The sequence below is a fragment of the Trichosurus vulpecula genome, chromosome 4 (genome assembly GCF_011100635.1).
Source record: "Trichosurus vulpecula isolate mTriVul1 chromosome 4, mTriVul1.pri, whole genome shotgun sequence".
NCBI classification, from domain to species: Eukaryota; Metazoa; Chordata; class Mammalia; order Diprotodontia; family Phalangeridae; genus Trichosurus; species Trichosurus vulpecula.
This window is the reverse complement of record NC_050576.1, coordinates 131,781,769-131,925,947: the sequence shown is the minus strand read 5'-3', so window position 1 is coordinate 131,925,947 and position 144,179 is coordinate 131,781,769. Positions and strand designations below refer to the sequence as shown.

The 144,179-nt window shown below is 41.3% G+C and overlaps 2 protein-coding genes across 2 annotated transcripts; both read left to right on the top strand.

Annotated features, from left to right (window-relative positions):
- Positions 1–72,994: 72,994 nt before the first annotated feature.
- On the top strand, positions 72,995–123,145 carry PARP1 (poly(ADP-ribose) polymerase 1). The gene is made up of 23 exons (XM_036755099.1): positions 72,995–73,372; positions 82,531–82,699; positions 85,059–85,177; positions 87,705–87,919; positions 90,594–90,690; positions 91,923–92,039; positions 93,964–94,140; positions 97,950–98,091; positions 99,493–99,633; positions 101,429–101,668; positions 102,383–102,451; positions 103,001–103,133; positions 106,679–106,874; positions 107,829–107,957; positions 109,726–109,809; positions 112,426–112,548; positions 114,118–114,246; positions 115,640–115,738; positions 116,455–116,607; positions 118,583–118,710; positions 119,391–119,452; positions 120,575–120,689; positions 122,546–123,145. Exons 1-23 carry the CDS (start codon positions 73,253–73,255, stop codon positions 122,625–122,627), a joined length of 3,039 nt encoding a protein of 1,012 aa, XP_036610994.1. The 5' UTR covers positions 72,995–73,252; the 3' UTR covers positions 122,628–123,145.
- A 3,631-nt stretch (positions 123,146–126,776) lies between these two features.
- LOC118848311 (thymosin beta-4) lies at positions 126,777–126,925 on the top strand. Its single transcript, XM_036757156.1, has one exon. It carries the CDS (start codon positions 126,791–126,793, stop codon positions 126,923–126,925), a length of 135 nt encoding a protein of 44 aa, XP_036613051.1. The 5' UTR covers positions 126,777–126,790.
- The last annotated feature ends 17,254 nt before the right edge of the window (positions 126,926–144,179 follow it).

The window sequence follows — 144,179 nt, the reverse complement described above, 5'->3', positions numbered from 1 at the left end:
GCCCAAGATCACACAGGGTCGGAGGCCAGATTTGAACTCAGGCCTTCCCGATTCCAGGCCCAGTGCTCTATCCACTGTACCACCTTGCTGCCTCTAATTTAGCTAGGTTAACACATGGATGACAGGCAGGTAGTCCATCACCAGTACTCAGAGCCTTTCTATCTTGGTACAAAGGACCAAGAACCCTGGGTCACCTCCACATGGGGATGAAGCAGCAGAATAGGAATTTAGTGGAGAAGGAGGAAGAGAATGAGGAGGAGGAAAGAGAGAGATCTTGCTATTCAGTGGTGTACTAAAAACAGCTCATAGAAACTCACAAGAGCTGATTGTTAAATTTTCAAGAATTTTTGCAAGCTGGTTATTAAACATAGCCAGTGAGCGATTCAATCAGCTCCTATACCAATAATGATATCTGTTGCTTTAAAGGAGTTGGTATGAGCCACAGCAGAGTGTATTCTCATACACTATTGTCTAGTTAAATGACTATGGCTTTAATAATGAATATTTGAAAGTGAACATAATTGCAAATTATTCTTTTTTAATATTTTATTTTTTCCAATTACATGTTAAAAACAATTTTTAACATTCTTTTCTTTAAATTTTGAGTTCCAAATTCTCTCCCTCCCTCTTCTGCCCCCTCATTGAGAAGGCAAGCAATTTATATAGGTTACACATGTGCAGCAAAACATATTTCTATATTAGTCATGTTGTAAAAGAAAACACAGACAAAAAAATTCAAGAAAAATAAAGTTTTTAAAAGTATGCTTCGATCTGCATTCAGACTTTAGTTCTTTCTCTGGAAGTGGATAGCATTTTGTCCTCATAAGTCCTTTGGAATTATCTTGCACCATTTTGTTGCTGAGAATAGCTAAGTCACTCACAGTTAATCATCATTACAATATTGCTTGTTACTGTGTACAATGCTCTCCTGGTTCTGATTACTTCACTTCACATCAGTTCATGTAAGTCTTTCCAGGCTTTTATGAAAGCATCCTGCCTGTCATTTCTTATAGCACAGTAGTATTCCATCACAACCATATACCACATCTTGTTCAGCCATTCCACAATTGATAGACATCCTTTCAATTTTCAATTTTTTGCCACCACAAAAAGATCTACTTTAAATATTTTTTGTACATATAGTCCTTTTCTTCTCTTTTTTTAAATCTCTTTGTGATACAGACCTAGTAGTTGTATTTCTGGGTCAAAGGGTATACAAAATTTTATAGTCCTTTGGGCATAGTTCCAAAGTGTCCTCCAGAATGGTTAGTTTAGTTCACAACTCCACCAACAGTACGTTAATGTCCCTGTTTTCCCACATATTTGTCATTTCCCTTTTCTGTCATATTAGCCAATCTGATAGGTATGAGGCAGTACCTCAGAGTTGTTTTAATTTGCATTTCTCTAATCAATAGTGATTTAGAACATTTTTTCATATGACTATAGATAGCTTTGATTTCTTCATCTGAAAACTTCCTATTCATATCTTTTGAACATTTGTTGATTGGGAGATGACTCAAGATCTTATAAATTTGCTTCAGTTCTCTATATATTTGAGAAGTGAAGACCTTATCAAAGAAACTTGCTGTAAAAAATCTTTTCCCAGTTTTCTGCTTTCCTTCTAATCTTGGCTGCATTGGTTTTGTGTGTGCAAAACCTTTTTAGTTTAATGTAATCTAAATTATCCATTTTACATCCTGTAATATTCTCTCTCTTGCATATTGCTCTGATGGTGTTGATACAATACCAGGAAGAAAATCTGGAGCAGTTATAAAGTTGTTAGAAAATTTTCCTAAAATCACCATTTGGCACTGTTTAAATCATCAATTTGCAATAATTACTAAATGATTCAATATCTGAAACAAGTTAATCATTTTAAAATATTTCTGGATGAAATGTATTCTATTTATTACCAATCTAATAAAAATCAAAGTGAGCTAGAAACCACTGCTAAAGAACTTGAAATTGAAACTATTAAAATTGGTCAAGTACAAGGACTGAGAGGAGCAGCTTATGGTTTATGACCTGTTACTGATGTATGGAACACATATGCTGAACTACAGATGCTTTTTTCTCATTCTTCTTGTTCTGGGTTAGAAAAGAGATTAGCTAGCATTAATTTCTTGCAAGGCCTAGCTTTAATGATTGACATTCTCAAAGAATTTTCATTATTTTCAATTGCCTTCCAGTCAAGATTACTAACATTCAGAAAGCATGAAAATTAATCAAAAACACCACAAGAGCATCGAAAAATTTAAAGATTTGTCCTAGAAAGCATGAATCCCAAGATGAAAATCTGATTAAATGAAATAAATTTAAAGAAATTCCATTTAATAAAAGTCATAAATATAATGTTTTCCTAGGGATATGTTAGTAGAAAATATTCAGCACATGAATTTTACATCTTTTATTGGACAGAAGTAACAATGAAAGCATTTTAAATTATTTTTATTTGTTTAAATTATTTCTTTATATTACTTGGCCTTATGAAGAACTAACTTCAATGTGGCTGGCTAATGAAAAAAATTCATGTCATTTAAGTGAAAATTCAAAACATGAAATCGATTTGAATAATTTTTAGAATTTTATAGATAATGTGGAATCAGACAATGTTCTAATCCCTATAACTATACAGAAAGCTAAAAAAATATAGCAGTATTGCAATCAATAATGCTGAAGCTAAGAGGTTTCAGTTTAATGAATATAATTTGCATGACAGTGAAATATAGTTTAACAGTAGATCGTATATCAGATTTGATGGCAATAAATTCATTGAGAAGAGTTAGTGGATTGGGATGCAACTCCATTGGTAAACTCATGATTGAACTGCAACCATAAATTGGCCACAGATACAAGAGTTCAGCAAAAATGAACGAAAGCATTCTGTAAGAATCAATTGGCTATATGGAAAACACAAAAAATAATATTGTATATTTTATTACTCTTTGTAAACTGTGTGCTACACATCCTTTATGTAAGTAAAATGTATAATGAACTTGTGTACATTTATATGTATACTTTTTCTTCTTCGGGGGGGCGGGGAGCCAGTTGTTAAACATTTACCAGCACACTGCTAGCTATACTGGAATGTTAAAGGGATTGTTGAGATGCATCCCAAGACCCCGAACTCTTTAAGGTTAACAATATGCTATTGGTCCAAAAAATGTCAGGACGATATGATGGAGACCCATAGCACATTGGATGGCTCCCCCTATGGTGCTTTTATGGGAGGACATGGATAAGGACCAAAGAGAATAGGTGGTTGTAGATGGGTTACAACCTGAATCATGGAAAGAATATGTATATCGATGAGATCCCAGCGCCACTGAACTAGTGGAATTTATTAAAAACCCTCACTATCCAAAATAGGGCTGGACAGACCACCGCTGGAGCAGCACAGGATTCCTCGAGTTCGGATTCTAAAATCACCATCCTGCTCCATTCCCTCCCAGCTAGGAGCTTCTTTTGTTTCAGAAAAAAAAAAAACATTCTCATTATCATCATCCACAAAGGTTAACATGGTAAGAGATTACCTATTCCAATCCCTCCATTTAGCAGATGAAGAACCTGAGGCTTAACCAGGAAAGCTGTGACTCACCCAAGGCCAAAAAGCAAGTTAAATCCTGCCCAAGAAGGACTGACCACATAATGTCCATGGTATCCTGGAGACGGTCCACTGGTAAAATAAACCATAAAACACAGACACATATACAGCTTACGACTGGAGGGAGGGAGGGAGAGAGACAGAGAGAGAGAGAGAGAGAGAGAGACAGACAGAGAGAAGAGACAGACAGAGACAGACACAGAGAGAGAGAGAAAAAGAGAGGACAGGACAAGACAGGACAGGAGAGAAAGAAAAAAAGAAGAAGAGAGAAGAAAGAAGAAGGAAAAGGAGGAAGAAGAGAGAGAAAGAGACAGAGGGAGAAAGAGGCAGCTGTTTCTAGCTTTTTGTCAGGGCTAGGAAAGGCAACCTTTATTGGTAAGAATTGAATTGAAAAGAACAATTATTTTTTTGCAGATGGCAGAGGAAGAAATAGGCCTGGATCAATAATAATATTAACTCACAATTATATAGTGATTTAATACAGAATACAATAATCCAACAAGGTAGGTAGAACAAATATTGTTATACCCATATTAAGGACGAGAAAACTGAGGATCATAGAGGTGATGTGACTTTCCCAGGGTCACATAGCTAGGAGGTGTCAGTCAGTTAGTCAATAAATATTTAAGCACCTACTATGTGCCAGGCAGTTAGTTATCACAGTAGATAGAGTGCTGAGCCTGGAGTCAGGAAGACCTGAGTTCAAATCCAGCCTCAGACACTTACTAGCTGTGTGACCCTGGGCAAGTCACTTAACCCTCAGTTTCCCCATCTGTAAAATGAGCTGGAGAAGGAAATAGCAAACCAATCCAGTATCTTTGCCAAGAAAACCCCAAATGGGATCATGATGAGTCAGACACAACCGAAATGACAGAACAACACGTGCCAGGCACCATGCTAGGTGCTAGGACTCCAAAGAAAGGCAAAAGACAATCACATTGCCCTCAAGGAACTCACAGTCTAATGGGGGAGATGACAACTTAGGTACAAACAAACTACATACTGTAAAATTAAAATTTTATTTTATTTATTTGTCTTTCCTAGCCCTGACAAAAAGCTAGAAATAGCTGCCTCTCTCTCTGTTTCCCCCTCTCTATTTGTTTCTCTCTTTCTCTTTCTTCTTCTTCCTCTTCCTTCTTTCTCTCTCTTCTTTATTCTCTCTTCTTTCTTTTTTCTTTATCTTTTCTTCTTCTTCCTCTTATTCTCTCTCTCTATCTCTCTCTCCCTCTCTCCCCCTCCCCTTCTCCCTCTCCCTCTTCCTCTTCCTCTCTTCCTCTCTCCCTCCCTCCCTCCAGTTGTGAGTTGTATGTGTAAGACTTGATCAAGCTAGATTTAATATCCCCTTTCCTGGTTCCTTCCCCTTGTAATCTTCACCCACCACCCACAATGCTTTTGTCTTGTAATCACCTCCACCTTTGTAACCTCACCTATCACTTGCTTTCCAGAAAACCTTGATTTAAAAAGTTAAATCTCATCAATTTGAACTATAGTAGCAACCCCCATGGCCCGAGAACCTTTGTCTTTCCACTCAAATCACTCGTCTGGGTTGTGGTCAGGGGGGTTTCAGAAGGGGAGGTCCACATGATGCAACCTCAATCCTGTGTCATCCATCAGAAGACAACATGTTGCTTAAGATTTTGCTCTGTCATCTTTCTTATCATTATAAAAGACGCCGTCAGCCCTCACTCAAAATCTTCGGGTCATTTGAGAGAAATCTTTGACCCAATTCATTGTTACTGCTAGCCCAACTAAAAAAATTGATCATGCTCAGAACTTTGTCTCTCAGTTTACTTTAATTTTCAAATATACCAATACAGGATAAACAGCAAATAATGAACAGAGGGAAGTCACTAGAATTAAGAGGGGTTGGGAAAGGTCTCCTGTAGTAAGTGGGATTTTGGTTGAGACTTGAAGGAAGCCAGGGAAGTCAGAAGGCAGAGATGAGGAAAGAGAGCATTCCAGGAATGGGGACGGTCAGAGAAAACACACTAAGTTAAGAGATGGAATGTGTGGGAACCAATTCCCAAATTCAGATCTGACTCCAAGCACAGTGAGCTTCCTACCAGACCACACCAGCACAAAACATCCCAGATAGAGAGGCTGGAGAAGAGTCATACTTATGCAAGGTTAGACTTATGGATAAATGGGCCAGGCAGTGGCCCACTGGTACAACACAAAGGAAACTGGAGAAATGTGGAGATGGAGACGTATGAGCCAGAAAATAATAAGATTCAGAACTGAACGGCTGGCCGAGTTCAAAGATTAGGTATCAACGGTTCAACATCGCCATGGCGGGGAGTCCCCAGTGGAGTGCCCCGAGGAGCCGTACTTGGTTCTATGCTATTTAACGTTTTTATCAATTACTTGGATAGAGGTATAGATGGTTTGGTCACCAAAGTTGCAGTTGATAGAAATCTGAGCTAGATGGACAATACTAGATGATAGAGTCAAAATCACAAAGGATCTCGACAGGTAGGAGCACTGAGCTGAAGCTAAGATGAAATTCAACGGGAACAAATGTAAAGTGTTGCACATGGACACAAAAGTCATCTTCACAAGTATAAGACAGAGGTTGCCTGGGTAGAAAGCTGGTGTTCTGTAATAACAATAGCAATAATAGCTAACATTTATGTAGCCCTCTGTACATGCCAGGCATTGTGCTAAGCATTTTATAATTCTCTCATTTGATCCTCACAACAACCCTGAGGGGGCAGATATTCGTATTATTCCCATCGTACAGATAAGGAAACTGAGATTAAGTGACTTGAATAGGTTTGTAAACGTTCACACAGCTAGTCTTCCTGACTTCAGGCCAGTCACTCTAACCAATGTGTCTTCAATGCCTCATTCTGAGAAAGATGTAGGGATTTTAGTGGACTATAAGCTCTATAGGAGTCAACAGTGTGATGCGTTAGCCCAAAAAAGCTAATTTCATCTTGTGCTTGGTTAAGGGGTATAGCTTCCAGGTAGAGGGGGGCAAGAGCTTTACTATACTCTGTCCTTTTAACTTGGACAGGATCACTTCTCGTTGCTCCAGTGTATCCAGTGACTTTCAAAGACTTGTAAATTGATCAAGAATTTCTCCCCCATTTAGTCTAAAGCCAATGATTGGACTGCTTCATTCAAAGAAGAGTTTAGGCCTTGTGCCCACCTAGTCCTCACTTCTAAGGAACTTAAGGTTCCCATCTGACAAAAGTATCAGGGTACAGAATCTTGTCACTTCCTTAACTGATTGAATCCATCAATAGATCTCTGCCTTTCCATGGGAATCTTCCATGCCTATAACCTTCCATTTGCTGAAAACTCACATGCTACACATAGCGCTAATTACTGGTGCCCTCCTGCCTATGTCAGTAGAGGTGGGAAATAAATCAGATGTACCTAAGAAAGACTCAGTCCTTCCCTGTAAAACCACTGGCCCTCTTCCTCATTGCTGAGTTGCCCTCTTGTGAGGGATGGGACCCATCCCACCTAAATTGAATTAGGAAGAAAATGAGAACCTGGTATAGCCTCGGTGGCCAAGTCTTGAGGCCACCTCTCACCACATCCATATCTTCCTCTTTCTGTCAGCTCACTTGATGTTCAGCACCACCCCCCTGGCAGTTAACTCTTAGATGTATCATATTTGTTCCAATGGTTGTAATCTTTGTATCTTTACCTCTCCAATGACTGTAATCTGTACACATTTTTTTGTCCTGTTAACCCAGCTCCTCCAGCTCTAACATCTGTCCTCTCCAATGGACTACAAAAGTGTTGAAAGGAAAATTCTTTGTTTGGGCTTTCACTCCAATTAAGGAGGCAAAACTCAGGACAAAAGGAATTAAAAGAATTTATTAAAGTAACTCAAGGTAGCAACACATTGACAGGCTGATCACTGAGGAACAGAAATGGCTTCAAGATGGGGCCAGCTTTTATAATGAGATAAAGACAATTCAGATAGGTCCATGTCAGCAAAAGGTATTGGATCATTGAATCTCAATTCCTCCTCAGGGTAGAAGTACATGACAATTTCCAGATACAAAAAGGTAGGGAGATGATTACTACATAAGGAACATGCGGTGATACAAAGCTGCAGACTGATGCCTCTCCCCTACACTGATTGACAAGCAGGTCTGGGACCAATGGGTCACTGAGTCAGCCTAACTTTTAATGCAAATAAATCATTGAGACCACACATCTATCCAGTGGAAAGGACACTTGATTTAGAGCCAGAGAACTCTAATAGTTATGTAATGTTGGGCAAGTTTTTTTCATCTCTCTAGGACTCAGTTCCTCATCTATAAAAATGAGAGGGCTGTCCTAAGTGAAATCAAAGGCCTTTTTCAGCTACAAACCACTGAATGCTGCTTTATACCTCTCAAGAACATTAGCTGTTTAAAAGGAATGAATATCTAATCACGTATAATAGGTATACTACCCAGGCATGTACCAAAAGGAGCTCTCACCCTCTACCATCTCTTGGACAAAGTAAGGATGCTCTAGACACAGTGCGAATTACCTAGCAAAAAGGTGTATATAGGTTCTCCTTGTCCTGGGTTTTTATTGTCCCACTCGCTGGTGAGGCCTTTTCCTAGGCACCGACTCAAGCTCATGACTTCAACAGAGCCCAACTTGTTGGGCCTGGGACCAAGTGACAGATGGGTTACAAGTGACACTTTGGACCCAGGGCAATCAGGTGGTAAACATTTTTTTTTTAGCAGATGAGCATTCCTGGCATTTCTCAAATCATCCCAGTAGTAGCAACACCTGTTCTGGCTAGGCGTCAGGCCAGTCCAGGGTATGTCTGCCTTCTTTCTTTATGCTCTGGTCCCCAGGTAGCCATTGCTCAGGGATATTTAATGGCCTGCTTGAGTAGAATTTATAAATGAGATTGAACAAGAAAAAAACAGATCATCCCTCATATTGTGCCATATCCTTATAGTTGTTAGCTGAAATAGCCAGATCCTTGGCCCCCACTGGTCCTATCTGCCTCACACTTACTCCTTAAGGGTTTGTTTCATCTGCTTTGCTAAATTGCTAGGCTTGATTAGCCAGCCATATGTCCTCTGCACAGCTGGCTTGTTTCCATTTTCTGAGTCTGGCCTCCACTTTCTCTACAGTGAGTGAAACCAGACCAAGGTAATGTATACAGTTATCTATTCCACATTGTGGGGGACTAGGGACATGGTACCCCTGCAATCTGGAAAATCTGGGTAAAATGTATTGGGCCTCCCTTCGTACCAGAGAAGAAGTCTAGGGTCTTTACATTATGTTATTGTAAGATTTGGGTTAAGTATTCAATCATAGGCTCTGTGTTGTTGGCTGGCCTTCAGTTGTTGTCTGTGACTTCCACAAAACTCCCCTAAAATTCCCATTTAATGTCTTATGCCCACTCATGATATATTGAAACCGCGATGAGGAAAGTCACAATGGAGAAGGGTTAAGTGTAGTGTGGAAATAAATATTATATTGGACTGAACATTAAAGTTAAAAATTATATCAATAACAATAATGGCCCAAACCTGGGCACCCAACCATGTCAGCTGGCACACTGTTGAAAAGTTATGACTCAACTGAATTTTTATAAAATGAATTATGCTTTACATGCACTAAAGGAGCTTATTATTCAAATGAGACCTTTGATTAAATCTTTTGTAAAGTGAAGAACTCCTTTATAATGTAAATAGTCTGCAACTAATGGATCAGTTTTCTAACTTGAGATTTTTACATTCTGAATTTTCTTAAAGCAAACATGTCTATATTATACCTCCCTTTTTTGATAGAGTTTTATAGTTTTCTAAGTGCCTTCATTTTATTATCTCATCAAATCTAGAGTTACATATTTAGAGATTCAATGGACCTCAGAAGCCATATAGTCCAAACCTTTCATTTTGAAGATGAGTAAACTGAGGCCCAGAGAAATTAAGTAAATCCTCTAAGACTACACAGAAAGTGGCAATGTCAGGATTTGAACCCAGGACCACTGACTCCAAATCTCATGCTCCATCCATTATATCATGCTGCCTGCATTATAGCTGGCTTATGGGGTATGAGCAGGTCCATTTGATAGATGAGGAAAAGTAAGTCTCAGAAAATTTGTAGGATTTGCTCAAGGTCACACAGCTAATTAGTAACAGAGACAAGATAGAATCCAAGCCTCCTGGTTCCTGGTCCAATTTTTTTTCCCCACTATTAACAAACTCGAAGAGTCATGCCAATTTTTTTTTTATTGGTCCTTGATAAGCAGACTTTTACAAGTGCCTTCTCTGGGTCTCCTATATACCCCACCACCAGCAGCAGCACCAGTTTTTCAGCTTTGGATGCTCTCTCTACTCCTTTAATTTTCCTGATCCTGTTCCATTGACTTTACTTGCCTCTAGTTCCCATCGCTCCTTCTCTCTGGTCTCCCGAGGGCCATCCATAATTTCTTGAGTCATTTAGTTCCACAGCACATTTGTTGTGCTTACTATAAATAATCACAATAATAACTGACTTTCATACAGTGCTTTAAAGATTATGCATATTTAATATATTATTTGATCTTCGTACTTTATGTTTGTATATAAAATATGCATAAATATATATTTTATACATGAATTATACATACACATATATATTCATTGACCATTACAATTGTCCTGTGAAGAATGCACTATATGTAATATTATTCTCATTTTAAACATGAGAAAACTGAGGCACAGAGAGATTGTGTCTAGCCCATGATCACTCTCCATTCATTCATTCAACAGAGATTTATTAGCACTGTGCTAGGCATTGGAGATATAGAAAGAAAATCCAATCAGCTCTTGCTGTCAAAGACTTTACATTGGGGGAAGTGGGGGGTGGACAATAACATAAATACAGATAAGCAAGAACATAATTTATACAAAATAAATGTAAAACCGCTTCCACAAGTGTGTGAGGGCACTAACAACTAGAAGCATCGCACAGGTCTCCTGCTGGAAGACTGGCTTTTGAGCTGAAATTTGAAGAAAGCTTGGGACTCTCTACAAGGTAGAAGGGAGGAGGTGGTACATTCCAGGAGTAAAAGAGAGCCTGAATAAATGGGCAGAGGCTGGAGACTGAATGTTTCCTACAGGGATCGCCATTTTAACTGGAAGGAGACTGATACACAATAAGCAATTAACAATCTGCAAGCATTTCTTAAAGCACCTGCTATTCGGGAGGCAATGCGCTAGGTACTGAGGACAGAAGCACAAAGAATGGAACGGTCCCTGCCCTCAAGGAGCTTCTATTCTAAAGCCTAGAAAGAGAGGCTGGAGCCAGACCGGGAAGGGCTTTCAGCACCAAACAGCATTTGTATTTTGTCTGGGAAGCCATAGTAAGCTTCTGGAGCTTCTTGAGCAGATAGGTGACATGTCAGACCTGTGCTAAAGGAAGATGAGTTGGACAGCTAAGTGGAGCAAGGATTGGAAAGGACGGAAACTGGAGGTGGTGGGACCAATTAGGAGGCTGTTGTGATAGTCCAGGTGAGGGATTGAGCTGAAAAGTGGTCATCCGGCCTCTGCTGGGAAACGGATGGGGAACGGGAAGGGGGAAAAAAGGGGAAGAGGATAAGAGAAGGGGAAGAGAATAGAGGAAGGGGAAGAGGATGGGGAAAGGGAAGGAAAAGGGGAAGGGGAAGAGAAAGAGGATAGGGGAAAGGGAAGGAATGGAGAAAGGGAAGAGGATAGAGGAAGGGAAAGAGGATAGGGAAAAGGAACAAAAAGGGGAAGGGAATAGGGGAAAGAAAAGGAGAAGGGGAAGAGGATAGGGGAAGGGAAAGAGGATAGATGAAAGGGAAGGAAAAGGGGAAGCGAAAGAGAAAGAGGATAGGGGAAAGGGAAGGAATGGGGAAGAGGAAGGAAAAGGGGAAAAGGATAGGGGAAAGGAAAGGGGAAGAAGATGGGGAAAGGAAAGGAAAAAGAGAGGGGAAAGGGGGAGGGGAAAGGAAAGAAGATAGGGGAAAAGAAAGAAAAGGGGGAAGGGAAGAGAAAGAGGATGGGGAAAGGGAAGGAATGGGGAAGGGGAAGAGAAAGAGGACAGTAGAAAGGGAAAGAATGGAGAAGGGGAAGGAAAAGGATAGGGGAAAGTAAAGGGGAAGAGGATGGGGAAAGGAAAGGAGAATGGGAAGGAGAAGAGAATAGAGAAAGGGGTAGAGAATAGGTGAAGAATATAAAGGAAAGAGAAGAGGAAGGGGAAAGGGAAGGGAAAGAAGAAGAAGAAAAAGAGGATAAGAGAAGGGAAAGGGGAAGAGGAAGAAAAACAGGAAGAAGATAGAGGAAGGGGAAAGGGAAGGGAAAGGAAAGGAAAAGGGGAAGAGGAAACAGGGGAAGGTTAAAGGGAAGGGGAAGTGGAAGGGGAGGGGGAGGGGAGGGAAAAGAAATGTCCATTGATGGGGAATTCCTCCCCTTCAAATAAAATTCATTGCATCTGAGACAACTGTAATCGTTAGAAAGCTCGTTCATATTTCCGGCTGAAATCTCCTTCCCTATACTTCTACATATAAGCTCTTATTCTACATCAAACAGAATACGTACAATACTTCATCCACATGATTGCCCTTTAAGTCTCTGAAGATAGATGTCATATCCCAAACTTCCACCAAGTCTTCTCTTATTCGGGATTAGCCCCCCTAGTTCCTTCAGCAGATTCTCCTAGTATATGGTTTTCCTCACCATACTAGCTTATCCTCCTTTGGACATGTTGCTTCCTGGAGAAGCTCAAATTGCCTTAGAATGGCATTTAGTAACTGGCTTTCTCTCCCAATAAGAAGTGTGTGTCTTTTGGATCTTTCTTCAAAACCAGCAGGCAGATAGTGAATAACAGGAACTGATAAACCCACCTCCCACTCTCTCAGGATGTGCTAGTCTGGAGACTCAGATCTGATGCCGGAGAGCACAAGGCTGAGGAGGCAGCTGGGATGGGACCAGCCACAAGCAGCCACGGCCACTCATCTGAGAATAGACTACTTAGGGTCCCAAGCAGAAAGGGACTTCAACGTGTCAGTTTCCTAGACACTGAAAATGGGTGGCAAATCTTAGATTCAGGGGCATCAGCAAGCCCAGAGAAGGACCCTCCTATATGAACATAGGGCTGTGACTTTAGACTGAATGAACAAAAGCACAATGTCCAGATCAAGGGAGATTACAGGGCCTCTGCCCTCTATGCAGTTCAGACTATATCTATAGTATTGTGTTGAGTTCTGGGTGTCATGGTCTAGGAAGGATGTTAACAAACTGGAGCACATCCAGATGACCAGGACAATGAGAGGACCAGAAATCACACAATACGAGGGCTGACTGAAGGAAATGTAGATGCTCTGCCTTAAGAAGACAAGACCTCAATCTTGAAGTATTTGAAAAGTTTTTGCTTGGAAGAGGGATTTGACTTGTTTTTCTTAACTCTAGAGGGAAGAACAAGAAACAATGGTGGACTTTGCAGAGGGGAAGATTTCAACTTGATATAAGGAAAAACCTAACAGTTGGAACAACTGAATGAATGTGCATTTATTAAGCACCTGGTGGGTGCCAGGCTCTGTGCACCATTCAAAGGTAATATTTCCTGCCCTCAAAGCGTTTAATTCTAATAGGAGAAACAAATATAGCAAAGAACAGAGGAAGGGAGAATGGAAGGAAGAAGGGAGGGAAAAAAGGAGGAAGAAAGGAAGAAAATCAGCATAAATGCCTACCATGTGCCAGGCACTGTGCCAAGTACTTTACAAATATTATTTTATTTGAACCTCACAATGCTGCAAGATAGATGTTATCATTATTCTCATTTTATAGTTGAAAAACTGAAACAGACAAAGGTTAAGTGACTTGCCCAGGGTCACACAGCTAGTAAATGTCTGAGGGAGGATTTACACTGAGGTCTTTCTGACTCCAAGTCCAACTGCTCTATCCAGTGAACCATTGATTTTGGTCTGGAAAGTGATAGGGATGATGAAAAGAGGCAGAAGGCTGTCAATTGTGCAACTTCCTGAAGCAATGGCAGGTTGGATATTGTTGTTCCCAGAAAAATAGGTGGGAAGGTAGACTGGTACCCATACTGCACAAGAGCAGATGGCAAACTGCTCAGAGTAGATGGCTGGATGATGGAATGTGAAGCATGGTCTGGAGATAGCTAGCTATAATGAGTTAGCTGAGTTTGTACTCTCTCACCAATCAGAACAACTGTCTACTTGGTGTGGGTCCAAAAAAAACCCTGTTGCAAATATGTATAGTCAAGCAAAACATGTATTCCTGTGGGTTGTTATCTTGGAGTTTCTTTCAGAAGATGATTGGTGGATTTGTTCTTTTTCACTTTGCTCGCTGTTCTGAGAGAGCTGGACAGTTTTACTTTATGATCTCTTGAAACATGGTATCTAGGCTCTTTCTTTGTCTATGGCTTTCAGATAGTCCAGTGATTCTTAAATGATCTCTCCTCCATGTTTCCTGGTCAGTTGTTTCTGTTATGAAATGCTTTATGTTTTCTTCCATTTTTTTCAGTCAATTGACTTTGTTTTAATATTTCTTGTTATTTCATGGAGTCATTAGCTTCTATTTGCTCCATTCTACTTTTCAGAGGAAAAAAACAGCACAATGTGTCCAAGGCCACATGTTGGCCTTGAGAGGAAGGTGGGCTTTTCTTTGCACCCCTCTCCCCACCTGGAGGCTAGTAGCAGTTCTTGCCTCAGTTGCCACCAAGGAAGACAGAGGGAGTTTCTCCATTCATGCCTTCTCTGTGCACTCTCAGTTCTGTCTCAACAGCCATCTTTTTCTTTCTTGGCTTATCGTCACTAAGCAGTAAGTGGACAAGGCTCCACTTGGGAAGAATTCAGACCTCCTCCATTACATGAGTTCATGTACTTCCAGAAGCATATTATTATATCAATCCCCAATTTGAGTTGGCAGAATCCTACATGCTCTAATGATTAAATCCCCAAAGTCAAGCAGTCAGAAAGGGATCCCAAGTCCTTTGTTCATTTCTGACTTCACCCCCTGTATTAGCAAAGCAATAATCACAATACAGACAATACATGTAAATATGCCTATGTAGTTCTGTATTGCAAAATATAAGAGGCTCTCCATAGAGAAGGTAGAAGAAGTAAACAATTTATCCAGACACCAAAGAACCAGATCCCAAAACCAACAAGTCTGACCCATCCAAGCAGCAAGCAAATTCCAGAACCAGAAAGTCCACTTTATAATAACACCAAAGAACCAAAAACACAACATCACAGCAGGGAACCAAGCCATCCCATAACCTTCCTGCCCCCTGCTGGGGCCTTGACACCAATGATCACTCACAGCACAGCCAGCACATGTCTTCTCTCTTCGTCAGCTTTAACTGCTCTCAGAATTTCCTGCTCCACTCTTTCAAGTTCCTCTCCTTCAGCAAGCTCCTCCCACCACATGTGACTTAGGCTTCCTGTGACATAAGCAGGGTACATGGGACTATTAATGGATGGGGAAGATCTTCAAATTTATATTACCATTACACCCCCATACAAAGACGTGGAGGAGGTCTTACTTCCTCTCCCTGAGAGCTCACCATGAATCAGGTCAAGGCTGCCAGACTTGGCCTTCCAGTCAGTGTGGCAGACTGTATGCTAAGTGATAGCAATACAAAAAAAGAAATAAAAACAACCAAACAAAGACAAACACAAAAAACTGCCTTTGACCTCAAAGAGCTCACGTTCTAATGGAAGAGACAATGAGGAGATAACTATGTATGTACAAGATATATTGTATCAGGAGGGCAGAGTTTATAATCTCAAAGAGGATCATAAACATGTCTGAAAGGTTCGGAATCGCCGGATATAAGAAACTCTCAAAGTAGAAGGCAGAAGAATCAAAACATTTATTTAGGCTCAACAGTAACCAACCCATGAACCAGCAGCCCCATTTTGATATGTTGATCAAAATCTTCCAGGCCCAATAAGTACGCCTTGAAAGAGTAACCAGGAGGCTACAGAGAAACATGATTGCGTAAAGCAAAATCATGTTTCCCCCTCGATGGTAATAAGATTACCCACTGGCCTGAAGTCTTTGTTCAGCTTCCTCCCGTAGATCAGCTCTGCTACTGGCAGCTCCTGCCTCAGCTGTGTCTGTGTCTGTAACTGAAGCTGCAACTGAAACTGACGATGTAACTGTCGCTGTAACTGACGTAACTGTCGTAACTGTCGCTGGCTCCAACCGGAAAAGGAAAAGAGAACTCTTCAAGCTGTCCTCTCCCCTCTTATAGGGCTTTTGACATCATCAAGCTCCGCCCGAATGACCAGGGCCGATTGGTTCCTGAGTTGGCCCCTCCCCCTAGCATAGACATTAACACCTCCCCTCAGCCAGCCCCATGACTCATCACACAGGAAGTTGTCTGCTTCCCGGCATGCTCCCCGGGCCTCCTACCCCGGAAGAGCAAGCCACAGTGTCCAGAGGCTCAATGAGGTAAGCTGAGTCATTCAAAGAAAACAAAGGCCATTCTGGTTACATATATACAGGGAGAATGAAAGATAGTCCCAGAGGAAAGGCCATCATGGTACATGGGACCAGGAAAGGCTTCCTGTAGAAGGTGAGATTTGAGCTATGTCTTGAAGGAAGCCAAGAGGCAGAGGAGAAGAGAGAGAGCATTCCAGTCATGGAGGACATGACATGAGAGAGTAAAGCATCAGGAGACAGTGTCCTGTCTGAGGAACAGTGAGGAATAAAGCGTAAGAAATTGGAAAGGCAGGAAGGTGCCAGGTTATGAAGGGTTATGCCATTCCCTGAGTGGGGTTCCACATTCCCTACCACAAGGATTCTTATGGCCTGGATCACATTCTGCCCCTGGGGCAACATGATAGAGCTCAGGTCCAGAGAAGAGAGCCCTGGGAAGCCCGCAATTATCAAACCACTTTAGGCTTAGTCTCAGGCCGGTTTAGAGTTTGGAGAGTTGTAAGGGAATGGGGAAGAGAAGTGCTCTGGATCCCAGGTTATCTGCACTTTGGCCACTGTGGATGAACCTCAGATCTTAGCAAAACTGATTGCTGCTAAGGGCATATTTACTGTGCCTTCCCTACCCACACAGCATCCAATTAAATAGTCTCAGTTGGAGAATACAGAGGAAATGAAAGGCATGGTACCGACCCTGAAGGAGTTTACAACCTAGCTGAAGGAAGGAGGGAGAGGGAACACCAACAGTATTTCAATTAAAGGACCTCTTTGCAAGGCAAAGCAAAAATAATAATAATAATAATAATAATGTGTAAACCAATATAGTACAATGCAAAATCAGTGAAAACCATAGATGGGGGATCTTTCAGAAATCGTTTCAGCCTGTTCTCAGTGTCCCTCCTCAGTTATGATACTGTCATAGACTGGTAATTGCAGAATCAATTTGGTAATTGCCTCTTGCCTCTCTCTCAGCCCCCAAATCCAATCAGTTGACATGTCCTGTCTGTCCTGCCTCCTAAGTATCTCTCGGTTTCTTCGTGTCTATTCCCACAGCTACCACATTAGCAGAAGACTCACTGCCTCTTCCCTGGATGATCATAACGGACTTCTAACTGGCATCTCTGCCTCCAAGCTCTCCCCTTTCCAATCCATCATTTACAATTATTCTTTAAGCAGTAAGTGCCTACTATGTGCACGGTATACATGTTAGGCTCTAAGGGAGGAGAGTATAAAAAGGCCTTCTAAAGCCTTTCAAAACCTACTCTTTCAGTCTTATTATGCATTACTTCCTACACTCCATGATCCAGCTGGCTTCCTTTCTGTTCCTCACTCTATCTCTCCTCTCCATGCTTTTATACTGGCCAACCCTCATGCCTAGAATGAAGTCCCTCCTCCCCTCTGCCTTGCAGAAGCCTTCACTTCTTTCAAAACAAACATAGGCTAGAGATCTGAACCCATCTTTTGATACTTTATCTAACATTTTCCACAATAACTCACTGCCTGCACATATACATTCTCAACCTTCCATGCTGTCCTATGCTCACATTGAACTATAAATCTTGTCTAAGGTTTTTCCTAGGGCCAAATATGTGTATAATATAAGAAGGCCTCTGGCTCATTTGCATGACACTTGCATTGTCCCGCTCCAGTCGTGAATAGGTGATTTCTGTTTCTTCCCTCTAGCTCTTGTCCTTTCTTATCACTCAGGAAATTCATGCATGTATCCCCATCACATGTCTGGAAAATTCTTTAGTGAACCCCAAGAAAGAATTTGAGCTATTACTCAGATTAGCCTCATTTAAACTTGTCATTGTCTTCCCACTCACTTGACTCCCTGGCTGCCTACAGTTATCTGTTCTAAAATGCACTTAAAGAATTTTTCATTTTATACATCGATTTTCTCTGCTCTTTCTAATTGAACTTGTTCCTCTGACTTTTCTGCTGTTTCCTTCAAGGGTTTACTGAAGGGCATTGAGTCATCTCTATTTTTCAAGCAATTCCGTTTCTCACTTCCATGAATTTTTACAGCGATGTTAGAAATGGATACAACTCCTTTTACCTAGCTTCCTAAGATCATTATAGAATCATTTGCTTTAGAGATGGAAGTTACTTTAGGGATCATAGAGTCATAGACTATAGCTAGAAAAAACCTCAGAGGTCATCTAAGCCAACTCCATTTTATAAATGATGAAATTGAGGCCCAGAGGCATTAAATAACTTCTCGTGTTTACAAAGGTAAAGGAAAACAACTCCAAACAACTTCAGAACCCAGATCAATGGAATGACCAATGAGGATTTCAGAAGACTGATGCTGAGACATATTTCCAACCTCTGATCAGAAAGGTGGTGGGCTGGAGACGTGGAATGAGGCAAACATTTTCAGACATGACTGATGCATTGATTTGTTTTGTTTAATTCTATTTATTGGTAACAAAAGAGGGTTCTGTGTGGTTTGGGGTGTAAGTACAAAGCTATAGTGATGCAAAAAAGAAAAAAGCATCAATAAAAACTTTCTTTAAGTAGCTACAGCTGACTGCAGTGACTTACTGTCCAACAAGCCCCTAGGGCAGCTAGGTGGTGAAATGGATAGAGCACCAGGCCTAGAGTCAGGAAGACTCATCTTCATCAGTTCGAACTTGGCCTCAGGCACTTACCAGCTGTGTGACCCTGGGCAAGCCATCTAACTCTGTTTGCTTCGGTTTCCTCATCTGTAAAATGAGCTGAGAAGGAAATGACAAAACACTCTGGTATCTTTGCCAAGAAAACCCCGAAACGGGTCACGAAGAATCAACACAACTGAAAAAAACAAAGCTCGAAATACTAATTCATACAGGATCATATACAGGGGTGTGCTGGTACATGTTTAACCAGATATGCAAATACATGGCGATCTTTTAAGTCTAATCTGCATTATTATCATTTTCTTAAGTCTAGACAATCAACAAAACAACCCATCAAGCCCTGATTTGTAGCTTGTAGATTTCCAAGGCGTAAATGCTCACACTGAGAATTTAAGAATCAGTTCTCAGTGATGAAATGTTATTGTGCTATAAGAAATGATGACCAGGATGATTTCAGAAAGACTTACATGAACTGATGCAAAGTGAAGTGAGCAGAACCAGAACATTGTACACAGTAACAGCAACATTGTGCAATGATCAACTGTGAATGACTTAGCTATTTTCAGCAATACAAAAATCCAAGACAATTCCAAAGGACTTGTGATGAAACATGCTATCCACCTCCAGAGAAAGAACTAATGGAATCTGAACGCAAATCAAAGCACACTATTTTTTTTAGTTTCTTTATTTTTTTTTTTTTAACGTTGGAAGGTTTTTTTGGCTTATGTGTTCTTTCACAACATGACTAATATGAAAATGTGTTTTGCATGGCTGCACATGTATAACCTAATTCAAATTGCTTGCCTTCTTAATGAGGGGGGAGGGAAGGGAGAGAATTTAGAACTCAAAATTTTTAAAAATGAATGTTAAATTTTGTTTTTATATGTAATTGGGAAAAAATAAAATATTTTTTTAAAAAGGAATTAGTTCGCAAGAGGTGGTAACAATCTCATTCCAGCATATTTCCAGTTGGCCCCCTCTTCTTGGTAACTTCCATGATGCCCAGTTTCCAGGGTCATTGCTTTTCCTTCCTCTGACCTCACAAAAGCAAAAATACAAGTTATTCCCTAGGCCTAATTCTTTGTCCAATGAACTTTCCATTATGTCCTCCACATGGTTTTCAACAACAAAAAAAAAAAACAATAGGAAGGATGTTAAGGGTAGAGTGGGGCTGACCTAAGTTTTTGACTCTAACAGTTACTAGGGGTGATAAATTGCTATGTCAGGATTCAGTGTCAGGCTTCTGATATTGCCCGAACTCATCATCTATTTCCTCTTTCTGTCTAGGTGGACTATAGTATAGTCTGATGGCAATATCACTTTTGTTTCTGCCATATCCTAGTATAATGCCCCCATGAATCTTTGTCCCTCTCTCTAGGTAGGAAGCGATCAAGATCATGTGCTAATTTGAAGAAACTTTTAGGGAATGATGTGCTTCTTGGCTAAGGTAGCAATAGACAGAGATTTAAAGAACATAGAAGGACAGACAAGGCAAGATGGCAAGCAAAGAAGAATGAATCTCTATCCATGTCTGTCCTGCTGCTTCTACAAATAGTGGTGGGGAGGTGGGGCAAGTCAATTGGAGTTACCATAAAGAAGGCAGGAAGCATTGCAGGATTGGGGAGGGGCTAGGGGAAGATGAATATTGTTACTGTGATTAGAAAAGAGATGTGACTGCTGCTGAGGGCATAAGAGATGAGGAAAACGAATGCCCAATGGAAGAAAGAAGGCAGAACTAATCAGTTCTCCTTTTGTTCATTTTCTCGATCAAATAGAATGATCTTTGGACTGGGAAAAAAAAAGGCCGAGCAAAAATGGTTAATAAGAATTGGAAACCCAAGGTAAGCAAGAGCATAATAAGAGTTCCTAGAGCTATACTTGACAAGTTCAAATCGCCAAGCCCAGTACACCAAATATCAGGATAATGAAAGTACTAATGCATGTGACTGCTGAACCATCGTCAATGATCTTGGAATAATAATGCAAAGAGTTTGGAATATTGATGAAAGAGAATTCAAGAGCTGCCTCAGGAGTAGGGAAAAGTCCTGATTTTTAAAAGGAGGAGAGGGCAAGAGAAGAAAGTTTGCAGACCACCACAATTTTTCTTCTAACAATTTTGGTGAACATGAAGGGACCTTTTGCTCACATGGCTATCACCATGCAACACCATCCAACACCATGGCTGGCACATAGATTTTGTCTGATTGCAGGTCTGAGTGGATTCTCGCAGAGAGGTTATTCAGCCATGAAGTGTTTGGAGAAATAAATTCTCCAAACTCAGGAAGGATAAGGAGAAATAGGTCGCCAAACCAAAACTGATTCTTTTTCTTTTGTGCATGTAGAAAAGGAAAGGCATACGTGAAGGCAATGGTGAGTAGCTAGTCTTGCCTGTCACTAGGTTTCCAAGGGACAGAAAAGCAAGGAATATTGGTATTACTGTGGGATTGGGGAGAGTAAGTCTCCTGTTAACTCCCAATTAGGCAAGCTGTTAAAAGTTTGGGACATGGGAAAGCTGCCAGTTCTAATGGGAATGTCCAAATCATTAGTGGTAGAGCTCAGGTAAGACTGGACTAGGTATTTAGATAAACATAAAAAGCAAATTTGGCCAGATAAGGGACTTTTGAACTCAAAGAATTAAGCATTTTATTTGTATAATGTTAAGTATGTTGTAAGCAATGCTTATGTCTTGTGTCTTGATAAATCCAAATTGACTTTTCCTGTGGCTTGATCAACCAAAGGAAAAAGAGCAGAAAGGATAGAATCTGTGGCACTTTCAAAGCCTTCAGAAAGAAATTCTCTCTTCTCTCTCTCTCTCTCTTTGTCTCTCTGTCTCTCTCTCTCTCTCTCTCTCTCTCTCTCTCTCTCTCTCTCTCACCCCCTCTCCCCACTCCTCCCATCTCTCTAACTCTAAACAATTTGGGGAGGCAGATAAGAGACTCTCATTCACCATCTGCAGACATTTATAGCATTATAAATTAGAGACTAAAATTTGTAACTGAAATGTAATATCTTTACTGTAAAAATACGCTAAAACATCTTAGTAGATTTGGGAGATTTGTAGATTAAAGCTAAGTTCAAACAAGCTCTCTCCCCTTCCTAGAGTATGATAGAGATATTCAGTAGAAGTGATTTCAAACTAGTAGAGAATAAGCAAAACTTGAGCTAGTTTGAAATGATTTAACTGAATTTAATTGTCTAGGTAAAGTAGTAGCAAAAATACCTAAATTGAAAGAGACTATGCAACTCCAAAAGTGTAAAGTGATATTGTATAAGGAAATCTGCACAGGAGAGATTTAGTGGAACATAAGACCAGAGTATGATTGAGAAATAAAATGAGATAGACTTAAGAAGGCAATGAAAGTAAGGAAAGTGAGGAATCAAGAAAGTAAAATGAAAGGTTGATTTAAGTAATAGGTTTGGAGGTTAGTAAGAGATGTGAAAAGGGTTTGATTCCATTGAGATAGGAAAGATTTGAGAAACTTTTTGAGAAATGTCTATTAGCAATTTTAGACAGTGCTCTGTCCAGGAAAGACCATTCCAGGGGTGTATCACTCAATCTTTAGAACCTCATGAACTCCAAAAGGAGGAGAATGGGAATATGAGTCTGCCACATGAAACTCTTTCCTATTCTTCTTGGGCTTCCTGGTGTTGCCTGACGCCTTTTTGACAAATACTGAATGTCTTCTTCAGTACTCTCTTTCCCTGAAATCAATTCAAGATTACAAAAAGACTCATAGGACCTCACCCCTTTCTCTTTATCCTATCTTAGGAGCAGGGATCCTGTGTCCTCAAGGCCACATGTGGCCCTCTAGGTCCTCAAGTGCGGCCCTTTGAGTCCAACCTTCACAGAACAAATCCCCTTAATAAAAGGATTTGTTCTATAAAACTTGGATTCAGTCAAAAGGCCACGCTCAAAGATCTAGAAGGCCACATGTCCCAGCTGGTGGTCTAGTGGTTAGGATTCAGTATTTTCACTTCCATAGCCCCAGTTCTATTCCCAGTTAGGTAACCAAAATGTTGATGTTTAGGGGTGCTGGGATCCCAAAATAGTGACACAAGCATCCTGCCTGAATGAATTAGACCCAAGCTTTCTTTCAGCCAAAGACTAGATTTATTAAAACACCAATAGAGAGTGGGCATGATTCTAAAAATCCACCATATTGGCCAGACTCTTAAGGAATCTGAGCATTTGTGATGCTTGTATTGACAAGCAGGCCAGATCGAATCTGAGTACCTTAATGGATCTTATATACAGAAAGATTGTGGGAATGATCCAGGAGTGGCCAAGTAGTTTGGGGTGACTGGGAGGCAACAGAGCAGGGCCTGGAATTCCAGGGACCTGGACCACGTGTCCAGGGAAGACTGGGGTCTAGATAGAATCAAGGGCAGGAAGTAACCAGGGGTGATCTGGAGGTGGCAGAGAATGAAGGACTGGGAACAGAGAATTGGGTGATTGGGCCTAGGCCACAATGAAAGCCCTATTGAGAGGATTACTGGAATGGGTAAATGCCTCAGGTGAATGCCAGAGACTTGACTGTGTGGGAAAGTTTAAGGAGAATTGGGGGGGTCCGGAGCCTGTACCCCATCATTCCCCCCTCAAACAAATGGGACCCAAATTCTTTTGGGGTCAGGGGCAAAGGTCTTGCCTTGGACCCATACCCTGTCACCTCCATTGAGAGCTCCTTGAGAGCAGGGACTATCTCGTGTCTTTCTTTGTATCCGTGGTGCTTAGCACAGTGCCTGGCATGTAGTAGGTGCTTGATAAATGCCATTTCTGATTCTATCTAATTGTTCAGTCATAATTCTGGGCCACATCTTTCTAATTTGTTCAAAAGAATTTTATAATAGACTGTGTCAAATGCTTTACTTGTCATTTTCTTTATCCTTTGTGCTCAGAGGACCAAAATGACATCACTAGGTTGGAGTCAAGGTACAGCATGCCCAACTGTGGCTGATCAGACTAGCATGAGCTTGGAAAGCTCTGCCACAGACCAAAGCACATGTTCGTATGAACATTTGGAGTGGAGCTGTCTCTAAATTTGTACATCTCATGTTTCTTTTGAGTTACTGAAATTCTACTTTGCTCATGGGGTATAGCACCTTCGTTGATGATCCTGTGCCATTATCTCCCATGTCTCCCAATCAATTCCAAAGTCCTTCAGAGAGACCTTGAAAGTGTCCTCGTATTGCTTCTTCTGACCTCTGTGTGCATGCTTGCCTTGTGTGAGTTCTCTGTAAAATAGTCTTTTAGGCAAACTCTATAGGTTTGGCATTTGAACAACACGGCCAGCCCATCAGAGTTGCGTTCTCTGTAGTGGGGTTTGAGTGCTTGGCAGTTCAGCTTGAGGAAGGACCTCAGTGTCTATACCCTATCTTGCCAGGTGATCTTTAGAATCTTCCTAAGACAATTAAAATGGAAGCGATTCAGTTTCTTGAAATGGCGCTGGAAGACTGTCCAGGTTTCACAGGCATGCAACAATAAGGTTAGCACAATGGCTGTGTATACCTTCCCTTTGGCAGGCAACTTAATATCTCTTTTTTCCCACACATTCTCTCCCACACATGCCTCCCAAATGCTTGGTTTCCTCAAATGCTTTATTAAAATCTGGATAGACTCTGTCTATATAGTCTCTTGGTCTTCCAGTCTTGTAACCCTGTCAAAGAAAGAGAATCAATGACTTGATGAAGCCAAGGTTTTCTTGAACCGACCACTCATCCTTTTTCCAAAGGTTCCCTAACTATTGTTTTAATAATACATTTTTAAGAATTTTTCCAGGAATCAAAGTCAAGGTCACTTCCTTATAGATACCTCAGTGTCTGGTATTTTATCCTGCCAGGTGATCTTCAGAATCTTCCTAAGACAATTCATATGTAAGTAATTCAGTTTCCTGGTGTGGCGCTGGCATGGCACTGTCCGGATTTCACAGGCATACAACAATGAGGTCAGCACAATGGCCCTGTGTAGACCCTCAGCTTGATAGTCAGTCTAACACCTCTTCTCTCCCGCACTTTTCTTCAGAGCCTCCCAAACACTGAGCTGGTTCTGGCAATGCGTGCATCAACATCATTATCAACGTGTACATCCCTGGAAAGTACACTTCTAAGGTGAGTGAATTTATCCACAGTATTCAAAACTTCTCCATTTGCTGTAACCAATGGTTCCACATATGGCTGGTGTGGTAGTGGCGGATAAAGCCTGTGTTTTCTTGGTGTTAATTGTTAGGCCAAAATTAGCACAAGCAGCAGAGAATCGATCCATACTTTGTTGCATCTCAGCTTCAGAGGCTGCATTGAGTGCACAATCATCTGCAAACAGAAAATTGTGCTGTGCGGGTGTCAGTGCTGACATTGGGTGCGGTAGCTGACCTCGGTGCCGTGGTCGTCCTCACTGAATACATTTGACAACACGGGACAAGCTCAGTACCCAAAGGTTGAACAAAGTTAAAATATGGAAAGGGAGAGGGTTACTCAGACTATACTTTGCCCAATGGCTTCATCTTGCATACTAGGTATAACCTGGATGAAGATCCAGCAAAGGAGATTGAGAGGGAGCAGTCAGATGGGAAGGAAGACCACCAACACCTCTATATTGAAGGATTTCATTGAGAGCAGAGGCAAATGGATATCTTTATTTAATACCTTTCAGGCCCTTTCCCTTGCCTCTCCACTGTCTTGATCTTCATCGGTCAGCTTAAAGATAATAACAGAATCCAGAGTTCCAGTCCCAGTTACCCCTGTGTGTTATGGGACAAGTTTTGTCCCTCCATTATAAACTGGAACAGGTGGTGATGGCCTAGATCAGACTTAAGGAACAGTGCTGCCGACAAACATGACTGAAAATGAGTGCTTTGAGAGCAAAGGCAAGCTGTCGATGTTATTATTAATACTATTGTTTTTATAAAGTTCTCTGCGGGCATAAAAGCTAACAAGAGGGAATAAAAATAGCCCCTCTACCAACTTTTAAAGTGCCCTCATCCCTTTCTCAAAACTTTAATAGCTTTTGTTAGCTAGAACAAGCTTACCACAGAAGTAAAATGCACAGAAACCCTTCCCTAGCCCAGCTCCATATCACCACAGCTACTTTATAATAATGTATGAGCTAATGGGAACGAGGTGAATGGCTGTGCTCAGCAGTGACGCCCACACAGCAGCCCACCCACACCAGGAGACCTCTCATCCTGAGAGAGCCAGAGAATAGCTCTAACAGTAGGATTATCATATGCTCTTCTGGAAATGGCTCTGAAACCCACAAAAGCCCACCTACTATAAACAGGAAGGAATTCAGCACTCATTTGCTGGAGTAGAGGTAAGATTTGAAATGAGTCTCCATGACCACATTCAATGCTATTCAATGCTACGCTTATCGGTGGGCTGAGAATCCAGAATCCTACTTTCCTTCAACCCTTGCCTGTTCACTCACTATGTGTTCAGTGAACTTGGGACTAGTCAATACCTCTTCCTTTCTGTGACTCCATGAACTTGGCAATAAAATGAGGGCTCCATCGACCTTCTGTGGTTCCCTGCTGTAAGATTAGCTCAGCTTTTGATAAGTGCCTTGTTGTGATGGAAAAAAAATGACAGCTCTAAACACAATCTTTAGCCAGTTGTGGGCAAGCAGAAGTCAGGGATAGGAGATTTACCTTAGCCTCCAGCGTCCAGACAATCCACAGAGAAACTTCCATTGGGTTTATACTTCTGATCCTGCTTAAAGAAGACAGAGTGGATCCAGTCTGTGTGATATAATGAGGATGGACAGCTCAGGCCAGGCCAGGCCATGTCAAGTTCAGCATTCCCTTAATTCTTTATAAGATTTCTGGTTAACTTTGAAGTTCTTCCTTTGCCTTTTTTGATTTAAAATAAGAAGTGTAGGTGTCCTGTTGGGACAAAGTACTTCAGAAAGCATTTATTCTCATTTAAAAGTGAGCCCAAATTCCAGAGAAAGGCATTATTTTACAATTCCCTTTTGAATGTCTCCTTCCCTATCATAATTGGGAAATCAGATGTGGCTTCAATCAGCCAGGCCATTAGCCCATTAGAGCAACTCATTTTTGGATTAGAAATTTCTGGATGACAGGCATTTACCAGTTTGCCATCTCTGTCTCACTCTCCACATCTGCTAGCACAAATACACAAATCCATTGTCATTATTGAGATTTTAACAAAAGAGCAAACTGAGGCAGATCTCCAGGTAAGATAACATTTATTAGCAGGGGCATACTACCTGTCAATAAATGGGTCAATGGATTGCCTCCATTAATGCCAAAGACTCCCAAGCCAAAAAAAACAAACAAACCAGTTCACCTTTCCTAAGTTTGGGGGAATACAGAACAAAAAACAGAATGGGATAGGTGACATCGCAGGGTTGAAGGCAACATGATTGGTTACGGAGCTGAGGCACTGGGAACAACATGACTGGTTGGAAGTTTGGTAATGGGGATTAGCAATGACTCCGCTTCCCACCCCTCTTTTCTTCTCTCATGAGACTAAGAAGTGTTCTTTGTTAAGAGTCCAGCTGCAAGATAGTGGCCCAGACTTTTGAACTGGCCATCCTTGAAGGATAGCTTGGGAGCATAAAGGTAGCAGGCTCTACTTCCTTTCTGTTCACACACATTTCCCAAGGTCAACAAAATTTCTTGAGGCAAGAACAGATGGATTTTCAAATTTAATCCATTACAGACCACCTAAACTCTGAATTAAGTTCAAAGGCAAAGAACCCTGACATGAGCAATTACGGACAAAAGCAATTACAGGGCAAAATCAATTACCCGTAAATAGGATCAGTGAGAAGATGATACAGGATCAATTTTAATCTTCTTGCTACGATGGATTTGCGATTTTGACAATGTAAGAAACTCCCTCTCCCCATACAGATTGTAGCTTGCTTACGGCATAGTACACAGGAAGCCAATGGATTTACTTAAAGCACATAGAGGTTAAATGACTCTCTTTTCCAGAGTCCCACAGCTAGTAAGTATAGGAGGCAGGCTTTGAACTCATGGCCTCTTGATTCCAAACCCAAAAGTCTAAATACTACACGGTGCTGCATGAAACATAGCACTGTGGAAGCAGGTAAAAGTCCTTATTTCTCCCTCTCTTAGAAATATTAAGAAAGAGTATAAAAATATCCTATTCCAAAGCCTTTGGACTAAAGAGAAACCCTTTTTCTAACTACTGAGTCCAAAATTCCTGCTCAGCTATCTCTAATTAGCCCAGAAAAGATTCCTCTCTGAAGTAATTAGGGTGGTGACTAGACAAGGGCAAACAGCCCTTGAATGATCCACCTTGAAAGGATTAGGGTAATGATCAGAAGAAAGAAATCTCTCAGATTACTTCAATTAAAGGAAATATCTCCTAAATTCACCTTTGACCAACTGGGAAGGAAAATACTTAAAGAGAGTGGTCATAAAGGGATTAAGTCATTTTAAAAGATTATTCTTCAGGGATATACTGAAAGTTAAGAGATTACTGTTCTATTTGATGTACTAAAATGCTACCTTAACTTTACCCAGAATGCTACAACTACGTTTTAACTCTGTGTGGAATTTCTCTGTTGTCCAGGAATGCTATAATTGTAACTCCAAAATGTGTAAGATTGGTGAGATATTTCCTGAGTCATTAGGGTAATTCTCTTCATCTTGGTTCTCTCCCTAAGCAGAAATGCTTAGATTTAGAGCACTCTAAATTAATAAAAATTATTTCTGGCAGATTTGTGCCTAAAGTGCAAGGGTACAGAATTTTCTTCCACAGTCGGTACTTAAAACAAAATGCTTGTTGATTAATTAACTGCATTTTATGCAACATGCGAATAGGCTACCAATGTATGATTGATGATGATAACTCATGGTAAGTCTAGCTTAGAGGACCACAGCTAAGGTCATAGCATCTGCAGACATGCACAATTCTGTATTCTATACAAGAGGTGTTGCAGGGTAATCAGATTAAAATGTAACTGGAGAATACTTAACAATAATAAATAACAATTTGTTGTTCAGTCATTTTTCAGTCACGTACAACTCTTCGTGACCCCGTTTGGGGTTTTCTTGGCAAAGATACTGGAGTGTTTTGCCATTTCTTTCTCCAGCTCATTTTACAGATGAGGAAACTGAGGCAAACAGAGTGAAGTGACTTGCCCAGGGTCACACAGCTAGTAAGCGTCTGAGACCAGATTTGAAGGGAGGAAAATGGGAAATCAGATGTGGCTTCAATTAGCCAGGCCATTAGCCCATTAGAGCAACTCATTTCTGGATTAGAAACTTCTGGATGACAGGCGTTTGCTAGTTTGCCATCTCTGTCTCACTCTCCACATCTGCTAGCACAAATACACAAATTCATTGTCATTACGGAGATTTTAACAAAAGGGCAAACTGAGGCAGATCTCCAAGTAAGATAACATTTATTAGCAGGGGCATACTACCTTCTTCAGGTCCAGTGGTCTGTCCATCTCGCCACCTAGCTGCCCAATAATAATAATAGCTAACATTAATATAGTACCTACTATGTGCCAGGCACTATGCTAACTGCTTTATAATTATTATTTCATCTGATCTTCACAACAAACCTGAGAGGTAAGTGCTATTTTTGTCGCCATTTTACAGGTAATGAAACTAAGGCTAACAGACATTAAGTGACTTGCCTGGGGTCACAAAGCTAGTAAATGTCTGAATCAGGATTTGAACTCAGGTCTTCCTGACTCCAGGCCTGGAGCTCTACTTACTATGCAGTGTAGCTGCCCCAATGACAAAATAAATTAAAATACAGCAGAGCTTAGATAATGTTACTATGTGATTTTCTAAGTCAGTATGTGGCCCGTGAAGATCCTTATGTAGGGTTTAGTGGTCCCTGTCGCTATTTGAGTTTGACAGCATTGCTCTGCACACAGCCCTTGAGGTTCTGGACTGTGTTCTTTGCTTGGGGAGCCCTCCTCTAAGCAGGAAAGTAGACCTAAGTAGGAAAATTAGACCCCCATTTCTCACACTCATCAGCTCATTCACAAAGACCCACTCTTGCATCCCAAGGACAATGCTAATTATAGTTTGAGTTGTGGCTTATATCTGGGTCTCAACAAAGATGAGAGTAAAAGAGCTATTCAGTGAACAGTAAAAATCAGTTACACACCATGCAGGTAAGCCAGCCTCGCTGACGCAACAAGGTCCCTGAAGACAAGAGACAATATGTGCCAAGCAAGACCCACTACTGCTATCACCTTAACCACCGTCTCTCTCAGGCCCTCGTGGATCCTCATCCTAGGAACCTGAGCCCAAATGTCTTGGGAATAACAATGCTCCCCGCCCCACCCCACTACTCCCAGACAACCAGTCCTGCTTCCAGCCCAGCCCTCACAGACACCATCTGTGAAAGCGACTCCTGTGGAGAGGGGCCAGCCATCCCTGCCAGCTGCCACACACAAGGTCAGACCAGTCAGCATAGCTGAAGCAGTGGGGCATGACTTAGGAGGGTGACTTAGGAGGCAGCATGTTTCAGGCAGGTCAAACCACCACCACCACCTTGGCCATACTCAGACCCTGAAGGAGACAGCCCAAGAGCCTTGGGAATAGCGATGCTTCCAGCCCGGTGCCCTGAGCCATCATCCTGGGCAGGAACCTCTGTAGAGATACAGCCTGGCAACTGTTCTCGCAGATGCTACAGACACAATTACTGAATAACCAGAGAAGAAAGCTCTTGCCACCAGAGTTCCTGGCACTGTCAAATGATTCAACATCAGAAACTGATCTGATTTTATCAGTAGAAATGGCATTAAAGTAGAGGCACTACCATCTGCATTGGCTGCTCCCAAAGTACTCAAGGACTTAACTGTGTGACTTGCAAATTAAACCTTTCCTATGTATTGTCCTCTCCTTTAGAATGTGAGCTCCTTGAGAGTAGAGACTGCCTCACTTTTCTACTTATATCCCCAGTGCTAAGTACAATGCTTAGTAAAATAGTTTTTTCACACACAGAAAAAGAAATAATAAACATAAAAGGGTAACAACACATATTAATAGAATGATTAGGATAGAATTTAGGAACAGCTTGCAATTATGTTTACAATACGCCTGGAGGCTAATACATAAACTTCATCAGGAAATAAAGCAGTTTGGTTTTTTTTGGAAGGGGAAGGCAGGGCAATTGGGGTTAAGTGACTTGCCCAAGGTCACACAACTGGATTTCAACTCAAGTCCTCCTGACTCCAGGGCCAGTGCTCTATTCACTAAGGACATAAAGCAGTTTTTCAATATTTCTGATTAGGCCTTCTATGTTTCATCTCAACACTGCATTGTTTAGACACCCTGCTGGTGAAAGCCTTCAGACAAAACAGCCAAATGGAGCCAGTTATGTTTCTCTTTATGATGCAGATGATTCTTCCTGTCATCAGCCACTGCCACTCCAAGTATACCACAGCTGCAGACTCCCAGACATCTCAGGACCTTTAGACCTTTCAGAACTCATGGGGTGACCCTCCAGTCCTGTACAATCCATCACAGGATACTCATTCACTTAAGATAGGAGTGAGGGAGACTACAGGGGCAGAAGTGACCATGTAGGAAACAAGGCAATTCTGCCTTTCCCCACCTAACTCTCAGGATTCAGCTCTAATCCAGCCTCACTCTTTAGGGCCACAAAGAAGGATTTGAAGAATAGTCACTTGTCTTTTTTTATATCCCTGAGCAATTCTGGCTCAGAAGCCAAACTTTGACACAATCCACTAGGACCAGGTAATGAATAAATCTGTGAGTTCTCCAAGGAATGACTCCTGTGGGTCATTTTACCCATATTACAATAGTGTATGTCATTGTTTATTTCTCTACAGAGTGTCTCTCAATGTAGCCTGGCTTATGAGGGTACAACCTTCCTTTGCTTATCTCTCCTTTCCCCTAGGCCCACCCACTACCAGACAGAAACCACAGAAGCCTGGGAAAAAGACCTAGAGATGAACCCATGGAGGGAATGTCAGGATATGTTACACTGAATGAAACTCTCTAAAATGACAGACCTGACCATGAGGTAAGGGAGTGCTGTGGCTACTGTCATGACAGTGACAGTGTTAGAGACCGACAATCGCTAGAGATATCAAGATAGAAAGAGCCACACTGGACCACGCAGAAACAGCCAGGCCCAACTACCATGCTGCACACCATGAGAGGAGGTTTGCATCATAGCAAACTAGCTATCCTCCTCTCAAGCCTCTAAGAGTTCAGAGCTAAGAAGGAAAGAAGGAAGGAAATAAGCATTTTAAAGTGCCTACTATGTGCTTAAGCACTGTGTTAAGCCATTTACAAATATTATCTCATTTGACCTTACAACAACCCTGGGAGGTAAATGCTATCCCTCATTCTGCAGTTGAGCAAATTGAGGCAAACAGGGTGAAGTGACTTGCCCAGGGTCACACAGCTAGTAAAAGTCTGAGGCCAGATTTGAACTCAGGTCTTTCTGATTTCCAGATCTGGAGTTCTATTCACTGTACCACTTAGCTAAGATGGTCTTGAATGCTAGAGAGCACGAGACTCATCTGTCATAGTCAGAAATAAAGCAGGATCGTTGTGTCTATAGTAGGAGTTTGCCAAACCCTAGAGGATGGACAGAGTCACTTGGATTGGTCCACTTAAAAGAGTTAGGGGAGGAGGTCATCACTCAACCTCTCTGAGGTTCCGTATCCTCATCTCTAAAATGAGGAGCGTAGACATGATGGCCTCTAAGGTCTCTTCCAGATTTAAATCTCTGATCCTACGATCCTGAGAAAAGACTTAGTTGGGAACAGAGTAGTTGTCTTGAGTATTTAAAGCACTGAGGTTAGGATGTTGCTCCTGCCACAGTGAGCATTCAGCTTGGTAGATATAAAAATCTGATTTCCTTCTAGATTATGAGGTCCTTGAAGTCAGGAACTATGTCTCATATAAACTTTGTATTTCTCTCAGTGCCTAGTTCAGTTTTTTGCACAGTGGACCCTTAAATAAATATTTGTTATTGTTGATTCTCCTGCTGTTGTAGTTTACCTAGAAACAATGAGCCCCTGGTCAATTGACTCACACCAGCCATGCTCCCACAAAGCAGTTGTATAAGCCAGAATGCCAATTTATTTCCTTACAGTGAAAAATAAGCTATGGAATTGGCATGAATACTAGAAGACTCATGCCAGCCAGTCAGAAAAACCTTTTCCTGGTTGGAAAATCTGCTGCAAAAATGAATTAACATCAGGATATTTGGTGAATATGAAATTATAGCCATGGGAGTTGAATGGTCTTAAAGTATATTTTCACCAAATTAGGACAACATGATGAGCCACCTTCCTCCAACAAGGCTCATACCAGCAGTACGTCATGGGTTTCTTTCCCCTGAAGAGAGCTAGAAACACATTGACAAATTTTGTTTATTAATGCTGGTTATTGTAGCATACCCCCTCTAGCCAATTAAATACTTTCTGCACCATTTTATTTTTCTCTATCTGGGGCTCATGAACCCCTGCAAAGCCACCCTGGGTTCAAAGTACTTTGCCAGTCATCTCAAAACCATGGCCTACAAGCCCCCATCAATGTGTTTACTTTTATACAGGCCAACCAGAAAAGACACATTAGTTCAAAGCAAAGCATATTTAATGAAACAGCATGAAAAATTAAGTAACCAGAAAAGATCCCCTTATACATATACATAGAGGGGTAATCCCTACCACAGATGGGCACACATTTAGAAAATGCATGTGAAAGGGTGATGAAAGTAGGGAACATATGTGGGCAGGGCATGTGCATGAAGAGCAAGTATATAAGGACACAGGTACTCGGATTGCCTACACGACTAGAGCAACTGATCACCTCCACATCCTTTCAAGATGTCATCATGCCATTTTGTCCTGCCCATCACTCAGTGTCACTCCTCTGGAGATGGAATGTCAGCATCAGGAATAGCAAGGAGGCCAAAATCACTGGATTGAAGAGCATGTAGGGGTGAGTAGGATGTAAGAGGTAAGAGTGGCCAAGTTATAAAGGGCTTAGAATGCCAAACAGAATATTTTCTATTTGATCCTAGAGGTAATAGGGAGCTGCTGGAGTTTACTGAGTAGGGGAGTGACATGGTCAGATACGTGCTTTAGAAAGAACAATTTGAGAGCTGAGTGGAAGATAATCTAGAGTGAAAAGAGACTTAAGGCTCCCTGATGGGATTTTTGGCAATCCAGTGACCTGTAGCATCTCCTTTGCAGGAGAAGGATGGTGAGCTCTTGAGAGTGGCAGCCTAGGTCTATGACTTAACCACATCCAGTCAGGTAGCTGACAACCAGCAGAAGCACCAAACCTAGGATTGTCTTTTTTTTTTAAACTGACCCCATTTCTCTACTGCCTCTTCAGACTTCCTTAGTCTGAATATCATTTGAGCAATGGTCACCAATAGTTTTTAAAGTTTTTATCACATACTATCAACTCCTAAGGGCCCACCTTCCTAACTACCACCAACACTAACGACTCACTGCTGCCAAGAGGCAGGTAAAGCCAAGAGCTCTAGCAGTGGCATCACTCTTCCAAACCACTCCTGCTTCCAGCCCAGCCCCAGAAGCCATCATCCCAGGAAGCAACTCTCATGGAGAGTTGGCCTGGAAGCTACATCCACAGCTATTGAAGCCACAGAACAGAAAGTTCTCACCACCTAAGTCCTTGCCATTGTCAAATGATTCAAAATCTAACAAGCTACATATAGATTCTTTTGCCTTTTCACTGATTACCTTGGGAAACAAACCTAATAGTGGTATTGCTGGGCCAATATATATACAGAATACACACAGTTTTATAACTCTTCAGGCATAATATCAGATTGCTCTCCAAAACAGCTGGATCAGTTCATGGTTCCACTAACAGTATATTAATGCCCCAATTTTTCCACATCCCCTCCGACATTAGTCATTTTCCACTTCTATCATTTTAGCCAATTTGATAAGTGTGAGATGATACCTCAAAGTTGTTTTTAATTTGAATTTCTCTAGTCAATAATAATTTAGAACATTTTTCACATGACTATATAGAGTTTTGATTTCTTCATCGAAAAACCCGCTGTTCATATCCTTTGGTTTTGACCATTTATCAACTTGAGAATGTCTCATATTCTCATACATTGGACAAAATTCTCCATGTATTTGAGATATGAGACCTTTATCCAAGAAATTGTTTGTAAAAATTTTTCGCCATTTTCTGCTTTCCTTTGAATCTTGGCAACATCAGTTTTATTTGTACAAAAACCTTTTAATTTAGTGTAATCAAAATTATCCATTTCACTATTCACAAAGCTATCTCATTTATTCATAAATTCTTCTCCTATCCATAAGTCTGATAGAGAATATATTCCATGTTCGCCTAGTTTTCTTATGATATCTCCCTTTATATCTAAGTCATGTATCTATTTTGACCTTATCTTGGTAAATGGTGTAAGATATTGATCTATACCCAATTTCTGCCATACTGCTTTCCAGTTTTCTCAACAATTTTTACCAAATAGTATATTCTTATCCCCGAAGCCTAAATCTTTATATTTGTCCAACACAGTTACTATAATAACTTACTATTGTGTATTGTATGTCTACTCTGTTCCACTGATTCACCTATTTCTTAGCCAGTACCAGAGAATTTTGACAATTACTACCTTATAATATAGTTTAAAATCTGGTACTGCTAAAGCTTCTTCCTTCACTTTTTTTCATTAATTCTTTGATATTCTTGACCTTTTGTTCTTCCAAATGAATTTTATTAATATTTTTATAGCTCAATAAAATAATTTTTTGGTAATTTAATTGAAATAACATTGAATAAAGGATTTAGCTTGGGTAGAATTGTTATTTTTATCATATTGGCTCAGCCCACCAATGAACTATTAATATTTCCCCAATTATTTACATCTGACTTTATTTGTATAAAAAGTGTTTTATAATTATGTTCATAGAGTTCCTGGGTTTGTCTTCACCGATATTCTCCCAGGTATTTTATACAGTCCATAGTTATTTTAAGTAAGGTGTCTCTTACTATCTCTTATTACACAGTTTTGTTGGTGATATATAGAAACACTGATGATTTACGTAGGTTTATTTTATATCCTTCTACTTTGCTAAAATCATTCATTGTTTCAACTAACTTTTTAGTTGAATCTCTAGGATTTTCCAAGTATATCATCATATTGTCAGCAAAGAGAGATAGTTTTATTATGTCATTTCCCATTCTGATTCCTTCTATTTCTTTTTCTTCTCTTATTGCTATCGCTAGCATTTCTAATCCAATATTGAATAATATTAGTGATAATGGGCATCCTCATTTCACTCTTGATCTTATTGGGAAGGCTTCTAGCTTATCCCCATTACAAATAATGCTTATGGGTGGTTTCAGTAGATACTTCTTATCGTTTTAAGGAAAAATCCATTTACACTTATGTTTTCAAGTGTTTTTAATAGGAAAGAGTACTGTATTTTAACAAAATCTTTTTCTGTATCTATTGATATAATCATATGATTTTTGTTACTTTTGTTATTGATGTAATCAATTATGTTAATAGTTTTCCTTATGTTAAACCATCCCCGCATTCCTAGTACAAATTCCACCTTGTCACCCTGTATAATCTTTGTGACATATTGTTGTAGTCTCATAGGTAGTATTTTATTTAGGTTTTTGTATCCATATTCATTAATGAAATAGATCTATAATTTTCTTTCTCTGTTTTTGTTCTTCCTGGTTTAGCTATCAGCACCATTTTTGTTTCATAAAAGGAATTTGGTAGGACTCACTTCTTTTTTGTCTATCATTCTAAATAATTTATTTAATATTTGATTTAGTTGATCTTTAAATGTTTGGTAGAATTGATTTGTAAATCCATCTGGTCCTGATGCTTTTTTCTTAGGAAGCTTATTTATGGCCTGTTCAATTTCTTTTTCTAAAATAAGTTTATTTAGATATTCTATTTCCTCTTCTGTTAATCTAGGTAGTTTATATTTTTGTAAATATTCTTTCATTTCATTTAAATTGTTAAATTTGTTGGCATAGAATTAGGCAAAATAACTCCTAAAAATTGCTTTCATTTTATCTTCATTAGTGATAAATTCTTTCTTTTCATTTTTGATACTAGCAACTTGGTTTTCTTCTCTCTTGCTTTTTTTTATCATATCAACTATTGGTCTGTCTATTTTATTGGTTTTTTTTTCCAAAAACCAGCTTCTAGTTATATTTATTAATTCAAAGGTTTTCTTACATTCAATTTCATTAATCTTATCTTTAATTTTAGAATTTCCAACTCAGTGTTTAAATGAGGATTTTTAATTTATTTTTCTAGTTGTTCTTTTAATTGCATGTCCAATTCTTTGGTCTGCTCTTTCTCTGTTTTATTGGCATAAGCATTTAGAGATATAAATTTTCCTCTGATTCTTGATTTTGCTGCATCCCATAGGTTTTGATATGTTATCTCATTGTTATCATTCTCTTTAATAAATATTTATTATTTCTTTAACTTATTTTTTAACCCACTCTTTCTTCAAGATTCATTCTTTAAAATTAGGTTATTTACTTTCCAATTAATTTTTAATTATCCCTTATTAAATATAATTATATTGTATTATGTTATGAAAATGATGAATTTAATGTTTCTGCTTTTCTGCGTTTAACTGTAAAAATTTTATGCCCTAATATGGTCAAATTTTGTAAAGGTACCATTTACCACTGGAGCAAAAAGGTGCCTTCCTTTCTATTCCCTTTTTATTCTCTCCAGATATCTATCATATTTAGCTCATCTAAGATTCTATTCATCTCCTTGACTTTTTTCTTATTTATTTTTTGGTTAGATTTATCTAGTTCTGAGAGGGGAAGATTAAAATCTCCCACTATTATAGTTTCATTATCTATTTCAATCTGTAATTCATTTACCTTTTCCTTTAAAAATTTGGATTCTATAGCATTTGGCGCATGTAGGTTTAGTACTGATATTACTTCATTTTCTATGGTACCTTTTATCATAATGTAGTTTCCCTGTTTATCTCTTTTAATTAAATCTATTTTAGCTTTTACTTTGTCTGAGATCATGATTGCTACTCCTGCTTTTTTTTTTTTTTGCACCAGCTAAAGGATAACAAACTCTACTCCAACTCTTTATTTTTACTCTATGTGTAGCTCTCATTTTTAATGTGTTTCTTGTAAATAACACATTGTAGGATTCTGGTTTTTAATCCATTCTGCCATCCATTTCCATTCTATGTGTGAGTTCATACCATTCACATTCAAAGTTGTAATTACTACTTGTACATTTTTCTCCATCCTATTTTTTGTCACTTTTTATCCTTCTCTTTCTTTTTTTTATTCCTCCTCAAACATCTAATTGACTTCTAACTGCTGTGTCTCTAATCTGTACCCCTCCTAAGAATCCCTCCCTTATCCTCTCCCCCCCCTTTTAAGAATCCCTCCTTTATTCTCTCCCCTTGTCCTCTTATTTCTTGATTTGCACACCTTTCTAAACATCTCTTCCTTACCCTATCCCCTCACTCTTCTATTTCTCTGTAAGTTAAAAAGGCTTTTATACCATTATAGAAGTGTATGTTATTTCCTCTTTAAGCTAGTTCTGATGAGAGTAAGGTTCTAGCACTACCAGCCCTCCACCCTTTCCTTCCTCCACTGTAATAGTTCTTCCATTCATGCCTCATTTATATTAAATGATTGCTCCATTTTGACTCTCTCTACTCAATTTTATTTTTTCAGGATCATCATACTCAATTCAACTCCACACCTTCTATCTATGTATGCTTTTACAAACTACCCAAGTAATGATAACATTCTTAAGCATTACAGATAACATTTTCCCCTATAAGAAGTAAAGATTTTGACCTTATTAAGTCTTTTATGATTGCCCTTTAATGTTTACCTTTTTTATGTTTCTCCTGTGTCTAATAGGTCATATTTTCCATTCTCTTCTGGACTTTTCTTCACAAACACCTGAAAGTCCTTTAGTTCATTAACTATCCATTTTTCCCCATAAAGGATAACACACAGCTTTGCTGGGTAAATTATTTTTGGTTGCAAACTCAGCTCCTTTGCTCTTTGGAATATATTGTTCCATGCCCTTCTATCTTTTAATGTAGAAGCTATTAAATCTTGTGTTATCCTGAATGTAGCTCCACAGTATTTTTTTTTCTAGTTGCTTGTAGTGTTTTCTCCTTAACCTGGGAGCTTCAAACTTAACTCTGATGTTTCTATGAGTTTTCATCTTGGTATCTCTTTAAGGTGGGGTAATTGGCAGATTTTTTTCTGTTTCCATTTTACCCTGTCATTCCAAAACTTTAGGTCAATTTTCCTTAACAATCTCTTGAAGTATAGTATCTAGACTTTTTTAAAATCATAACTTTCAGGTAGTCCAACAATTCTTATATTGTTTCTACTTAATTTATTCTCTAGGCTGGTTGTTTTTCTCATGAATTCTCTTCTATTTTTTTCATTCTTTTGATTTTGTTTTATTATTTCTTGGTGTCTTATGAAGTCATTAGCTTCCCCTTGTCCAATTCTAATTTTTAAGGAGTTATATTATTCTGTAAATTTTTGGATCTCTTTTTTCTAATTGGTTGACTTTCTTTTCATAGTTTTCTTGATTTTCTTACATTACTTTTATTTTTTTCCTAGTTTTTCCTCAACATCTCTTACTTGGTTTTTAAAGTCCTTTTTAAAGCTCTTCCAAAAACTCTTTTTTGGCCTTGTGACCATTTTGCTTTTTTACTTTTAAATAGAAGTAGCTGTTTTAGCTTTGCTGTCTCCTTCTGATTTTGAACCCAAGTCTTCTCTATCATTGTATTAGCTATCTATGGCTGGGTTCTTTCTCTTTTGCTTGTTCATTTTTAGCAGCCTATTTCTTTTCTGTCAACTCTGTGTTAAAGTTGAGCTCTAGTCCTGAGGTGCGGGAGATATCTCAGGCTTCAGGTTTTTTCTGCTATTGTTTTCTGAGCTCTATCCGGGAACCTGACTTCAGGTATTCTCTCTAACCCTGAGCCATGACCAAGGCCCCCAACAATGCTACCACTACAAACACTTGGGCTTCCTGTGGTCCCTCCTATAGTTGCAAGCTTCAGCTCATCCCCTCCAGCCCCTCACCCTGGAACCAAAACCAGGGACTCTGCTCTCCCGAAAGCGCCCACAGCCAGCAGGGGCCCTTGTCCTCTGTAGCTGCACTCTCCAGTGTGTGTTTGCTCCTCCTCTCCCACAGCCACAGCCCAGGATCAGTCAGATCAGCACACCTGGGCCTAGAGTTGGGCATCAGCAAAGGGCCCTGCAATCTTCCCTGATCAGCTGTCTGACCCCCACACTGTTCATGAGGCAAAAGTCCCTGAAACTGAGGCTGCCACCAACACAACTGCCCCTGGGGCTTATTGTTTGTTGATTCAGCACTGGAGGTATCTGCACTTCAATCAGGTCAAACCACCTCCTGTCTTAGGTAGACAACTGTTTTACCCAGACTTTCAATTGCTTCTGCCATTCAAAGTTCACTTTCAGGCATTATTTTATATTGTTAGTGGCCAGGTGATTTCCTGCTTTATTCCACTATCTTTTCAGAATCCTCCCTAAATGACTTATTTTTGTCAGGGTCTGATAGGGACACATTAAAATCACCAACTATTACTATTTTTCTGTTAGCTCTACAGTTTGATTAGATTTTCTTTAATTACTTAGATGCTATGGCATTCAACAAATCTATATTTAACAATGATGTTGTTTTATTATTTATGGTACCTCTAAGCATAAAGGAGTTTCTCTCTCTTAATCACATCTATTTTTACTAACGCTTTATCTGATTTAATGATTCGCATTCCTGCTTTATTGGATTTGGCTGAGGTACTATAGTTTCTATTTAAATTCCCTCATTCAAGGCTGTCTATTTTTAAGTATATTTCTTGTAAACAACAAGTTATTGAGCTTTACTTTCTGACCCATTCATATGGTCAATAGATGGCATTTACTGTACAATATAAATCAAGTATATGATAGCTAGTTTATTCTTACATGCAAAAGAAATGCTAATAATAGAATGAATTAAACTGGATTCAGTAACAACTTGTAACTGTAGTTACAATCTGCTAAGAGGTTGATACTTAAATGTCATCAAGACATAGAGCAACTTACAGGACTACTAATTAAGCATTTTATGTTATACTTCAACTCTGTGGTACCCAAACAACTCCCAATACATGTCTGCTAATAAAATGGCCAGTCTTCATATGAATGGCCATGTGTTTTAGCTGCCGTGTCCTCACTGCTCTATGGGAAAAAGAGCCAGCCTCCTCTCCCCAACCTAACTCTCAAAAAGCACTTTGAGACAGTCCTAAAACAATTCACAGACAGAGAGGAAGAGATGTATGAGGGGGCAGGCCATTTCCTTTTGTATATCTTCTGAATCATCAGCTTCTCTGGCTCCAAAGCCAACAAGGGGATTCTTGGACATCTCAAAGAACAAGCCCCCCAGCCAGAAACAAGCTTTGTCAAAGCTTCGATATGGTTGCCAGGAACCAATAAAGGCAATTGTAAGCATGTTCTATGGGATGGCCCATACTACAACTGTATACAGAGGTATAGTTAGGAACATTTGGGATTCTCAAGAAAAAATGTCAAGGTCAACTCATTCATTCATCCATGACTTCACTAAAAGGCTACCTTACTTTTTATTCATTAAAAGAATCAAAAAACAACCAAAAAATACTTCTGCTTCCTGAAATGTGGGTCCTACTTGAGATAGACTTTACACTAAAGGAGAAAGAGAATGGTGGCATCTGGCAGGGATAGTCTGCTTTCCTCAGACTTCCATTGCCTTTTGAATTTCCCTCTCAAGAGCAGAGCCACATCAGATTTTAATCTTGGCTCCCACTTACCTTTCCAGTCTTATTTCATACTACTCCCCTTCACATACTCTTTGTTCTTATTAAACTGTTCTACTAATTCATCTTGGTACCCAGCACTCTATCTCCTTCCTCCATACTTTTGCATGTCCTCTCATTCCTGGAATGCCCTCTCTCCTCAGCTCTGTATCTCTATTTCCCAAGTACCTCTCTAAATAGAAGATCTACATTGGTAGGGGCAATTTCCGCACCCTGAACTAATGCAATCAAAGGTCTGATCCAAAAATAAAAGTATTTTGAAGAAGGATGACAGCAGTAACTGGGGGTATCAAGATTGACCTCATATAGGAGTTGGCACTTGAGCTAAGCCTCACAACAACTCTGTGAGGTAGGTTCCCCTTATCTTACAGATAAGGAACTGAAACTCAGAGGTTAAAGGTCTTGTCCAGGGTCACAGAGATAGTGTCAAAGTCAAGATTAGGAAGCTGGTCTCTTGACTCCAAATCCATCACACCTACCACTATATCATACTGTCTGCCATAGCGCAAGTTGCGATGACTAGAACCAGAGGACTCTGGGATTGTTTCCAGACCAGCCATCAATAAATCAATGAACATTTATTAAGCATCAACTACATGCCAGGCATAGTCCTAAGTGCTAGAGGTACAACAAGAGGCAAAAGACAATCCCTTCCCTCAATAATGGAGGAGACAACTTGCAAATAAATATATACAAAGCCAGCTACATACAGATTTACATGTAGATATATATGGATGTGTATGACATTTATGACATATATCATATATATATGAAATAATTGAAGAATTGAAAGGAGCTAAGAAAGGTTTCCTGTTAAAGATAGGATTGTAGTTAGAACTTTAAAGGTTTCCAACGTCAAATCTGACCTCAATGACCTCTCTTCCCTATAAAAAGCCAGATGCCCTCAATCCTCCCTTCACCCCCAAACTCTTCAGATATTTTCAATTTCCAGGTGATTCTTTGCAATATTATTGCACTGGAACTGACCTTCTGGATCAGCCTTTAATTAGCAAATAAATAAATAAGTAAATATCTATTCCTCTCTCCCCTGGAATGCTAAACTCAGCAAGAAAGCAAAGGAAAAAGAAGGAAAAATGGACCACATAGAGCTCCCCAGGGACAGACTTTTATTGCCCATTCAATTAATGCTTTTCAAGTTCCCTTGGGTTTCTAGAAAAGTCCTTTTGCATCTTTATCAAGACCTGCAAATCCATAAAAGATGCCACCTACTCAGCTTCCTGGGGTCTCCCCTCTCTGAAGTGACACGTCAAGGTTGCTCTCAATCAGAACAGCTTGACTACTTGAAGAGGGATTCAGCATCACAAGTGGAGAGAGTAGCTTTAGTCCTTGCCGCCTCAGTTTTTCCCTCTACAAAACAAGGATCGTGGTCCTTTGTACAATGAATGGGCTTGATCCTTGCCACATAGCAGGGAGACTCCCTTATACTTGTTTGGGAGCATCTTCAGTATCCCATGGCATTTCCCAATCACTTGATGGAAGACCAGAGAATCACTTACATTGCATGACTTAAAGGGACTATGGCAAGGCCTGGACCTGGCAGCCATTGCCACTTGATTTGGAGCTCTCTCCTTGCCACAGTAGCTGTCACCCTGCCCCTGAACCAGCTTCCTGGTGTCACCTTTCAGTTGTTTACAGTTGGTTCTGTAGAGTGGCTCTGAGTTCAGTACTCAGTCTATTCTCCTGATGTGTCCTTTCGCGTCATGTCAACATAAACCAGGACACCCCACCAGAAATTTGAAGGAAGAGAAGGATTTCAACTAATAGAAATATGAAAAAGTGCTTTCCATCCAAGGGGGATAGCCTAGATGGATTGTGGGTGAATGGGGGGTGGGGAGGGGAGAGGACAAGGATAAGACCAAGAAACAGCTACTGCTGTTTCAGTCATGTCTGACTTTGTAATCTCATCTGGGGTTTTCTTGGCAAAGATAGTGGAGTGGTTTGCCATTTCCTTCTCCAGTTCCATTTTACAGATGAGGAAACTGAGGCAAATAAGGTTAAGTGACTTGCTCAGGGTCACACAGCTAATAAGTGTCTGAGGCTGGGATTTGAATGCAGGAAGATGAGTCTCTCTGACTCTAGGCCCACTGCATTACCTAACTGCCCAAGAAACAGCTAGCAGTCCAAGTTAGCTGGCACATACAGTTTGCACAAAGGGAAGTAATGCGAAATAAGGCTGTAAAGGTAGGTTGAAGCCACACCATTACCGTGCCTCCTCTCTCTGACCTCTCAGAAGAAAGACAAAGGAATCCTCTCTCTCAGAACCTGGGGAGCCAATGAGGAAGACCAAAGTCCCCACCTGCAGCTACAGAGCCCAGAAGAGTATATGGCAAGGTTGCTCGCCATCCCAATTCCCAAATAAATCACTCTGGGTTTATAGTCAATAAGCCACCTCTAAGCAAAAGCAATAACCATAGATCTGTACAAATTTCATTTGAGATGCATTTTTCTTTGCAGGCTTCATTAGTATGTAGAAGGCTTGAAGCCCCAAAACTCCCTGCTGAGCCTCTGACTAATTGGAAATTGATCTCTGCTTTTGAGAGGGAAAAGATGATTTTCCAAGCAGGGGAGAAGCTCAGGAGGACGCTTAGCCACTTCTAAAGAAGAGGCCAGGAGGTCCTTAGACTGCCTTAGGCTGGGATTAGAAGAGTCCCACAGCTCCAAATCTGAGTAGCCCCTGAGACCAAGTAGAGAAGTATTGCCTTTCCAGTACTTAGAGGGGACAAAAGCTTCAGCAAGACTCATGGACTGTGCATTGGTTTTCTGTAAGGGGTGGTAAGGTTATGCTGAGCTTCTACTTCTATATATCTAGGGAGGGTGAAGAGGATACACTTATAACATAGGATCATGGGACTTTAGAAACCATCAAGTCCAACCCCCTCCTTTTACTGATGAGTAAATTGAAGTTAAGTAACTTGCCCAGGGTCACACAGCTAATTAGTAGGATTTAGACTCAGGTTTTCCTGATTCCAAGTCATACTTTCTATCCACTGTGCTATCTAGCTGCTCTCGGGACTAGAGTCAGCCATACAGTCTGTGGTTGTGGAATAAAATGAAATTAAAGGGCCTCCGTGAGGATTAAACCCTAAGATCTCCTTACAAGAGTGTCATTGTGTGATCTCTATAAAGAAAACTCACTGAGATACGCAGAAAAGAACAGAGTAGGTTCAGTAGATCTAGACAAGCGAGATAGCTTTAAAACTAATATGCTGAATTTATTATATGCCTTATAAAAGTACACTTTTCTATTATAAAAGTTTTTAAAATGCAAGTTGTATGTGATTAAGATTCCTAGTATCATAGACAATCCTCTTACAATACTTTATATATTGAAATGCTTGTCTTTGTTGAGGTTTGTCAAGTTCAGAAAAAAAAATATTGCCTACCCCCCCAACCCTACCCCAAAAAGTTTCAAAGGGAAAAGTTCCCCAGATGTCTCCTCTTCCTTCCTCACCCTGCATTAAGCCACTGAATTTCTGGCACAAAGGTGTAAATGCTGGGTGGAGGTGAGACCAGTCAACTGGACTCCCATCAGCTGTCAAATATGATCTCAGGTTAATAGGACCAGTCATATGTCTCACCAGACCCACCTAACATATAATGCTGTCTTTTAATGCAAAGGCTTAGCTACAATAAGGGCTATTTCTCAGGACTGGAAAGGTGAGACTCAAAGGATTGGTGATATCTCCCCCTCCCCCAGCTGCCCCATGGCAGCACTTCCTGAAGTTTGCTTTCTGGGACTAGGCAGAGGAGAAGCCATTATCTTTAAGAGATAGGCACCCCACCTCCAGTGAAAAGACTAACTAAGGTTTTTAATGGTAAATAAGCATGAGTCAGATGAGTCAACCAGAGAGAGCACACTTGGCAGAGGACAGCCCTAATTCTGGACAACTGGTCATTGTCCCTCCCTGAGTGGGAACATTATGACCTACCAATGACTCAACCCCATATGAGTTCAATGTCCTGATTTCCTCCTAGATTTTGATTCTCCAGACTTCCTCTGAGTTTTAGCACATGCCTAAGTCCAGTCTTCTCTCTGGGTCTTCCCAAGATGTTACTGCCAAAGAAAGGTAGAATTTTCTCTACAGTAGCTCTTGTAATGATGATGATGATAATGATAATGGTGGTGGCGGTGGTGGTAGTGATAGCATTTATTTAATAATTTAAGGTTTGCAAAGTATTTTACATACATTATCTCATGTGAACCTTGCAACAATTCCGTGAGGTAGGTACTATTATTATCCTTATTTTGTAAATTAAAGAATAGAGGTTAAATGACCTGCCCACAGTAACATAGTTATCAAGTATCTAAAGCAAGATTTGAACCTAGGCCTTCCTGACTGCAAGTCAAGCTCTCTAAATGTTATGCAACACTGACGCAGAGTGGCCTGCCTCTTGTCCCTCACTCCGTTTGTCTTTTCAAATCTCACCTCAATGCAGAACCCCTGCTAGCATCTTCTCTGCTATTCTCTCTTCCAACCCCTACTTCCTAAGCCCTCCTGTCCAAGCACGTCTCAGACTTGATTATTGGTTAAATGATTAAATACTTTAATTTATTTGCCCAATGATGGCTTTACAATTCTGCTCTCAGTAATTTATGTTAGCGTGACTTGCAGTTTTGAATAGACAGGTGGATAGAGTGTATGTCTATAGACACACATATATGCATGTGCATATACATAAACATATACATATATATCTATGCACATATATGTATATGTGTATGTATAAATATAGGGGTTCAAGACCTGGATTCAAAACCTGACTTTTACACACTGATATATGTTGGTTATAGGACTCTGGCCAAGTTACTCAATCTCTCATTGTCCCCAGCCATCTCTCTAAGACTATATAGAAGTTGCAGAGCAGATTCTAAACTACATTCAACCAATTAAGCATTTATTAAGCTTACTAAGTTTCCAGCACTCTAAGTGCTAAGTGCTGGGGATATAAAGAAAGTAGAAAGATTGTGCCTGCTCTCAAGGAACTTCCATTCTAATACGGAAGATGATATGTACGTAAATAGGTATATACAAGTTACATGCAAAATAGATACAACGTAACATTAGGAGAGAAGGTACTATTAGCTGAGAGGACTGGGAAAGGTCTTTTGTAGAAGTTGGCTCTTGAGCAGAGTTTTGAAGGATTGCATTGGTTGAGGAAATTCTTGGCTAAGAGCTCCTTGTAATCTTACGCTAATAAAATCATAGAAAAATTATACATATTATATAATTATTTATTTTACATGCATGTTTATTGTATATGTGTGTACACATATACACACACATACATGTATATTTCTTCTTGATGCCAAGGCCAGCTCTCTATTCACTCTGCTATACATGGCATCGAAAATGAGGTTTAACATGAAGTCCTTGGGAAGGATCCTGCCAACCCAGGACTAAGGACAACAGTGATGAAAAGTAGTATGTTGAAATCATCCCTGGCTCTGGAATCAGAAGCCTTGGATTGGAATATTGGCTCTCCTTCTTCCTATGTATATGACCTTGGCCAAGTCACAAAGTGCCATGAATGTAACAGGTGCTTAATAGCTGTTTCTGGAACTGAACTTAATTTTTCAATGCCTCAGTTTCCTCATCTCTAAAATCAGGTTTAGTTTTTTTTTTCCTACAGTCTCTCTCAACTCTAAATCCTACAGATAATGATGTGACTCTGCCGGTGTAAGGTACAACTTCTTTAATTAATCAATCAGTAAGTATTTATTAAGCATCTACTGTGTACTAGGCACTGTGTTAACCACTGAAGACACAAATACAAAACTGAATAGTCTCTGTCCTAACATGCACATATAGGTGTAACCGTACTTCTGGAAAGTCTTGGAAAGTCTTGGCCTGGCTGTCTTGTAAAGGGGAAGAAATACAACTCTCAGGATCTTTAGCAACCTGGATCCCCTCGTAAGGCAGCCCAGTCCAAGCTTTGCCAGAAGGACTGTGATATTCCTACATATATAAAACATACACAAGGTAACATTGTGAGGGAAGTTACAAGCAACTGGGAAGAACAAGAGGGGCTTCATGTAGGAACTGAGCTGAAAACTGAGGATTGTAAGAGACACAGGTAGGGAAGGAATACATTCCAGGAATGGGGGACGGCCCTTCAAAGTCACAGACCCAGGGAATGTAATATCACATGGCAAGGAGGACGGTTTGGCTAGACCAAAAAATGAGTGAAGGAGAGTAATGCGTAGTAATGTATAATCATTATTACACATATGTACCTGATGATAGCCTAGCAAACATATTCAGGTATTTGCAATAATAAGGAGAGGAAGGAAGGGATGGGAACAAACCTGGGAAATGATACAGTCACAGTCCAGGTCCCACCTTTTGAAAGACAGGCAAAGCCAGGAACCTTGAATTGATTTGATAATTAGGAATAATTTTAAAGAACCCAATATAGTTGTTCCTTTGTATCTGCCTCTGTGAAAAAGATGTGGTCTGCAGAATTTGGGAGTTTTCCTAAAACAACAAGCCACTGCGGTATCTTCCAGAGATTTAGACTACCCAAAAGGCACCTGGGCATTTTTTGGAAGTCTGTGAGCAGAACTGTGTGCAGATCTGTGCTGAAGGAGGATCGAAGAGAGCCAGGGGCCCACCATCCCCTGGAAACTATCCAATGGTGTGGCCAACTTATCTATCCAAACCCAAGACTACTCAAAACAGCCTAAACCAGACCTATTCTACCCTACCCTACCCTTACACTGGTTCCCAAAACAAGCTCTAGACAGAGCCCTAAATAGTTTGTGTGAAAAGATCAGGAGCAGGGGTGTGAGGCCATAATCTTAGCATATCTGCAAGATTAATGGTGAAGATGAAAGAACCAAGTAAAAAGTACAGAGAGAAGATAGCAAAAGTCTATAGATATTATGACACTTTTTTTAAAAAGCACAGTATGAGACAGGAGAGAAGAGGAAAACTTACTTCTATTAAAATTTGAGAAATCAAGTCAAGGGGCACAGAATTACAGAATCTCAGGCTTGGAAAGGGGCTTGAGAAGTTGTCTAGTCTAACATAAATCTGCCCTCAACACCCCAATTCTGCTTCGACTTGAAGAGCCTCAGGGTTGGGGGATTAACTACCTACTGAGGCAGCACATTTTACTTGGGGAAGGCTCTGATGGTTAAGAAGTTTCTCATTAGGACCAGGAGCTGAAATCTGCCTCTGTTTCATTTTCACACACCACTCCTAATTACGCCAATATGGCCAAGCAACAATAATCCCTTTTGCACATGCCAGCCCTTCGCAGGCACGAAGTTAGCTTGATCTCGTCATCCCTGAGTCTTCCCTTCTCTAGGCTAAACATTCCCAGTTCCCTTAACCAATCACAGAGTTTCTAAGTTATCTTGGCATCCTGGTCACCATCATCTGGATATATTCTGCTTTGTTACGTTCTTCCCAAAATGCAGCCCCCAGAACTGAACGTGGTAGTCCAGTTGGGACTGACCAGGGCATCACCAGAACCATCACCTTCACTGTGTCAGACACAGTTTATCCGCAGCACCTACCTCAAAAGGTTGTTGTAAAGGCTTGGAAGCTAGCTGTGAAGACTTGGGAATTTTAGCAAATAGTAAAAGCCACACGGCAGCTAGGTAGCCTTGGAGTCAGGAGGACCTGAGTTCAAATCTGGCCTCAGACACTTGACACACTTACTAGCTGTGTGACCTTGGGCAAGTCACTTAACCCCAATTGCCTTGCCTTCCCCCCTCGAAACAAAACAAAAAAAAAATAGTACAAGTCAACTGTGTCATATGATGAAAAACCTAACGTGAATGTATACCACATGAAGAGAAAATAATCATAGTGATAATAACTCATGCTTTTGTACTGCTTTAAAGTTTTTTCTTTTATCTTGTACTGTCTTTTATTTTTATATCACTCATTCATTTATGAATATCTCTCTCTCCCCATCTCCTAGCCAACAAGTCTTTCCTTGTAACAAAGATTAAAAGAAGGGAAAAAAAAACCCAGTTCAGCCCAATTTAGCAATACAGTATAAGATAATGAATGAGATAATGTAGGGAAAGCACTCTTGCAAATGTTAAAATGCTAACTAAAGCAGACTAAAATAAGCAGAACCAGGAAAATAATATCCACAATGACTACAACAATGTAAACGGGAAGAACAATAAACCCGGTTTATTGTGGATAGAGAGCTAGGCCTCGACTCGGGAAGACTTGAGTTCAAATCTGGCCACAGATACCTACTAGCCGTGTGACCCTGGGCATGTCTGTTTGCCTCCATTTCCTCCTGCGTAAAATGGGGATGATAATAGCACCTACTGCCAGGATTGTTGCCAGGATTGAAGGGGATAATATTTCTAAAGTGTTTAGCGCAGCTTCTGGCACGTAGTAGGTGCTATATAAATATTAGGCATTATTGTTATTAATTATAGCAACCAAACTCGGCCCCAGAAAAGAGAAAATATACCCAGCTTGCTTCATCACCGGGGCAAGGGAACACGGGCGTGGAATATTATACACGCTGTATTGTTAGGCTGAGCTGAACTGGGGTTTTTTCTTCCTTTTTTTTTTTCCTCTTTTTGTTTTGTTAAGAAAAAGTCTCACTGGTTAGGAGACGGAGAGAGAGAGAGATGGTCATAAATGAACGCATGATGTAAAAATAAAGCATTGGTACAAGAAAAAAGAAAACCCTCGAAAGCGCTACAAAAGCAGGAGTTATTACCGCTACGATCATTTTCTCTCAGTGGAGCCTACATTCACATTAGCTTTTTCACCGTGTGGCACAATTGACATTTACTATTTGCTAAAACTCCCAAATCTCCCCGTAGATCAGTATCTATCTGTGCCTCCTTGTGGTTGGCCAGGCCTGACTTAGGCTTGGTTTAGTGATGTGGGTTTGGAACTGGCACACAATAACAATGACAATACCATGTGCCAGGCACTGTGTGAAGTGCTTCACAATTATCATCCCACTTGCTCCTTGGCGGTAGGTGCTATTAAAATACCCATTTTATAGATGGGGAAACTGAGGCAAGCAGCAGTTAAGTGGCTTCTCAGGGTCACACAACTATCAAGTGTCTGAGGTCTGATTTAAATATAGGCCTTCCTGACTCTAGCCACCGTACTTTGTCTACTACACCGCCCGGCTACTTCATACAAGACACTTGTAGAACAAAAAATGGTTATCAAAAGGAAATTTGCTTGGCCATCGCATGGAAAGAATATTCAGCATGGATATAGCATGGATTCACTTGGGTGCAGTTACCTTCCCTCTGTATTTACCCTAGGAGGTTGGTGCCAAGAGAGGATAAAGTACCAGGTTTGGAGTCAGGAAGGTTCGTCTTCCTGAGTTCAAATTCAGCCTCAGACACTTACTAGCTGTGTGACCCTGAGCAAGTCACTCAGCCCTGTTTACAGGGACTGTCTTTTGCTTCTTTTTTGAATCCCAAGGACTTAGCACAGTGCTTGGCACATAGAAGGAGCTTATTAAATGTTAATTGATTGACTGACTCTTCAAGGATGGCAATGGGATAGAAGGTTGGCCTGGCAGTACCAAAAACCTGGATTCAGGTGTTGCCTCTAGAAAGTGTAATTGTGGGAATACTCAAACTATGAGTTGCTGATCTACATTGGTGAAAGAACTTCCCATATCAGGAACTCCCGATTCTAATGAAATATCTGGTTTGGACCCATTTGGACCCAAATCCCAGATCTATGATTTACTTCCTGTGTAGCCTGGGGCAACTCACTTAACCTCTCTGAGGTCCACTTTCCTCATCCATAAAATGAAGAGGTTGGTCTAGATGGCCCTTCTAGCTGTAGATTTCTATATAGGTATAGATTTATATATCATATATATGTCTATGTGATATATCAGGACGAGCTTGAGAGTCAGCTGAGAATTGGTCATAACTGAGGATAGAATGAGTCCTATCTCTTTGATCAAATGATAATGGCAGGGATTATGGGATCTATTCCCCCACTCCCATTAAAGAAAAAAAAAAAACTTAAGTCCTCATTCGGCCCCCTGCGGTCAAATTCTAGCTTTAAAAATTCTGCTTTGCCCCTTTTGATTGGAAAAGTGTCAGGGAAGAAGTTTTGGGACCCCCCTTTTCTCTCCCAAATTCAGTTTTTTCTGTTTCTTCCCTGAAGACCAACCAGCATGCAGTCTGCATATTAATCAAGAAGCTCTTAATTCAGCCAGGAAGCGGCAGACAGAATAATAATTATGGTAATCATAAGAGGAGGAACATGTTCATTTACATAGCCCAACAATATCATCTTTCCATACAACGTGCCATGCATCTTCTCACAGTAGTAGGGCACTGAGATGGTGCTGACTGCTATTCTTGGGGAAAAAATCAAGCCCAAAGAAATTAGGGGACTTGTCTAAAGTTACAGTGAATCGATGGGAGATCACCCTCTGGATTTACATCTGGCTTGTCTCCCAGTTGACAGGGCAAAGAGTAATTTTAATGCAAATAGAGTCTTCACAGTCTTTAAAAAGAAGGATCATGCATTTCTTAGGTACTTACTGTGTATCAGGTGGTGGGCTAAGAGCCTTACAAATATTATCTCATTTGATCCTGACAAAAGCCCAAGGAGGGCTTTTATTATTATCACCACTTTATAGATGAGGTTAAGCAGACCGAGGTTAAGCAATCTGCCCAGGGTCACACAGCTAGGAAATGTCTGGGTTTGAATTTGAAGTCAGGTCTTCCTGACCCTAGATCCAGCACTCCATCCACCAAGCCACCTGGCTGCCTCTGGGCAAAGGAGAGTTCAGTGACCCTGCCTTTACAAGTGTGTTGGCAGCCTGTAACAGTAGCTCACTTGTTACATAGTGTCTGCCCTGGGACTGTAGCTCTGATCGGAAATTGTCCATTCTCTTATGAGATAATGTATGTAAAACATTCTAGAAACCTTAGAGCTCTATACAAATGTGAGTTATTACTATTACTATTATTTCTGAGAACCATAAAGAGTTTTTTTCTCAGCACTTCTATTTAAGCAGAGTGGATGTGGGTAACTACCAGACTGAGCACTGGATGCCCAGTGGAGAAAGAAGAAAGAAATTAACATTTATTAAGCATCTACTATATACACCAGGAACTATGCTAAGTATTTTACAAATATTATCCCATTTGATAATGAGTGCCCTATCATGCCAGCTGAACCTGAGATCAGGATCATGACAATCAACCTCACCTTGCTGGTAAACTCACCTAAGTGGGCACCAATATCTGTGCACATGTGTTTGGGAGTTGTATGGGGACAAGTGCCCAGTAGGAAAGAAAAAAAAGGTAATCTTTATTATTTAACTATGTGTATCCCCTCTCCCCAGTCAGAATGTAAAGGCAATGACTATGGAATGGTCTTTTTATTTTCTTTTTTGGAGAAAAATATTAAATCCTCATAGCCCAACCAGCCAAAGTCCGGTGAAGATGGTGGCTTATGGCACTTTTCGTGGTGGCAAAGAATTGGAAATTGAGGGGATGCCTATCAATTGGGGAATGGCCAAACAAATGGTGATTTATGATTATGATGGAATACTATCGTATAATAGAAATAATGAGCAGGATGCTTTCCGAAAAACTGGAAAGATTTACATGAACTGATACAAAGTGAAGTGAGCAGAACCAGGAGGATACTGTGCATAGTAACAGCAAAATTGTACAATGATCATCTGTGAATGACTTAGCTATTCTCAGCAATACAAAGATTGAAAACAATTCCAAAGGACTTATCATGAAAAATGCTGTCCACTTTCAGAGAAATAACTGACGGAGTCTGAATGCAGATCAAAACATATTTTTGCATTTTCTTTATTTTTCTTAGGTTTTTTGGTCTATGTTTTCTTTCAAAACATGTCTAATATAGAAATATGTTTTGCATGACTGCATATGTATAACCTACCATAAAATTGCTTACTTTCTCAATGAGGGGAGAGGGGAGGGAGGGAGAGAATTTGGAACTCAAAAATTTTAAAAACCAATGTTAAAAAATTTTACACGTAATGGGAAAGAAATTAAATATTTTTTTTAAAAAAAGATGGTGGCTTGGTGATTAGCCACAAGATGAGTAACCACTGTGGCCTCAGGTCTCTTCTCTACCATGAGTCCAAAAGCTGGAATTGATGTTCTCTGGATTGACTGCAACCTTTGGAGGCCATGCATGGAAAGGCAAAAGGTGGTGGTATGTAGAACATTGAATTTGGAGCTCAGAGGACCTGAGTTCAAATTCCAGCTCTGTCACTTGCTTCCTGAGTAACCTTAGGCAACTCCTCACCTTCTTTAGGATTCTGTTATCATAACTGTAAAATAAGAGGACTGAATCCCTTCTAAATATCATGATCAGGTCTAAATCTTTACTGTATTGCTTTGGCTGCCAGAGGAACCAGTTGCACCAACCCCCAAAATATAGAAACAAAGGAATTCAGAGTTGGAAGGGGCCCCAAAAGCCATCTGGCCAAATGGGTACCTGAAACCAGAATCTCCCCTACAATAAAACTGACAAGTGGTCATCCAAGTTCAACTTGCAGGGAATCCACTACCCACCAAAGCAGCCCTTGTCCACTTTTGGACTAACCTGCTAAGATTTTTCCTTACATAAAGCCTAAATTTCCCCCTTTGCTCCTAATTCTGTTGCCAAGCAGAATGATTTCTAGCTTTCTTATTTTCCAGAAGACTCCAGAGTCTCCCTCCTCTCTTTCAAGCATACTCCTGCTTTATCTGCAATGGTTTAGAACCAAAAATCTTGAGCTCGAAGGGACCTCAGAGGCCATCTTGTCCAGTCCAATTATTTTTCAGATGAGGAAACCGAGGCCCATGAAGGCTAAGTGACTTGCCTATGGTCACATAGATAATAAGCATCAGAAGCAGGTTTTGAACCAAGGTCCTCAGAGCTTTGCTTTTCTGGCTTTGGGCAACTCCTTGCATCTCTGTGGGTCTCAGTTTTCTCACAGTTTCTTCTTCTATAGAATATGGGGGACTAGACTAGATAATTTCTAAAACGGCTTTTAGTTCTAATCTATGATCCAAATAAGGCGAGTGAGACTGAGTCAGCTTGTGGGTACTTCAGTCTCTGTGTGTTTTGACCACCATCTAGTGGGCAATAAGACAACCTGCAGCAGCTCCTAAAACCATAGTTCCAAACTCGAGAATAACCATCATTTTTTAAATGTAGCTTCCTCATGTAGTGACAGGTGTCTAATTCCAAAAGAGATCCTTTGGCATTCAGACCTGAAGGGAGGAGAGAAGCAGGCAATATGGTGGAAGGAGTGATAAAAGTCAGTAGTGACTTAGTGAGCCAGAGATGCTAACACAAGAAGGTAAATTCGACTTCAGTTTTCATCAAATAAGATTCAGTAGAATTGAGAGCCATAATTGAAATATACTCTGGTGAACTTATAACTCTAAAGCTGTCAGTCTGATGCTTTACTCTTTTGCCCACAGGCAGCTAGGTTGTGCAATTGATAGAGCTCTGGGCTTGGAGTCGGGAAGAACTGAGCCCGAATGTGGAGTCAGATACTAGCGGTGTGACCCTAGACAAGTCACTTAACTTCTGTTTGCCTCGGTTTTGTTTTGTTTTAAATATGTAATAGGGGGATAATAAAAGCACCTACCTAGCAGGGTTGTTTTGAGGTTGTGAGGTTGTTGTGAGATAATATTTGTAAAGTCATCTGCACAGTACCTAGCACATAGTAGGGACTATATCAATGTTAGCCATTATTATTAGTCCTGCAGTTTCCAAAGTTGGGGCTGTGTCTCCCTGGCAGGGAAATGCCTTAGGCAGTTGTAGCTTGACTCTAAGGGGTGTCTGTTATTACCAAGTCTGAGGGTTAGAAGGTGAATTGCTGGAGTCCCACCTCCAACCCCTCCATGCACAATGTGGTCTCCAACACAACTATACCAGCCCCTTCATCCAGTCTAGACAAACATCACCTCTTTTAAATCCCTTCCACCACTGGCATGCCATGGTTATACGGAGTATTGGCCACTGTAGTGGAAACAATACACTAATGACTCTTCCTCATGTGGGTTTAGCCAGTTGTTAATTAACAGGTATTAAAACTGTCCTTCGGATTTAATTGATTTGGGGACTAAGCCACGGCTTCTGGGTCACCCAAGTATAAGAAGCTAGGTGGAGCTCCAACTGGGCCATCATTGACACTGCAGAGGCAGAGGAACTATGGTTAACTGAATCAAGTGTCCTTACTGAAAATCTTTCCTTTTCCCTAAGTAAATCTCATTTTGTGAAGGCTAAATGTTCCACAAACATTATTTAATTCCAATCTAGAACCTTAACTGAGCCTGGACATTCCTACAGCAGTTATAAACTAATCCCAACCCAGCAGCTGTTCAGGCAAAACTGCCGTGTGGGATGAAAGACCCTCACCAATTAAAAAAATTAATTTTTAATAAGGAGCTATCTCACGGTGGGAACATAAATAAAATTTTATTCAATTCTCACGAGAATAGGGCGTCCTCTGCCAGAACAGATCTAACAAGGCAGGCAATGGCACAAGGAACAAAGCACCAATAATTATACCTAACAAATTCCCGCCCACCTCTGACCCTTCTCACCATTGGCTGGGAGGCGGGCTTACAATCTGAGCTCGAAAAGCTAGACAAAGAACAGGGAAACCAAGGCACAGAAACTCCAATTCCCATTCCCTTAGTTAATGATTACAACTGAGGTGACATCTATAAACCTGAAGAAGGAGAATAGGATAAGGGGAAGGGGAGACCCTCTCCATTCTTTTACAGTACTTTTACAGCAAAGGAAAGCAGGTCACAGTGACCCTATTCTTACTTAATAAATCTTTGAACCAGAACTAGAAGAAAGAACAAAAAGTTTCAGAAGGAAAAAAAAAGAAGCTTTCCCAGAGGTTGAGTAACCAGGCTCACACAACCTCAGAATTTTTCCACTTCCCTATTTCCCTACTTCTTGATTTTTAAACATTTCTAAGTATAGATATGAATAGATATAGATATATATTTATACATATATATTCCCTGCAAAGTCTTCACATTTTATTTTCTCACTACCTCACATACTTCCCAACACACACATAGTGCTTGGGACAATGCTTTAATAAATGCTTGATCTCACACACACACACATACACGCACGCACACACGCACACAGGCGCACACACACACACCCCTTCCCCAAACCCTGCCTAGGACCCCAGCTTCCACAAGGCACCCTCAGAAGGTGGACTTCTTACTTTAGGGCAGAGGCCAATGAGACACTGTTGATGGCACCACCATCTTTTCAATCACCCAGATTTTTGTCTTCGGTGTCTTGATTCTGACTGACAAAATACCTTAAACCTGGAAACTGGGGCAGCCAATAGGTTTCTAAATAAATGAGGGAGAAGGGGTCCTTGAGTGACCAGTACAGGGGTGGGGAACCTGTGGTCTGGAGGCCATGTGTGGCCTTCTAGATCCTTGGGTGAGGCCTTTTGACTGAGTCTAAGCTTTACAGAACAAATCCTTTTATTAAGGGGATTTGTTCTGTGAGGTTTGGATTCAGTCAAAGGCTGAAGGCCTTTAGGCCGAAGATTCCCCACCCCTGGACCAGTACCTCAAGTGTTAAATGCTAATGACACCAAGCTGGAAAGGATAGTTAGCAAATTGGAAAAGTGAGCAAAGTTAGCAAGTATGCAGAAAGATTTCTACAAAACAGTTCTATAAACATTAGACCCAATCTGATAAGATGAAATATACTAGTTATGAAGGTATCAAGTCCTGAAAAAAATCAAACTCATGAGTGGAGTAATAAAGTGTCTTTAATCAAGATCACAGGGTAGCAAGCCTGCCACCCTAAGGGGTGTCCCACCAGCAGACTCACATGAAAAGCTCCTTATACATTTAGGAGAAAACAGGGAGGGAGTCACATTAGGAAGCAAGGCCTGGTCATGAGATGCCAACCACCCTCAGCAATCCAAACAAGGAGTACCTCATTCTGGCTGTTTTGTCCTTCGTGCCATAAACTCCAAAGGAAGGAGGCTAGGATATTAGGAGCTACTTTGGAAACTGGCCTAGCCCAACCTGGCTTTGTCTATAGGGTAAGATTCCCAGAGTGGGACTCAGGGTGCTGTTCTGCTTGACCTAATGAAAAGTAAATATCTTAAGAGTAGGAATGCAAGGACATTACTGAAATTCTGACATTGCTAGGATCATTTAAGGGACTTGGCAAGTAATGTTACATTTGGTATTCACAATTTTCTGTCATTATATTAACAATTTTTCTGTCAAAGGTAAAATCCATTACGTGGGTTCAAATAATCAACTTAAAAAGTAAAAGTTGGGATTGGAGGATACAGGTAGGCAATGATTCAGCTGAAAAAATATCTGCTAGTATGTGTATAGCCTTCTAAGGTTTGCAAAAATACAAACATTTCATTGAATCCTCACAACAATAATGGCGGGGGGGCGGAGGGGGGAGGGAAAAAAGGAAAAAAAAGAACTTTACATGATAACTTTATTATATATTTTAAAAGAATAGCAAGCTGTACATAATAGATTTGTAGTTTTGTGTGTAATCATCTTTTTTATTATACTATGTTATAGAAATGCTTGTTTTATTCTATAAATTAAAAATAAATAAATAGGCATTTTTTAAAAGGAGTTAACAGTGTGATATGATAGCCAAAGGAGTTAATGTGATCATTGATTATGTTAAAAGAGTCTGAGACCAAAGGGAATCCCTGCTGTTCTCTACTGCGTTCAGAATTCACCGAAGGGATTGCCTTCATTTCTGGACACCACACTTCAGGATGGATGCTGATAAAGTGAAGAACTTCTGGAGGATAGCAAGGATAATATTTTGCAAATACAGTTATCTCTTCCACATTGCAGCTTTCCTCATCACGGTTTCAATATATCATGGATTGGCCTAAGAAATCAAATGGGAATTAGAGGGGAGTTTTGCAGAAGGCCAGCAGACAACACAGAAAAAGTTTAGAGACCCAGAAATGAATCCAACATGTCTATAGTATTGTATAATATCAACATATTTTTATCTTTTAATACCATAATAATTCATACTTCTTCTCTGGTACGAAGGGAGGACCAAAAAAATTTTATGCAGATTTTCCAGATTATGGGGGCACCCTAACCCCTGTGTTGTGGAAAGGATAAACTGTATTATCTCATATGATCACCACAGCAATCCTATGAAGTAGGTGCAATTATTATCCCAACTTTACAGAGATGGAAACCAAGGCCTCAGAGAAGTTAAGGGACTTGCTTCAAGTCACACAAGTAGAAAGCAACTGAGTCAGGATTTAAACAAACTTCTCAACTCCCAAGTCCAGTTCTTTACTTTTTCCACTCTCTTATTTGAAGGAAGTAGCTAGGTGGCCCAATGGATAGAGTGCTTGGCCTGGAGTCAGGAAGAACTGAATTTAAATGTGACCTCGGATATGTTCTAGCTGTATGACCTTGAGCAAGTCACTTAAGCTCTATTTGCCTTAATCTGTTGCTGTTGTTGTTTGCCTTTCATTCTAGAAGGGGACCATGACCACAGGAAGGGGATGCCATGACTTGCAAGTGAATTGGATTTAAGTGAGGGAGGGCTGTGCAAGGTCACCAGCTTCACTTTCTCCCCAGAGTCATACTAGAGAAGAAAATGGCAAACTACTCCAGTATCTTTGCCAAGAAAACCCAATGGACAGTATGGTCCACCGGGTCATGAAGAGGACATGACTGAACAACATACTTAAAGAAAAGAAACCTTAAGGTTGAAGCTAGAAACAAAATAATAAACAGTTATAATAGTTGCAAGCATCTGAGCTGTCTGGAACGAATAGATTATTTCTGCTTTGCCCCTAAAGGCAGAATTAGAATTCATTTGTATACTTCATTGAAAAGCAGATTTAGGCCTGATAAAACAAATTTTCCTAACCACAGGAGCTATTCCAAACTAAAATGCACTGCCTCAGGCTCCTCAAACCAAGGCTGGATGCTGTACTTCCCCAGCACTGTCTCCAAGTACTGAGCTCCCTCACTTACTTCAAGTCCCAACCTCCTACAGGAAGCCTTCTCTGACCCCTCTTAAGTCTAGTGCCTTCCCTCCATTAATTATTTCTTATTTATCCTGTATATGTTTCCTTTGTATATATTGTACAATTAGATTCCTTGAGGTCAGGAAATGGAAACAGCCATTTTTTGTATCCCCAATGCTTAGCACAGTGTTTGGCACATAGTAGACACAATAAATACTGACTGATTTGAAGATTTTGGGGGGGTGGGGGTGGGAAATGGGTCCATGGTGTGATTCTGGAGTTGGACCAAGGTCCCTTCCACGGAGACCTTTCTTGTTTTCCTTTCTAGTGAGAAGCCCTCAAGGGGCATTTAGAATAAGTGGGTGGATGTTACTAGAAGGCAGGGTCCCAATCCACACAATTTCTTAACTTCATCTGGCGCTGTTCAGTGGCCCATGTATAGGAGCAGAGGAGCCAGATTGCGAGCTGGGGCTTGGCAAGGCATAAGTAAAGATGTAACTAGATATTTTGCAACTCTGCCTCACTTAAATCCAATTCATGAGCAAGTCAAAAAATCACCGGGATGTCATTGGTCCTCTTGGACAAACAACAACAGCTGTCTTAAGGAAACACAGGTCATAAAGCCAATACAGAAAAATTATCTTATCACATCATTATGACATGATTTCTAAATAGGCTCTGGATTTCCTTGGACTCTTGAAATTATATATCTGGCTTTTAACTGGAGCCTTTAATAACAATAATAATAATAATAATACACTTTTGTACAGCAGTCTACAGCTTGCAGAGAACTTTCATATATTCTTATTATCCCTATTTTATAAGGGAGGAAAACTGAAATTCAAGGAATTTTTAAAAAATTTTATTGATACGCCTTTCCTTTTTATGTCACTATCACTTCCCAATAATTCTCCACCACCACAAAGGGAATGAACCCCAGCTAATAAGAGAAATACCACTAGGTAAAACCAGCAATACATTGGCTGTGTCTGACAATATATGCTTCATCCTATATCTATAGTCCACCACCCCTCTGAAGAAAGGAGAGGACCAGGTTTTGCAAATATGGTTCACTGAAGTCGTGGGAAGTCACTGCATTGATTAAAGTTCTAAAGTCTTTCTATGTTGTTTTCTTTTACTTCCATTACACTCATCATGCAAATTATTCTCTTGGTTCTACATACTTTACTCTGCATTGATTCATACAAATTTTCCCAAATTTATCTTAATTCTTAATTTTCATCATTTCTTATGATATAATAACAGCCCATTGAACTCACACACAATTTGTTCAACCATTTTCCAATTAACAGGCAATTACATACTTTCCTTCCAGTTCTTTGCTATTACAAAAAGTGATGATGTGAATATTTTTGTATCTGTGGAGGCTTTTCCTTTGCCTTTGACCTCCTAGGTACTTCTTAGTAGTGGCATCAGGGAATCTATGGATATGTTGGGTTTGGTGACTTTTTAAGTACAATTCCAGATGATTTTCCAGAAAGGCTGATCCAATTCACAGCTCCTCCAAGGGTATATTAGCGTATAAATCTTCTCACAGCTCTGCCAATGTGTACCATTTTGTCTTGGTCAACTTCCTCAGTCTGATGGGTATGACAAGAAACCTCAGGGTTCTTTAAATTTGCATTTCTCTTATTATTAGTGACAGAGTGGTCTATTATTTTCACTTGAGAGACTCAAAGGAAGAGAGAGATCTACTTTCTTATGTACATTCAATTGTAGCTCAATCTCTTCTGAGTCATAGGTCTTCCCAGGTCTGAAGCCAACTACAAAGCTTTTCATCATCACAGAGAACTAACCCTGAGTTATCTTGAGCATCTAAATTTCCATGTGTCAGATTGGAACTAAGTAGGAAATATCTGCATATACTCCATGTAACTCACCTAGAAAGTCAAACTGGAGCACAATCCAAGGACTTGGACCTTATTATTAGATAGTTGTTCCAATATACTTATATATACAGAATATCAGATATTTATCAAATATATTTGTTACAAAGATTTTTCCCAATTAACTGCTCCTCTTCTATTCTAGCTGCATTGTTTTTGTCCGTGCAAAAGTTTTGTATTTCATATAATTGAAATTGTACATTTCATCCTCCGTGATCACCTTTATCCTGAGTTCAACTAACAAGTCTTTCCCTAGATATAGCAGTACAATGTACTTTCTTCATTGTTCTCTAATTTTTTTATAATGATCTTTTATATTTAGTTCATGGATCCATTTGGAGCTTATTGTTGCACATTGTGTATAACATTGATTTGGTATGTGATATTTGATATTAGGCAGATTCTCAAACTTTTCTTAAACCCAGGACCACTTTCTACTCTTAAAAATTATTCAGAACTCCCCAAAGAGCTTCTGTTTATGTGAATTATATCTATTTATATTCACCATGTGAAAACTGAAATGTCTTCATAGTATTACGTATCATTTTTACCCCCATTAAGCACAGACTCACTAGGAATCTTGCTCACCCAACAGGGGTCATAATAAACTCTCTACTTGGACTGAAAGAAGGTTTGAGTGGTTGACTTCTTTCGAGGCAGACCCACCCTGTACCCTTACATTTCAGGGTTCCTAGCACCCCTAGACCACATCAATAATACTTTCTAATTTTCCTAGTAGTGTTTGTTGAATTGTCTAGAGTCCTTACCCCAGAATTTCATAATCTTGCTTTTATGTAATGCTTGGTTAAAGTGCTTTTAGGTCCTGCTTACCTCAGAATCAAATAGTTTTAATTGTTATCGTGTGACATTATAGTCTGAAATCAACTCAGAGAAATTACATGACTTTCTTAAATTTACACACTGTAACAGTACCTTGACTAAACCCATCATCTTATGTCTTACAGTCTAGGGTTCTTTATATTCCACACTATCGTGGTTTGTGTGTGGCACAAAGGAGGACAGGGCTTTGGTCCCCAGGTAGACCAGTTACTTTAGCTTTTTTCATAGCCACAGGCTTCACCCCAATTTAGTCCAGCCCTCTCATGAACATGGCTACTACCCCACCACTAGGAAATAAAAGATTTCTAGGTTATGTTCATCCTCCATTGTTGTTGGCCAACCATATCTTACCCTTTGTGACCCCATTTTCTTGGCAAAGATACTGGAGTGGCTTACCATTTCCTTCTCCAGCTCATTTTACAGAAGAAGACCTGAAGCAAGCAAGGTTAAGTGAAAGGCACTTCCTCAGGGCAACCCAGCTAGCAAGTGCCTAAGGCCAGATTTGAACTCACAAAGATGAGTCTTCTTGACTCCAGGCCCAGCACTCTATCAACTACACCACCTAGCTGTCCCTATCCTCCCTGCCTTTTATCATACAACCCTTCCCACCTATGTTGCCTCTCCAAATACTTTCCCTTCTTCCTTCTAACTATCCAAATGCTAACTCTCCTTCAAGGTCTAGCTCAAGTCTTATATCTTCTAGTAAACTTTCTATTACCAAGCCACCTAAACCCTTTCTTCATCTAAAAATACACTGAATTTGAATCAGTACCATACCGTTTAGCACTGATTTATTTTCTAATTGCATTATGCATGTTCATTTTGTAGTCCTTCAATTAAGTGCTACTCTTATGTCTCTTTATGGCCAGGTGGTGGTCCTAGTCTCCCCCAAACTATGCAAGTAGACCACAAGCTCCCAGGCAAGTTCTACCAAGTTGAAAAGACTTTAAATATTGACCAGGGATATAATATATGTCTATTGCCTAAGGACCAGTTTTGTCAATACAAAGAGGCTCATCACCCAGATGATCAAACACTAAATGATTAATTTTGAGGGCCCATGAAATGGATAAAACACAGGTTTTTTGTGCTTTTTGTTCCATAGTGATGAGGACAGAGGCAGAGAAGAGGCAGCAGCCCCTGCTAAGTCTACAAATATTATTATTCTTAGTCTACAAATATTAAGAATTGGCACTTTTACGTACAATTCCTATCAATGATCAGTGTCTTGGTACATTAACTGCTACCTGGGTTTCTATTACTGAAAATAACCAAGTAGATTCACCTTTGGATCCCAAAAGAATTCATTATGGGCTTAAAAAATATAGGAATAAATGTAAATACACACATTATACATGGCACATCTTGATGACCTTTATGTGGCATTGTAAAGCTATCAATTAATGCATCAAGGATGAGCTATAGCAATACAAGAATGCCACCCATGTGTCATTCCAAAGCTTTTAACATGACATCGCAAAACTCATGCATTGAAAAGATCCCACTCGGAGAAAATGTCAATGAGAAGTGTTATTCATAAAAGTATAAATGGTAAGACCTGGCAATAAATTAGATACTTGTGGTAAGTGCGGGAGAAGAGTTAAAGACAGCACCAAAGTTTTGGATTTGGATGACTAAATGGTGTGGCTCTTGATAATAATAGGGAACTTCAGAGGAGGGGAAATATTTGAGAAAGATGAACTCAGCTTTGGATATGGTGAGTTAGAAATGCCTGTGGCATATCCAATTTCATATACTCCTCAAAAATTGGGAATTAATGAAAATGTGACACCTGTTTCTTTTCCTCCACTAATTTTTACCTCCCTGGTCATTAAAGGAGATTAGGCCCCTTTTCAATTTCAGGTTCTAAAAATTGAGGATATAATGTCTATTTTAATGAAACTCCCTGTAACCAAACAAGTCAGAATTCATTATAGTTTTAATATATTTACAATACAGAATTTATGTATTTAGTATATTGTATATAACACAGTATATATAGTATTTATGTTTTGGTCTCATTTTAAAGATGAAAAAATTGAGGCCCCAAGTAAGATATATGACTTGCTTGAAGCCATTATTGAGAGAGCTGAAAACAAATCATAGGTCTCTTAAAAGGTCCCAGCCCTAAAAGACATTTCTTCAAAAAAAAGAAAAGAAAATATGCCACTAATGTGGCATGATAAGGTCAATGTTCTTGCATCCTAGGAAAATGAGTCTTCAGCTGGAACTCCTACAGGGCTGCCCTGGATTCCAAATCAAATAACCTCTCCAAGTCTGTCTTCTTATCTCTAAAATGGGATTGGTAATACTTGTACAACCTGTCTCACAATGTTGTTGCAAAAATCAACTGAGATAACATGGAGTACTTTGTAAATTTTATAAACCTACATTGTAAATGTCAGCCAAAAAAAATCTGATCTAAGACAACGCAGTATTTAGAGCAACTCACACAGGGTAGGAGGATATTCATGTCAGAGTTTATAAGGTCCTCAAAGATCTTCTAGTCTAACCCTTCATCTTCCAGATTAGGAAATTGAGGCTTTGAGAGAAGTGACTTTACCAAAGTCACACAGAGAGAAGTAGGTAGTAGACTCAGGTCTTCTGGCTCCAAATCTGGCGCTCTTTCCATATCACCACTCAGTTGTGTTCTTCCCCAAGCCTAAACTGACCTCTTTGCAACTACTACCCATGGCTCCTAGTTGTGCTCCCTGGAGCCAAACAAAGCAAGTACAATACCTCTTCTACTAACAACCTTTCAAATACTTGAAAACAGTTGCCATTTCTGCCCCCCATCCTCATGCCAGCACACATGCCCCTCCAGTTCTTCACTTGGTTGTTTTCTCCAATATGTCCAGTTCCTTCAAACAACCTTCCTGTGACATGGACTCGAGGCCTTTCACCATTCTGGTTGCTCTCCTCCAGACACTCTCCAAGTGGGGAACCATGGAATTCTAGGGTAGGGAAGAAAAGGAAAAGTTATTGAAGAAATAAATCAGAACAATTGAAAAATGCTTCTCTGTGAGCATGGTTATGCAATTTCCGTGCTGATTAGCATTATATAACCACTGCCAAAGTGACTGTTTCATAAACAAAGAGATTCTCAGCAGGGCAATAAGGGAGCTGTGGTTTTGTGAGCCTGTTTCCCTCTGGAAGTGGTAAGCTATCTGTGGCTTCATTTTCTTCACTCTCCTCTTTATGTGTATTTAAAAAGGAACAAAGACATTAAAAAGGATATACTCAGTTATGGCAACAACAAGGGGAATGGATGAAATGATCTCCAAGGTCCCTTCAAGCAACAGCAATTCAATGCCTCAATCACTTGACAAAGTAGAAGACAGAAAAACTAAAAGTAGGGAACGAGAAATGAGGCTCATTTTGATCCCAGTTGGTTTCCCAAAGCAATACTATCCCTATATGTCACATTATGATCTAACAGTCTTTATTTCCAAAGGGTTCGGTTTCGTTGCAACAAAGCCTTTTATCTTGACAGAAAAATCAGTATCCAGGGCAATCGTGTGGGCTTGGAAAGGAACATAATTTTCTGAGACAGTTGTGGGTGTCTTTAAGTTGGCCTTGAATTTTAAAATAACACTGTGTTTGTTTACTGTATGGATAATTTATTCAGCAGGAGCCGCTCTATGGATCATAGGTTGAGAGCCAGAAGGAATCTTAGTAATCATCTAGTCATAGAATCAGAATTTAAGAGTTGGAAGAGAACATAGCAACCATCCAAACACACACACACACACACACACACACACACACACACACACCCCAACCCACTATAACGTACCCAACAAGTGGTCCTCCGGCCTCAGCTTAAAGGAAGGGGACCCACCACTTCCTGAGGCCACTCATTCCACTTCGAGACAGCTCTAATTCTTAGAAAATGTTTTCTTGAGGGAAAGGCATAGAAGCTACAGCATAGAAATGTGATGGAAGGCATAAGGAATGATGAAGGGGACAGATTCAGAGAAACCTGGGAAGATTTGAATTAACCGTTCCAGAGTGAAGCATGCAGAACCAAGAGAAAAGTTATAACAGTTATTATTATATACGAACATATATTATGCCTTATGTAACATATTTATACAATAATATGTTATGTAACAATAATTATTAACAATTAACGAGACAAACAACTTTGAGATTACACAAGTAGCAGAAAGTAGTGAACTCAAGTCTTTTGACCCCAAATCCAGTGCCCCTTCCAAAGTACCACATAACGTATTCCTCCCCAAATCTAGATTGGCCTCTTAGCCAACTTCTACCCATGGGTCCTAGTTCTGCACTATGGGGACAAACAGTGACAGTCCATGTGACAATCCTTCAAATATCTGAAGACAGCTGCCATTTCCCCTCCACTTCTCTTCTCCCCATCTTCTTTTCTCCAGGTCCAACTCCTTTAACCATCTTCATATGTCATGGACTTAAGGGAAATGGGGAGGGGGGGAAGCAGGAAGGAAGAGGGACTAGTAGTACCAGATCTCAAACAAAGTAATTCTCAAATCAATATGGTACTAGTTAAAAAATAAAAGCAACACAGTAAATACAGAACTGGCCTGGAGCCAGGAAGACCTGAGTTCAAATGTGGCCTGAGACACTTACTAGCCATGTAACCCTGGGCAAATCACTTAACTGTAATTGCCTCCCCCCAAAAAATAACTAAATAATAAAGAGATAGATCAGTGGAATAGAATAGGTACACAACACGTATGCCATACTAAAGTAGTTGGCCATATCTTCCACGGGGAGACAGAATCAAAGACTTAGGGCTTGAAGGTGGTCATTTATTCCAACCCACTCATTTTACTGCTAAGGAACAGAGTCTCAAAAAGTTATGTGACTTGCTGAAGGTCACATAGATAAAAAGTAGCAAAGACAGGATTCATACTCTGTTTCTCTGACTCTGAATCTGGCACACTGTTCTATTAACTCCCAAGGGTCAGCCATAGCACCTCCCCCTTGAATGTACTGAATAAACACTAGCAAATTCTTATTCTTACAGCTTATTTTTCTAGATTCCATGTAAATATGTTAATCATTTTTAAACTAGGCTATGGCTTATCTCATATGAGTTGTATTTTAGATTCTCATCTCCCTGGGAGGTACCCTAGTCCTTCGATGTTTGGTGAAACACCTTGAACTCCTTAACTAAATCTGGAAGCTATCTCAACATCTCATTCACTAAGCCCCTCTTGGGCTGGATTAATTTTGTACTTGGCTCACTATTTTCTATTGATTCTATTTTATTTCATTTTAGAGCATGGCATCAAAATTCTGGCGTGGTGCCCTATATGAAGTTAACCTTTAATAAGGACAATACCAGTGATGTCTACTTTAAGCATCCACAGGTCAGCTGGTTTAAAGAAATCAGGCTTTGAGCCAGAAAGAAAAGATGCTTCTTGGCAGTTAGTAACAGTCTACTGAGAGCAGTAGACCTTACATGGCCAATCAGGAACTATGCTGTCTTTCTGGGCTGTGTATGTAGGAGGTGGTATAGAGCCTGCTGAGATGTCTCAAACTTGCCAACTGGTAGTCACTTCTGATGATTCACACAGAAACAAATGACACCCTAAGAAGGAATTTGGAAAGGATTTTGTGACTATAAAGTCTGGACAAGAAAACTGATGAACTTTGATGCATAAGGTAACATTAAAAGAAGAAGCATAATTGCCAAAGGCATATGTAAAAACCAAAGCCATCAATAAAACGTTAAAAAAAACTGATCAGCAAAATGAGGGAGGGGATAATCCCATTGGATTCTACCATTATGATATCACATCTATAGTATCATTTTCACTTCCGGGTATCACATTTTTTAAAAGACAGATAAGTGGTCAAAGTCTATCAACAAAGAATTTTCAAAGGGAGAATTACAAAACATTAACAACCACATAAAAATTTCTCCAAATCACTAATGATGAATAGAAATATACATTAAAGCAACACCAAGACTTCACCTCATAACCAGAAACCTGGCTAACACTATAGCTAGAAATAGTCAGTGTTGGAGGAGCTGTGGAAAGAAAGGCACATTAATGCACTGTTGATGGGCTGTGAATTGGTACAACCATTTTTGAAAAATTATTTAAAATTGTGGGAGGAAAGTCACTAAACTACTCATCTCCTTTGACCTAGAGACTTAACTACTGTGTACATACTCCAAGTTGGTCAAGGACAGAATAAAAGGCTCCATATGTACCAATATATTCATGGCAACGCTTTTTGTGGTAACAAATAACTGGTAATAAAGTAGGTACCTGTCATTTGGGAAATGGCTGAACAAACTGTGACACATATAATGGAATATTATTATATTATTCTACATTATATTACATTATATTATATATTGTATGTCAAATATGAGGAATTCAGAAAAACATTAGAAGATGCACAAACTGAGGCAGAGTAAAGTAGAATCAGGGAATTATAACATATATTTAGAGCTGGAAGAAATCTTAGAAGAATCTCGACTTCAGTAATGACTTCAGTAATGTAAACAATTACATTAAATCCCATCTCTCTGACATAAAGCTGAATGATGAGTAATTATAATAAAGAAGGTTGAACCTGGAGAAGAGATAAGGAAAGATACCCTCCTTTTGTTGGAGAGATTGGGGTGAGAGGGACTATGGGTATAGAATGCCTATGTGCATATGCTGTCCAACAAGACACAATATCAAGTGGTATTACCTACTGTGGAAAATATTATACTATTTTATATCATTTTTGTAATTTCAATAAGACTCAGGGCCTGAACTACTTAACCAAAAGAAAAGCCTGATCCTAACGGTCTCTTTGTTCTCTGAGTAAGCTCAGAGATATCTCTATCTTATATCAACAAAATCCAGATGGAGCATTCCTTGCTCTATCCATGGCCATTAAGGGTGAAAACCTTGACCCCAGACACTATCTTGAATTATGTGACTTTTCCTTATCTTAATATTTTATGGGCATATACTATGTTGTGGAATGTTAATGGCAAATTAAACACAGAGATCCTGGGGTTGTAATTCCAATTGACACTTTGTCAACTATCTAATTTGTTATATTTACAATCTATTCCATTAAGGAAAATCCTCTTCTTGTATCATGGTTAAACATACATGGGGGTCATAAAAATGAGGTCATACAGGCTTGCTAGCTCTGCTAAAATAACGTATATAAGTTTTCTCATTGCTTTGTTCAGGCAGCCAGAGTTTATACTCTGACTCCTTGTACGTACAAGCAAGCTAGCTCCGCTATGCTTTAAGGGAAAATAATAAACAACATGGATTTTTCTATCACCTAGCTCTGTTGTTTCCTTCAACCAAATTTTCAGGTTTAACACTACCTATTTTTGTTTGCTACCATGGAAGTCTCATTGGTCAGGGAGGAAGATGACCCTCTGGAAAGATATATGTAAAAACAAAAGCCATCAATAAAACACAAAAAAATTTGATAAGCAAGCTATCTATGTCTTACTCCAAATCATTGATAAAAATCTTAAGGAGCACAAGGGTCTGACATTAGGGCCAGGGCTCCTTCCACTGTATTATTCTCCCAAAATGTTTTCTTTTCTTTTCTTTTCAGGCTTGCTGTATTTGGGGTGAAACTTCAGAGTCTTTTCAATGGATATTTCTCTGGTCAGTATTTGAAGTAATCTTTTGCAAGATTGTTAATAGTTTTTAATTATTCTTTGGATAATTGTTCATATCTTTTAGCCATTTATAAATTGGGGTATGGCTCTTTATCTTATATATTTGTATTATGTAACTTATCAGAATAGCAGTTGGGTGTACAGCTGTTCAAGGAAGACTAGTACCTCTGGTATGAGGAATGCAGAGCCCCTTTCAGGGCTGCTTTCTACCTTTGACTCCACCTGCCACCCAGTCCTTACCCGTGGCTCCAAGAAGCTATTATCATGGACAGTGGCCACACCCTGGTAAACCATTTCAGCTGATGGGATAAACTAGGTTGAGGGTAACTGAGGGGCCAAGGGGTAAGTGAGTTAGCAGAGTTAGGATTAGGCAGATAAGGACAATTTGTTCCAGTGACTATGAAGGTAGCTGAATAAGGTAACATTAAAAGAAGAAGCATAATTGCCAAAGGCATATGTAAAAACCAAAGCCATCAATAAAACATTAAAAAAAAACTCTGGAGGGCTTAGAGCTTGGTCAGACATCAAAGATAAAGGTTGTCCACTGTATCCTGGGCCATTGCTAATCCTCTTGACTTTTGTCTTACCACTGGACTCCAATGACTCTGGAAGAGAGAGTGAAGCTAATGATTTTGTTGAATTCTGCCTTATTTAAATCCAATTTATGCAAAAGACATTATCCTTAGCATTTTACCATTTTAGAAAAGTGAGATGTGCAAATTTAGAGACATTTCCACTCCAATGTTCATAAGGTCTATTTGTGCCTGACTTGTGATAGAGCCTTCCCAGCTTGTACTGCTCTGATCAGCCACAGCCAGACACACTGTACCTTGACCTCAACATTTTGATCCTCTTTGAGCAAGAAGGACAAAAATCAATTAGAATATATTAGCTGCCTGCTTTTACCAAACTGAGAGCATAGGTATGGTTTGGACTAGATGACCTTTTGAGGTCCATTATGATTCTGTGCTGCTACATTTGTGTGGGCAACAACGTGGCACGGTGAAGAGAATGCCCAGCCTGGAGTCAGGAAAACTCATCTTCCTGAGTTCAAATCTGGCCTCAAACATGTACTAGCTGTGTGACCCTTGGCAAATCATTTAACTCTGATTGCCTGTTTCCTTATATGTAAAATGAGCTAGAGAAGAAAACGAAAAACTACTCCAATATCTTTACCAAGAAAACCCCAAATGGGCTCAAAGAGTCAGACGTGACTGAAATGACTGAACAACTACATTTGCATGTTGACTGTAGAGGCCATGAGTTTTTGCTGATTCCTTTCTTGGATTCCTCTCTATTTAAAATGTTTCTTCCATTCCACTCCTTTTTCCATGTAAAGCCCTCTACATATGTTGATATTGAGGGAATTAGTGAACCTCATCAACTCCACTGACTCAGTTCAGGAGCTAGCTCAGTTCCCTTTCTATTCAATTATGGGTCTAATCCAGGGGTAGAGAATCTCCCTTAATAAAAGGATTTGTTCTGTGAAGTTTGGATTAGGTCAAAGGGCTGCACTTGAGGACCTAGAGGGCCACAGGTTTCCCATTCCTGGTCTAGCCATATGGTTCGATTCACTATCTCTCGTCCTCTTACATCTCTGTACATTTGTTTATGTTGCCAAGATTAGCCTCCCCAATACACACACACACACACACACACACACCATCCCCACTTTTTTTTTGGAGGCAAGCAGGGTTAAGTGACTTGCTCAGGGTCACACAACTAGTGTCTAAAGCCCAATTTGCACTCAGTTCCTCTTGATTCCAGGGATGGTGCCCATACCCATTCTCATCTCACTTGAGGGAATCCTTCTCTTCCTTCAAGCTTCATCTCAGGTGCCACCTCTTCCATGAAGCTTCTTGACTCTTCCTAGTTGGACAGGATCTCTCTTGCTTAACATTTCTCGAAGCAGTTTAGATCTCTCTTTTGCACTTTCCACATTCTCCCTTGCAGTATACTTATGAAAGTCCTACCATCCCAAACAGATTGTAAACTTCTTGACAGTAAGATGTTGCCATTTCATTTTTGATCTCAGAGACAAAGAACTATCAAAACAAACTTAAACAATTTTTCTATTTTTTCTACATTCAATATTCTTCCATCCTACACAAAAGGAGCGTAGACAAGCTAACAAGGGAATAATGCATTCTTATTCTAGGAAAATCAATCAAAGTTTTAACAGCCTGGTGTAGTGAATCAAATAACAGATTTGGAATCAATAACACCCGCATTCAGATCTCACCTTTGACATGAGATATGCGATTGTGGTTGGGCAAGTCATAACTTCAGATAATCTCACCATTAGTCAACAAGCATTAATTTTTAAAATTTTATTTATTTTTAATTCATGAAATGAAACAAGCATTTCCATAACATAGTAGAATAAAAAAAATGCACACGAAACTGCAAATCTATTAAGCATGACTTCCTATTCCTTTTAAATATATAAAGTTATCACGCAAACTTTTTTCCTTTTTTTTTCTTCCTCCTCCCCTCCCCCATGGCTAAATGCCTACTGCGGGGGGGATACAAAACAATGGCAAAAGACAGTCCCTGCCCTCAAGGAACTCACAGTCTAAGGGGGGAGGCTACACAAACTATATACAAACAAGATATACACAATCAACAGAGGGAAAACACCAGCAATAAAGGGCAGCTGTAGAGAGCAGGGTACTATGAAGCTCAGACTCAGATGATGAGTCTATGTAACCGACCCCAACCTGTTCACAGGTAAAGGGCAATTAGGGTCTCCTCCTCACCCTGCACAGCTCCCACCCAGAGAAGCCCCGGACCAGCAAGTTAGGTCACCCTGCTCAATATCTGTCGTTATGATTATCCCGGACTGGTTCCCTAGAGCTCTGAGGATGTAAGTGACCCACCCAGGGTCACGCAGCCGCTGGGTATTCAGGAGGGTAAACTAGTTTTAGTCGGTGCTTAACAAAGGTCTACCGAGTTGAATTGCCCGGCGGAGTGGCGATGCCGAGTCTTCCCACCAGGGGGCGCCTTACGCTCTCCAGCCGGCTCCCGCCACACCCACCCGAAGGGCGCCCGATCTCAGGGAGGGGTTTCCCCCTCACCTCGCGCCTTCTCCCCGCCCCGCCCCGCCCTCAGGCGCAGGCATTAGCAATCTATCTGGGGAGCGCGGCGCAGCGCGCGCGGGGCTCTCGGCGCTCACTCCGGAGCTCACTCCCTGGGTCGTCCGCGGTGGGCGGGAGAAAAGGCCAGGCGCGCGAGAGCCGGAGGCGAGGCGGCACGCGGCGTGGGTGGAGACAAGGGGCTCCCCCTCCCGACACATACACACGCTGCCCGGCTCTGTGGCGCGGCGTCGTTCCACGCGTCCCGTGAACAGAAAGGAGGAGAAGGAGGTGGGAGGATGGCGGAGCCGGCGGACAAGCCCTACCGGGCCGAGTACGCGAAGAGCGGGCGCGCCTCCTGCAAGAAATGCGGCGAGAGCATCGCCAAGGACTCGCTCCGCTTGGCCATCATGGTGCAGGTAGGAGGACCGACCCGGGAAGCCCCTTGGATGGCCCCTCCGGCGGGGCCTGGGGGATGGGAACCGGAGTTCTCCGGGCCCTTCTCTCCCCCCGCCTCCATTCCCGGGAGGCTTCGAACCTGCGGCCAGGATTGGGGGAGGGCGCCCTTGGCCTTGCACTCTGTCCCCCCCTCCCCGCTGGGCCGGAGCTTTGTATGCACTTGCCTCGCTCGGGAATGGGGTTGCTCCTCCCCCACCTATGGGAGGCTCCTAAACTTTTCCTCCGGCCTTTTTAAAAACAACAGTAATAACGACCATCTCCGAACCTGAGCGGTTAGCCCCGGGAGCCCCCGGCCACGGCGTAGGCACCGGAGCCTCCCCAGGCCCGCAGAGGAGGGGCCCCGGGAAGGCTCTGCAGACCCTGCCGGCAGAGGCCTGGCCTTGGGGAGAAGCGAGCCGGGGCCCGTTAGGCGCCCTTTCTGTAGGCTGGCCTCCCCGCGTGCACGGCCTGCTCGCCGCTCCGTCTTCTGCCGCAGCTCGGGGCGGGGGGGGAGGGGGCGCGCGCCTTCACCTGCCCCTGCGGGAGCCGCCGCGGGGCGGGGCGGGGGGCTTTTCCTCTGCCCAGCTCTCCCACCTCCCCGCGGAATAGGCGGTTATCGCTTGCCCTAGCCGCTCTCAGCGCATTCGGTGGGATCCTGAAACCCTCAGATAGGAAGGAAGGGCGGTAAAAAAAAAAAAAAAAAACCGAGTGGCCTAATTTTTCGTCCTTTAAAATTGTCTCCTGGAGAGCTCTGATTTCTCCGCTGCCATATTCCTTGGGCTTGGGCGGAGAGATGAACAGCTGCTTGCGAGGAATGCTTTTTAAAATAATTCGTTTAATAAGCGCCTATTTTAGTGCCGGGAAATTGCAGTTCTTTTTTGCGCGTAGATAGCCCCGAACTTCAGAAATGCACAGTGGGGGTGGAATTTTCAAACTTTTACTAGGGCAAGCAGAGATGCCTGGCCCCGGCAACGCTCCAGAAGTCCCTGGTGAAGGCTTGTTGGGCCGTTGTTGTTCCAGAACAGGAAGGCTTCTGGGATTGCAAGGGGTTGGTGTTGGAGACTGGAAACATGACTTGCAGGAGGAACGGAGGGGATTGAATGGGTACCAGAAGGCCTTGAGTGCACACCCAATTATGTCCTATTCATCCGGGAGGGGTGAAGGGCGGTTAACTCTGAGGCTGCCCCCAGCATTCAAAGTCAGTGAAGTGCCTCTATTTCTCTCACCTCCTAATCTCTTCTTAAAGTTTGGATCAGATCCCTTGAACTTGTAAACAAGGGCTGACCATCCTCATCTAACTCTGGGTGATCAGGAAAGGGTCAGCTAGGTGTTGAAATGGAGAGTGCCAGGCTTCAGTACGCTTACCAGCTGTGTCACCCTGAGCAAGGCATTTCTCCCTGTTTGCCTCAGTTTCCTCATCTGGGTAGAGAAGGAAATGGCAAACCACTCTGGTATCTTTGCAAAAAAAAAAATGGGGTCATAAAGAGAACACACTGAAAAATGACTAAACAACAGTTAATTCAATTATTGATTAATTAAACAAACGTCTCACACGGTTCCATGGATCTCCTAACCCCAGCCCTCTCCCTTTCATTCCTCTTCCTACCCTGATCTCTCTTCCCTTATCTAAATCCTATCCATCTGCTTCCTTGAAGCCCTCGTCCAACGCCAACCTTTATTCATCTACCCTAGAAATGGCACATCATCACCTGTGACCTGAAATACACAACCCTCATATGCTGATTGGTTCATGTGTCTCTGCCTTGTCTCTTAATTAGGCTGTTAAGATTTGTGGAATCTTAATGGTGGTACTGTAGGAAAAGTTCTGACTGCAGAGTCAGGAGAGCAGGGCTCAACCCCCCCCCCCCCTTCTGTTTGTGTGGCCCAAGGCAAGCCACAAGCAGGAAAAAAAAGAAAGAGTTGGACTGCTTGGTCTCTGAGGTCACTTCATATTCTACTTCTAGAATCCTTAAAATCATGCATAAAACCCAGAGGGAACCTCAGAAGAAATATTAGTGCTAGAGCACTAGGTTTGGAGTAAAGAGATCCAGGTTCCAGACTGTGTTCTCTCTGTCACTACCTTTGTAGCCTTAGCCAATTTTAGATCTCAGTCTCAGTTTTGTTCTATGGAAAAGTAAGGCATTAAACTTAATAGATGATTTCTGAAGGCCTTTCTAGAGCTAAGGTTCCATGATTCTAAGTGATCCCAGCCCTACCAATCTTATAAAGGAAACATGTCCAAATGGAAAATCTTTCTGAAGAGCATTGGACAAAAAAATATCTTCGGATAATTAGGAAACTCAGGCAGAAAATTAGTTCTCTCTTCTTTAATGGGGATAAAGAATTTTAAAGGTAGAGAGATAGGAAAATCATACAAGCATAAATTTAGAGCTGATGGAGGATATGGAATCTAATGCTTTAATTTTACAAATGACAAAATCTGAGATCCACAGTCATGACTTGCCCAGAGTCACATAGCTAGTAAATCTCTGAGTCGGAATTTAAACCTAGGCCTTCCCAGCTTCCCCATCCTGTACTCCAGCCACTACAAGATTCTGTAAATGCTCCATCTGATGCACCGTAGGCCCACCTTAGAGGTCATCATACAACTCTCTCATTTTGCAGTTGAGGAAATTGAAATAAAACTTAAAACTCGCCCAAGATCACATAGGCAGTAAATGGGCAGAGAAAGCAGGCATTCCTCTGACCCTAGATTCAGTGATCCTTGCCTACTTCCCAGGGAAAGGAGTCTAGGTGCCAGGATTTTTTTTTTTATCTGCCCTTGGGATACAGCCTGATACTCTTATCTAATATTTTTTTTTCTTTTTATTATGGACTTAACAAGCACTGCCATTTTCAAATGCAAAGAACAGAAAAAGAGGATTATTGCGGGGTGTCTATATTGCAGGGTGTCTCAGAAGTCTTTAGTTCAGTTTTAACTTTAAACTCACGAACTAAATAAAAACCTAAAACCTATATGGAATCATGGGTCTGTCTTATACACAGCTTTAAATGTATCTCAATTTAACCAGGTAATATCAACATTATCCTTCTGCTCTCTTACGTATTATTATTTGTGTGTGTGTTTCTTTGAAGCTCTTGATTCTTGTTTTTGTTTTCCTTTTCTGTCACTAGTTTCACTTAAATATACTCAATCAAAACAGATTAATAAATTGGTTGAGTCTGAAAGAGTCAGGATCAGTCATTGAATTATTCAGTGTTCTTGTGCCTTTCAAAGTTGTTTTTCTTTTAAATTGTTGTATTCATTGTATAAGTTGTTCTGCTCACTTTGTTCTGCATCAGTTCTTGCAAATCTTTCTAGATTTCTTTGAATCCATCCCCCTTACAGTGCAAAATATCTCTTATGTTCAGGTACCATAATTGTCCATCCACTTTTATTTCTAGTTCTTTGCTAGGCCAAAAAATGCCACAATAAATATTTTTGTGTACTTGGGTCCTTTCCCCTCCGTTTTGACCTCTTTGAGCCTAGTAGTGTTATTCCCGGGTCAAAGGGTATTTATAGTTTTCATGATTTCAGTATAGTTACAAGTTGCTTTTCAGATGATTGGACCAATTAGCCATTGGTGTACCTGTCCTCCCACAGCCCCTTCAGCCATCGGCATTTCCTTTTTTTGAGGCCTTTGCCAGTCTGGAGGATGTGAGGTGGAACCTCACTGTTTTTTAATTGTTACTTTTGTTGATGTCTTCTGATTCTCGAATTATCATAGTTATCCTTGGTATCCCTCCCTCCTGCCTCTACCAGAGAGCCAGCCCTATAATAATAATACAATATAATATATAATAAATAGCATTTTTGAAGGGGAAAAATTATCATAACTAAATAGGAAAAGTCTGAAAATTTGTGCAATGTGTAGTACCTGTAGACCTCCCACCTCCATGAAGGAATGGGTTGGGGTATCTTCTCATATCTCTTTAATTCATGTTTTTAATCTTTAAGATTATTATTTTCACTTTTGATTTTTTTAATGTGATTATTCTTAATATTTACATTGTTGTCGTCAGTGGATTTATTGTTTTCTTGGCTCTACTTGCTTCACTTTGCATCAGTTCACGTAGATCTTTCTGTGCTTCTCTGTTAATCACATATCACTTCTTCCCACAGAGTTATATTCCATTTCATGTACCACAGTTTGTCCATTCTCTCAGTTGATGGGTGTTCGCTTTGTTTCCAATTCTTTGCTATCGCAGAAAGTGCTGCTATAAATATTTTGTTGTATATGGAGACTTTTTTTTTCTCCTTGGGGTATATACCCCAGTAATGGCATCTCTGTTTTAAGGGGTACATAACATTTTACTCACTTGCATAATTCTAAATTGCTTTCCAAAATGGCTATACCATTTCACTACTCCACCAACAATATATTAGTGTGCCTGTCTATCCACAACCCCTCCAACGTTGACTATTGCCATTTTTTGGATCATATTTTCAGACTTTCAGGTTGTGAGATTGTAAAGTCTAGCTTATAACTACACTAAGACTTTTAGAGTACCCTATAGTGTGAGCGTTGTGTTCCTTTTATTAATGATTTAGAACATTCTTCCTTGTGGTTGTGAATATTTTGCAGTTCTTTTGAGAACTGTTTATAGATATCCTTTCACCATTTCACTTATCTATTGGGGAATGGCTATTAGTCTTAAATATATTTATTAATATGTCATCTATCTTGGATGTGAAACTAATCAGAAATTTGACACAAAGATTTCTTCTCATGTAACCACTTTCCTGTCTGTGCAGCTTTTCAGTTTCAAGTAATCAAAGTTAGTTTATCTTTTCTAAGGAACCTCACAATTGTTAAATACCTGCTATGTTAGGCACTGTGATAAGCCTTTTGGGAGATGACCCTCCCTAAAATTTAGAATTGCCTATATGGGTTGTTGTTTTTGTGGCCTCATTTGAAGTCTTCTGGGCAAAGATACTGGAGTGGTTTGCCATTTCCTTCTCCAGCTCATTTTACAGATAAGGAAGCTGAGGCAAACAGGGTTAAGTGATTTGCACAGGGTCTGAGTGTCTGAGGCTAGATTTGAACTTGGGAAGATGAAGTATTCCTGACTCCAGGCTGGCCATGCTATCCACTATGACACCAAGTTGTCCCTTTCCCCGCCTCCCCCCACCCGCAGTATAAATTGGCCTTCCTAAATTATCTGTGTGCAAAATTTAGAATACTATGGATGCCAAAGAAATCATTCTGAAAGGAACTTCTGCTCTAAGAAGGGAGAATCTTCCTGAGGGGAATGCTTTATTAATGCCTTTGTGGAGGCTTAGATTTAATTTGTTGGGTGTGTGTCTTTGGGTCTGTTAGTTTACTGAGGTCTAAAGAAAAGGGTATTCACATTCATCTCTTGGCCTCAGTTGGCTTGTTTTACGCTTGTATGGGACATTGTTCAGAAACTGTCCATCTGCTACCTGATACTGGAGGTACAATCTTACCTGGAGGCTGTAGGAAAAGGATGGCCCATCTAAGGTCTCTCTTAGCCTATCTGGAGTGGGAAAGGATAAAATGGATCTATTTATCACCTTTGGATTTCTTTCATTCATGTGTCCCCATAAACTGTGCCCCAAAGTCTGACTTTCCCTGTCACATCTTTGCTTTAAGTGAGGGTAATTTTCATGAGGAGAATGCTACTGCTGGTCTATACTCCATTTAGAAAACAAAAGCTAAGTGCTTCTGCCTTCCCCAGATGGCTGCCTTCCTTCTATTGAATCTTCCTGTATTTGTGACAAGGCAGGCTTTCCACTGGGTTGTTCCACTTAGCCAATCAATAAATATTTAGTGAGCATCTGCTCTGGGACCAGCATTGTATTCTACCCTTGTGCATGAGATAACTGAGGCACTCAGAGTTTAAGAGACTTACATGATGATGCCCCAAGACCAAAATTAGAACTCCCCATCCCCAGGTTTCTATTTGGATGCTTTGCCACTGAGCCATGTACATCCTGCTTTGCATGAGGTTAGTGTTCAGAATAGTGTTTGGTGAGCAAGCAAGAGACCCATGCTGGAAACTCCTAGTGCAAGCTTCCTCAGGCCGTTTCTTTTGAAAGAAGCAGGGTCATGTGTTTGTGATAGAGCAGAAAAATAAGCTCATGTTTAAGTTCTTATGTGCACAGATTTAGATCAGTGCAGGGGAGGTGGGGGTGTCGCTGTCTTTTCTCATAAAATCAGGCAAATTTGAATGTAAACGCATAAATCCATTTTTAGAAATGTCACAGGGTTACGGTGTCTTTGCATAAAATCAGGTGGTAAATTTGAATGGAAAAGCATAAATCCAATTTTAGAAATGTCACCTTGCCTTCAGGGTGTGGAGGGGGCGGTATAAACGTGTCCATGTGCGGGTAGGATGTCTCAAAAGTCTAGTTTAGAATTACACTAAAACTTTTTGAATATCCTATACTGAGAGCAGTATATTCATTTTTTCCTCCTCCCCCATTCCCATGTAAATATCTCAACTTGAAATATTGAAGTTGAAATGAAGATGGAACCCCTGTTTTTAAACTTCGTTGTCCTATAAATCTAGATCAATTAGGATTCATTGCTATGGTGCCTTTTTCTTCAAGGTCCTTTTTTCTCCTTTAAATTTCTTTTAGTAAATGCATCAAGATAGAGGTCCACTCATAAACATTTGTCTCTCCAAAAGAATGCCTCCTAAAATAGTTCTTTAGTTCTACAATAGTTCTAATAGTTAATTAAAGGGAATTAAAAGTAAGTTTTGTTTGAATATTTTCACTTGAAAAAACTAGAGACAATCAAGTCTTGAAAATCACAAGATTTCCTAGCTCTGCCACTGTGACGTTAGGCAAATCACTTACCTTCGGAGACCACAGGTTTCTGTGCCACTTTTCCTTCTAGCCCCACATGACCTCCCTTCCAGCTTTAAATATATGGTTCCGTCTGTCTTCCCATTTTAGAGATGAAGAAACTTAGGTTTGGAAGAGATGACTGGATATGCCCTATCATTACACACCTACTTAGTGGCAAAATTAAGTCCAGATCCCAGATTTCCTGATACAGCCTTGTATCAGACTGTTGCAGGGGCAGGGAACCTGCCGCCTCGAGACCACCTGTGGCTTTCTAGGTCCTTGGGTGCAGCATTTTGAGTCCCAGTGTCATCCAAATTCTCCCGCTCAGTGTGGTTACTTCTACAAATACAAATACTAAATGCTGTTTATACTCAGCATTAGCATTTTTTCAGTGTTGGAGATACAGTCTGAGTATGAATGCGAAAGAGGAAAACTTTTGAAAGAGGGTGGAGTGAGGGAAGAGGTCAAGCCAGCTGTGTAAGTGAACTATTCATATATAGAATTTGAACTATAGTGACAGGCAAGGACTGGCTTTTCATTCCTACTCTTAATTTTCCAATACTTGTTGCTGTTTCTGAATGATTCTCATTTTCTAGTGTTTAATTCTTTTCTGAGCTTTAATAGAAATTTGCTAAATACTGAGAAAATTGACTTGACTCTTTCTGACCAGCATATTTTCCTGCCTCGCTTACCATCTATTACTTCTGTTATGAATTCTTAACTACACAAGCATTTGTAGACACCCTGCCCCCTCTCTTTGGCTTCAGGACTATGAGGTAGACCCCCTGAGCATAGTATTGTTTCTCATCCCATTGATGGACCAGTTGTTTATGCTTATTTGCCAATAGACTGCAGGTGAATTCTGTTATATGTGACATGGCATACACTGGATCACATCAGCATGGTGTAATGGAAAGGATGCTGGTATCAGAAGATAGGAGTTTTGATCCTAGGTCTGCCAATTTACTGCTTAGGTGACCTTAGGTTCCTTATTTCTAAAATGGTTGAGTTGGACTAGACCAAAGGTGGGGAACTTGCAGCCTTATGTGGCCCTTTAGATCCTTAAGAGCAGCCTTTTAACTTTTTCAGTAAAATTTGGATTCAGTCAAAAGGCTACACTTGAGGATCTAGAAGGCCACATGTGCCCCGAAGACCAAAGTTTCCCTACCCCTCAACTAGACAGTCTCTCACCCCTTCCAACCCTACATCTATGATTCCTATGTCTCCATGTACAACCACATGGATCAAAAGCCTGAGTTAACATGACCAGTCTCTAAAATGTGGGTACCTTCTCTCTAGTACCAGCATTATAAAGGGACAGTTTGTTGTTCACATTGAATAATGTGAGAGAAGTGTTCAGCTTCCAGATTAGCCTCAAGAAGTAAAATTCCTATTAGGAGTTCTAGGAACCTTTCTTTTACTTTCCAACTTCCATGAGGGAAAAAAATCAAATATAAAAGTGGTTGTTCCCATTTGAATAATGCGAGTGCAGAATATCTACTGTGTTGTTTGGCTTCTTAAGGTGCTCAGATGGTCCCTATTCAGTGCAAAACTGAGGTCCAGAGACCCCAAGGACTCTGTGGATAGATTTCAGAGTTAGTGAACCTGAGTGGGGGGAAAATTACATTTATCTGAACATATCTGACTTCCTTTATAATCTTAGGTAATCAGTTCTGTTATAATATGATAGATGCGTTCTTTAAAATCGCCCAATGAAAACCTTAGGGCTTTTAGGGGAAATGGGATTAGGAACATAATACTCAAAAATATTAGTGATATCTTTTTAAAAAAACCGAATAAAAATGACATCACAGTTTTATACATGTTAGATAGTAAAGAAATACATAAATACTAAAATAGCAATGTCTCCAGCCTTGGACTGCAGCTGGGCCTACATTACTGTTTCTGTGGGCTGAGTGAGGGCTACCGAAACTCCCAGAAGGCTGGAAAAAACCTGAAGTTTGTGTAAGCAGATGTCAAAAGGATTGCATCTTGTGAGTTATTTTGAAGTGTTGCAGTTTTCTGTGTTTTCACCCATGAGATCTCACACAGGCAAGTGCACAATCTGTATTGTACTCAAATTGCTCCTTAATATATCATCTGGATATAGTTGGAACAAATCTGCACTTTAAAAACAAGTATTATAGCAGAACTGATTCAGTTTTATTTTACTTGTGCACATTAAAAAAAAGTTCTAAGAAGGAGCTTTCCTCTACTGCTGAAGGGGTAAAAAAGAAGTTCAGAGTCCTTGATCTAGACGCGTGAAGTCCATACCTGTGTTAACCATTCATCTGCCTTCCTGTAATTCTGCTTTCTTCTCAGTCACCCATGTTTGACGGGAAGGTCCCAAACTGGCATCACTATGCTTGCTTCTGGAAGCGTGGGCTTGTCATCTCCCAGGCTGAGCTTGAGGTAGATGGCTTCTTGGAGCTGCGATGGGAAGACCAGCAGAAAATTAAGAAGACCATCGAAGCCGGAGGGCTGACAGGAGGTCTGTGGAAATGACAGTGTTGTGTGTTGACCCTCTAAGGCAGTGTTCCTTAGGTGCCCCCACCATTGGCCTTAGAGGAGAAAGGGGAGCAGCTAGAACCAGGAAGAGATGGGCATCAGAAGCAGGTTACGGAGACTGGGGTGGGGGAGGACTTAATAGGTACACTGTGAGAGTGAAAGGACAGCTGCCTCTAAGGAACAAGCATTCTACTGGTGGGAGGCAACATGTACACAGATAATTAAATACAAGGTCATTTGAGGAGAGAGAACGAATGCCTGGGGGAGGGGGAGATTCAGGGAAGCTGGGGCCTCTGAGCTGTAGAGATAAAGAATGTAATGCAGCCTATGGAAAACCACAGTGACACAAGATGACAGGTTGTTGTGTTAAAGGCTGGAGTATAGGAAAGGGAGGAAAGTGAAATGTCTGGGTAGGCAGGAAGGGGATAGATTTTAGAGGGCCTAAAATGCCAGAAGGAGTAGTTTGGATTGGGTCCTAGAAGCAATAGGGAGCTACTAAAGATTTTTGAGAAGGGGAGTGACATGGCCATCTAGACTGGAAGGCAAACGTGTAGGTGAGTGTGTGTGGTTTGTCCTTGCAAAAGACTTGAGATTTTTACAAGGGACTCGAGAGCCTCCTCATTTATTAATGATGTATGTAAGGAAGGAAGCAGGTGGGATGCTAAAAGACTCAGTGAGGATGTCTACTGGGGGACACTGTCACTTAGGATGCATATGAGACCTTAGATGCTGTACTTTTGTATCCTTGATGCTCGACCAACGGAACTTCAAGGGAGAACCCAAAGTGCCGTTGGGGTTCTTCTTTTTCACTTCCCTCCAAAGCAGACACGGAGTAAATTGGTAGTAGTGGTGTTAAAGAAACACTTCACTCACCCATCATTGTGGAGGAATGAGCTGTCCCATGTAAGTGATTTCCTCTCTCCTCTTCCTCAGCAAAGCTTACGTTTCTTTAAGTGCCAAAACATTTTTAAAAAAATTTTAACTGCTTTTCAAGGAAGTCTTTCTAAAATGGTTTATCATTTTCCTTGCCTTTATAAAACTGAAGATAATTGGGCCTTTTCTTGAAGACTCAAGGTCCTCCGTGTGAATGTTTGCAACAATATGTGCATACTGTGATCTGGGCAGCAGCATCCTGCGAGCCCAGTGATGTGCACTGGACACCTGGCATCTCAACTAATTAGTTTTAAATCACTTCCTGCCTCCTTGGGACCGACTTTTACAGATTTTCTTCTTTTTCTTCCTTTGCTGTCAGGATTCTTTTTTTAACTTTGAATTATATCTTTTCTTTTCAATTATTAAGCTTTTATTTTTTTTCTCTTCCTCCCCAAAAAACCAACAGTAAATTTGTAGCATGCACATTGGCGATGTCCAAAAGAACATGTCTCACTGTGCATGTCAGTCCATCAGCCCAGGCAGGATTGATTCTCGTCATTGGTCCTCTGGAGTCATGGTTGGTCAGAGTTCTAAATGTTTGTTTCTACGGTGCTGTAGTATGAACTGTTCTGTTTCTGCTCCTTCACTCTGCATCGGTTCACGCTTGTCCTTGTCAGTTACTCCGATACCGAGTCTTTCATCGCTAACAGCAACTAGCATTTATATAGCGCTTTAAGATTTACTAAGCATTGGGGCAGCTCGGTGGTGCAGTGAGTAGAGCACCCGCCCTGGAGGCGGGAGGACCGAAGTTCAAATCCACCCTCAGACACTTGACACGCTCACTAGCTGTGTTACCGGGCATTTTGTAAATATTGCCTCATTTTATTCTCACAGCAATTCTGAGAGTCAAGGGCTGTTGTCATCCCCATTTTACAGGTGAGGCAACTGAAGCATAAGATGGTTAAGGGACATGCCCAGGCTCACACAGCTAGTAAGTATCTGAGGCAGGATTGACTCCTAAGTCAAATATTCCACAATTTATTTAGCCATTCCCAAATTTATGGACACTTTACCCTCCGCCCAATTACTAGTTATTTTTTTTTCCTCTCTCCAGTATCTAGTTCTTTGTCACAATAAAAAGAGCTGCTATAAATATTTTTGTACCTAAGTGTCCTTTTCCTCTTGGATCCAGGCCTAGTAATGGTAGCACTGGGTCAGAAGGAATGCAGGACCCAGCAACTTTTTGATCAGAAAGGACTCCTTGTAGTTATCTATGCGTCTCACTCGCATCTCTACCCACTTTCTAATTCTGTTTATTCTGGGAGCTTCTCACACCTCTTAAACACAGGTAGTAAGTCTCCAAGGCAGGGTTGGAACTCGAGGGTCTTGCCAAGTTGAAGTCCAGCATTCTCTGCACCTGGAGAAGCCACGAAGCTGCTAAGATGGGCATGTTCTATGTTCCTTCCTAGGCAAAGGTGGGAGTCAAGATGGAGGTGGCAAGGGAGAGAAGACCCTCATCAACTTTGCGGTCGAGTACGCCAAATCCAATAGGAGTGCTTGCAAAGGGTGTCAGCAGAAAATAGAGAAGGTAAGCGTGGTAGCCGGGTGGCGAGGGGAGCCGTAGTATGGCCGAAGTGGACCGTGTGAGGCCCTTCCCCGTTAGCACAGTGGGACCTCCTGCGTACAGCCCGTTGAGGGGGTCAGAGGACACAAGGTTTGTGTAGAGGGTCTTGAAAAACTTAACGTGCTCCATAAAGGTCAGCTGTTATTATCCCCATTTTACAGATGAGGAAACTGAGGCTCAGGAAAAAAACAGCAGCTAGTAAATATCCAGTGTGGGGCTTGAACTTGGGTCCTCTAACCCGCAGTTCACTGCCCTATCCAGTACTTGGAAATAAAGACTTTACTGGTCTAGATTCGTGTGGAGGGAAGGCCGTCAGATGGGTAGATGCCAGGCTTTGTTTCAGGATGGCCTGCCCCCAAACCAGTCCAGTGATGGTGCACTGGGCTTCAGAAGAGCCAGCCAGATGCAGAGCCGATGGCCTAGGGCCCAGTGGGAGGCTGCAGGCCTTCCCTGATGAGAGGGCACCTAAGACAACAAGATCATCTTCAGTCTGAGTCTCCTCATGTGGGCTGGATGGACTAGGAGGCGTAAGCATCCAGGAGAGAGTGGGTGGGAGAAGCTGTTTGTGTCGAGAGTGGAGCCCGACGACATCACATGCAGCAGCCTGTGGCCCTGGGGCCTGAGTGCAAACCCTGCCTCTGCTGCTTAGTACCACGGTGCTTTGGGGCTAGTTGCTTCATGTCTCTGGTCCTCAGCTTCCACAGCTGTTTCACCTATGACAAATAAGAAACGATTGAAGTTTGTTTTCAGCCATCCTCAAACCACCAAGAGCTCCCTAAGTGTAAAATGTCATGTCTCTGTTAGGATTGGGGGGAGGGAGCAGGGGGAGGGAGGGTTGGAATGCAGGGCAGATGGGTGGTTCAGGGGGTAGAGCTCCTGACCTGGAGTCAGACCTGAATTCAAATCCCACCCAAGGCCCTTATCAGCTCTGACTCTGAGCCAGTCACTTTACCTTCGCCTGCCCCAATTTCCTTGTCTGTATAATGGGGATAATAACAGCATTCCCTTCAGAGGGTTGTTGTGAGGATGGAATAGGTAATATCGGTAAGTACTTTGCGGACTTTACGGTGCTATATAAAGACTGATGATGATGATGCTTTCTTCCCTGAGATGTTGTCTAGTGAACCTAAACGAAAACTGAACTTGGAAATAAAATGACTGGCCTCAGTTTCCAGTTCTCCTACTCCCTAGCCATATGACAGTAGAAAAAGTTACTTAACCAGAGAATCAAATTAATGTAGAAAAAGTGCTCTGCAAACCTCCAGGGTGCTAGATAAATGTGAGCTATCACAAGCCACTGTTTCCTTATGTCTAAAATGGGGGGTGTGCTACTTAGACCTACTAGGACTTTTATGAGGAAAGTGCATTGTAAGTGGAGGATGCCATAGAAGTGTGAACTTTAGCTACCTTCTAGGGCAGGGCTGGAGGCCACAGGTTCCCCATTTCCAAATGCCTGCCACTCCATCTGTGCGGCTCCCAGTAAATAACTGTCTCTAACAGAATGAGAAGGGCCTCCGTCAGTTAGTGCCCTGGGCTTCTCTACTCATGCACAAGGAAATTATTAAACTCCTTAAGATGGTCTTGCCCTCCTCCCTGTTAAAAAAATGCCTTCTCTCCCATCCCATTTAATGGAGAAAAGCCTTGTAATAAATATACATAGTTGAGCAAACAGATTCCCTTTTTCATGTCCAGACTTGTGTGTCTCATCTTGCATCCTGAGTACATCACTTCTGGCAGGAGATGGGTAGCATTCTTCATCGTCATTCCTCTGGCATCATGGTTCCTTTAAGGTTGTCGAAAGGTTCATGTGAGAGATCATCTATGAAGCACTTTGATAAACCCTAAAATGTATATAAATGTTAAGTCTTCATCATACTTCTGAAATTCTAAGAATGTTCAGGTGCTGTGAGTGCCTGGGACTAGCTACAGTGAGCCCTAGTGGGTCAGTCCTGGGACCTGTGGAAATAGCAGTTGGCCTCTCAGAGTAGTGGTGAGACTCAAATTGGATAAAAGCATTTTATCAGCTTTGAGATCTAGGTAAATGTTAGCTGTTAGTATTAAACCCAGAGCGGGCCCTAGTGAAATGCAGAAATAGCTGGCATCCACATGGTTTCATCTGGGTTCAAGTGCTACCTCTGAGAGACCCTGCTGTATGACCCTGAGATTTTTACTTATTTTGTTAAACATTTCCTAATTATATTTTAATATAATTGAGGCATCCTGGAGAGTTTTGCAGCTGCAAGTTTGACTTCTCTGATTTAGATGATATCCAAGGCCCTTTTCCAGCTCTGAACCTGAATCTTAGGTCAATTTATCCTTAGAGTTATTAGGGAAGGAATGAGATTCATTGAATTTAAAAGTTGTTTTTCCTCACTGTCTCCTGGTAGTCTTGAGGACTAACCCTTCATTTGGGTTTCCAGTAAGGTTGTTCTTCCAAGTTAGCTCTGACCATACTGTATGTCTGTCTCCCACTTCTGGTCTTCCTTCACAGGGTCAGGTACGGTTGTCCAAGAAAATGATCGATCCAGAGAAGCCGCAGCTGGGGATGATTGACCGGTGGTACCACCCGGACTGCTTCGTCAAATGCCGAGATGAACTGGGATTCCTGCCTCAGTACAGTGCTAGCCAGTTCAAAGGCTTCAGTATCCTGCAGCCAGAGGACAAGGAGACCCTCAAGAAACAGCTCCCAGCGGTCAAGACTGAAGGGTGGGTGAGGGAAGGGCACTGGAGAGCTGTAGTCATTGCAACAGCCCTGTGCTGTCCTGATTTTGTGAGGCCAATGATAGCAGCTGAGACCTGACTTTAAAGTCCAGAGAGTCAGGAGCAGAACCGAAGGAGAATGAAGTCATGCAAAGCATGATGTAAAGAGTATTTCCTCTCCCTCTTTTCCCCATCTTGTATAGCAGGTGTGCCTTCAATGTACTTCAGGAGCTTTTAGCGATCATCCAATCAATCATCAAACATTTAATTGGTTGATTCCTCTGTATTAAGCCCGAGACAGGAGGTGGGGCATCGTGTGAAGAACAGCAAAGGGGCTGCTAGACATAATGAGAGGATTGATAGCTAATAAAACTGGAGAGGTAGGATGGGCCAGACTGTTAAGAATTTTAAATGCCAAGCAGATGAGTTTATGTTTGATAGCCTGGTGCTCAGGAAAATCGCTTAGGCAGCTGTATGGAGGGTAGAATTGGTCCAAAGAGAGAATCAAAGTAGGGAGACCAATTGGGGTGTTGTTGCAGTAGTCCAGGCAAGAGGTGATAAGGGCGTAAATTTGGGGTAGTCTTCACATAAGTAGTGAGGAGAGGGCTCCCAGAAAAGAGAGCCTGGAGAGAAACATCAAGACATGGCGTTAATTGAATATATAGGATGAGGGAGTGAGTACTTGAAGATGGCCCTGAGGTTGCTAACTTGGGTGACTGGAAGGATGATAGTACCCCTGCAGAAATGAGGAGATTCAGAAGAAGTAAGTTTTTGCAAAACGAGAGCCACTTCATTCACTAGCCATTTTTATTTTTAGCGCCTTCTGTGGGCAAAGGGTTGTGCCAGCCAGCCACTTCTGATACAGATAGAGATAGCCAATCACAGATCCTGCTTTCAAGAAGCTTCATTCGTAATAGGGAGAGAAGACAGGCGAAAATAGCTGAAACAAAGAAGGGTAGGAGATATACTCAATGATCCACCATCCAGTGAGATTACTGGAAAGAAACCTCAACTGGTAAAAGTGGCAACAGTTTCCTTGCCAGGACAAAGACTTCCTAATTGTGCTCTGGCATTGTGCTGGGACTATATTATTATAGATTATTGTAATAGATTATCTCTGTCTATATTTCTATCTGCTTGATTGAACAGAGGCTGGGGAAAAGTGCACCCCAGACTGGAAGGTAAAACCTGGATTCTGGCCTCTGCTTCACCAGGGACCAAGCATCATTCTCCCTCCTCCTGCTTCCACGAATGTCATGAGAAAAGGGAGCTGCTGTCTGCTTGGGGGGAGGAGGTGGTGGTGATAGATTTAAAGGGTAAAACTGACTTTCCCAACGTGTGCAGAGTATAGCTATACAATGAAATTCGTGTAACAAAATCAGGCACAGGGGACAGCGTAACTCCTCCAGGCATCACCACTTCTTACAAAGGAACCCTGGTGTGTAGAAGTTTTTTAACATGTTTGTAAAATGGCATAAATGTGGAATTGATGTGCTCAGCCTCTGTGGCTCCTGTCGTGTTCGGAGATTATGCTGCTGATGTCGCTTAGGAATAGGTGTTAAAGCCAGGCTGGCATGATTTCATCCCTCAATTTCCATCAGTGTTTTGCACATAGTGTCATAGATCACCTGGAAAGAACCTTAGAGATCCTGTGCTCCCGCCCTCCCTATTTTGTGGAAGAGGAACCTGAAGCTAAAAGATGAGAGCTAATAGGCCTCTGGCCACATAGCAGTGAGACAACACTTGGAGCACTGCAGCATGCATCCTTTGTTCCCTCCTGGGGCAACATCTATAGCCTCTGAGTCTAGGTCCTTCCTTTTCCCTCTGTATGGTCTGTGGGTCAATCCTGACTCCCTCCCTGCCTGAAACTTCTTGTACCATGAGCTACTGTGTTTCACCAAACTTAACCAGGCTCTTTTCCTCCCTTTCTCTCCTTTCCCCTCGATCCTTAGATCATGGTCACCTATGGGGTGACTGACATCATGATGCTGACTAGCCCAGCCTTTTACAAGCTCACTGTCTGGCACTCAGTCCTCTTTCTTGGTCAACTTTTTGTAACTTAATTTTGCTTGCCGTGCATTGACATCACTGATGCAGGACTGTGAGTCCTTGTATCTGGGTGTTTTGTGACTTGAGCTTCCTAGTTTCTCTATGGCTTTTTGCAAATTATGGCTTTCTCCTCAGGGCATCTGGGAATACTAAAAGAAAATGCATCTATATTTTAATTTAGAAGTTGGTCTTGGCCAGGAAGGGTGGTGTTAAACATAGCAAACATTGATATAGGACTTCATTACACAGAATTTGAGTCCTCACAGCCGCCTTTTAGAGAAGTACTACAAGTGTTATTGGTCCCCTTTTATATAAGGAAACAGGCTGAGAGGTTAAGTGATCTGCCCACATCTGTTGTCTGAGGGGAGACTTGAACCCAGGTCTTTCCGACTCTAATACACTGTTCACTAACTAAAAGCTGACCATCACCACTGCACCCACACCCCCACCAGGAGAACCCAAAGATTGTCCGTGTGTCATGTGGAACAAGTAGGCCACTGCAGTCATGTGAGCTGGGGTTTAATGTTCTGCTTTTGGTTTTTTTCTCCCAAGGGCCTGTATCCCTTTCAGAAAGGAAAGGTAATGCTGTGGTTTGGAGGAGGCTCTCCTCTCATGTGTCTGTCTCTTTCAGGAAGAGGAAAGGAGATGAGGTAGATGGAGATGATGTAGCCAAGAAGAAGGCCAAGAAGGAAAAGGACAAAGAGACGAAGCAGGAGAAGCTCTTCAAGGTTAGCACATTTTATTTAATCCGTGGCTCCCTCTTTTCCTGTCCCTAAACGGTGGGTGGCAGTTTTCAATCTGACCATCCTCTTCTTTTTAGGAAAGCCTTCCAAGGAGAAGCAAGGCCTACTTTCCTTAGCCTAGGCCTGTCCCAATAGTGGGCCAGACACACTTGTGCTGTGGCCATGTGTCTGTTAGAGCAAGACTTGGATAAGGGGCACTTCTCAGCAAGCATGGAGTGGCTTCCACAGTCTGACTTGTGTCTGTCTACCCACCTGAGAAATGAGCTTCGCCATGTAAAGACCTCTTGCAGGGAGACATTTGAGGAGGAAGAGAAAGTTAGTCACTGTTATTGACCAGAACCAGGCACCATGGTTCCATTTTTAATTCTCTTGTCTGTCAAAGCATGTTAAGAAAGTCACCAGAAGGAGCTTCATGTGAGACTTGGATGTAGTGATGCTATGTCCCAACGTGTGTCATCTTGGTTACCAGCCTTCTTCGAGGCACCTGCTTGGCCTTTTCTGCATGGCAGTGAATGCTTATTCAGCCTCATGGCTCAAGGCCTAACAGAAGCAATGTTTTATCTGGATCACCTTTCATGGACTCTGAAGATCTTTTACTTGCCCAGTTATTTGCAGATTGTCTCCCCTATTAGAATGTGAACTCTTGGAGAGTAGGCACATAGTTAAGTCCTTAATCAAAGCTACTGACTGGGCTGACCAGTAGATTCCTAGAGTATGTCCGTGCTTATCACAGCACCTTAGCACATATTAGGTGCTTCATAAGTGCTTATTTCCTTCCTTTATACTCTTCAGTGCATCATAATGCATTGTCAGAACCCCCACCGCCATGGTCTTCAGATTAAGTGCAGTTTTAGTAGAAACTAGTAAGATAGACTAGCTGCTTAGGGATCTATAGGGATGGCTCCATGGGCATTCTGTTGGGGAATGCTAGGGGGTGTGGAGGGGGCAAGAAGTAGAAGAATGATTTGGGTAAAGAGTTTCTCATCAGTAGTTCCCTCTACCAAGAGAATCAGGGGTTCTATGCCTTCTCTCTTCCCCCCCCACCCCATTATCAGTTGAAGCCAAAGTAGGCATGTGACCCCAAGACTAGAACTTGGCCCAGTGATTTGCCTACCTTCTAACAGGGAGATCATTGAACAGGATCCACTACTAGTCCTTCAGGGATAGCAAGAAGCAAGTGTTCACAGTGGGTCTTTGTGTTGTCTTCTCTACTACAGACACAGACAGAGCTCATCTGGAGCATCAAAGATGAACTGAAGAAAGTTTGTTCTACAAATGACCTGAAAGAGCTGCTCATAGCTAACAAGCAAGAAGTGCCTTCTGGGGACTCTGCGGTGAGTAGACCACACCAGGTCTCCTTATCTCACCCAAGCTCAAAGTGCAGCCATTCTTCACCAGCCCTAGCTTAATACTGATTGGCATGGGAGCTAATGTAGTTGCTCTGGTTCTCTCCTTTCCTTATATAGCCTGGTGGGCATGCCCCCACCCCTCCTGGGGGCTCTTGGTGCTGACACCCAATGAGCCACAATTCTGCTTCAGCTCACAACTCCCACACTCAAGTGATCTATCAGCCTCAGCCTCCCCAGTAGCAGGTTGCACCATGCCTCTCTGCTCCCCTCATAATTAATACTTTTATTCACTTCAGTTCAAGCATTTACTGAGTCCAGGCACTCCACCAGGGATGAAACTTCCTGCCCTTAAGGAGCTTATATTCTACCTTTGATGATGTCTACATATTAACATCTGGCTTTGAATTGGATTTTTTTTTTATTTTATTGATTTTTTTTTTTCAACACGTGGGTGGCTGCTGCTGTCTACGCAAGTGTCAGACTGATATAGAAAGGGATCCCACACACACACATACACACACACACACACACACACACACACACACACACACACACTCTGACTTAGAAAACCATGAATTAACATTATCTGTGTTGTATTGTGAAGCACTGGAGAGTTTTGCTGACTGGCTAGGTTTGACACCCTTATCTATACCATAGAATATCTTAGGGTTCCCAAGTTGGTCTGAGAATGAGGCTGCTATTCTTGCTCAGGGGATGTCAGAAAGAGTGTAAAGGGGTCCATTTCCCATGATAGTAGGAGCCTCTTTGACCTTCAGACATATTACTGAGGGTCTGGTCCTTCGTGCACTTGTGCAGGAGTGAAGGGTAGAATTGCATAAATAACATTGCCCTTCGTCCCCAAAATGGAAGTTGACCCTATGCTTTCTTTTGTTCTGGGAATAAGGCAGTGTCAGTGATGTATATTCAGTATATTACCCATACGAATACTTTTATACACACACCCCAATATATGAATAGAAGGACCACTTTGGTGGGTATTTGTTCTGTCCCTCTGTACACCATCCTTTTTAGCCAAGGAATCGAGCCTTGGTGTTGTCCTGGACTCTTCACTCTCTCTCAATTGATATCCCATCACCTATCAGATGTTGCCATTTTACCTCCGATATTTCACAGTCTTCCCCTGCACTTTATTCACAGTTCCCACCCTATTTCAGTCCATAATCATTTCTCCTGTGAGTGCCTCCTAATTGGCCTCTCTACCTCAAGTACCTCCCCTCTCCAGTCATCCTTTGTTATACAGTTATCAGTAGGATTTTTCCTGAAGTGCCAGTGACGTTTTTGCACAATAAATTCCAATGGCTTCTTGTTGCCTCTAGAATCAAATATAGACTGAACTGAGGTTCAGCCTTTACAGCCTTTAATGTAACCGCAGTATACCTTTCCAACTTTATTTTGCATTATTCTCCCTCTTACACTCTGGTCCATGCAAGCTCTCCACCTTGCTGTCCTTAAACCAAACACTCCCATCTCCTAGATCCATGGCTTTTCACTGGCCCTCTCTTCATGCTCAGAATACACTCCCACTTCAGCTGCACTACTTAGGATCCCATGTTGATTTTAAAATTCAGTTCGAGCTTCACTGTCTACATGAAGCTTTTCCTGGTTCCCCCAGCTTCTAAAAAACTTTTTCATTGTATTTATTTTTTATATGTTTGTGTATTTGCTGTCTCCCCTGATAGGGTGTAAGTTACTTGAAGGTAGAGACTGTTTCATTTTTGTCTTCTATCCCTGGTGCTTTGCACAGAGCCTAAAATAGGTGCTTAATAAATGCTTATTGATTGTCCAAATCTTTCCAACTCATAGTAGACAGGTGTGTTTTTCTCTCTTCTCAACCCCCTCCATAGTTCTCTGACATGTCTGGGTTTGTTTGTTTCTTTTCTCGCTGAAGATATTGGACAGAGTAGCTGATGGGATGGCTTTTGGAGCTCTTCTTCCCTGTGAGGAGTGCAAGGGACAGTTTGTCTTCAAGAGCGATGCATACTACTGTAGTGGAGACATCACTGCCTGGACCAAGTGTGTCGCGAAGACACAGACTCCCAACCGGCAGGAGTGGATCATCCCCAAAGTAAGTGGGCAGACTTGGCATTTGAGGCCTGCAGAGGACTCATGGGCTCGCTCCTCAGCCCCCACTACTGAGGCCACTACACAGCAGATCCAGTGTCTTCTGTATGAGCCAGAGCATGGTTATCTTTTTTAACGTCATCTTTATTTCCCAGCATATCCCTTCCCCTGCATTACCCAGAATAAATCATAAGGAGCAAAGCAATTCAGCACAACTAAGCACTTCTCAACCACGTCTGACAGTGTACAGTGTGCCCCAGAAGTCTTAGTGTCATTTTAAGCTTTAATAGTCTCCTGTCCCTTCAAAGAAGGGAGGAGAAATTTTGATGTATCTCTCTTTTCAAGAACTAAGCTTGAACTACAATTTTTCAATCTTTTAAAGAGTTAGAGAGCTATTTTCCAAAGCGTTTCCAGCTTACATAAATCTCAGGCCCATTTTTGTATATCTCTAAATTCTCCTGGATACCATATGAAACGTCTTGTGTTTGCCTCCCAAACCTTCGTCTGAGAATATTTAATTGCCTTTTGTTGTCGTTCAGCCATGTCCAACTCTTCATGATTCCATGGACCGACTGTCCGTGGGGTTTTCTTAGCAAAGATACAAGAATGTATTTGCCATTTCCTTCTCCAGTTTTTGTGTGGACATGGTTTGAGTGACTTGCCTAGGGTCACGCAGCTAGTAACTGTGTGAAGTCAAATTGGAATTCTGGTCTTTCTGACTCCAGGCCCAGTGCTCTTATCCACTGTGCCACCTGGTTGCCTCCATTTAATCGCCCAGTTTTACTTACAGTGCAGGCCAAACTGCAGTGATCAAAAAGTTTGTGTTTTTTTTAATTAATGTAGTAGGAACATTAGAAAATTATTGCTTAATTCCTGGGATGAAGGGAATGAGTTTGGAAAATACACATTTTTTACTTTTTATTTTGTTTTTCACTTAACAAGCATTTATTTTTTTTTCCTCACATTTTTTCCTACCCCCATTGCGGAGGTGAGGGAAACCAAGAAAACAAAACCCTGCTAACAAATAGGCATAGTCAAGCAAAACAGATTGCCATGTTGGCCATATGCCTGTCTTATTCTGCATCTTGAGTCCATCTCTGTTTGAGGGTGAGAAGTGTTCATCGTCAGTCCTCTGTAGCAAAGGGAAAATATTAATGCTCTACTCTGCATTTATAGTTTCAAGTCTACCAGGAAAAAAAATTGTTTTAAATTACTATCCAAACATTTCTATCTTGAAGAGAGAGATACCCCAATTGGCATAGTTCCCCTACTCTTCCCCTATGCTCTCCACTGTGACTTTCTGTCTCAATACAATTTTAGGTAACAATTAAAGGAATCTTGAACCAAGAAAACATCAAAATACATGAAAATGCAGTTTGGGTTGGTTAGTTAGTTAACATTGCAGAATTACTGAGTAGTCACCTTTCCATTCCCTCCTAGACCACTCAGAAGGATTTGTGGGAGAGCAGTAGAGAGAGTCTTTTCTGAGTTGGAGCTGCAAGGGTGCCTCCATTTCCTCAGAATAGAAGACATTTGATAGGATCCTCTCTGAGTAGGGAAAGCAATGAAGTAAATTAGACCAAAGTTATTATTTGTTCAAAGGCTGGATACCCTCTTTAACCATTTCCCTAAGACAAAACTGTTTTACCTTGACTGGGACTTTTCCTTGGAGACTGGAAAGGACATTAGAAAAAAATATATTTCTTAATACAGTTTTACCGAAGCAGAGGTTCTAAACATGCTTCTCTATCTGGAATCATGGTTGGTCATGGTACTGATCCGAGTTCTTGTTTGTATTTACAGTGTTGTCATTGTATAAGTTATTCTTCAGGTTTTGTTCACTTCACTCTGCATCAGTTCATACAAGTCATCATTTCTTACAGCGCAATAGTATTCTGTTATATTCCTATGCCATGATTTATTCAGCTATTCCTCAGTTGATGGGCACCCCCTTTGTTTCTGTTGCTTTCCCCTTGCAAAAAAAAGAGCAGCTATAAATATTTATGCGTATATGGGTCCTTTTCCTCTTTCTGGTATGCTCAGTTTAGTTATGTTTGGGGGCATGGTTCCAAATTGTTTTGCAGAATGACTGGACCAATTCACAGCTCTGCCAACACTGCATTAATGTGCTTGTTTTCCTGCAACCCTTCCAACATTTGTCATGGAAACTAACAATTTGAAATATGGCAGTGACTTGGGTGAAGACGTGGGATATTCTCTTGTTCAGTTGACACACAGAGGAAAGGAATAGCTAATGCTTAGCACGGTGCCTGGCACATGGTAGGCTCACAATACACATTTATTGAATTAATGCCCAGGATACTAAATCAAAATTCAAAAAGGAAATTATAAAACTTAGGGGTCAATATAAAGTCTTGGCATTTGAGTTTAAAAATAAATGTACACATGCAGGAATGGTGAGACACACCTTAATAATTCATACCAGTAAAACTCGGGGGTTAATGAGGTGAATGGACTCGAGCTCAATATGAATCAGCAATGCCATGATGAGTAGAAAGCAAACTTAAAATCTGCATTGAGAATAATGACTGACGTATATGTGCTTTTACCCTTTGTAAAATGCTTCACACAATGTTATTTCAATTGATCTGCTCAACAACCCCAGGAGAGAGGTACTGCAGGCATTCTTATCCCTATTTTAGTTTAGTTGAGGTGACTTTTCTACAGCTGCCTCTTTAGGTCTATCAATTATAGGATAGTTCTCATTCTGCATTGATATGGAGAGTTTCATCTCTAGAAATTCCCCTACATGAGTCTGAAGCAACAAAAAAATACAGCTTTTAAAATCCTTCACTAAAGTAAAGACCAGTGACTCATTGGCATGTAGAGCATGAGCCCTGGCAGTCCCTACCACACTGAAAAGGCTTCAGTGATCAGACACATCTCACTTGGGAAGCAGTCCACCTAAGTTGGCACGGTGCCTCACCAGAAAGTTGAATATTTGGCCATGACAATTTACAAAGGCTAGTTTTAAGGTGCAGAGAGGTTGTGGCCTGCTTTGATGGAGAGGACACTTAGAATGATAAAATTATGGAGCTTTATAATGTTAAGTGTAATAAGTACTTGGGCAGATAGGTGGCACAGTGGATAGAGGGGCCTGAAATCAGGAAGACCTGAGCTCAGATCCAGCCTTTGACCCTAACTGTGTGACCCTGAGCAAGCCATTTAATCCTGTTTACTTCCGTTCTCTTGTCTGTAAAAATGAGCTAGAGAAGGAAATGGCAAACCACTCCAGTGTACCTTTGCCATGAAAACCCCAAATGAGATCATGAAGATCACATGACTGAACAGCAACAAAAAATAAGTGCTTAGAACAAAGGGAGGTAATAGTACCCCCCATACTCTGAGTTGGTCAGACATTATTGTATTGTGTTCTGGACACCAGGTTTTAAGACATAAATCAAAGAAAAGTCACCTACGTGGTGATCTTCAAACGTGTTAGGTGACCAGAGCCAGGACTAGGTGGTAGCCTACCTAAGGTACCAAAGGTCACCAGAAAGTGTCAGGGGTAAGATTTGAACTCAGGTTCTCTGACTCTACAGCCCTTTATTTGATTCTGCCTCCTATCTCTGTTCTGTATAATTGACTAGGGTTTTTCCAAGCAAATACTACTTTTTTTTTTAATTTAAAGACTATAGTAATAATTTAGTGAAATAAAGTCTGCTTCATCATATTACCCTCCAAGACAAAAGCCCCCATAGAAAAGATTTTCAGACATCAACAACAGCTGAGTGTTTCTAGGGTTTTCAGGGTGATGCTGGCTTCTGACCTCCTTAAACCTTTGTTCCATAGGAGTTCCGGGAAATCTCTTACCTCAAAAAATTTAAATGCAAAAAGCAAGACCGAGTGTTCCCCCCAGAAACTAATGCCCCAACTTCAAAACCACTCCCCTCATCAGTGGCAACTCCTCCCACTGTGAACTCCTCAGCCCCAGGTAAGTGGCTAGGGATCTAGCAGGGCGCCCGTGAGGCTCTTTTCTGAAACCCCAGCAAACCAACATGGTTTGGCCACCTGCAGGTTCCTTTATCATTTTTTTAAGTCTCATTTTTGTTGTTTTTTCATTTGCAACAGCTGGAAAGGGGCTGAGGGGGAGCCTGTATGTAAGGTTTATGTTGGCCCAAAGTAGGGGGCCTTAATCCCCTTTGGTCTAGTTAATGAGGAGCCTTGTCCGTTACAGAGGTCTTTCTACTTCTCTTGCTTCTCAGGATACTCTGCTAACTCCTTTTCCTCTTCCCTTCAGGTGATTTTCTTCTCTCCCTACCCCTGCCCCCTTTCCAAGAGGTATCAAAAGATCACATGAAGTTTTTTTTTAATTGTCATTCGGATAAAACATAAGCTCCATGAGGGTATAACTTTACAACCAGGGAGCAGCACACATTAGGTGTTTAATAAATGCTTGTTGATTGTCAGATTCTAGAGACCTTGTGGTGCCTCCTGAGGCCTTTGGCTTATGTAGTTTGGAGTCCAAAGCTTCCTGCTGACGTTTTCAGAAAAACAGGGTACTGTTTGGTCTTTTCCTCAGGGAAGGTCTTCTGGGACCCAGGGATTCTTTTGGAGGAAGCAAAAGCTGTCAAGGCCAAGTTGGTTGTATATTGGTATTGGTGAGAGATGCCAGGAACACAGGCAGTGATTAGAAGACCAATGTCAAGTGGAGCTAATCCTTAAATTAACAGCTGCTTTATCTACCCAGTGGATATTGGCGGTTTTTCTTCGGTTGATTAGAGCTCAGTGTTGGTAGAGTCATCTGCCTCGGCCTGTCTCTGTAGCGTGATGGTATTTCTGAAGGTGCTTTTCAAATGTAAAGCACTATACAAGTGCTAGCTGCTCTTAACTACTATCATCTTCCTCGTCATAATTAATGAGTTTTCCCTGGAGACCAGTGTTGCCTATTCCAGAAGTACCTTAATCTCCCTTTAACAAAACACAGCTATCCCAGCCTGTGCCAGATCTCCCCGCCTTCTCACCGCCCAACCCTCCCCCCCCCACCCCCCCAGTAGGTAGCCTTTGGGGTAGAATCTGGAAGCCTAAGTCTCCATGGCCTCTGTCTGTTCCTTTTCTCTGTTTCTGCTTCTCAGAACTGGTGATCCCTTAAACAGGCAGCATCTGTTTTCTTACTATGACTTAACTCTTTCCAACTAGAATCTTTTCATTCCCAGATTATTAGCTCTGATGAAGAGGGCGATGTTCATGGCCTACATAAAGCTGGGCTGGTATGAGGCTCCCCCTATTTTCCACGCTGTCTGATTTCTCTCCCATATTCTCTCTCCCCCGCCTGACTCCCCTGAGCAGTTGTAGTGTCATCTCTGCTTGATAGTTGTGTTTCTTTCCATCATAGACAAGCCATTGTCCAGCATGAAGATTCTGACTCTGGGGAAGCTCTCCAGAAACAAGGATGAAATGAAAGCCACAATAGAAGAACTTGGGGGGAAGCTGACAGGGACGGCGAACAAAGCTTCCCTCTGCATTAGCACAAAAAGTGAGTTTGTCTGTGTGACTGTGCTTGTATTTCTAGAGCCCCTGGAACACCTGGTCTCGAGAAGGGAGAGCTTTTACCAAAGCATTGTGTATTATGGAGCGCCACACAGGGCTAGGTTCTGCAGAAAAAGTGAGCCTTGGTCCTGCTTTTAGAGAGCTGACAATCTAATTAGAAAACTAAAACTAAGGTACATGAAACAATTACAGGGCAAACAGGCAGACCTCACCTTCCTCCATCTTTAGTTCCTGATAACCAAGGCCCTGTGACATTACTCAGCAGCATTGGGGTTTCCTGGGCTAGAAGAATCCTCTCCACTCCTCACACCGTCCCCTTGAAATTGTTCCTTTTAATGTTTTGCCTAAAGAGTAGAGAGGTAATGAGTGAGCCCAGGTGAATGAAGACCCAAAGGGTAAGTGGCAGGAAGGAAAACATATGGCTGGTGTTCATGCATATCATTTCCTGAGTGTGCTGTTGTTAACAGCTGGCATGGTTATGGAAGCCGTGTGGGTAAATTTCCTGTTTCCTGGACTTAAATATTAATATGGAGTTGTTTATTTTCCCTGGATGCAGGCCACATGGGAAATAAGGTTGTGTATACTTACTGCCTGGTCCAAGGAATTGAATTTTCTCAAGTTTGAACCTAAAGAATACAATATGACTTTAAATATGACTTTTCTATAAATAGATGGAAGGCTAAACCACAGTGTGTAGAAGGGGCATACTTCAGGTGTAAAGCAAGAGCACAGAATTTTGACCTTTTCACTAGTTCCCAGTCAGGAAGAGACGGCTGTGAGTTTGAACACAGCAAGAAGACAGGTGAAAAATTGCCAATCTAAATCTTCTATCTTTCTAAATCACTTCTTTGAGGGATTATTTTGCCTTCTTTATTTAACACTGAGATGGGCAAAGAACAGGGAAGAGCCTAGAACAGGACAAAGTGACAGAGCTAATTCACTGTGCTGTCATTCCCAGTATTCCAGGGGATTAATGAAGGAAGAACCAGCTTCTCCATCTGCCCCAGCTCTCCCTGGGAACTTCTGTAGCAGGGGTCTCATTGGGAGTCTGATAAAGCCTCTGAGCCTGGTTTTGGGGCGATCTTTTTGTTTTTGTGTTTAAGTTCATGGACCCTAGGTAACAGCACCTGCTGAGATTTTTTTTAACTTCATTAAGTGCTTAGTAAATGTTACAGAATCATAAATGTAAAGCCAGGAGTTAACTCTGAGGCCATCTAGTTCAACTCTCATTTTACAGATGATGAAACTGAGAGGTCAAGTGATTTGTCCAAGGTCTTACATTATTGTTGATTTTTCGGTGTAACTGTCTCTCTTCTTAGGAGGAGGGACCACCTTTTACATATTCTTCCCCCATTTTCCACAAAACCTCACATGGTATCTTGCCCATAGTTAGGTGAAGGTTGGATGACACAAAAAGAACTTGTCAAATTAGAAAAATAATTTAGGCAGGACTGTAGTTGTAATAGTAGTATAGAAGGAAAGGAGAGAAGAGAAGGTGGGAGAAAAGGATTAAGATTTTAACCAAGTGAAAAAAAGAGGACCTAAGAACCTCCTCCCTCATTTTACAGCTTTCTGATTCAGCCCTAGGGAGATTGACTTGTCCAAGGTCATACAGGTAGCAGGCGGCGATGGCAAGATTTGAACCCTGATCCTCAGATTCCAGCACCTGTGCCCTTACTGTCATACAATGTTGTTTATATTTTCCTTGGAATAATGTGCCTTTATCAAACACATGTAGTTTTGAATTTTGATCTCAACTAGCTTCTCATCTGTTTGAACAGAGGAGGTTGAGAAGATGAATAAGAAGATGGAAGAGGTCAAAGAAGCCAATGTACGCGTAGTATCGGAGGATTTTCTCCAAGATGTCTCTGCTTCCAGCAAGAGCCTCCAGGAGCTTCTCTCTCTGCACACCTTGTCCTCCTGGGGCGCTGAAGTGAAGCAAGAACCTGTTGAAGTGAAACCAGGAGGGAAGTCAGGTGTCTCTTCCAAGAAGAGCAAGGGTCAAGTTAAGGAGGAGGAAGGTAAACTCAGATCAAGGCTTCCTCTGGGTCCTGCCCCAACACTGGCTTAGCTTGGCTCTCCTGGTGTCTAGGTCCATGGCAGTTTGCTGCTCTACTGGCTTCTCAATTTATGCACTTAATTGCAGGGTTTTCTTATACTTGGCCTAGTGCCACCCAGCTGGGTCAAGATATGTTATTTACCTAGTACCGATCTACCATCATATAATTTGAGAGTTGGAAGGTACCTCAGCAGCCATACAGTCCAGCCCATACTAGAAAAGGTATCCCTACTACAGCATACCCAACACGTGGTTGACCAGCCTCTTGAAGACCTCCAAGGAGTAAGAATTCACCTCCACTTGAAGCAGCCCACTCCACTTTGAGATGGCTCACATTGTTAAAAAGTGGCATCAGATGTGAATTTATCACTGTGCTGTGTACTTTCTCTCTATTCGTTGCGGCTGGTTCTGCCCTTTGTGGCCAAACAGAGCAAGTCTGAAGTCTGCTCTCCCTTCTCCCTGAGCCTTCTTCCCTCCAGCCTGCTCATGTCCAGTGTCCTTCACAGTCTTGGTTGCCCTCCTCTGCACACTCACCAGCTCATCCACATCCTTCTCAGGAATTTGCTTTCATGTTAATGATGCTGTGGCTCATTTTTAATAAGGTCAGGGACGGTTTAGGCACTGCCTTTTCCTAAAGCAGCCCCTCACTCAATACCTTTCTGTCTCTCCTTTGCAGGGACCAACAAATCGGAAAAGAAAATGAAATTAACACTGAAAGGTGGAGCAGCTGTGGATCCTGATTCTGGTGAGAGAAACTTAGAGGGCAGCAGAGCAGTCTTCAAGGGTTTTGATGTAGTGTTAGAGGAGGGAGGAATCTAAAAAGATCACCTGAGAAATTATTGACTTTTGTGAATATGTGGTTATCTAACATTGTCTTTATTTTCCTCCCCCCATTCCTCAGTAAGCATATAGGATAAATATTGAATTGTAAGTTGGCCTAATTGAATTTAGTCAGCATCTCAGCTCTTTAGAGTGTCCTGCCTAGAATTCCCCCTCTTCCCCTTTCTTAGAGTACATCCTTAATCCTACATGGCAAAGGAGAAGTTTAGTGTGGTAGGAGTCCAAAGGAACTGGATTCAAATCCTAGCTCTCCCATTTACTTCTTAGGCTCTGGGCAAGTCACTTTTATGTTCTCTGGGTGTCCATTTTGTTTCTTCATCTGTAAATTTGCAGGGGGGTGGCGGGGTGGGGTTGGACTGGATGGCGAATGGCTTCTTGAGGTCCAGTCCAGCTCTGAATATGTGATTATTTCAAAAACAGCTTCTAGAACTGAGTATTTTGCCTCTTTGATCAGGGCTCGAGGACTCGGCTCATGTACTTGAAAAAAATGGAAAAATCTTCAGTGCCACCCTTGGCCTTGTGGACATTGTCAAAGGCACCAACTCATATTATAAACTGCAGCTCCTGGAAGATGATCGAGAAATCAGGTGGGTTCTTGGGGCAGGGTTGAGCATGGCTTAGAGCAGTTTTTGGAGTGCTAGGTTCAACGAGTGTTTCACAGAAACAGAATCTGGGAGTTGAAAGTGCCATCAGAGGCGCCCACCTGAACCAAGAGTCCTTCTACAGTGTCCCCCAAGAAGTGGTCATCCAGCCTCATCTCCACTTGAGGACCTCCAGTGAGAAGGAATCTATTCAGTTTGAGGGCAATTCTTAACAGCTAGGAAGCTTTTCCTTCGATCAAGCCTGAACATTCTTCTCTGAAGCATCTGTTCTTTGTTTCTAGTTCTGCCTCCTGAGCCCAAGGAGAACAAATATGATTGATTCCTTTTCCATATGTCAGAACTTCAAAAACTTGAAGACATCTGTTATTCCCTTCCTGATACCTTTTCTGGCTAAACATCTACACTTCAGTCAGTTTATCCATACATTCTTGTCCTGTGGAGTTTTTGTCCATGAGTCCTTTCCCATGTTCCTGGAGGCCTTCCTCTACAAATTTTAATATTAATGATGTAGGACTGTCCATTTACTAATAATCACCAGCATTTATATAATGCTTAAGGCTTGCAAAGCCTTTGCTTCATAAGTACTAACTTCATCTTCATAACAACCCTGAAAGGTAGGTGCTATTTTCATTCTCATTTTACAAATGCAGAAACTGAGGCAGACAGCGGTTAAATGACTTGTCCAAGGTCCCACAGCTAGTAAGTCTGGAGCCACATTTTTTTTTTTTACTGGGCAGCTGCCTGAATGGCTGCTTTATTTATTTATTCACTTATTCATTTATTTATTTATTTATTTAATTTTATTTTTATTTTTAGTTTACAACATACGGTTCTACATAATTTTGAGTTCCAGATTTTCTCCCCTCCTTCCCCCCTCCCTCCCCAAGACGGCATGGAATCTCATAGCTACCACGAATGACTTCGCGTTGAATTAATTTATACACTAGTCAAGTTGTGGAGAAGAATTACGACCAATGGAATTAATAATGAGAAAGAAGAAACAGAACCAAAAAAGAAAAAAACAACAACAACCCAAAAACAAAAGAGAGGAGAAAAAGGCGAGCATGGAGTGTGCCTCAATCTGCATTCAAACTTCATAGTTCTTTCTCTGGATGTAGATAGCGTTCTCCATCATGAGTCCTTTGGAGTTTGCCTGCACCTTGTGTTGCTGAGAAGAGCGAAGTCTGTCAGGGTTGGTCCTCACGGAATCCATGTATCTATGGTTGTGTACAGTGTTCTCCTGGCTCTGCTCCGCTCACTCAGCATTATGTCATGTAGGTTTTTCCAGGTTGTTATGAAGTCCATATCATCCCCATTTCTTATGGCACAATAGTATTCCATTACCTTCATATACCACAGCTTGTTCAGCCATTCCCCAATTGATGGGTATCCCTTTGATTTCCAATTCTTGACTACCACAAAGAGAGCCGCTATAAATATCCTTGTACATATGGGTCCTTTTCCCGCTTGTGTGATTTCTTTGGGATACAACCCTAGAAGTGGTATTGCTGGGTCAAAGGGTATGAACATTTTTATAGCCCTTTGGGCATAGTTCCAAATTGCTCTCCAAAATGGCTGGATCATCTCACAACTCCACAAGCAATGTAACAATGTTCCAATTTCCCCACATCCTTTCCAGCATTTATCATTATCCTGTTCTGTTATTTTAGCCAATCTGACAGGGGAGATGTGGTATCTAAGAGTTGTTTTGATTTGCATTTCTCTAATCAGTAGTGATTTAGAGCATTTTTTCATATGCCTATAGATAGCTTTAATTTCTTCCTCTGAAAACTGCCTGTTCATATCCTTTGACCATTTCTCAATTGGGGAATGGCTTGTATTCCTATATATTTGGCTCAGTTCCCTGTGTATTTTAGAAATGAGGCTGAGGCCACATTTGAATTCAGGTATGCCTGACTCCAGGCCCAGTCCTTTATCCACTGTGACACCTCTAACTGCATGATTGGCCCATTTCTTTTTCCAACCTTGCATTTCTTGGGGTGATATCTTCTATGATTTTTTTTTTTCAGTAATCACTGTTGGTTAATGTGCTACCTTCTGGGTCACTGCAGATTAGATTCTTTGACAGTGTTCTTTCTTTTGTACCATCACCAGAATTTTTCAGTGTTGAAATGATGGGCTCATAATTTGGAACTTTGCCCAAAGAGCTATAAAAGTGTGTATTCCTTTGATCTACCAATACCACCACCAGGTCTGTATCCTAAAGAGATAGTAAAAATGGGAAAAGGGCCCACGTGTACAAAAATATTTATAGCAGCTCTTTTTTGTGGTGACCAAGAATTAGAAATTGAGGGGATGTTCATCAACTGGGGAATGGCTGAACAAGTTATGGTATATGAACGTAATGGAATACTATTGTGCTATAAGAAATGATGGGCAGGTGGACTTCAGAAAAACCTGGAAAAACTTACATGAATTGATGGAGTAAAATGAGCAGAACCAGGAGAACATTGTATGCAGTAACAGCAACATTGTGCAGTGATCAGCTTTGATAGACTTAGCTCTTCTCAGCAGTGCAAGGATCTAAGACAATTACAATAGACTCGTGATGTTTGAAAATGCTGTCCACAGCCAGAGAAAGAGTTATGGAGTCTGAATGCAGATTGAAGCATACTATTTTCACCTTGTTTCTGTTTTTTCTTTCTCTTGGTTTTTCTCTTTTGTTGTGATTCTTCTTTCACAACATGACTACTGTGGAATTATGTTTGTGCATGGATAGCCTATATTAAATTGCTTGCCCTCTTGGGGAAGAGGAAGGGAGGGAACTCAATGTTTTATAAAAGTAAATGTTGAAAACTTTACGTGTAATTGGAAAAAAAAATACTATTTAAAAAAAATTAAAAAGGAAAAAATGGTGGGTCCATCGCACTTGATTGGTTGCAGAGCTGGATATTGAGCCCAGGTCTTCTGACCCCAAATCTAGTGTTCCACACCATCTCCACAAATGGTTTCTACACCAAAATAACCCTTCTTTAGAGGGTAGGAATTTTTTCTCTCTTCCAATTGTGAGTCATGAGAAAGCTCCATGGGCCAGAAAGGATAAGAGTTAACAAGTTCCAAGTACAACTGTTGAGGGCCAGGAGCAAACTGGGTTCAACTTTCCTTCCTCTGGGGGGGGGCAGGGAAGGGGGAGTGCACATGCCGGTATCAGGGATCACACAGACTACTTTGGGGTAGGGTTGATAGGGGAGCTCTCCTAGTAGTCAGGAATGGCATTTTTAAGAAGTCCTTAGGCCACCCTGACACAAATGGAAATTTAACTCCTTTGTTCTCTCTGTAAGCAGCCCATCCTAAACACAGCTTACTGTTACCTTGAATAGAGCATTTTAGGGGGTGTAAAGAGCTCGTGAATTTTCCTAAACTTTAGATTGTCCTTGGGTGTTTTTTTTGTTGCTGCTGTTCAGTAAAGTTTCTTTGGAAAGTCATTTCCCCTCAGTACATGCAACTAAAATCTAGACCTTTTGACTTGGTTTTTTCTCCTCCTCCATGTTCCCTGCCCCTCACTCCAGGTACTGGATATTTAGATCTTGGGGTCGAGTAGGCACTGTGATTGGCAGCAATAAATTGGAACAGATGTCATCCAGGGAAGATGCCATTGATCATTTTTTGAAGTTATATGAGGAGAAAACAGGCAACTCCTGGCATTCCAGCAACTTCACTAAATATCCTAAGAAGTTCTACCCCCTGGAGATCGACTACGGGCAGGTAATCATCTAATATCCTTCCATCAGAAATAGTATGCCCTTCCTAGAGCCAGTGAGGGAAGGTCTTTGCTTTAAAATTTTATAGGAAGAGATATGGAAAGGAAAGCGTGGACAAGAATATAAATCATTGGAAAGTGACATCCCTAAAAGTGGTCAGTGAGGCATAGTTCTAGACCCCAACCAACTTTACAAATTAGAAGAAAACAACTGTCCAGTTCATAGTCCCGATAGAGAACTAAGCAGTCTGTCTGCCAGATTCCCTGACTTAACTAGAAGTCATAAATTTAAATCTAATGCTGGTCCCTGGTTCACAAGGCCTTAAAAGTGCTTTTGTTCTCTTGCTTTCCAAAAAAGAGAGGAAAGAAAATCCTAAATTGGTGTATTGGGTCTCTTAATAGAGTGCCCCAGTGGTTGAAGATTGAGTATTCTTCTGTACCTCTCTATTTCTACTGGAGAGCTCTTAGCATTTCTTAAGGGCTTTTTGTTTTTATTTAAACATGTTTGTCTTTTTTTAAATCATTCATTAAAAACCCTTTCTATTGGCTGTGAGACCTTGGACAAAGCCTTAGTACCTCCAGGCAAATGCTCTAAGACTCTTCAAACTACTAGTGCAGTTGCTCCTTACTGTGACCCTGGTTGGGGAGATGGGGTCCCTACACCAAGAAAATTGAAGGTCTGATGAATGAGGGGGAAAGCCACTTGAGAATTGCAGATTGGTACCATTAGGACCTTCTTAGAGCATTTTCTCCTTGCCCTTTAATCAGTTATCCAAAACCTATAGTGATCATTCCAATGTAAACATTAGAGTATAATGTCCTTGAAGGCCAGGATTATTTTTGCCAGCTGAACCCAGTGTAGATAGATGTTACTGGTTTGGAGTTTATAACGTATTGAGGTCTATTTCTTTCCCTGCTTTCAATGATTTTTCCTTCTGGTTTCCCTACCCCTCCCCCAGGATGAAGAGGCTGTGAAGAAGCTGACTGTCAGTGCTGGCACCAAGTCAAAACTCCCCAAACCAGTTCAGAACCTCATCAAGATGATCTTTGATGTGGAGAGCATGAAAAAAGCCATGGTGGAATTCGAGGTTGTTATATATTGTTAATTTTGGCCAGCCCATTTGCTAACAGTGTTAAATGGGATGAGGGGCTGCTGAGATAGTGGACAGAAGACAAGCCTTTACCTGGCTTCAAGGCCTGCTGCTGGTCCTTACTGGTCACTTCCCCCTCCTAGTATATAAGGCAGTTCTAACAGTAAGGGAAGGTTTTGGTGAAGGGAGCTTCCTCATCTGAAAGTTACTTTTAGACTGAAATCACAGGTCCAGGGTCAGTCCTGTATTAGTGAGCTTCCTTTTAGGAAGGAATGAAGCAAAATGGAGCTTTGCTTATCTTGCCTTCCTTTAGATACAGGAACTATGAATCTTTCGTCTGTATAGGCTAATGTATTTCCCCGCAGAGGGTAGTTTTAATATGAAACTATATTGATGACAGATGTTTTAAGCTTCTTGGAGACCCTTGAGTTCCTCAGTGCCTTCCCTTTTACCCCCCTCCCCCTTTCTATTTTTTTTCTTTCAGAAATAAAAAATTACTCTTTCTTTGGCTCCAGTTTGTATGGGAGAAGAGCTTAGTCTATTTGCTATTAAAGAGAATCACTAGTCTAAATTGTAGATTAGATCATCGTTGAGAATAGCCAGTCACACATTTATTCCCTTCCCCCTTCAAAAAAAGTAACAGTTTAGGCCAACTGAATAGAAAAGGTGGTTTTAATTTCTTTAGTGATGTGTCTTCCCTGCACACTGTGAACTGATTTGTGTATTAGCTTATTGAGATGGGTATTTACAGGGTGGAACTGAAAATGTCACCTTTGTTAGAGGAATTACTCTCTTCCTGGATCCCACTCTTTCCCCTCAAGTAAGAGGAGGAAGGAGTCTGTCTTTGCTTCAAGGTAGAAACTGAGCAACGTCTCTCTTCTGCTCCTGTCATTGGATGTTTGACATTGCCCTTGGCAAATTCAGCCTATTTGGCTTCACCTTAAGAGATAGAACATAGCTATGTTACTTTGGTTTATCTCTGCTCCTTTGTTTCCTCACTGTAAAATTAGAATGTAAATAATATATTAGATCTACATCTAAGGTCCCTTCAGACTCTTTAGATTCTATGATCATAACTCTGATTTTGTCGTCACAGTCACATAGCCTGGACCATGCTCCAAGTTCTTCTCCATTAGTGATAAAGATGCATATTACCCATCTGGCAGAGAATCATGGGCTTAAGTTACAGGATGACACATAAATTTTTATACCTGACCAACATGGGGATTTGTTTTTCTTGACTTTGCAAGAAAAATCAAAACAGTGATTTTGTTTTTCCTTCTCGTGGGGAAGGAGGTAGAAATAAGAGCTGGGTGAAATAATCGCTTGTTAATTTTGAAGGGGGAATAATTTAAAAAGCAAAATAAAACCTCAATAACCAGGTCTTTTCCAGAGGCATTGAAGGAGCCACAGTTTGGTTGACTCCAGATTTAACATTTGATGAAAATGATCATGTCCCTTTCTGTTGATAGTAATTTCTTTCAGACAACTTGGAGGCTTTTAGTTGTCCCCAAAGCAAATGATGAACAGCGGTGTCCTTTTTTACAGACCTTAGGACTAGTTCTATTGATTTGACACGTTGAATTTATAGCCATATTCTTTGTTTCTGGTAATAGACGTTCTATCAAACATACGGTATGTTAGTATCTGTCTCTCCACTCCAGCTGGAAAATTCAACTCAGAGGTGTGTCACTGAAAGAGTTATTGGTATCATCCCATAGCATTTTAGGGAAACTCACTTGTAATGGAATGACTCTCTCATCAGATTGACCTTCAGAAGATGCCACTGGGAAAGCTGAGCAAGAGGCAGATCCAGAATGCATATTCAATCCTCAGCGAGGTCCAGCAGGTAAGCATGAAGCATAGTACCATCACATACCACTGTACTCTCTCTCCCCTTTCATTCACCTTCACTTCTTCAAGACATAGGAAGCATTTTATTAGTCACTCGAGGCTTCCATTTAGCCACATCTTTATAGAAGTCAGGCTTTAATTTGGAGCAGGAAAGGAGTAGTGAGAGTTTAACTTTTTAAGAATTTTCTCAGTTAATTTATTTCAAGAAAGTTGCTATTAAGATGAAATTCAAGAGAAAGGAAAAATAATTGTAAGAAATTTGGTAAACCTTTTTTTTTTTAAGTTAAAAACTTAATGGAGATTTTCATTTTCCCAGCCCATAAAAATGTTGGGTTTTTGCATAGGATGTCCTTTTTTTTTAAATGCACCATAAAAGACTTCCCATCATAGCCTTGACTTAGAGTTTGCCAATTCAACTGTGCCTTTGTCTCCACTCTTGGATTCCTTTCTCCCTTGTCCTGCCGCTCTTGGCACCCTGCCCATCCTCAGCCCTGGATCACTGTTGCCATCTGCCCTCTCTAGTCCTACTCCTGTGCTATCAAATACCATTGGAGGGTATCACATAACCATGCCAACTGGATCAGTTACAAATTTATGTGAGCTAATCTCAACTGGGCTCTCAGAGCTACTCAGAAACCTTTTTATTCTTCTCTGTTGACTTTCTGTCACCATTCCAAATAGTTCCAGAGCTTTTCTCTCCTCAGCCTACCCCACCCTCCCTCAGTTTCTAATCTTGCCTTCTGCTTTACTGAGAAAACAGCAACATCATGTATTCCTCCTAGTCTGCATCTTAAACTCCTCTATAGATTCCCCATATATTCACCCATTCTCTTCTCCTTTGTGGCAGCCTCTGAGGAAAAGATGGCCATTTCTTTGTCAAGGCCAGTTGATGATCTTACCTCTTAAACTTCTCCCTCTTCTAGACTTCCCTGTTTCTGTTCCAGGCACAGCTACTTTTCTTGTTTGTAACCACAGTCGTCTGTGACTCATCCCTCTCCCCCACCAGCATGTCTGCATTCCTCATATCTCACCCAACCCCCTAGCTCAGGCTGTCATCACCCCTCATCTCCTGTAATAATGCCAGTCTCTCCCTTCTCTGGTCCATCTTCAATACAGCCTAGATAATATATCACTAAAACAATGGCCTGACCATATCACTCCCCCTGCTCAAAAAATTTAGTTGTTCCCCTTTGCTGCTAAAATAAAAAAAACTCCTCAGTTTAGCATTTAAGACCCATGACAGTCTGACTCCCACCTACCTTTCCAGACTTAACTAACTATTCATGCTCCCTGCGTTCAGCTGAACTGAACTACTTACTGGCTTCTTCATGAATGTGACATTCCCTCTTCCACCTCTGCATCCACACAAGCTGTCTCCATTCTCTCCCACCCTCCTAGGAAAGAACAAATCCTCCTTATCTCTCAGAATCTTTGCTTTTCCTTCAAGGATCAATTTCCGATCTCCCAAGTTGTTACTGCTCTCTCCTCTTTTAAATTACCTTGTGTTTAGCTACCTGTACATTTTATGTGTTCCAGGAGAGTGGAAGCTCCTTGGGGGCAGGAACTGTTTTCATTTTTTTGTCTTTGTATCGCAGCACCTAGTTCAGTGCCTTGCCTGTGATGTGTTAAGTGCTTAGTGGGTGGTGGTTGAGCTGAACTAAAGGTGGAAAATACAGCTTGCAATTAAATCACAAACTCTGTGTAGAAAACTTACCTACTCTCAGGGGCCTGCTTTGAAGGGAAAATACTCACGCCCATCTCAATGGATCCATCCCAGGAAAGGGCAGTGATATTTTAGGGAGATAAAATTCTGGTAATCAGTGGAGAGGATTCCCAGCAAGTTAGATCTTAGACTAGAGAGAGAGCTGCTTCCTCTCAATAGCATCTTTCCTTGATGCTAAGGACAGTTCTCTCTTCCCATTGTGTGTTAGGGCAGGGATTTGGGAGGGTAAGAAGAAAGGAAGGGCTGGGTCCAAGAGGCTATGCCTAACCCAGAGTCACTGCCCACCATGTTGCAAGTTCATTGAACCTTTCGCTGCCAGGGGGTCTCTCCACCAGTTCTCACCCTGGTGACCTAGCTCTTACTCATTTAGCAAGACTTACTGAACACCTTTGTACTCATTCCACCAAACAGATCACCATCAAAGGAGAGCCAGGTTGCAAGTGTAATACAAGGTAACTTGCTTTAGACAACCAGTTTCCTGACTGAGAAGATGGAGATTGAGTAGAAGCCATTTAAAATGTACCTTCTGGGCATATGGGCAGTGGTTTTGGCTTTTTTTTTCCCTAAAACCCAGAAACAACTTCTACAAAAATGTCCAGTCGTCCATATTAATTAATATTACTGTTAACTCCTTTCTTGAATACTGGTTTTAAAAACCACCCAAATGTCCTCAGTAACACAATATATGGAAGGTTAGTTTCAACATGAAATATTGGTAGTCCCATAATCATCATAACCTCCACTTAGACCTGTCTGGGGTAATAAAGTTTATGTTCCTCCCTTCTAAGCAGGGAGGTAGAGAAATGGGGAGAGGGAGTGTCTAATATCAGCTCCCTTCCCCTTTCTTGTTCTTAACTGTGTTACCTCCTTCTGTGGTGTCTTCTGCAGGTGGTGTCCCAGGGTGGCAACGACTCTCAGATTCTGGACCTCTCCAATCGCTTCTATACCCTGATCCCCCATGACTTTGGAATGAAGAAGCCCCCACTTCTGAACAACATTGATTGTGTGCAGGTAAGGAAGAGAACTCCTGGGCAGGCAGGCTGGAGAAGGCTACTGACCTAGTCCTTTGACATCCTCCTCCCCTGTCTCCCACACCTGTCACCTCTTCTCAAGTATCATGGCAGATAACTTCTTAGCATTTAGATGAATAAGATGTAGATGGAGTTATTTACTGGCATGTCAGACTCCACCTATTCATAAAGAATTGGCTGAAGGAAGAGTTAAGCTCGTCTCGCCGTATCAGGAAGGCAGTAATAAAAATGTAGATGATAATTGTCAATATGCTTATGTGGTTCTGTATTGCAAAGTATGTGAGACTCTCCACGTAGAAGGTAGAAGAAATAAACCATTTATTCAGACACCAGAGAACCATATCTCATAAGCCATCTACCCAATCTATCCGAGCAGTAAAACATTCCGTACGCAATATCACAACATGGAGCCTCACCGTCCCAAAACCTCTCTGAGCCCCTGCTGGGGTCTTCCTGAAAACAAACTCAAAAGTACAGCTAAGTCAGCCTGTTCAGTTCTAACAATCACAAGGGCAGCCATTAACAACCATAACTGCGTGCTTTCCCCCTCTCCCCCTCCCTCCCTCTCTTCCCCCTTTCTCCCTCTCCCCCCTGTGACATAACTTCCTTTTCCTGTCAGGAAGCTCCTCCTACCACACCTGACTTAGGCCTCCTGAGATGCAAGCAGGTCACATGGCCCTCAAATCTAAATTGCTGCTACACTCGCTCTCTTGCCTTCCAAGACTGATCTTCTGAAACAGTCTTAGGTATATAGTATCCGAATGAGTCACACTCACTGGAGACCAGAAATCACAAAAGGAAAAAAGATAGTTCTTCCTCCATCTCTTTAGCCTAGTAATAATGTGGAAAGCTTTCTCTCCCCCTTCCCCCCACCTCCCAGTAGAAGACCAGCCAGTCAACAAACATTTATTAAGCATCTACTGTGTTAGTGTCTGAGCAAAGCCTTAAGTGCCTACTTTGTGCCAGGCATTTTAAGGGTCTTGTTGCAATAACCTTGTGGTTGTTCTCCCTGCCTCAACTCTCTCCTGCTTCAGTCCATTCACTGCTCAGATGCCAAAGCGACTTTATTAATGCCTCGATCTGACCACGTTACCACCCAGACTAAGTAAACTCCAGTGGCTCCGTTAGTTCCAAGATGAAATAGAAAACGCTGGTGCGGCATTTTTGTCTACCCTGTATAAATCTTATATGTGCCTATCTATATACCTGCTCTTTTCCCCTCTGGAAGGCAAGAACTGTTTTGGCCTTTCTTTGTATCCCTAGCACTTATCAGCGCCTGACACAGGGTAAGCACTTAGTCAGTACTTGCTCACTAAGTTGATTGACCAGAATTAGGCCTGGGTAAGTAGTGATCCATTTGTATTTTTACTACTAATCCTTCCACATCTTCTTATACCATCAATTCAAGGCATGTTGCATTTTCCCTTGGGGAATTGTAGTATACTGTTTTCCATGCAGGACAAGGTCAATTACATATATATAAGTTATCCTTCACACCTATCAAGGTTTGGATGGAAGCTCAGCATATGACCCATTTTTGATTGTCCAGGCCAAAGTAGAGATGCTAGACAACCTACTGGACATTGAGGTGGCATATAGTCTGCTCCGTGGGGGATCTGAAGATGGCAGCAAGGATCCCATTGACGTCAACTATGAGAAGCTTAAAACTGATATTAAGGTAACAGCTATCCCTATCCCTTCCTTTTGCTAAAGGGACTGGACTTTGACTATATCATAACCTAGCCTGTCTCCGCAGTTGAAAAAATAGTTTCTCTTTACAAATTCAGTTCCCAAGCCATGGGCTTAATTAACCTTTAGAGTAACCTGGAGTCCAAGTCCATTAATAGATTTCATGGGGTTTATGAACTTACGGGAAAAATTATGTCTATATTTTCACTAACTTCTAAAGGAAACAACATTTCCTTCAGTTATTTAATAAAGATGTTATTTTGGGAAAGGATCCATAAGCTTCACCAGACTATCAAAGGGGCCCATGACCCCCAAAATGCCCTGATTTAGAGGGGATTTTGAGGAGCTAGGTATTTAAAGGAAATTTTTTCCTGTATTTGGTCCAGAGTAAAAGTTATAAGTCTTTGTCTTTTTTTTTTTTTAACTGGGTCTCTGCATCTTACCCAGGCTGAAACTGCAACAGATACTTAGGGCCCCAGAGGCACTACTGATTAGTAGATTTAATCGCCTCTATTTCCTGCCTATGTCGATCCACACCCTCCTTGGGTAGCCTGGCAGCCCCTGTCTTGCATGTTGGTGCTGAATTTATTGTGGACACGATTGGCTTAACCCATTGCAGCTCAGAGCTCTAGCACTCCACCATGCCTGACTGTGGATTAACTTCTAAAAGATGTATACCTGTGTCTACAGAGCTCTGGGGAAAAAAAATGTCATCCCTTGGAAATCCGGTGACTCTTACATCACCTCAGATGGCAGCCATAGCAGACCTGCCAGTTGATAAGATTCTTTCTTTAAAAATAAAATAACAGGTATAGACAATCTTAAAAGTGACATGTGATTCAGCCCTAGGTGGGCCACCTACAGAACCAGAAAGACCATTGTCCCTAGAGTCAGAACCTGGGTTCCATTTCCACATCCCTCCTACTTATTACCTCTGTGACACTGGGCAAGTCACTAGAGCTCCTTGAGCACCAATATGTGCATCTGAAAATTAGGCAGTTGGACAAGATGGCCTCTGAGGTCCCTTTTAGCTCTTCATCTGGGATCCTCTGAGCTCATTTCTGACCTTTACTCCAAGTAAAGTACTTTGAACCAAGTAACATCACCTGTATATTATCTTTCTTGTCCATACACTAAAATGTACTACTGCCCATTTCACAGGAGTCTTCTAAGAGGAATGATACGGTCTGGGACTAGAACCTATCAATCCGGACTACCCAGCCAATGCCTTTTCACCCATGGCACACCACCTCCCTATAAACTGGTCTACTTGCCAAAGAAGTACTGTTCTAAGCATGTTTTGATCAGGTTTCTGATCAGTCCTGGGCCTGAATGGGTGGGTGGGTTCCTTCCTTTCCTTCATTCTTCGAAGTCTCTTCCAGGTGGTTGACCAGAATTCAGAAGAAGCTGACATTATCAGGCAATATGTTAAGAACACACATGCTACGACTCACAATGCCTACGACTTAGAAATTATTGATGTAAGAAACCATTCTACTTCCTTCTTCCTTTGTTCAGCCCCTGGGTGGGACAGAACATACCCAAAAGCATTTTTAGGAAATGGCCCATCTTTCAGTTGAGCAAAAACTGAGCTTATTTTAAAGCACCCTTCTTTTATTTTCCTTTTTCTCAAATTAAAAATTTAGGTACTCCCATTCAAAACCAAGAAAGTTAATCAGAAAGCTAAAACAATGTTTCTTTTTTAAAAACTACTTTTTCTCTTTATTTTCTATCCTTGGTTATAGGGAATGGCTCTGGATAAGGAGGTAGGTGGGGAGGGTTATATTTAGGTGTAAAATAATTTTAAGCTTCAAAAAAAGATTGTATTTATCACAGGTTAACATCCAGCTCTGCAATTGAAGAGAATAAGTAGTTGGATTATCAAGTCTCTGAAGAACAGTTTAGAAAGTAACAGCAGAAATAGTAGAAATCTGTAAATTTTGAACTTGAGAACCATCTCTTATCTTTGAATAGAGAACCTCTGGCTTTTTAAAAAGACTTCCAAAGGGAGAAACACCACAGCTTCTTGCCCAGCAAACAGTTTTCTCCTAGTGGCTCGCCAAAATTTGTGTTTTGTTTTGGATTTGAGAAAGGGGAAAACGGAGAGAGCTATGTTTGCTTTGAAGTAGCCTTGAGCAGTGAGTGACCAACCAGGATTTCATTCATACTTTTGTCTCCTGTTAAATACTGCTTTTAGATCTTCAAGATTGAGCGTGAAGGGGAAAGCCAACGCTATAAGCCCTTTAAGCAGCTTCATAATCGGCGGCTGCTGTGGCACGGGTCCAGGGCCACCAACTTTGCTGGAATACTCTCTCAGGGTCTTCGAATTGCCCCTCCCGAAGCCCCCGTGGTAGGTAGCTCATCTGGGGTAGGAGAGGTTTTATTCGGCTGTATTTTTCTCCATAGGTGCCTTCAAGTGAATAGCCCAGTGAGAGAGGGAAGAGATCTTGTTTGAAAGAAAGCTCACGTAGTTAGCTCACAGTGGGAGGGGATAAATATGAATGCGGAGGGCCAGGGTGTCCCTTCAGTATAGGAATCCATTCTATAATCTACCAGATGTTTATCTGGCCTCTGCTTGAACCCTTTCAGTGAAAAGGAGCTCACCTTTTAACAGAGCATGTCATTCCATTTTTAACAAGTCTTAATGATTTTTCCCGTTTATATTGAACAAAAATCTGTCTTCCACTGGCTCCTAATGCTGCCTCTAAAATGATACAAAATAAATCCAATCCCTTTTCTATGTGACAGTCCTTTAAATTTATTTAATGCTTTTGTGATTTACAAAGCACTTTCCTCACTAGCCTATGAGATGGATGATACAAGTATTGTCCTCGTTTTATAGATGAATCTCACATGTGGTCATGCAGCTAGTACATTTCTGAGCTAGCACCATAGATTTAAAATTGGGAAGGATCTTGGAGGCCATCTGGTCCCACCTTCCTCATTTTACAGATCACAAAACTGGCCTGGCAAGTTTAATTGGCCTGCCCAAGGGGACATAGGAGAAACAGAAATTGAAGAGCTCTGGGCTCTAGATTTAGTCTTGTCTGTTAATATCACACCCAACTGAATGAGTGAATCTTGCTTTCATCGGATTTGACTTAAGGAGGGAATAGCATACACACTCATTTGGGTATCTTACCCTACAGGAAAGTAGGGGGAAGGGGATGATAGAAGGGAGGGCAGATTAGGGGAGGAGGTAATCAAAAGCAAACACTTTTGAAAAGGGACAGGGTCAAGGTAGAAAAGTGAATAAAGGGGGACAGGATAGGATAGAGGGAATTAGACTTTCACAACATGACTATTATGGAAGTGTTTTGCGTAATGATACATGTATAACCTATATTGAGTTGCTTGCCTTCTTAAGAAGGGTAGGTGGGGAGGGAAGAAGGGAGAGAATTTGGAACTCAAAAGTTCTAAAAACAAATGCTCAAAAAAAAGTTGTTTTTACATGCAACTGGGAAATAAGATATACAGGCAGTGGGGTATAGAAATCTGTCTTGCCCTACAAGAAAGTAAGGGGAAAGGGAGGGGGGTTGACAGAAGGGAGGGCAGACTGGGGAAAGGGGCAGTCAGAATGTATGCCATCTCGGGGTGGGGGGAGGGTAGAAATGGGGAGAAAATTTGTAACTCAATCTTGTGGAAATCAATGTTGAAAACTAGAAATAATAGATAATAAAAGAAAAAAATAGCACGCCCAACTTTCAACTATGCCACTTTCTAGATCAGCAGTTGACAAATTTTTTTGGTCTCAGGATGACTTTATACTTTTAAAAGAGCTTTTATTTTTTAAAAAGAACTTTTTTAAATGAGTTAATTACATAATTACAATACTTATGTATTGATAAATGCCATATTATTATGAAAATAGTTTCTACCTCCCAGACCACACTTTGAGAACCACTGGTCTAGATGAAGCAAACTCATGACTCCTCCCCTTCCTGTGCCTCTGTTGGTACTCCCTCCCCAAGGCTTCTCTTTCCCATGCTGAACATCCATAATTTCCCTTAGCCATTCTTCACAGTTTCCTGACATCGGACTATGCTGGTTGCCCTATGGACATACTCCCTGAGACTGTGACCCCAGACCAGGACTAATTCTCGAGTATAGAATGGTTAATGATACCTGCAGATCACTATAGGGTTAGCAGTACAAGTTTAGACTATGCCCACCTTCAAATCAAAATTGCTGTATCATTGGCCTGGAATCAGTACTCCATTGAGAAGTTTTCAGCTTATTTATGATTTGCTCTTGTTCTTTCATTTGTGTTCCACGTGGTACTTTTTATAGTCTCTCAAATCTTTGTTCTGTTTCCAATCCTATAGACTGGCTACATGTTTGGTAAAGGAATCTATTTTGCTGACATGGTTTCCAAAAGTGCCAATTACTGCCACACATCTCAGGGAGACCCCATAGGATTAATCCTCCTGGGAGAAGTTGCCCTTGGAAACATGTAAGTAACTTTGGTTTGGGGCCATTGGGACATGGTAGGCTTCAAGCTGGAGAAAAAAAATCCTTTTAAATTGCTTGTCTAGGTAAAGACTATAGAAATTTCCCATTATTCCAAACCAGAGAACCTTTCATAACAAATATACACATAGATTACTTTAAGCACTCAGTATTGGGATACCGACCCCAAAACAGTCCTTGCTCTCTAGTGATTTACATTCTGATGCAGCTGACAACACCTAAGGGCAAGCTGGAAAGTTGGGGTTGGGCAGTCTTGCTTCTGGCTTGGGGAGGTGCAGGCTCACCTATATTAGAACGGGAGCTCCTTGAGGGTAGGGGCTGTTCTCTTTTGTCTTTCCATCCCTGCACCTGGCACAGTACTTGGCATGCTTAATCTGTACTTACTGAATCATATTGGGGGGCTTTGAGGGGTGGAATAAGCCATGTTTCCAGTTTCAAGTTCTGCTGTAATTGCTGTATTTTGAACAAACTAGCTACATGGTCCCCACCTTTTGTTAAGGTTACTAAGGCATGGTATCCCAAGAGTCTTAAGGCAGTTTTAAGCTCTTTATGGCTGAAAGCTTCCCTAAGACTTTAGGGACAGCCTGTATCCTTATATTTGGTGTACCTTTGTTCCTGCAGAGAGACTGAAAAATGCATTTTTCTGTGTGTTCTCTTGAGTAGGTATGAACTGAAGCATGCATCCCACATCAGCAAGTTACCCAAGGGCAAGCACAGTGTCAAAGGTAACATTTCATGGGTTGTCGACTCAGACTGAGGCCCACCCACAGTAGGCTTGTGTTTTGCCATTGAGGCCAAATCCTATTGTAAGGTGTTCCATAGCTTGAGATTGATAAGTAATTCAAGAGTTATTGAAATCTCTTTAGCCTGGGCTAAAAGCAGTCAGTCATCTTTGTGATTTTGTCTGTTGGAAGAGTTCTAGACTTGTGATCAGGAGACCTGGGTTCAAATCCTACTTCTCACCCTCGCTAGCTAGGTGACTCTGGGCACATCACAACCTCTCTGAGCCAGTTTCTTCATCTGTAAAAATTGAACAGTGTATGAGCTGGCCCTCAAATTCAGGAAGTCCTGGGTTCAAAATCTGCCTCTGACCCATGCTGGTTATGTGACAAACCCTAGGCAAGTCGCTTAATTGCTGAATGCCCAAGCAAAGCTTTAGGACCATATCTCACATTAGTGGAGGGAGTTTCCACGTGAGGAGTGCCCCATGAATGAAATCACAGACCCAGGACAAAAAAATAACAGTAATTGTTCTGCCCCCCTCTAGGGTACTGGTAAGAGTACTTTTAAACCTGTAAATGCTGCAGAAGTGTTAGTTATCTCCATGGTGCTAGAGAAACGCGAGCTCTCTCTCTCCATACCAGCCTGCAGAAGCTGATACTTTAAATTTGAGTTTTGACTTGGGAGAAAAATATATCATGTCTAAAAGTGTGTGCTGGACTTGCTAGTATGTGAGCAGGAGCCTCAGAGTGCAGGCTTTTTCTCACTTTGGTGGGGATGGTTCTAAAAAGGAAGGGCCCTACTTAGGAATTCAGGGGGAAAGTAGGTCAATCTAGAGTGTTTAATATTAGGAACTTAATGCTAGTTTCTAAAGCAGATATAAAAGTTACTTGTACTTGGCTGTGCTAACTTCGTTTCCAAGTCTAGAGAAAAAGGGAAGAGGTGAAGTAGAATTAACAGATGAGAAAATAATGTTTATTTGGGAAACAAATGGACCAACCTCTAAATAATAATAATAATAATTCACACTTATGAAAGGCTTTCCCTATCATATGCCTGTTTCCAAAAAATGGAAATTTTCTTCCATCTTTATACCACAATTTAAACCACTATTTCTCCTTTTTCAGGCTTGGGCAAAACTGCACCAGATCCAACAGCCAGTGTCACTCTTGATGGTGTGGAAATTCCCTTGGGAACTGGGGTTCCTTCTGGTGTTAGTGACACCTGTCTACTATATAATGAGTATCCTTTCTTGGCCATTGTGTTCAAAACCACCTTTTCAAAACAGCTGGGGCTTGTCGCCATCCCGCCCCCAATTGTGTATTATGTGATTTTTCTGTCACTTTAGGAACTGTTCTGGGAGCTTAGTAGTTCAAATATATAGCTGAAGTAAATGAGAAATCAAAGTTGGCTGAAGGATCTTTAGGTGGGGACAAGGGTAGTGTCATCCTGTCCTCCCCACCCCAGTTTTTTTTCTTTTACATTTGTATTGATATCTTTTGTTTTTACATCATCTCCATTTTCAGATGCAACATTCTCCCCTTACATACACCCAACAATCCATCCCTTGTAACAGCATTTTAAAAAGGAAAGAGAAAAAGAACCATATGGCAAAGTCATCCACATCTGACAGAGACTGTGTGCCATTCCATACCTGTGGTCTTCCCTTTCTGAAGAAAAGGGAAACAGATTATCTTCTCGTTTCTTCTCCTGTGCCAAGCCCAGTTATTACGGTCACACAGTGTTCAGTTGTGGGGGAGCATTATTCTTTCCTCTCTCGTTGCAGAGATGAGTTTTCCTGGTTCTGTTAAACTTTGTTCTAAATTGATTTGTATACAAGTCTTCCCACCACATTCCCTCTTAGTTCTCCGTCCAAAGATTTAGGTGTGTACTCATGTTGAGTCCAACTGTGTCTCAGTATGTTTCATGTAAAATGCAAGCTAAGACAACAGTGGATGCCCATCAGATTTGTGGTTAAGAGTTCTGCTTTCAAAGTATATGTCACACCAAGCAACTGAAGGACAGCATATTGAATGAAAGAAAAAGATCGTCCATTAAGCGCTTAGGGCTAAGGGCTGAAGATACATAAGCAGTTAAGTGGTGCCGTGGATAAAGCACCAGTCTGGGAGTCAGGAAGAGCTGAGTTTGAATCCAGCCTTAGACACATACTAGCTGTGTGGCCTTGAGCAAGTCACTTAACCTGTTTGCCTCAGTTTTCTCAGCTGAAAAATGGTAAGAACAGCACCTACTCCCAGATGGCTGTGCGGATCAGATGCATATTTGTAAAGTGCTCAGCACATTTTCATTAGTATTGTTATTATCAAAACTAAAAAGGGGAAACAGCCTCAGTTCACAAGAATCTCATTCAAATGAAGGAGACAGTACGTATTGGAGGGTTCAGCTTCAAGGCAAAGGAAAGGTCCCCTGGTCCTTAGAGAACAGTGATAAAGCAGATTGATGTATCTTCAGTGCTACTTCTGCTGGTGTGGAACTGTTTGACAGTGGTGAGAATTTTCTTTCTAGGTCTTCAGTGGCTGTGGCTGCTGAGGAGGCAGTGGTCAGAGTAGCTGATTTCTCAGGATTGTGGGGCCTGAGCCAGAAGCAAAGCTGGTGGCCTGGAGGCTGCTGCTATTCCCAGGGCTGTTGGGTTCAGGGGTCCTGCCTGGGCTGTCTCCATCAGGATCAGAATTGGGGTCTTGCTTAAGATGGTGGCTGTGGATTAGTTGGCCTGGTACTTACTACCTCCTTTGGGGCTCCTAACCGCTTCTGGTAAACTGGCTTGCCTTCCTTGTGGGTAGCAGGTAGAGATGACTAGCTTCATCTCTGGGGCATGGCTCCACATACCAGACTCAAAGCTGGGTATGGAGGGGTAAAGGTGGGTAGTACAGGTGATAGCTCTTCTGGGAATCTTGAGCCTGCCTGCCCTTTGAACCCTTTCTTGGGTTCATCTTGGAACTTTGAAAAGGTCAGCAGCTATGGGAACCCCACATGCACTATTCAGAGGGAGTGAGACAGCTTTCTTGGGAGTATGCAGGGTAATGACGGGCATGTGCATTCAACCACTGAAAGCCTTAATTTCCTTAACTCTCTCACCCCAGATATATTGTCTATGATATTGCGCAGGTAAATCTGAAGTATCTACTGAAATTGAAGTTCAACTTTAAGACCTCTCTGTGGTGAACAGATATCACTTACCTAGTGCTTAGACTGGACCCCTCTAGTTCTGCTGTAGCATTGAGCTGCCTGGTAGGCTTAAATATTAACGACCCTTTCAGAAATAGCAAAAGAGCTAAGTTGAAGAAAACTGTTAACTCCACTAAATCTTCTCTATAGGGATTTTATATAAACAAATGGCCATATGTTGAAAAGATTTTTTTTTCCCAAGCCTGAGTCTCTGGGTTTTGTTTGTTTCTGGGGATTTGATTCCCTGCCCACCCAAGTTCCATTCACCCCTGGGGCATAGCAGATCTCCTATAACTGACAAGTGAGGAAAAGTTGGAAGAAAGATGGTTTTACACAAAATGAGCATGGGGGAGGGATTTTTAGAGAGGGAAATTACAATGTGATGTTTACATTATTAGATTTCAAAGGAAAATAAAGTGCTTCCGACTCTTTCTAAATGTTCTTCAGTTTTGATTTTGGAAAAAGTGTTAACCACATTTATTTTAAGGTAAAAATAAAAGCTAATTTCATACTAATTTCTTTTTCTTTTGTATTCTTTAATTGCACCCTTTTGATTTTTTTTTAATAGTTTGGTTTTGTGATGCTGTAAGTAGCTTCATTTACTTAGACATGGGGGTCCTCTAAATTACAAATCCTTCGACATTCAATTCTGGGAATACATCCGTTATGAATGAAGAGCAGTGTTCATATTTCTCACCTTGATAATTTGTGCCTAGAATCTAAAAATATGCACCTGAGGGCTAATGGCCATTATCCACTAAAGTAGAAATACCCTCTAATGTTGTGTGTGCCTGTTCAGTGCTAGCTCTGGACATTTGTTTTTGGTGATACAGCATATGTACCTGTTAGAGTAATGTTCATGAGTGAGTACCACAAAGATCCAGGGGCATGTTAATGACAACAAACGTAAGTGATGAGCAGGAGGCAGAATGCCACCCAGTGGAGAGCCACTCCATTTTTATTTTCATCCAGGAGGCATCATGACTTAGTAGAAGCAGTGTGGCGTAGTGGATTGGGCACCAAACTGGGAATGGAAATCTGGGCTCAGATCCTGCCTAAAACACCACCTCTCTCTGCCTCAGTTTCTTCATCTGTAAGGTGAAGCAGATTTGATGGCCACCAAGGTTCTGAGAGTTCATGTTGTAAATAGAACTTTGAAAACTCCGTTACCTTTTTTTTTAAGGTGACCTAGGATGAAGAGAAGAATAAAAGTTTATTTCCTGGCATCAGCTATTACTAACCAAGAAATGTTCCTTCTTGGGAAATTATCTTGGTTAGTATGGACCTGGGATTCATTAGTGTGGCTGTTCCCTTCATCAATTCTGTTAGCAGCCCTTTCACACACATACCCTGGATTTTTAAAAAAATCATCCACGTAGGATTGACACAACATTCTGAAAAACTCTCCTCTTATTTTTTTCGTATCAAATGTGGCATTCAGACTGTTTAACTCTTGTTACATGACCTCCCCACCTCTTTTCCTAAGGATGTACCTAATTCATATATGTATAGGTGTCACCTTTCCTAGCCTTCTGTGCCCTCCCCCCATTAGTCTTTCCACTGCCTTTTCATTTTAATTCTTCCAAAATTATACCAATGCATGATTTGTGTCGTTCACATGTACCAGCCTCACTAAGGACTTTTGTATCATCAAACAATTTGGAGTCATTGAGAGTTTCCAAAATATCTAGCCTGAAATTGTCCTGCTGGCCCCATCTTTGTCCATCTGCAGCATCTGTTTAAGATACACATACTGACTGAGTTAACTTGATGGGCAGTCTGCCCTTTTTTCATCCACTTTGTTTTTTCAAGTGTGAATTATTGAGCCCATTATTTACACATTGCAAAGTTTTCACAGAAGAGCATTAATTGAAGACAAGGTATCAGGAATCTCTTTTTGGATATCTTCTGTAAGACCCATTTTCTTCCTGGTTTGTGGTATGTGACTGGTAACTGCTAACTGCACAGAAGCATCTTGACTTAAATCTGTGGTAGTTGCGTAATTTAACACAAGGTATGTTTTGGGGTGGGCTTTCAAAGCCATAATAATATTCTACCAAGTCATTTTTTTAATCAGTAGACCGTGAGTGAGACTCTAGTCTCAGTCATTAAGCTTAGGCAGCGAAACAACATGCAAGAAAGAAATTCTCCCTATAAAATACACGCAAGGAAGGCGGTGGTGTTTGTCCTTTGTTTTCAGAGAGGACCAATGACATCATGGGGTGATGTCTCCACTATTTTGTGAATTGGATTCAAGTGAGACAGTTGCACAAGGTTGTCAGCGTCGTTGTCTTCTAGAGTCATCCAAGTCCAGTGACGAGACAGGTCAGGACGATTGGCTATGGCCTGGGATTCAGTGGGTGACATTGGCATCTTTGATGTCTGACCAGCAGTGCCTACTTCAGTCACCGTTGTGGCTGTTGGAACAGATTGTTCTCATCTGTCCATTCTGCCAAGAGAAGTCTTCGCGTGTTTGGGGTAGACATTCCCCTAACTCACCCATCCGTTTGAGGCCTATCACCCTCAACCCGGTTTAGCCTGTCTGCCGAGATACTTTTGCTGGGGTGTGTCTGCTGTGCATGCTACAGCTTCTTGGAGCCACAGGTGAGAGTTATGTGCTAGGTGGACACCCAAAGATGGATGAGCGACCCTGAAAAGGACTCAGCAAACTGTTACATCAGAGGTACTAGTCTCCCCTGAACATCCATGCACCCCCAAATGGAAGGTAATCTTAGAGGGAAGACAGATGGGGCTGGAAAAGGTTTCCTGTAGAAGGTGGAATATGAGCTGACTGTCAGAGGAAGGCAAGAGACAGAAATGAGATGGGAAACTATTCTGGCCATGGGAGTCAGCCAGCAAAAAGAAATGGAGTGTCACATGTGAGGAACAGCAAGACAGCCAGTGTTGCTGTTTCATTGAGTATACGGAGTAGAATCTAAGGAGTCAGATTGTCAAGGGTTTTGAAAGCCAAACAATTAAGAATTTTTTTTAGACCAGGCAATGAGAGTTAAGCAGCTTGCCCAAGGTCACACAGCCGTAAGTATCTAGTGTCTGAGGCCAGATTTGAACTTGGGTCCTCCTGACTTCCAGGGCTGATGCTCTATCCACTGCACCACCTACCTGTGCCCCCCTCTCCCCTCAACAATTTGATGTCAGAGGTATTAGGGAGCCATTGGCGATTGAGTGGAGAATAACATGGTTCAGACCTTTGCTTTAGGAAAATCACCAACAGCTGTGTGGAGGATAGATTGGAGTACAGAAAAGCCTGTAAAACAGACCAACCAGAAGGCGTTTGCGTTGGTCCACAGGTGTGGAGTGATGAGAGCCTATGCCAGAGTGTCGGCTGTTATTGGAGAGAAGGGGTCTTCTGCTAAGACAATAACGAGCAACAGGTTGAATATATGGATTGAGTAAAACAGAAGTTGAAGGAAGTTTGGAAGAGGGTGGTTTGAGAGAAAAGGTGAGTCATAGCAGAATAAGATACAGCCTCGTTTACCCACCAAACCTCCTCCACAAAGATCTAGAAAGTGTGCCAGACTGAATTCTAATGGGAAATCCAAGAAAAAAAAAAGGTCATTTTTCTAGCCCTGGGTGGCTTAGAGAGACAAGTCAGCAAAAACTAGGGATAAGATCTGGCCAGGGGTATGCTGTACAAAGCATGTAAGTGTCCAGGAGCTGAGCCAAGACTGGACATCAGGCAGGAAGAGGTTCCCCAGGGATCCCTGAACTCATGCAGTGTGCCATTTGCCAGCTTCAGGGCAAAGAGTACTCCCAAAAGAGTGGTTGCTAGCAAGGGCTCTAGCTTGATAACAGCCAGGGTCAAGTTCAGAGGCAAACAGTAACTGTGGCGCTGATCCCAAGACCAGAGCAGGAACTGTTTTTTAACCTACTGCCCAGAGTGAAAGACTGGTAGAATAAGCAGGGTGAAAGTCTCTGACCAAGGATGGGCTGCAGTTCAGAACGACTGGACCACGTAAACCATTTGGAGCAAGAGGTACCAAAAAAAGCTTAAGAAAATAACTCCCTAAAAATTAGAATTGACCAAATAGAAGCTAATGGTTCCATAAGACATCAAGAAATACTAAAACACAGTTCGGAGCTGCCACCTTGGAGATCTGACTTACTCGTGCACCCTGCTAGTCACTGCTTAATATGCAAAAATGTCTGACAAACCAGATATGGCTGAGATTCAGAAATTTGATAAGTCTAAATTGAAGAAGACAGAAACACAAGAGAAAAACCCACTGCCCTCAAAAGAAACAATTGAACAGGAAAAGCAAGCAGGTGAATCATAATGAAATCTGCCCTGCCAACATGCGCTGTACATTCCACAAGCATTGGCTTCTTAATTTTACTTCTTTTAGCTGTTTAACTTTGTAAGATGCAAAGAGGTTGGATAAAATTTAAATGACCATGCTGCCTCTTTCAACACCAAAAGAATAAAGAACTGACATTGAATTGAATAAAGGCTGAGCTGGCTGCCTCTTTCCATCTGCCTGTCCTGGCTAGTTTGGGTCCTGGTGGCATTAAAAAAAAATTTTTTTTAAAAAAAGCTTGCATGTTGGTGAAAAGAAGAACCCAGGTGGAAATCTAGTTAACAGTAAAATGCAAAGCTGTACCAAGGTCCTGGCAAGCTGTAAAATGCAGTTAATCAGAGTGCCATTTTTTTTCAAATGATTTTAATTATTGGAATGCATAAGTTTTTTAATATGCAAATAAAAAGTTTTAAAACCTGAAAAAATATTAAAACAAAACCCAAAAGACTGAAAAAAATAGAAAAAAAAATGTGAGGTTTCTCACAACAAAAACAACTGACCTAGAAAACATATCAGGAGAGAGAATTTAAGAGTCATTGGATTACCTGAAAGCCAGGACCAAAAAAAAACAGAGGATACTTAATTCCATTTTGGACATGTTGAGTTTAAGGTGGCTTAGAGGAAGTTAGGAGAGAGACTATGCTGGAAATAATTTGCATAGGGATGATAAACCCATGTGAGCTAACGAAATCACCAAATGAGATAGCACAGAGGGAAAAAAGAGCCCTCCTGAGGGACACACTTGTAATTAGTGGTCGTGACGTGGATGAAAAACAGCAAAGAAGATGAAGAAGCAGTGGTCAGAGAGGCAGAAGAACTAAGACAGTGTAGTGTCATCAATACCTGAGGAGGAGAGAGAATACAGGATGAAGGCTATAGATGAAACTGGAAGATTACAGAGAGATGAAGAAGTGTGAGGATTGAGAAAATGCGATTAGATTTGGCTACTAAGATCTTTAGTCACTGGAGAGAGCAATTTCAGCCGAAGAAGTGAAAAACCAGGCTGCAAAAAGTTTAGATTGAGCGAGAGGGAAGAGAGTGGAGACATGAAGAATTAGAGCACCTTCCCAAGATGTTTGCCAAGAATGGCAGGAAAGGTATGAGATTGAAGCTGGGAGGGTTGAGTAAGGCCATTTTAAGAGGGGGGGATTGGACTACTTTTCATCTTAATTTGGTATTTACTTTGACTTTTATTGGAAAGAGTGGATCAAATCACTATGTAATTTGTCTGTTCCTGTCTGTCAAAATAAATGACTCTCCCTGGCCTTGAGGCTTTCATGAGTAGTTTACAAAATAGGAGAATCTGCATCAACAGCAAGGGTATCCTTGAGGCTATGAGAAGGAAACAGGCAAGCTTTTGCAAATGAGATTCTACGTATGGAGTATGTGAGATTATTCACTGTACATATTATTAACATTTGGTTTGAGAGAAAATGCTGCCTTAAAGTGTTATTTTTCCAGTGCAGAGGAGTCAGGATCACATAAGGTTCCTTGAAGACAGAGAAGACTTAGACCCTCTGATTGTTTCAGAAAAGGAAGACATTTGCCAAAGGTGTTTGCCACTGTCATATCCACCAGGGATCAAATAAAGAAGGATTTCCTGACATGGTGCTGATTACCAAGTAGACATAAAATACCTATTGATGTTCCTAGAAGTCTATGATGTTCATTTGGATAGGCATCCAATAGGACTGATGCATCGGTACATCTATCTGGAATACATATCATGAACTGGCCCCAAAATCAGTTTGGAAGGAAGTAGCTTGGATTGCCTTTTAATGACCTCAGACTTCTTTTCTCTGAAACAAAAGCCCATCCTATTAATATATAATTCAAGTGCCACTTGTATATCTTTAAAAATTGAAATCAGAAAATTTTAAATTGAGCCAACCCAAGGTGGTGAGCACAAATAGGCCGTAGTACATTTCCAACAAAGAATTATACAGGAGAAACAACACAATATATCAAGGAGTTGTATGGCCAGAAAAGGATGTGGGCTAGTCATATAATAAGATGGAAGGATTATTTGTATGCTCCATCAATACCCACTTAATGTCAAAAGACTTGTAGAAACCCCTCCCCCAGCACATTAGAATCTTCCCACAGAGATTTTGTGGTAAGACATAGACAAGAGTACACAGGATGAGAAAGTTTGGATACGTTTCAACCTATAACCATTAGAGAAAATATTCAGATTAACTGGTTGATAATTATTTTTCAGTATATACCTTTTCATTTCGAAGAGCGCTTTTAAGGGAGGTAGACCATATTTGTATCAATACAGTATCCTCATTCCCAGGTGTGCGTACCTCCTTTTTTTTTCCCAATCAAAAAGTTACTTGATGTGTACTGATGTCTATGTGGGCTTGGAAACTAGGTTCTGAGTCACCAGATCAGGCAGCAGGGGGAGACAAGGCATTGGTGTTGAGAGTGGAAGACCAGGAGATGTGAGCAATTCGGTAAAGCTGGTCAGGAAGAGGATGGTGCATTAAGAACCTGATTATTATTTGAGATAAAAGCTTAAGTTTAAGATCTTCATATGAAGGCAGTTAGAAGAGGTACTATAAGCATGGTCTGGGGGATAAAAGGGACCCAACTAAGTCAGTGCTAGAGAATGAGGATTACCAATGGCTCATTGAAATGGACCCAGGCATGGGAGCTTAGGAAGGACCTATAGATGGGGTTTGGGAGACTAGAATCCAGGCAAGCATGTAGTTCAGAGTTCAGTGTTATGGAGAGAGTGTGAATTTAAATGAGTTAGCACAAAAGGTGTAGACTGCGTAGAGTCCTGGGGCCAGGTGCTGGAGAAGATACAAAGATACCCCTCAGAGTTAAAACTAGTAGGGTGCATATGGCATGTACTAGAGAGAGAACACTGGGTTTGAAACCAGATGTGGGTTTGAATCCCAGCTCTAAATGTATTAATTATGTAGTCACAAAGTTGTCCGAGTTTCATTCATGTCACCAATCTGCAAAATGGGGCTGAATACTTGCCTGACCTATTTCACAGGGTTCTGAGGACCAAATGAGACATAAATGTAAAAAAAAAAATGCTGTAAAATCTTGGGAAAACAACTTTCTGCGAACAGCAATGTGCCCAAGTGGAAGTTTTAGTCTGAAAAGTGTGTTTGTGGAAAATGGGAAGAGAACTCTGAAACATGACTACTCGAGGGGAAATGGGAAGAGTCTATCATTTTGACTTCTTAGCTTCCAGAAGTTTCTTCCTAGACCAAAATAATTATAACAGCATTTTTTGTAGTAATAAAGAATCAGATGTTCCCCCTTGATTGGGGAATGGCTCAACTAATTGAATGAAACTAATTAACATGAATATCTCTGTACTCTACAGAGAAGCAAAAGACTATGATATGACACAAAGTGAAGTAAATGGAACCAGGAAAACAATACGCCCAGTGACTACTGTGTGAATGGATAAAACCACAGAACAATTAGAACAATGCTCAGAAATTTTAATGACTCTATTTGGCCCTAAAGAAGAGGTAGGAGAAAACGTTGCCTTCTTTGCAGAGGTGAGAGGCTGCAGATGTCTGATGTTTTCAATGGGTTCATTTTGCTGAACCGTTTTTTCCCCTCCCTTTTTATTCTTGTTATAAAGGTTAGTTCCTGGGAGGGAACAAGGAGAGGAATTCCTGCACTGGGAAATGCAAAAACAAAAATAACAATAAAACCATATTTTAAAATAAACTGGGAAATTGTATATCGATTCCCTTCAGGATGTTACGTTGTTGAAATGACCTAGAAGATACACTAAATTCTTTTAGAGAATGACCTAAAATATAAGATAAAGCTAACCTCAAGATGGACAAAATATAGAGTGTTTTTTCCCCCAAGAGGGAGGAGACATTATAATGGAAATTTTTTCACTAAAATAATAGCAAAACTTAAATGTCTTCCTGCCTCTCTTTTAATCATGAGTTTAGCAATAAGTGGTAGTTACCAAAGACAGCGTGCTGGAAAGCATGAAGTGAGAAGACCCGGGTTCAAGAATTTGTTTTGCCACTTACTACTTGTGTAGCCTCAGACAGGTCACACCATTTATTCTAAAATGAGAGAATGAGGGTGTTGGACTAGATGACCTTTAACTTCCCTTCTGGTTCTGAATCTCTGATCCTATAATGTCCACCTGGTAGGGCTCTTGAGTCAGAGCTTGGACAATGAAAGACCAGAATATCACATGAACCAGATCTTGGAGTTCATTGACCTGGAGATGGGGATTGAGGCAGGGAAGAGGGTTGGGATGCCTGAGCCATAAAAGCCAGATTTGTTGTTGCTCGATCATGTCCTGACTCTTCATGTCCCCATTTCATGGCAAAGATACTGGAGTGGTTTGCCATTTTCTTCTCCAGCTCATTTTACAGATGAGGAAACTGTGGCAGACAGGGTTAAGTGACTTGCCCAGGATCACACAGCTAGGGTCACACTAAGTGTCTGAGGCTGGATTTGAATTCAGGTCTTCTTGGCTCCAGGCATTCTATCCGGCATTCTATCCACTGCACTACCTAGCTGCCTGCTTAGTACAATACCTGAAACAGAAAATCCTTAATAAATGCTTTGTTGGCTTGGCTTATTGTCTACTTCACTAAGATCAAGGATCTTTGAAAGGAATAAAAAGATATAGATAGATACACACACACACACACACACACACACACACACACACACACACACTGAAAAATAATTATCAAATGGTTAATTTAGACATTTAATGGTGCAGGTTCAAACTCAGCCATACTTTCTCATCTTATGTGCTTTTGTCCATGTCTTACCACAAAACCTATGTGGGAAGATTCTAATGTGCTGGGGAAGTGGTTTTTACAAGTCTTTTGACATTTCGTGGGTATTGATGGAGCATGTAAGTAGCCCATTGATTATCCGAATATTTTGTGTGTATATACAATACAGTATTTTATATTGTATGTTACTGTATATCCCCAGGCTTGGCACAGTACCTGGCACATAGTAAGTGTTTAACAAATGCTTTTAACTTGGGTTTTTTTTTTTATTTGTTGTTTTTGTTTTTTGAATCTGACCTGTTATTTCACTGATGGAGAGAATTTTTAGTGAGGAAGGTCTCTACCAACACCACAATCCAGGTTCCCAGTGATGAGTTGCTTATGCTTAGACCCCAGCCCTAGGACCATATCTCTCCCCAGCCCAAACACCCTGTCTCTGGCCATAACTCATGAGTGGACCCTAGTGAGGCAAACTCTCTCTTCCTGTTACAAGAACAAGCTGACCTCTGCAGAATTTCCCTTGTATGAACAGGACTGTCATGTGCCAGCAGAACTGTCATGTACTGATTCCCACAATTACCATAGACAATCCATAGATTGTATGTTTCCATACAATCCATATACAATCCAAAGCCATAGACTTCAACTCCTAAGGCTATCTTGTTATAGATGTAGATGTACAGACATTACAGACCACTTAGAAGCCACCCCAGGCCATGCCAGTAGTGAATGACACCTTTGCCTAAGGTACAGAAACTATGTTCACCACCTAATTAACATACTTGGCACACCACTCACTGAACTTTTTCTATATAAGCTTTACCATCCCTCCTGTTAGGTTGACAGCTCCTTAAGGAGCTCTGCCTGCCATATTAGCATTACAATAAACTTTGCCATTTGACTTGAAGACTGCTCGAGTCTGTGAATTCTTTCCAGACAACTCCGCCCTGAACCTTGATATTTTGGGGTTCCTGCACCCCTAAAACCTCACCACCAGCGTCACCCAAGCATTATGTGTCAAAGGTGGCACCTGAACCCTACGTTTCCTAACATCACACCCAGCTCTGTACTCACTATGCCGTGTGATGACAATAGCAGACATTTATATATACTTTTCCCTATATTATTCATTCAACAGGTACTTAAGTACCTACTATTCGCCAGGCATTTTGCTAGGCCCTGGGGATGCAAAGCCAAACCTTGAACCAGTTCTTGCTTTCAAGGAACTATTCTCTATTAGAGAGAAACAGCAGGAACACAGATGGACAAATGCAAAGTATATAAAAGTAATGTCTCAGGCTAGAGGGCAATGGGAAGAATCAGAGTAGGCCTTTGAAGGAAACTAATTCTAAAAGGTGATGGCAAAGAGCCTTGTACAGGAGACAGAATGCTCTGTATCAGTAAAAGCAAATATGCCAGTTTACATGATCCCACTCAAACTTCTTGAGAGTCCTATGAGGTAAGATAATATTCCAATTTTATGGATACAGAGCCATTCACATATAATGGATAGAGAACTGGCCTTGAAGCCAGGATGACCTGGGTGAGTGTAAAGGGAAATCAAATAGCTCTTAAGTGTTTGGTATGAGATTTGAACTCATATCTCTAGGGTCTCCAAGTCAAACTCATATCCAGCTGTTCACTCACTTCAGAGAAACAGATATAGAACAGTATTAGGGCAGAATTAGGGTCATTCTAGGGCAGAAATCTAAAAAGAGGAAGCCCTCTTATTTTCTGAGGGTGGGAGGGAGGGGTAGAAAAGACCAATTATAATGCTGGGGACCCTTCTTTTTGAGAATCTGCTTTTGTGGAATTCATCTTATTTCTTGACTATGCATGTATATAATGAGTTCTGTTTTTCTTGTTCCTTTGGTGGGTAGGAGGGAGGGTACAGGGGAAGGAGGAAGGAAAGAATTTGAAATTGAAAATAAAATTGATTTTTTTAAAAGGAAGATATATTTTTTTAAATCTCCCCTTAAGGTCATTCACTATTCAAGGCCAGAACTCAGCTCAAAAGTCTCATTTCTCACCTGGCTGCACTGCCTTGGGATTTCTCTGGTTAACTTTTCCACCATGCCCCAGGACATTCATTATCCTCATCATCCTTCAAGATACCATCAGCCTTGGTACTCTACCTTGTCTCTGCCCTCTTCCCCTCTGACTGGAGGGTGGGGTCATGAACTCCAAAACTTCTATTTAAGGAGGGAGCTCAGACATCTCATTTCTCAATTCCTCCTCCCACCCACCCCCCTTCCAGCTTCCACTTGTGTGTTGTCTTCTCTAACTGTAAGCTCCTTCAGGGTAGGGACTGTCTCTCTTTTGTTAATATTTGTACTCCCAATGCCTAGCACAGTGACTAGTACATAGTAGACACTTAATAAGTGATTATTGAGTAACCACACTAACCCACTCTTCCTGTAATTTTCACCAAGAATCTTCCTAAAGTCATGTTATGACTTCTTGGCAAAGACAGAAACCAAGAAGATTCGAATTACCAAAATCAATCTTAAAGGAAGAATTTTACCTAATAAAATCTGGAAGTTTGGAATCAACAGGAAGTCATGTATTAATGAATGAAGGAATAAGGCATTTATTAAGCACTTAGTGTATGCTAAGTTCCAGGAATACAAATAAAAAGGTACAATAGTTCCTGCCCTCAAGGAGCTTATGTTCTAATGGGAAGACAACTCACATGGAAGGTTTCAGCTGCAAGTCATATGGAAAAGTCCCGTGATTCTTAGGGTACAGCAGCAAAGCAGATGATAATACCTCTTTAAAGCCATTATTTATTATCACCCTTCCTGGTGTGAGATGGATAAAAGTTAGGGAAACTTAGGTTTCATCAGAAGAGTTAATTAAGTTCCACAGAATAATTAATTGTCAGCTTGAACAAAGGAGTAAAAATTAACCAGGATGAGAGTCCTCAGCCAATCTGAATAAATCTTGTGGTTTTGTAGAAACCACAGATTCAGGATGTTAGGAAAACTGGTCTAAACTGGCCAGATAGTGGTCAGGGTTGAAGAGAAAACTGGGTCAAATGCCTACCACAAATGCTTAATTGGCTAATTGAGTATTACCTCACACACCCACAGGGAGGAGTTTGCCGCCATTTTTGAACATGGGACATATGTTGAGGTAGGGGGAACATACCAAGAAGTTGCATGTTGAGAGTGTGTAGGGAAGATTGTAACCCAGAAGGGAATAGACCAATCCGTTCTCTGAAGGGAGATGCTGAGCTGATGGTTCATCAATCTGTGTCAGTCTAACAGAATAAAGCTGGTCTCACTCCTGTGTTCTCTACTCCCCCTTCCTAAAGAAGGATAGAGTCCGCTCCTGGCCAGGAATGTTTACCAATTCCTTTGAATTCCTCAATAATAATAAATTGCCCTTGATACCTGAATTTCAGTGTCAACTGTATTTCTAACACTGGGATTCTTGGGTTCAGGGTCCTAAGCTGCCTTATCAGGGCCTGAGAGAAGATAGTGGTCATGTTAAGGTTTAGGGGTGCTAGGACCCCTAAAGAGCAACACACGGGTCCTGCCCAAACGAATTCAACCCAAGCCTTCTTTCAGCCAAAGATAAGGTTTATTGAAACACCAATAGAGGATGGGTGTGATTCTAAAAATCCACCATATTGGCCAGACTGAATCTGAACCATTGGCTAGACTTCTTAAGGAACCTGAGCATTGACCAGACTCTTAGGGAATCTGAGCACCTTAATGGAGGCAAGATGGATCTTATATACAGAAGACTGTGGGAACAGAGAAGGGCTCTAGATGGAAGTAAGGGAGTGGCAGTCTAGGGTGGGGCCAGGTGCAGACAATGAAAGAGCAGTTAATTAACTGAGGAGAGCCTATTGCCCCAGACAAACACCAGTGACCTGAGCCATATGGGAAAGTCCAGAGACTTGTCCTTTTTGGGGTCCAGATCCCAAAGACATGGTCTTTTCCTTTTGGGGATCCCATCCCCATCAATCATAGTGGCGGTGATGGTGGTTTGACTTGCCTAGCACATGCTGCCTTCTGTTTTTCCTTTAGAGTGCCTTGCTGCTTCAGCTAGACTGGCCTGCCTTGCAGATAGCGGTTGGTTGGCATTTGTGGGGATTTACCCACACTTCTCCTTAGCATCCTATCCCCCTCCCCCTCAAAATGACAAACCTAATTAGTCTTCGTGATGCCTCTCATCTATAAGAATCCAGCACTGCTCTCAAGCTTCCTGGGGCTAAGAATAATCCAGCTTTGGTCTCAGCAGATGGCCAGGCTAATTTTAGCCAGTTGGCCCCTCAAGCAAGAGACCAAGCATGGGCTTGAAAGCAGATGAATGAGCCAGTGCTCATCTTTGGATTGGGGTCCCAAGCCAAGACTAAAACTTTGAAATATGGGCATCTATGTGTTTGCTTGATAGCTGTATATGTACATGAATATAATATGAATATGTATGTTACATGCATGTGTGAAAAATGTGTTCGCAAAGGAATAAGACCTTAACTGATGAAGCCAGGAAACCAGTTTATTACACTTTTGCAAGAGTGGGTACCCCACGCATAGGACACACTGAGAGCTGGGTGCAGGCAGCTTTTAATTCCCATTCTTGACAGCAGGGTCCCTCTTCTGTTCCCCACTGGCTGGATACAACTTCCTGAATTGCCTATTCCATGGTTTTCTCCTAGATGTGTTCCTCTCCCTTGTCATGCATTGCATGTACATTCAAATTAGTTTGTTCCACTCTGAGGGTGTGTTGTTAATATTAAATAGCTTGTTAAGCATGCATCTGACTTTTTACCAGATTGGAAGACTAGTTCTACCAAACAACAGCTCTGATTAGAACTAGTTACCTCTGACTTGCCTGCAAGACTGGGAGTGTGTGTATGAGTCCCTTCTGTGGAAACAGAACTCCTTCCTCTGTTTCTCACACATGTAAACTTATGTGTTGTGTTACTAATATCGGTGTGTGTTTATATGAGAGGCCACATAGCATAATGGGTAAAGAAATAGTTTCAGAATTAGGAAGACCTTGGTTCAAGTTTCAACATTAATATCAACAATAATAATAATAAAGAAAAAGCACAGGAACCCCCTGCCTTTCAAGATTAAAGTATATTTTACACATAAGAACACATCACAGTATAATTTTTAAAAGTACCATTTAACAATTGCAAAACTGAACACTTGATACTGATGCATGTCAACCATTTGACCTTGTGGGTTTTACTCAACCTCCCAGTAAATTGCCGAGTAGCTGAAGACCAGTAGAGGGGGTTTCCTCACTGGGAAACTCCCTTATTTCAGTGAAATCACAAGTTCAGTCCAAATTTAGACAAATAGATAGATATATATGTGCATAAATATATATATATACACTTACATGTATATACTACATATATACTATACATGTGTATATACACATGTGTGTGCATCTGTGTGTATCCCCTACTAAAGTACTCCTCTAATGCCTCATCATGACTTGGAGGTTACCTGAAGGCTATGTTAGTGAAACACAAGTTCAGGAAGGTCTTAGCAATATGGAAATACTTTAAATATGGCCCAGGAATGGACATGTCTGCAGCACAGCCTAGCTAAATTCAGGGAGGCTTATCATAAGATTATCATGAAATAATTGAACCTTGAAATATTAAAGCTTATATGCATATGTAAGTATATGTATACAAGCATATATACATATATGTGTGGGTGGGTGTGGGTCCATTAGAATGTAAGCTCTTTGCAATTAGGTATTGCTTAATTCTTTGTACTACTATCCCCAGTGTCTTGCATCGTGCCTGGCACACAGGAGGTGCTAAATAAATGCTTGTTGATTGATTGATAAAAATGTTCCAAGTCAATAAGAAATCGTCAATGGGAAAAAATTACAACAAAAGGTTTAAGTTGCATGTAAAAGTCCAATTTAATGTGCAGGATTATTGAGAAGACATTGACCTAAGTTACCCAGGATGAGAGGGTGCAAACAGGTTGCAGTCATCTTTGGTAGAGGGAGTGCCCACACTGATGAGATCACAGGTCTATCAAAGTATTTCATTGGGCTTAGAAGTGCCTGGCTGTATTACAGTACCAGTCATCTTGGGGACCACTGAGCTGCCCTATTTTGTTTCCTGAGCAGCTATTTTGCTGAGAAAAGCAAATGACAGCAAAACGTATGCCGACCAGACCCTTCGCCTGAACAGGAACTGACTTTGTATTATCCTTCAGATTCCACCTGTGTGAGAACAAACTAAGAGGGTGACCACAATCCCTAGCTGCCCTATTTGGCAGCTTCCAAGCTTCTAAGGAAACAGGCAGCTCTGGCTGTATGATAAACCTAGGGAATATCACCTTTCTCTAAGGGCCTGGTTACCAGGTGTACTTGTAACATTCAATCTCTTAGACATTACAAGCAAGGTTGCTGAGTTTTTGATGGGTCAGCAATTTCAATTAACAACCATTCAGACCCAAGCTTATAACTACCAATTCAACAACGAATTTGCTTAAGTTGTTATTAAGGTCCCGGACCTGTACATAGACCTGGCACTCAGCTCCCAGGGTGGCTCCAAGAAGGTGTAGCATTTACAGCAGCCACACCCAGGTAAACCATTGCATCAGAGGAGCTAAACCAGGTTAAAGGGAAGTGACTTGGGTAAGTTGGGGGGTCTCTACCCCAAGCATATGAAGACTTTCCCAATGGAATGGGCAGATAAGAATAATGTGTTCCACTGGCCATGAAGGCACTGAAGCAGGTGCTGTGGAGCGCTTAGAGCCTGGTCAGATATCAAAGACACCGAGGTCATCCACTGCATCTCACACCATCGTCAGTCCTCTTGACTTCTGTCTTGCCCCTGGACTTTGATAACTGGAAGAGAGTGTGCAATTAATTCTGCCTCACTTAAATCCAATTCACACAGGAGTCAAGACATCACCCTGTGAAGTCATTGGTCCTCTTCAAAAATGAAGGACAAACAACAACAATGAAGGTCCTACTATGTGCCTGTCACTTTGTTGGGTGCTATGGGAGAAACTGAAGTTTAAGACCCCGCTCCCATCCCTACTTTCCAAGAGTTTACAACCTTAGGGTGGGGGCCATGATGAGAAATGCTAGCCAGAAGTAGTAATGTAACTCAATAAATGGTTAAATTTTAAAAAATGGAATAAATGCATCCTTTATGGCTTCTAACTGATAATAAAAGAAAAGGTATCTGTAAAATGGGTTTGAGATTCACAACTTTTGTTTGCCACTCCAGGTGAGGTGTTAAGGGTCTTTCTGCTTCTCTCTTTAAAACAAAAAACCAGGAGTGTCGGACCCCAGGGTGATCGAAGATAGAAGCAAAGGGCCATTATGTATCAAAATATTTCAACAGCTCTTTGCTGTAGCAAAGAGCTGGACAAAAAGTAGATGCCCAGAGATTCAGGAATGCTTGGGGAGAGAGGGAAGAGGGAGAACAATAGTATGACATATAAATGTGTAAGGAGTGAATCTGAGAATTTAGTGATCAAATAAAGGAATTAAAATCAACCTGGTAAGTTTATACAATATGGATAATGTGTAGTCCTAGATAGAAAGACAGAGCATTCATTGAACACTTAGTATGTGTCAGGCAGGCACTACAAATACCATCAAATAGGCTCTGCCTTCAAGGAGCTAGCTTACATTCTAGCCGGGAAAGATATCACATAAAAGGGAGCTGAAAAGGGGGGCAGCAAATAACAGGGGGCAAAGATCCATGGAAGGGACATGTGGGAACAAGGTGAGAGGGATCTGGGATGTTAATACAGGTGTATTCTCAAATGGAGAAGAGGGAAGAACTCACCAATGGAAGAAGCCCTACAGGTGGAGGCATTACCAGCATGAGATGACCGCAGGGGCCCAGGTGGAAAGGTGGTCTTCTGGGGAACCATGAACTGATCTGAGTTTGAAGAGAGCATCAAATTGAAGAGCTACTCATCAAAGCGAGGGGATTAAAGATCATGGGCTATTTTGGGAGGTAATTAATTGGAGGAGGATCACCTAATCATTTCACTCACTGAGGACCAGCCATTTATTCATTCTCTTGGTCTATAAGAACAGGCTGATCACATTCTCTGAGGGCTCTTGAATACTCATGCCTAATCGTTCCCCCCCCCCCCCACCATCATCTTCCAAAGTGCAGCAAAGTTCAGCAAAGGGAAAAGGGTATTTTTCTCTCTCCCAGCCAATTCCCCAATCAAGAGCTATCATGGTGCCTTGCATCAGGAGATGGCAATGTGAAACATGATAGGAAAGTGGATGAGACCATGGACTCAGTCAAGAAAATCTGAGTTCAAATCCCTCCTGAGACACTTTTCAGCTCTGTGACCCTGGGTAAGTCATTTAACATCTCTGTGCCTCAGTTTCTTTGTCTATAGAATGAGGGGGCTGAACTTAATGGCTTCCAAGGTCCCTCTCAACTCAAAATCTATGGTTTGAACCTGGATTCTAGCCTTTTAAGCTAGGTGTCATCCTTTATCAACTCCTCACTCTCTCACCCTCCATATCCAACCTGTTGCTAAGTCCTATCAATTTTACCCTGTAACTTCTCTTGCATAAAGCCCCTTCTCTTCTCTGAAGTCACCACTATCCTGGTTCAGGTTCTTGTCATCTCATACCTGGTTTATTGCAATACCTTGCTGATTGGTCTCTGCCTCAGCTGCTTACTGCAGTGCCCCAATGCATAGTAGGCCCTTGAGAAATGCTTGTTGACTGACTGACTGTGCCTTCCTCTACCTGTAGGACAGAGAAGAGGGGCTGATAGTCTCATGGGGCAAGCTTTCAGAAGCTACTCACATAGCCCCCTAGGAAATGTAGTTTTTCCCTGTTATTACTCCAAGAGAAACTATTTCATGGGATTTGGGACAGCAGGAGATCTTGACACATGCAAAACATGATGGAGGAGACTCTGTGTTCTTGTCTCCAGGCAGCAGAGTAGGAGAGATGATGGAGAAATGTCCCATAGAGGGTTGCAAAAGAGGGGTATCATGGTGGATGGGTCTAGCATGTGGCATGGTCAGAAGCTTCACCCACCAGAGTCAGCAGAAACAGTGATGGCAATTGAAAAAAAAAATAGAAAAAACATAGAAAGGTGTCCCAGGTGTAGTGCACATTCCTCAACGACAGAATCCAGGTATGGCTCCTACTCTCTTCCCTTCAATGTCCAATTAGAAGGAGTTGAAAAGACCCAGCATTTCCTATTTCCTATCCACCTCTGCCAGTGATAGCCTGATTTTTTTTTTAATAAATGGGTTTGTTTCCATTGTCTGTAGAAATGACATTACTTGCAATTAAATGCCAGAGGAGCAGTCTGTGCTGATGGAAAAGTGGACCCTAGGGAAAAAAGTGTGACAGTCACAGGCCAGCTTCCAAGAGAGGGAAGAATATGGAAAAGACTTAGATCATGATTCCAGAGAACATGAAGAAACATGTTACACACACCTCCCAACAAAGAAGTGAACTCAGAGTACAGATTGAGGCATGTATTTTTTTTTTTATTATGACCAGTGTGAGAAGTTATTTTTCTTGACTATGCATATCTGTTGCAAGAGTTTTGATTTTCTTTCCTTTTCAATTTAGGGGGTGAGGTGAGTGGGTAGATTTTTAATCACTGAAAAAAAAAATTTTTTTAAAGAAAAAACTTAGATCTTCTGGTCCAAAAGTGTCAAACTCTCTGCTGTAAAACTCCTGAGGGAAACCCAAACCAGATTAAAACATAATCGGGAAATGTTTAATAAAATAAATAAAAATACAATACAACAAAGATAAATTTAATTTCTGTTTTTCTAAGTCAGTATGTGGCCTTTGGGTATCCTTTTCTCTTTGAATTTGATGTCACTGATCTAGTGAACTCTGGCATTTGAAAATGAGGAAAATTAGACCCAGAGAGGGTAAATCACTTTCCTAACATCACAAAGGTAATGCAGCAAAGTCAAGATTTGAACTCAGGTCTTCTGACTCCAGATCCCTCCTGCCACCCAATTACAGCTAATGACTTGTTAGTTCCTCCACCAGAAAATAAGTAGAAAAGACAGTCTCATCGATCCAGTCACTTTCGCTTTTTTTGCAGACAACCTGGGTATAAGGTTTGGTGAGGGAAGAAGATGGAAAAGAATTTAGAAAATCCCTATTATATCCCCTCATTTCATAAATGAGGAAACTGAGTCCCAGAGATGAAGTGTCTTGGCCATAATTACACAGAAAGTTAAGGGCAGAGTCAAAATTAGACCCGGGGTCTTCTGACTTCTAGACCAAAGCTTTTCTCACTACTCAATGAGGTTTAAGCTATTTGCAAAAGCAATATTTGGGGCTTCTTTGTGGATTTCTGCTATCTATACTTTCCTTATCTCTGCTGTTATGATAAAAAATCACCGAGCTTGGGTTGTGTTTTCAAGTTAACTAAACAATCATTTCCTGAGCATTTTCTATATGTAAGACCTTGTGCTAAGAACCTTTGTTGGTTCAGGAAAGGTTAGCCCTTCTACACACACAACCCTCCACTGGTGACTTTTGTGACTTCCACCTAAAAATTAAAAAACATTATCAACACAGTACAGTTGTAGGCCATCTCAACCCTCATCAGTTAATCAGTCAGTCAACAAGCTTTTATTAAGCATTTGTTATATGTCAGGCACTATACTAAGAAATGGAGACACAAAGTTAAGCCAAGCCAAGTGAACAAAACATTTGTTAAGTGTTTTCTACGTTCCAGGTCCTATACTAATTAGGCAGCTAAGTGGTACTATAGACAGAGCACTGGAGCTGGAGTCCGGAAGACCTGAGTTCAAATCCAGTCTCAGACACTTACTAGCTGTGTGACCCTGGTCAAGTCACTTAATCCTGTTTGCCTCAGTTTCCTCATCTGTAAAATGAGCTGGAGAAAGAAATGGCAAAGCACTCCAGTATCTTTGCCAAGAAAACCTTAAATAGGGTCACCAAGAGTCAGATACAACAACAGCCCCGGCCATACAAAAAACAGCAAAAATAGTACATATCCCCAAGGCACTCCAATTTTAATGAGGGAGACAATGTGCAAACAACTCTGTACAAATAAGATATAAACAGGGCAAAAAAAAAATGCTATCCTTGCCTTCAAGGAGCTTATATTCTAATAGAGGAGATAACATACAAACAACTATGTAAATGCAAGATAGATGCAGAGTGGATAATAGGGGAATCTAGGAGGGAAAATATTATCAAGTGGGATGTGATGGGAGTGGGGGAGAGGGAGAAAAGGCATCCTTTGGAAGGTAGGATTGGAGCTGAGTCCTGAAGAAAGCCAAGGAGGTCAAGGTGAGGAGGGAGAACATCATTCCAGGCTTAGGGAATAAGTAGCCCATTCAAATACAGGGAGTTGGGAGATGGGAGTATTGGGTTCCAGAAATTGCACAGTAGGCCAGTGCCACTGTCATCTTAGAGAACATAAAGAGGAATAAAGGGCAAAAAGACTGGAAAAGTAGAAAGGGGCCAGGTTATAAAGAGTTATAAATGCCAAAGTGAGATTTACATAATTGATCCTAGAGGTAAGGGGGAAACACTGGAGTTTATAGAGTAGTGGACTAACGTGGTCAGACCTGGGCTTTGGGAAAATCACTTTGATAGCTGAGTGGAGGATGGACTGGAGTAAGAAGAGATGTGAGGGAAGCAGTCTATCTGCTTTTACACTGACTGGCTGCTTAAAGGGCCTGTCACCAGCCCTGATTTTAATGAAAACGTCTTTTCTCCCATCTACTCCCTAAGTCAAGTAAAGACAACTCAACAAGCATTTATTAAGCACCTATTACAAAGTACTATTACAGAGAAGGATATAAAACGTCCCTGCCCTCGAGGAGCTTAAAATCTAATGGGGAAGATTATACACAAAGAAAATACAAAGGAAACCAATTATATTGAAATACAATTATCAAAATATTTAAATAAAAATAAATTTGCAGAGCCCAGGTTAAGAACCCCCACTACAGTTCAGCTTACAGCCTAATCACACTTTCTCAGTCTATGTAACTCTTGTCCATGTCTTTCTATCCTCTACAGAGGATCAGCCCAATGTGTTATGGACCTTCCCTTAGACATCTTGACATCATACTGATGCTGTGAGGGCTCACTATCACTCACTACATGCCTGTACCACCCCATGGCCCCCAGTCATAAATTCTATAGTCTGAGTGAGCCCTCACACGTGTCCTTTATAACCCAGGTCTCCCCATTTCAGGCTTTTTGAGGTCAATTAACCTGACATGCCCCTGTGGTAATTTTGTCTCAGGCCCTTGACTTTTAGCATTAGGATGATAAATGTGGCCTGATGCTGTGAGGCTGTGGGTGAGCCCCAGAGCTAGGAGAAAAGAAGGATGCATTTAATTTCCCTCTTTTTGAGAGATCGATGGATGGTGTCTGCTTCCCTTGGAGTAGGCCCATCTTTCATTATTTCCACAGTGTCTTTTATATCTTAAAATCTAACAACCTTCCTCAAAAGAGAAGAGCCTGTGGTG

What these genes read in the sequence shown, in the direction of transcription:
- PARP1 (XM_036755099.1), top strand. Translation starts at nt 73,253, where the DNA reads ATGGCGGAGCCGGCGGACAAGCCCTACCGGGCCGAGTACGCGAAGAGC. An exon ending in AGCAGGAGAAGCTCTTCAAG is followed by an intron (nt 90,691 to 91,922) that starts GTTAGCACATTT and finishes TCTCTACTACAG; the next exon opens with ACACAGACAGAGCTCATCTG. An exon ending in AGCTTAAAACTGATATTAAG is followed by an intron (nt 114,247 to 115,639) that starts GTAACAGCTATC and finishes AGTCTCTTCCAG; the next exon opens with GTGGTTGACCAGAATTCAGA.
- LOC118848311 (XM_036757156.1), top strand. Translation starts at nt 126,791, where the DNA reads ATGTCTGACAAACCAGATATGGCTGAGATTCAGAAATTTGATAAGTCT.